The 105,797-nt window shown below is 40.0% G+C and overlaps 2 protein-coding genes across 5 annotated transcripts; both read right to left on the minus strand.

Moving 5' to 3' along the window:
* Positions 1-2,531: 2,531 nt before the first annotated feature.
* stau1 (staufen double-stranded RNA binding protein 1) lies at positions 2,532-46,860 on the minus strand. 4 transcript variants are annotated; one of them, XM_080204926.1, is made up of 15 exons: positions 46,673-46,860; positions 37,874-38,150; positions 33,390-33,514; positions 30,410-30,545; positions 29,957-30,092; positions 26,852-27,023; positions 25,710-25,808; positions 24,210-24,422; positions 14,114-14,257; positions 13,880-14,026; positions 13,716-13,794; positions 7,986-8,317; positions 6,861-6,983; positions 6,606-6,691; positions 2,532-5,991 (listed from the first exon to the last, which is right to left on the minus strand). In XM_080204926.1, the coding sequence occupies exons 2-15, from the start codon at positions 38,067-38,069 to the stop codon at positions 5,904-5,906; spliced, it is 2,076 nt and encodes a 691-aa protein (XP_080061052.1). In that variant the 5' UTR covers positions 38,070-38,150; positions 46,673-46,860; the 3' UTR covers positions 2,532-5,903. The 4 variants fall into 4 exon arrangements, with proteins under 4 accessions (XP_080061052.1, XP_080061050.1, XP_080061049.1 ...); XM_080204924.1 differs by having other exon boundaries at positions 14,114-14,251; positions 30,389-30,545; XM_080204923.1 differs by having other exon boundaries at positions 30,389-30,545.
* A 5,017-nt stretch (positions 46,861-51,877) lies between these two features.
* Positions 51,878-96,960, minus strand: cse1l (CSE1 chromosome segregation 1-like (yeast)). The gene is made up of 25 exons (XM_080204928.1): positions 96,858-96,960; positions 92,527-92,622; positions 89,674-89,816; positions 84,423-84,524; positions 84,194-84,339; positions 76,669-76,759; positions 76,388-76,495; positions 76,211-76,303; positions 74,786-74,953; positions 72,930-73,059; positions 72,403-72,468; positions 70,328-70,530; positions 70,161-70,245; positions 69,755-69,816; positions 69,349-69,485; positions 69,087-69,190; positions 66,892-66,989; positions 66,222-66,372; positions 63,497-63,705; positions 60,509-60,606; positions 60,333-60,418; positions 59,979-60,060; positions 58,375-58,521; positions 54,307-54,538; positions 51,878-52,286 (listed from the first exon to the last, which is right to left on the minus strand). The coding sequence occupies exons 2-25, from the start codon at positions 92,609-92,611 to the stop codon at positions 52,197-52,199; spliced, it is 2,916 nt and encodes a 971-aa protein (XP_080061054.1). The 5' UTR covers positions 92,612-92,622; positions 96,858-96,960; the 3' UTR covers positions 51,878-52,196.
* Between the last annotated feature and the right edge of the window lie 8,837 nt (positions 96,961-105,797).

The raw sequence follows: 105,797 nt of genomic DNA on the forward strand, positions 1-105,797 counted from the left end.
CTTCTATTTATCAACTACAGCTCAGTCTTCAACACCATTATTCCCATGAAACTCATCTCCAAACTCCATGGCCTGGGCTTCAGCACCTCCTTCTGCCACTGGATCCTGAACTTCTTAACTCACAGGCCACAATCAGCATGGATAGGCAACACCACCTCCTCCACAATCATCCTCAAGACCAGTGCCTCACAAGACTGTGTTCTCAGCCCCCTACTATACCCCTTATACACCTATGACTGTGTGGCCAAATTCCCCTCCAATTCGATTTTGCTGACAACAACATTGTAGTGGGTTGGATCTCAAACAACGAAGAGAAGAATACAGGAACGAGATAGAGAATCTGGTGAACTGGTGCAGCAACAAAAATCTCTCCCTCAATGTCAACAAAACGAAGGAGATTGTCATTGACTTCAGGGAGCGTAAAGGAGAAACGCCCCTGTCTACATCAACAGGGATGAAGTAGAAAGAATTGCAAGCTTCAAATTTTTAAGTGTCCAGATCACCAATAACACGAGAGCATAAGAAATAGGAGGAGTAGGCCATCTAGCCCTTCGAGCCTGCCCCGCCATTCGATAAGATCATGGCTGATCTGAAGTGGATCAGTTCCACTTTCCCGCTTTCTCCCCATAACCCTTAATTCCTGTCTATCAAAAACCTATCTACCCGTGACTTAAATATATTTAGCGAGGTAACCTCCACCACTTCAACGGGCAGAGAATTCCAGAGATTCACTACCCTTTGAGTGGAAAAGTTCTTCCTCAACTCCGATCTAAACTACACTCCCCCGCATCCCCCCCCCCCCCCCCCCAAATCTTGAGGCTGTGCCCTCTAGTTCTATCTTTTCTAAGCAGGAAGAATCTCTCTACCTCTACCCTATCCATTCCCTTCATCATCTTATACGTCTCCATAAGATCCCCCCTCATCCTTCTAAACGCCAACGAGTACAGTCTATTTAGTCTCTCTTCATTGTCCAACCACCTCATCTCCGGTATCAGCCAAGTGAACCTCCTCTGCACTCCCTCCAAGGCCAATACATCTTCCCTCAAGGGCGGCGACCAAAACTGCACACAGTACTCCAGCTGCGGCCTCACCAGTACCCTGTACAGTTGCAGCAAGACCTCCCTACTTTTATGTTCTATCCCCCTTGCTATAAAGGCCAACATTCCATTAGCCTTCTTGATGACCTGCTGCACCTGCAGACTGGGTTTTTGCAACTCATGCACAAGGATCCCCAGGTCCCTCTGCACCGTAGCATGCTGCAGCTTTTCGCCTTTTAAATAATAATCCCTCCTACTATTATTTCTGCCAAAGTGGATAACCTCACACTTGCCAACATTATACTCCATCTGCCAGGTCCTCGCCCACTCGCTTAGCCCATCCAGATCCCTCTGCAGACTTTCCACACCCTCCACACAATTTGCTTTTCCACTCATCTTCTCAGCAAATTTCATCACCCTACACTCAGCCCCCTCCTCCAGATCGTCTATATAAATGGTAAATAGCTGTGGCCCCAGCACTGATCCCTGTGGCACTCCACTAGTCACCAATCAGAATAGCACCCATTGATACCAACTCTCTGCTTCCTATTAGGCAGCCAATCCTCTATCCACGCTATCCTGTCCTAGTGCCCCCATGCTGACAGTATAGTTAAGAAAGCCCACCAACGCCTCTACTTTCTCAGAAGACAATGGAAATTTGGCATATCAGTTATGACTCTCACCAACTTTTACAGATACAACCAGAAAGAATGCTTTTAATGTATCACAGCTTGGTACAGCTCCTGCTCTGCCCAAGACTGTGAGGAACCACAAAAGTCATGAATGTAGCCCAATCCATCACGCACACCAGCCTCCCATCCACTGACTCAGCAAAGCAACCAGTATAATTAAGGACCACACGCACCCCAGACATTCTCTCTTCAATCTTCTGCCATCGGGAACATAAGAAATAGGAGCAGGAGTCGGCCATCCAGCCCTTCGAGCCTGCCCCGCCATTCAATAAGATCATGGCTGATCTGTCGTGTCTCAGTTCCACATTCCCGCCCTCTCCCCATAACCCTTAATCCCCTTGCTTATCAAAAACCCATCAACCCGCGTCTTAAAAATATTTAGCGAGGCAGCCTCCACCACCTCAACGGGCAGAGAATTCCAGAGATTCACCACCCTTTGAGTGAAGAAGTTCCTCCTCAACTCCGTTCTAAACCGCCCCCCCTTTATCTTGAGGCTGTGCCCGTACCAACCAACAGCTGCCCCCCTGCTGCCATTAGACTTTTGAATGGACTTACCTTGCATTAAAGTTGCTCTTTCTCTGCACCCTACTTATGACTGTAACACTACATTCTTCACTCTTTCCTTCTCTATGAATGGTACGCTTTATCTGTATAGTGTGCAAGAAACAATACTTTTCACTGTGTTAATACGTGACAAAAATCAAATCCTGGTTATAGATTAACATTTGAAACTTAAATCAGTGTGCAATTTATCTTCTCTCCAATGTAGTGTTAAAAAATCAAGATTAATTTCAAACTTGAGTCAGCTATTTTTGATCCAATTTATAGAACACATTCTAGATTCATATTTAAGTACATAATTTCACAGGGCATTTAAAAATGAGAGGAAAAGGCAGGTAAAATAACAATTGCTCTGAAAATGAGATGAGGTAACTTGTCAAAAAGGTACAGTTACTCCTATATTACCATGAACATCCACAGTTCCAATACCTAACCAGTTAATATTCCTGCAACATTTGAAAAACAAACATGCAAATAAAGGCAGGAAAGCAAGAATTTGCACAAACAATAAGTATTAGAAAGCTGCAGATACACATGGCAATTCAGCAGGCTCCTCAAAACCAGATAAGCGCACGAGGTAGTGCTTCTGGAGGTAATTTTGCAGGTTTCAAATCAGGTAACATGGTAATTCTGAAATGCTTCATAAACGTTACAAGATAGCTATATCATCTGAGCTATATCACTTGTCCCAAATCTCATACATAAATTCAAGCCAGGATTCTTTATTCTGCTGTTAACATCTACGCTTGTGTTTCTTTACAACCATCAGCATTTGATTTGCCTTTTGTTTCATGACATCTTTGGTGTTTAATCACCCCGACTCTTCCCTTTCGTTCTTCCTGACCGTCACCCTCATTTAACCTCATATAATCCATTACATTTCAGTCATATTGGACTTGAAACGTTAACTCTTTCTCCCTTCACAGATGCTGCCAGAGCTGCTGAGCATTTCCAACACTGTTTTTATCCAAGATCTTTTCTGCTTGAGGATTGGTGGGCTTTAAGCAGTCACATGGTAGAGCACCGGCTGCTTTACTGGCATCTATTGAACAGTCAATAGTGAAGATATTTAAATTTATTTTACTTAAAAAAGCAATCATCCAATAAATGCTGTCAATGGGGAACACAAAAGTGAGGCTTTTATAAAGTTGGGATAGAATTGAGTACAACACTTCAGCTGCAACAGCAGAGATGCCATCCTTGGGATGTCAGTTAATAGCTCAACCAATCTACACCAAAATACATCAACTGGTCATACATCTCATTACAGTTTGTGGGACTTTGCTGTGCATCAAATCACTACTTCGGAATTGATTTCTTTCACGTGAAGAATTGGAAATAATTCAGAAACATGATAAATGCAAGCCCATCAGAAATATCTTTGCTCCACTTGATTTAAAGCCTTGCTCATTCAGCAATGAAATTTAGATGTGTTTGATTTGATGAAATTCAGTCCTACAATTCAAAGTTCCACCGGCAGATTGAATCATTTGATAGGATGTTAATGTCAGGTCGTCAAATACACAAGTGAGTTTAAGTCAGCTTTGTACTGTTTTATGTAGATTTAGTCTCAAAATAACTGTACATTCAAAATAGCAGCAATTTTCATTTATAAGATCTACAGATGTAAATTGCTTATAGAACTAGAATAATTGTGAAAACAGAATGGACTTCACATCTCAGGAAAGTCAAATAAAAGAGAGCACAACTAGAAAGATGCGAAATAGGAAGCAAGGTGTGTAGTTCCAGAGCAAAAAAGATTCAATTCAAAGTTCAGTAGTATTACCCTACAGGTGGAAAGAAATTCCAGGCACACTAAATGCTATTTCCAGCTAGTCTCTCTCTCCTCTTCATCCTTTTCGCCTGCTAATCTTTTAAATGTAGGGCAAAAATGTATGGAGATCGTGCAGTTATTTTTAGAACTTTTAAACACAATTTCAGAACCAAAGTTGCTTAGTACATAACAGCTCATTCCATTTGGGGTCAAGCTCAAGAATGCTTTACTCCTATCAATATTTGAATCAAAACAGTTTTAAACAATTAAGTTTTAGTCAAAAGAACTTTTAATACAGTAAAGCTCCATTGTTCTCAATTGAATAATTTTTCAGAGCTTCAAATCTACGCCATTTTAAAAGTTACCAAGTGTAGATACCAAAAGTCACCGAAGTGCAACTTTGGAGTAGTGTTATTGATCAGGCCGATGCTGTTAAGTAAAAAAAAAATCCTTTATATTTAAAGGTTAGCTGTTCTACCACAGACAATGGAGAAAAGCCTGTGCAGCTTGACTTAAAGGAGTTAAATGCTTCACTTACAATCAGAAGGCTTTAAAAAGTTAATCACTGGCATGTTTACAGCATTTTCCAGCAATTTTACATTTGTAAAGGATATTGTGATACACAAAATAAGTACTGGAATAGCCTAGCTTTTTGAATACTAGATTCCAAAAAAACTGTATTGCAAGATAATCAGAACCTGCAAGATCTTTTCTTCAAAATAATCTTTTAAAAAATGTTGAAATTTATAAATTAAAGTTAAAATTGACAGTGGTTTTCAACTCCTTTAACTCAGCTTCACATTGATAAAATGTGTTATGCCAAAAAAAGCCACCAGTACTTTTGCACAAACACCAATGTTTACTTCTCCATTCCATAGGTACAATACATGGGAAGGAAAAAAAAAGTCCAAAAGTAAAGTAACAAAGTTTTGACTTAGTTGGCAAGGGTTCGTGCTTTACTTGGACAATAAGCAAAATGTTTACTGTACACACTTTGTGTACATCACATGGAACATTACATCAAAGCATTAATAAAGTACAACACAACATCTTACATTTTACCCTACACCAAGATTTACAGTAATCTGCAATTTCTGGTATAAGCTAGGTAACAGATCATATCCAACAATGTAATTCTTGTGCACTGTTGAAAATTACTCATTTATTTTTTATATAAACAAAGTTTAATATAAAAACAAAAAGCAAAGTTCTTCAGAATTACCAAATTAAAAAAAAAACCCTCTAGATTAAAAAATACAAACTTAACCTAGAACTGAGACTGAACATTTCACTTGATACCATCTTTTAAGGGTGAGAAAAAAGAGGCAGTTTTTTTTTAAATAACTTATTGAAACAGAACTCAATTTAGAGTTCCAGCTTGCTTCTTTCAGATATACAATTATGAAAATGCAGGCACACTACTTTTTAAACTAGCACCAAGTTTTGTCAAACCCAAATGGGGTTTGTTTCACTAACAGCCAATTCAGACAGGTACCAAATCATGAACTACATACATTGGATATGACCCTGATTTTGTTAAGCAATTTTTCAATCATCATGTAATGTACTATTGGAGAGTCATCAACAGAAATTCTAACTTTTTGCTGCTGGATATTGGTGTGAACAAGGTTCCAATGAAACATTAGGAACAAATTTCCTTCATCAAAAAAATGAATTAATGTTGAAATGCATTACTATTTTAAAAAGTTAAGTAACTTAATGATTTAGATACTACAGTAATAGGCAGACTGTAGTTGTCTAAAACATAAGTTACATGTCACAGAACAGGAAGCATCCGATTTTCTCTGGTGCTTGGCGCTTTGGGTCAATAAAAGGCTTTCAGTCAGTGACATCCAGTGTTTGTCCTAAAGTGTTTGAGTTAGCCGGTTTGATGAGAGAATCGCCATCAATTTCTTGTTTCACACATCTGAAAAGGAGGAATTCGTTTTTAATTTAATACTTCGGCAAACATTTTCCATAAAAAGTGCAGGTTTAAAGCTGTAGAACTTTAACAAATACGGTAGGTTATGAATTGTCCAAAGCTGCAGATGCTTGTGGGATTACAATTGGTTGACTTGATAATCATAGGGAATCCAAAACTTCAGTAAAAGGTGGTTATCATTTAGCCCAACATGCATCATACCTTGGGAATTATGGACTACACACACTTGTAAAAATGTGGAAGAATTGCATCCATAGAAGTTTAACACACAAGTAATCACAATTAGTTTTATGCAAAAAGCATTTGTCAATCATGTTTAGTACAGGTTTTTTAAAAAAGGAGACATCCCACAGATTGCACCACGAGTATGACACATCCCTTAAATTATCCATGCAATCTCGGAACAAGTTTATTACCGCACCTTCTATTTCAATATTGATTTCTTTTAATAATGTTGGGGTAGAATATCATTAAATCTTATTCTTTTCTCCATTACCACTTACATACACAGAGCAAGAATAAAAAGCTATTCTCTCTTCAGTTCAATCCTTTTGCCATATATTCTCAAATCAGGAAGACAAGAATCAGCTTATACTTACACAGCAATTGGTCCATTTCCTGTTCTTGGTATGTCTACATTTTGTTGGTCCAGCTCAGACAACAGTTTCAGGATATTAAGAGCAGCCTGAGAAGTAAACAGAAATATTTATTGCAAAAGAAAAGGAAAACTTTACATATATTGGTCTTAGAAGTTTGATCCTCTATTTAAAGAGTTTTGGCTCAATTTAAGTTTGCCAATTGAATAGGCAATAAGATATTACACAAAATATTAAAAAACATAAAATATCCTTTACCATATCATGACAGGACTCAACATCTTTTCCAATTCCGTGACTGATCAGGGGAGGTTGGGATGAACAGTTTATCAGAGAGACATACTCATTTTTATTGTTTTTTGGAAAATCTTTATATTCAACCTGAAAAGGAACGATATAACATGACTTTCAGAAAAGTGACCAACAGTCACACTCAAATGATGTTTTAGAAGCTACAAATGCTACACATCAAGATGAGCAAGAACACAATTATGGAACTGTAAACGATTGCACTGTGCAGAAATCTAATTTGAAGTAGCTTGAATAAACACAACAGAACATGAGCAAATCTCAAATGTTAAACTTCTGACAATGATACGGAAAATAAACGTAGCTTGATATGCTTAGAGTCACGGCTTCAAAAGCCTCAGCTATAATGCTGTCTCTGGTGATACGAGTCATCCTAACTGAGGCAGAGAGTTATGCGATTGGCGAGAGGATGCAAGAAGGGAAAATGAGGCTGCTGATACCTCATATAGTTTATTTTCTAGGTAAGGTTTTAGAGACCTTAACTGGCACTCCCCTTCTCAAATCATGAACTCAAAATGGGAAGTTACAGCCAAGGCCAGTTTGGCTTGGCATCCAAATTTGCACGTTAACAATGATTTCAATACTGGTCCCTGTGAAAATTGTATGTCAGCACAAGTCAACACCATTAAGGTATGGAATGAACTGAGGAAGTGAAAGAGTTGTACTCGATTTTTGTTACACATTCATTACACTTACTTCCAATGCTTAAATTTTTGCTAGCAAGCCATTATAGAATCTTAATAGTGCTAATAATGTTAGCTTTGCTTCCAACTACACTTAGAATTTACTCTCAGAAACAAAATATGGAAGGTTTTAAGCAGATAAGTCACTGCGTCCAATTGCATGGGCCATATTCAACATTAATGATTAACAGATAAATCATATTTGTACTACACAATTTGTATTATAAAAAACAAATTTATTTTATAATTTTATAGCAGAGAAGGCAGCGTTTTGTTTAATACTTTTTCCAATTCAAGTACAAAGACAATTAATTTGATAGTGCTTTACAAACAGATTGACATTTCTGCCATGATAGCTTACAGGAATAGCCCAAAGACAGATTCATTATACCTGTAATCCTTGAACACTAGCCAAAAAGTCCAACTGCTCTGAAGGTCTGGTAAGAGTGCTTTGTGGCTTGCGGGCTGCAGGATTGTTTTTCAAAATTGCTTCTGCAGTTAAGGATGTTCCGCCATATAGGAGTTCTCTTGCTATCATTGCGGTGACAGTGGCCATGGCTGGATTTGCTGCAGGCCTGTTGAAATCTTTGGTATGATGCCCTTGATTGACACCAACAGCCTGTGCTACCTCAGGAACCATAGGAAGGATTCCTGCAGGCAGTTGTTGGTGACTGGGGTAAGGCATTCGAAACTCATCTTCTAGACGCATGCTCCCATCTTTAACTGAAAAGTAGTACGTTTTAGAATTCTTTACAATGCTTGAAAATACTTGACAGCTACCACAACAGCAGTGTTACCGAATGTAGATTGGTTTTCTTTCAGTTCAATTTTTGGAATATCGGACATGTCACTGTCAGGTCAAGTTTACCAAACGCAAGTCTTTTTTTTAAGGTATATATACACACACACATCCATCTTCATTACAGGCTCTAAACCAAACTTTTTTTCCCCAGAAGCTTTATGTTCCCCAATAAAGTAAAAATTCCAGACCAGTTAAACATTACTTGATATCAATATTTCCACAACTGAACCTTAGCCAGTGGCACTCTCTTGATCACTCCTCTTTCATAAAGAGGCTTGGAATCCATCGAGTCTCTTGTAAAATTCAGTCAGTACAATTCTCTTTGTCTCATTAGCTCAAAAGACTTTTTTTTTGAAAGCAAGGTTGTAATTTCCCAATCATAATGACTGTATACAAAGTACTGATCTCCCTCATACTCTGGCAGTTTGGAAAAACCTCAAGTGCTAGATCTAAAAATGGAACAAAGAAGCAATGCCTCAGTTTAGTGATGTTCAATGTTAGATTTAGTACTTAGAAGATAGCATAAACCTCTATCCAAGCCAAAGATGCCATTCACTGCACCATGCTTGTGCCTGCTCTTAAAGGGAGCAATAATAGTCTCATTCTGCTCTTTCCCCATCTTAACAATTCACTGTGTAATTAAGTCACCCCTACTTCTTTTATTACTCCAAATCTGTCCTCGGAAGTGCTGACCATTTTTGCCACCGCAAACAGTTTTTTTTTTACTAGGCCAAAATCTTTCAGGGTTTTTAACATCCCCATTAATTTTCCCCTCAATTTATTCTACTTGAAGAAAAACAACCCGAGTTTCTTTGGTCGCCAGTATAAAAATAGTTTTTAAGCCCCGATACCATTCTACTAAACATCCTCTACTCCCTTTCAAAAAGTTATGACACCCTTCTGAAAGCAAGGTGCCCAAAATACCACCCAAACAGAAATTTGAAAGGCTTGCTTTTGTATTTCCTTTTAATTTATAAAAGGGTATGATTCCATGTGGTTCCAAGTGCCAATTAATTTTTCCCAGGGTCATTGTTGTTAGGCTGACTGGTGGGCAGTTGCTGGATTTAACCCTCTCTCTCAGGAAAATAGGAGGTGCCAGTTATTCAGATCCTTGAGCTTGGTCCAAACAACTAGATCATGGCTGACTTTTTACCTCAACAGCATTTCCCAACTATCACTGAGACCTTCAGTCAAGTCACCCTTCACCCAATTCTAGTGGAAATAAGACTAGTCTATCCAAACTTTCTTCTCAAGATAACTTGCTCATTCCAAGTTTCAATTTGGTTAACCTTCTTTGCATTTACATTCCCCCTTATTTTAGGATACTAAAACCACACAACATTCAAGATGTGATTTCATCAATATTCTGTGTAACTCAAGCATAATATCCTTACTTTTATGTTCAATTCCACAGAGATAGCATTCCATTAACCTTGTTATTTGCTTGCTGCATTTTGCAACTCATGCATTAGGACACCTAGATCCCTGTGCACCTCAGAATTCTGCTATTGTCCTCCATTTAAGTAACATTCTGTTTTTTTTAATTTTTCCTGTCAAAATGAACTTTGCATTTTTTCACTTCTAATTTCATCAGCCAGATCTTTGCCCAACCTATCTGTATCCCCTATGACATCATGAGCTCCTTTAAAAGGACACCCAATAAATTAGTGAAACAATTTTCAAAAAGCCATGCTGATTCTTCCAATTACCTTGATTTTTTCAAAGTGTCCAGCTATAAGCTCCTTAATGATGAATTCTAACACCTTCCCCATGACAGAAGCTAACTGGCTTCCCATTTTTTGGTGCTCTCACTTTTTGAATAGAGGGATTATATTCACTACTTTATAGTCTGATGGAATGTTTCCAGAAAGTAATGAATTTTGGAAACTTAACACCAACGCATCCACTACTTCATCAGCCATCTCTTCTAAGACTCAAGAATGGAGTCCATTAGGACCCACACACTTGCCAGTCCTCAGCACTATCAGTTTACTCAGTACCACTTCCCTAGTGATGGTAATTTCCCAAGTTCCTCCCTCTTATCTACCTCCTTACTTACAGCAATTGCTGGAATTTATTTACATCTCCATCTGTTTTTACATTTCCAGCTAATTTCCTCTCAGTTAGTCTTTTTAGTCATTCTCTGCCATTATTTATTTTTAGACCAATCATTTGACCTGCCACTTATCTTTGCCCAGTTGTGTTTTGTTGCCCCTCAGGTTGACGCTTTCCTTAATTTTTTTTGTTAAGCACAAAGGGTGGGTCATTCACTTAGAATTTTTCTTCACACTAGGAATAAACTTATTCTGAGTATTCTGAAATACCATCTTAAAACGTCTGTCATTGCTTCTCTTTTGATCCATCCTCTAGCCTGGTACCTCAGTTCACTTCAGCCAGTTCAGGTTTCATGACCCACATCATCCCTACTTGAGTTTAAAATACCACTCTTAGGCCCACTCTTCTCCCTTTCAAATTGGCTGTAAAATTCAATCATATTGTGATCACTGTGATGAGGAGGCCCCTTACTGAAGTCATTCATTAATTCTGTCACATTACACAACTCCAAGTCTAATTTCTCCCCAGGCTACCACTGCCAATCTGATTTTTCCAGTTTATATGGAGATTAAAATCATCCATGATTATTGCTGTCCCTTTCTTTTAAGCATCCAATATTTCTTCTTGTATACTTTGTTCTACTCTGTGGTACTGTTAGGGGCCTAGAGACCACTCCCACTAGTGACTTCTTTCCCCTATTATTCTCCCTCTCTACCCAATTCTACATCTGGATCTCCTGAATCAACGTCATCCCTAATGATTCCACCAACGATATCCTTGATTAATAGTGCTATCGCTCTACCAAGTTTCCTGTTTTTCTTGAGTGTCATTAATCCTTCAATATTCAGGACACAAATCCTGTCATCCTGCAGCCATGTCTCCATAATGGCCATCAGATCATATTGATGTGCTTGAATGTATTCAATCAATTCATTTATTTTATGAACGCTATGTGCAAACACAGAGCCTTGTTATCTTTGTAACATCTAGGTTTTGATTGTTGACGTATTCTCATGCCTTTTCTCTGTTTCTTCCTGCCATTCTTTGATGTTCATTTGCCACATAACATTTTACTCTCCTGTCATAACTCGATTCCTGGATTTGCAAATCTACCCAATTTTGATCCCTTACTTCTCATTTAATTTAAAGCCTTTATATGTCCCTAGTTATGCAGCTTGCTGGAACACAGGAATAATCTACCCCTGAGCCACACTGGTGATCAAAAGTACAGCCCTCACTTTCCCCAGTACTGGTGCTAGTGCCCCACAAACTGGAGATCTCCCATACCTCTGAGCCACACATTCATCTCTCTTACTCTATGCCAATTTGCTCAGTTATAATCCAGAGATCGACTGAATCCCTACATTCAACTCACTGAGTCTACACTGACTTTCCAAAAGAGTATTTTAACTGTGGCCAAAGTCTCTGTAATTTCATCCTTGCACTGATCAGCAGAGGGTGGATCCCATTCTTACTGGGTTATCTTTCTGCTTTGAGCGCTGTTAGCCTGAAGTAAATTCGTCTCCTCTGCTGTGACATTAGTAGCATTCTGTCCACCAGTAAAACGTGATGCAAAATATTCATTTAGCACCTCAGCCATGCCCATGCCTCTAAATGATGATTGGTCCCTAATTGACCCCAGCCTGTTAGTAATAAGTTCTACATATCACCTCATTTCCCTCTTCAGTTCTTATGTACTCTACTGAATTATAAGAATATAATAACTAACCACAAAATTCCTTTCTGGACTTCATCTTAATCTCATTGGGCCAAATTTTGAAGTCTGCTGTGAAGAGTCATTAATTACACTTGCCCAGAGACTGTGGTTTTTTGAACTGGAACTCTGTAGTTATTAGTGAGCCAAAACACGATGTCTCCTGCAGGGGAGCAAGGACCTGGGACGTGTATGACTGGGGCAAGCCAAATTGCAGAATCCTTTGAGACAGTGTATAAATCATGAAATACAAAATATTAATCAAATGCCAAACATATACAGGTGGCAGGACTGGAAATAGGAAAAGATGGATGGCATTAAGAGACAAACAAAAAAAAAGTAAAAATAGGTTTGATAAAATCTCCTAATAATGCTTAAATTGTAAGGAAGCAGAATTCACACTGGGCCAATTAATTTTCGATCCAAAGAAGTTGCTGGCCGTAATTAAGACTTAGAACACCATCAAAAACTTGCATTTGAATCGATAAGTGCAACTTCTTTTGTTATGTTTATCGGTGATACTTGCATGAAAGATAACAAGTTCACGCATTTTCTATGCATTTGATTTTTTAGAATTTTTTTTTTACTATTGTCACAAATAGGCTTACATTAATAGTGTAGTGAAGTTACTGTGAAAATCCCCTAATCACCACATTCCAGCACCTGTTCAGGTACATTGAAGGAGAATTTAGCATGACCAATGCTACAACGGACTACATCACAAGATGGCGCCGGATTGAGAGAACTTTGCAAGCCCAGCATACCTTCTAATTCTATCTTTTGCTCTTGTTCTATGCTTCTAAAACTTCATTACAACGGTAACACTACATTCTGCACTCTTTCGTTCCCTTCTCTATGAACAGTATATTTTGTCGGTATAGCTTGCAAGAAACAATATTTTTCACTATGTTAATACATGACAATAATAAATCAAATCAAAGCACCTAACCAGCACATCTTTCGAACTGGGAGAGGAAACCGGCAGCAACCGGAGGAACCCATGCAGATACAGGGAGAACATGTAGATTCCACGAAGACAGCGACCCAAGCTGGGAATTGAATCTGGGTCCCTGGCACTGAGAGGCAGTAGTACTAACAGTGGTATCGCTTGGTGAGATACTTGTGGTAAAGCTCCTGGAGGGGCAACTGTAACAAAAACTCTCTGATTTCAGCATATAAATATCCTCTGTAGATTTTGGAAGTTGCTGTTTGATTTACTCAATGATATTTGCTGCTACTTTTACTACAAGAATTCTGCCTTGGAATATCCTAGCTATCACCCTTGTGGGAATGTGTTTAATTTGTACCCACCACATCTTTCAAGATCTCCTATCATTCATTGATCTTACCTGATCAAATGGATTCCAATCTAGGTTGGCTAGTTCTCTCAGGAACTGACTGAAATCCAATCCCCTGCAGTATTTTTATATTTGGTTGCTTATTTTCTCTAACTACACAAACTAATTCTGGGATAATAGTTTCTTACAATATTTCTTCACTTGCCCCACTCTATTTTACAGAACTAGGTGCACTGTTTCTATGCAACATACCTGTTGCAGCATCTTCTACGGATGAACCAGGCTCAAAAAAGGTCACTTTCCGTCCTTTAACAGGATCTTTCACTGTTGGCTTAAAAGAAAACAAACATTTCTTCAGAACAGGCCTTGGAACTTAAAAGACAAACTAAATTAAATGGATGAAAAACAAAAATCACCTTTTCTTCAGTTTTCAAAGCTGGTTTAGGTGGCTGAGGCTGGGGAACTTTAAAACCTAGAAGTTCCAACATTTTCTCAGCTGCATTTCGCTTGGCGACTTTCTTATTTGGGCCCATTCCTTCTCCTACTTGACCACCAACTTTAACCTAGATAATGGAATAAATTTTAGATTATTTGGGATTGTACAGATCACAATCTGTAGATAATCAAATAAATTATGTAACAGTTCTCACCCGCATAACAAACTCTCTGAGGCGAGGAAGGCCTCGTTCTACCATTAATGTATATTCAGGCTCCTTTTCTTTTTTTGCTTGCTGAATTTGAGCTAGACGGCTGATTGGATTCATTCCTTGCCCATACTCTGGACTTGTCTGTAGCTTAAAAATAAAAAAAGATGCAAGCTCAGCATTTCAGCACTATTCAAATTAAAATCAATGGGTGAGAAGATGAGTAAAATTGGTTTAAATTTTGCAGCCAAATTTGAAAAGCCAGATTCTGTTTTGGTCCAGGTGCAGAAATGACCGAATGTTAAATTTAAAAAAAAATTAAAGTGCTGAATCTTGCAGATTTCGTAAACACTAAAGTGACTTTGTTTTCCCTCAAGTTCTTTATTCATTGGCCTCAAGGTTGAAAGGGCCTGTTCCCAACCCTCTACCAATAATTGTTACTATTGGTTGCCAGAAAATGGAGTAAATAGTCCAAAACTTTGTCCCTATTAGCTCACACTGATCTGAGAGTTCATCATGCACACAGATACGGTGCTATCTTCCAACTAGCCAAAGGAGTAATCAAGCTAAGAATGCTGTTTTTTTAACCAATAAACTCAACTCAATTGAATAGACTAATAACGACAATTGTACTTGTCCAAGACTAGTCATTTGTATAGCAAGAATCAATGTGCACGACAGTTTTAAAAATGCAGAAAATGACGATTCAGAATCTGTTAATTGTAGCCAAGTATTCATGAAGAGGATACAAGGATAAGGTTTGATACCAACAGCAAGTTAGCTTGTTCTTCATGCTGAAATCAAATTCAAAACAGGAAAAATATATTATTGCTGCCCACAAGAACTATTAGTGAAGGTTAAGCCACTGCAAACCAGATATAAGTGGATGAAAATCCAGTTCAAAGTGATGAATGTGTTTTTTTTCTGAAAACCATGAGGATAGTTGGTATCGAAAAGAAAACTACACACACGGGTATATTATGTTCCAGTGCCTGACACACATGCAAACACCACCAACAGTACTGAAAGTAGAGAATCCCCGTACCAAGATTCAGAGGCCATTTTACTTTTTTCTGTCCAATAAGAAAGTGTAATGCAGAAGTGTTCAGAGAAAAATAAATGCAATTCAGGAACTAGATTAAGTTCTGAAGACAGATGCACTTTTAATTTGACGCAAGACAGAAGCTATTATTTTGGTACGAGAGGTTGAGATAGTGGACAAAAACATGCTTTTTAACCTGGTGATCGACACAGAACTAGAAAACAATTACAATCACGAAGCTTCAGGTGAGCATGAAAATGAGAAATTTCTTCCTGCACAGACCCAGTGATTCCAAAAGTAATAATTATGTGCAGGTCAATTCTAAACAAAAGCATGATGATGAGCAAGTGATGGAAAGTTTAGATGAGGATAAGTAGAACACAAATATTTTTGCAGAGAAAACTGTTCAGGGACTATTCACATCAAGTAACATCTTTGTCAAACAATGGCTGGGTTAGAACGTGGTGGTGCAATCACATATTTGCTCAAGTCTTGGGGGACATTTTGGTGCAATTCTGAACATTAGATAACTGGGGTACAGCAGTCTGTGGAAGGAGCATGAAATATACCAGAGACTAAGTTTCAAATTACATTACCTTGATGACTGACCAGGCATAGAAAATAAAGGGAGTTTCTCTCAACACCGGAAACAGTTAAATCATGCTCAGCATTCATGTTTTATATCCCATAGTACCTTACCTAAGTGCCCATGATTCACACAGGGACGTTGACAGCAAGTGCCCACAGGATTCCCAACCGAACGTCAAGGATCAGCCCAATTTTTCCTTCAGATTTTATCTAGATATTCTTATTTCCAGGAGGAACCAACAAACAACAATCAGTCCCAAGGAATCTGACCAACATTCCTCTCCATTATTCAGGGAACAGTGACCTGTGGTCAGCCAGTTCAGCACCATTGCCCTACAAGGCTGTGTTCTCAGTCACAGGTGTGCTAGTAAAGGAAGGGGCTGTGTGGCCAAATTTCCCTCCAACTTGATCTTCAAGTTTGCTGATGACATCACCGTAGTGGGTTGAATCTCAAACAGTGACGAGAGAGTACAGGAATGAAAGAGAATTTGGTGAACTGGTACGGCAACAATGTCAATGTCAACAAAACTAAGGAGATTGTCGTCGACTTCAGGAAGCGTAAAAGAGAACACACCGCTGTCTACATCAAAGGGGATGAAGTAGAAATGGTTGAGAGCTTCAAGTTTCTCTGCGTCCAGATCACCTCTATGCCAACACCATAGTTAAGAAAACCCACTAACACCTCTACTTTCTCAGGAGGCTAAAGAAATTGGCACGTCCGCTATTTCTCTCACCAACTTTTACAGATGCACCATACAGCATCCTCTGTATCACAGCTTGGTATGGCTCCTGCTCTGTCCAAGACTGCAAAAAACTACAAAGGGTCGTGAACAAAGCCCAGTCCATCACGTAAACTAGCCTCCCATCCACTGACTCTGTCTACACTTCCCACTTCCTCAGAAAAACAACCAGTAAATCAACGACCCCATGCACCCCGGACATATTCTCTTCCACCTTCTTCCGTCGGGAAAAAGATACAAAAGTCACAGGCCATGTACCAACCGAGTCAAGAACAGCTTCTTCCCTGCTGCCATCAGACTTCTGAATGGACCTACCTTGCATTAACTTGATCTTTCTTTACACTCTAACTATGACTGCAACACACACTCGTTTCCTTCTCCATGAACGGTATGCTTTGTATAGCATGCAAAAAAACACTGTACTAATACATGACAATAATAAATCGATTCAGAACCAAATTTTTCACCACCTTCATGCCTCAGAAGCTTTACACTAGCCATCAGCACATCAACAGATTGTTAAATCTGGCCCAGCAACATCTAAAAGTTATACCGAAGAAAATGTGCGAAATACATGATGTTCATAAATTTCCTGTCAATCAAGTTTGGGTTCTCAGTTTTTAAAATCGGTAAAATGGTATATTACCTTATCCAATTTTTACTTTTAAAAGAGTGTCCATGCATCTAATTAAGAGATGCAATCATGATTCCAAATTCCACCACCTCAGTTTTATGACTGGATCCATTATGTTACTAGCAATCATCACTCAACTATTTTGGGGCAGGAGCAGGTGCAGATGCAGAGCAGTGGTAGAATTAATGATGATACAACGCGGTTCCAAAACAGATAATTCACTCATCAAGCTCAAATCTGGTATGTGCTGGTTTCGGAGGATGTAGTGCAGGCAAAAGTTAATTGAACTCCTATGGTATGCCCATCTAAAATTTGTCAAAATTAGAGATTGGCTAGGGACATTTATTAGATGCACTGACGAGTGATGAAATGAGGAGAAATTTGGGTATTGAACAGATAGCATTCTCCACCAAAAGGGCATGGAGGCCAAGGCACTAAATATATTTAAGATAGATAGATTCCTAGACACCAAGAGTATTTAGATAGAGGATCAGTCACAATCATATTGAATTGAGGAGCAGATTCGATGGGTTGAATGGCCTTCTCCGGATGCTACTTTTTAAATTTTTCTATTTGTTGCCAATTTTGACCAATGCGTGCACAGTATCAAATTTTCAACATAACAGCTTCCCCGTAACAAACTTTGTGCAATAATGAAAATAATTTTAATTTGTGCAAAATAGGCTGCCATTGGCCTCTTTCTACACTGCCATCTGGCAGTGTTGGGGGGAAGGGGGCTTCCTTTTAGAAGGTTTGGGGTAGGGGACGTCTCATGTCCATCAAGGGAGATCCTTTATTTTTTTTTTAAGATTGGGAGTCCCTTTAAAAGGGCTAAGAACCATAGAATCCCTACAGTGTAGAAATAGGCTGACATTGGAATTAGGACTAATTCTTCAAGATTAAAGTTGTACCTTGCCCCATCTTAAAAGCGAATGAAATGTACAGAAAGTCAGAATATCTTCACAAACAAGATAACTTCTCAAAACTAGCATTTATCTAATGGGGGTGATTTTCAAACTAGAAACTTGAGAGAACACATTAAGTTTCAGTCACATATCTATAGCAAGAACCAATTAACTCACTAAGTGTACACTTAACCCCGGAAAGTTTGCCAATGACAAAACCACAGTCCCAGACACGTGTGTTTTGCAAGTTCCCTGGGAATAGCAAAACCCATAAATCTACCTCTCCAAGCAGTCCTTACACACTGTGCCTCTCCATCATATAACTTGGCAATCTTTGGACAAAAAACTATCCATCTCCTTTCTGCATTTATAGTCATTTGCTTCCACCATCTTTGTTAATCCATGTGTGAACCCCTTCCAATTAGATTTCCACCTTTACCACAACACAAACAGCCTAATTATAATTACAAATGACATCCTGTGTGATTGTGGTAAACTACTCTTTAACATGTTTGACCACACTATCCTCCAACATGTTGCCTCAGTCATCCAGCTGACGTGGACCGTTTGGTTCAATTTTTATCCAGCCAGTCACAGCCAGAGAAATCAATTGCAATAACATGTTTCTCTTCTGTTCCAACAACATTAGAACCCTCCCAAGAATCTATACTTGGTACCCTCATTTGTCGTTGACATGCAGCCCCTTGGTATTATTCAAAAATATGTAAAGTTCTATGTGCATACTGACAACATCAAGCAGTGCTTCCAATATAGAATGTTGTGTCTAATCTTCAGTGCTGAATGAGCATCAATTTTCATAATAAAAACTAGCAGCAGGCAATTCAACCCTTTGAGTCTGATGTATTATTTAATATGACCGTGGGTGATCTAATCTCGGCATCAAATCCCACATCCTGATCGTTCACCACAGCCTTTCAAATCCATGCTCATTAAAAATCCATCCACCTCTTCCTTAAATTTATTCAAGGTCCTGACATTCACCATACTCTGCAGTGAATTTCACAGACTCAGAACCCTTTTTTCACCTGTTTTAAATCTGCTATCCCTCATCCTAAAAACATGATCTCTCAGGAAACATCCGCTCCACGTCTTTTGTCAATCCCCCAAATCATCTTGCACACCTCAATTAGATCTCCCCTCATTCTTGTAAACTCCAGGGCATATAAGCCTAAACTACCCAATCTCTCTTCATAAGACAGGTCCCTCATGTCTGGAATCAATCTAGAGAACCTCTTATGAATTGACTCCAATGCAACTATATCCCTCCTCAAATAAGGAGAGCAAAATATTGTACACAATATTCTAACAGCAGTCTCAGTAAGGCTTTGTATAGTAGCAGTAGCACTTCACTACTTATATATTCTATTGTTTTACCAATAAATGCCCAAGATTCCAATTGCCTTCATTATTACCTGCACACCAGTTTTCTGTGATTCATGCATGAGGTCACTCAGATCCCTCTGCGCTGCCATACTACAAAGATTCTCTCCACTTAGATAGCAATTTGTCTTTATATTTTTCTACCAAAATGGATAACCTCACAGAATTAAACTCCATCTGCCAAATTTTACCACATTCACAACCGATGCACATTCATTTATGAATTTATTTCATTATCATAGCTTACAATCCCACCTATTTTAGTGTCATCTGCAAGTTTGGGTTATGATACCTACTGTCTCTGAATCCAAGTCATTAATAAATTGTAAACAGTAGGGGCCTTGAGGACCAAACCTTGTGTCACCCCACTCATTACATTTTGCCAACCCGAGAGCCATTTATCCCAACACACTGCTTTCTGTTGGTTAGCCAATTCTCTATCCAAGCTAGTAAATTACCAATTCCATGCGAACTAAACCTGTGTATTAACCTTGTGTGGTACTTTATCAAATGCCTGCTGAAAGTCCAGGTATGTTACATCTAAAAATTCCTATTATCCACCTTGCTTGTTACATCCAACTCAAGCAAATTAGTCAAACACTAATTATCCTTCATAAAACTATGCTAATTCTGATGGATTACAATTTGACTTCTAAATGTCCTGTTTTACTTCATTTACAAAGGATTCTAACAATTTCTCAATGATAGATATTAAGCTAATTGGCCTATACCTCCCTACATTTTGCCTTTTTCCCTTTTTGAATAAGCGTGTTATATCAGCATTCTTGCGGTGAAAGATCCTCTTGGAGAGAGTGATCATTGTATGGTGGAGTTTCTGGTGCAGATGGAGGAGGAGAAAGTGGGTTCCCGGACACGCGTCCTTTGTTTGAATAGAGGGGAGTACGGTAGGATGAGAGAAGAATTGGCGAATGTGGACTGGGGGAGTGCGTTGGAGGGAGGGTCTGCTGAGGAGTAGTGGAGGATCTTTAAGGAGATCTTTCTTGGTGCTCAGCAGAAATTTATTCCGATGGTCAAAAAGGACTGTAGGAGAGGTAATAAGCCGTGGATAACGAAGGAGGTGAAGGAAAGTGTTAAATTAAAAGCGGAGGAATTTAGAGTAGCTAAGAGTAGTGGGCGAGAAGAGGATTGGGAGAGGTTTAAATGTCAACAAAGATTGACAAAGAAGTTGATAAAGGAGGGTAGGAGAAACTATGAAGCTGGGCTAGCGCTTAATATAAAAAAGGATAGCAAGAGTTTTTATAAATATATAAAAAGGAAGAGGCTGGCTAGGGTGAACGTTGGTCCTTTAGAGGATGAGAAAGGGGACCTAGTGGTAGGGGATGGGGATATGGCTAAGGTATTGAATAACTTTTTTGTTTCTGTCTTCATGGAGGAGGACGTGAATAATTTGCCGGGTGTTAGCGGTGGAAAGGTGGTAGGACTGGAGGGTCTTAATGACATTACTGTTACTAGAGAGGCGGTGCTCGACAGACTGGAGGAGCTGATTGTGGACAAGTCCCCAGGACCGGATGGAATGCATCCGAGAGTTCTGAAAGAAATGGCGGAGGTGATAGTGGATGCCTTGGTGGTTATTTTCCAGACGTCGCTGGATTCCGGGGAAGTGCCGGAAGATTGGAAAACGGCTAATGTTACGCCGTTGTTTAAGAAGGGTGCCAGGCAAAAGGCAGGGAATTATAGGCCGGTTAGTTTAACATCTGTGGTAGGTAAAATGTTAGAATCCGTCATTAAGGAGGAAATTGCGAGGCATCTTGAAGGGAATTGCTTGATAGAGCAGACGCAGCACGGTTTCATTAAAGGAAAGTCGTGTCTGACAAATTTACTGGAGTTCTATGAGGATGTGTCTAGGGCGGTCGATAGAGGAGAGCCGGTGGATGTGGTCTTTCTGGATTTTCAGAAGGCGTTTGACAAAGTACCTCATAAGAGGTTATTGCAGAAGGTCAGGGGACTTGGAGTTGGGGGTAGGGTGTTAGCGTGGATAGAGGATTGGTTGTCAAATAGGAGGCAGAGAGTGGGGGTCAACGGGTGCTATTCGGATTGGCGGATGGTGACTAGTGGAGTGCCCCAGGGGTCGGTGCTGGGGCCTCAGCTTTTTACCATTTATATAGATGATCTGGAGGAGGGAACCGAGTGTAGGGTGTCGAAATTTGCGGATGACACCAAGATTGGGGGAACGGCAAATTGTGCGGAGGGTGTGGAGAGTCTGCAGAAGGATCTAGATAGGCTGGGTGAATGGGCCAGGAAATGGCAAATGGAATTTAATGTTGGCAAGTGTGAGGTGGTCCACTTTGGTAGGAAGAATGGTAGGAAGGACTATTACTTACGGGGCGAAAAACTGCAGCAGGCGACGGTGCAGAGGGACCTTGGGGTCCTTGTGCATGAGTCGCAAAAACCCAGCTTGCAGGTGCAGCAGGTGGTCAGGAAGGCGAATGGGATGCTGGCCTTCATAGCGAAGGGGATTGAATATAAAAGTAGGGAGGTCTTGCTGCAGCTGTATAGGGCATTGGTGAGGCCGCAGCTGGAGTACTGTGTGCAGTTTTGGGCGCCGCACCTGTGCAAAGATATTTTGGCCTTGGAGGGAGTGCAGAGGAGGTTTACTAGGCTGATACCAGAGTTGAGGGGGTTGAACTATGAGGAGAGGCTGAATAAACTAGGCTTGTACTCATTGGAGTTTAGAAGAATGAGGGGAGATCTCATTGAGACGTATAAGATGATGAATGGGATGGATAGGATAGAGGTGGAGAGACTCTTCCCACTGAAAAAAGACAGTAGGACTAGGGGGCACAGCCTCAAGATAAGGGGGGGGGGCATTTTTAAATGGAGTTGAGGAGGAACTTCTTCACTCAAAGGGTGGTGAATCTCTGGAATTCTCTACCCATTGAAGTGGTGGAGGCTGCCTCGCTAAATATTTTCAAGAAGCGGGTTGATGGGTTTTTGATAAGAGAGGGGATTAAGGGTTATGGGGAGAGGGCCGGAAAGTGGAACTGAGCCACGACAGATCAGCCATGATCTTATTGAATGGCGGGGCAGGCTCGAAGGGCCAGATGGCCTACTCCTGCTCCTATTTCTTATGTTCTTATGTTTATCGATCCACCGAAACTATTCCCACATCCAGTGTATTTTGGAGTATCGTAACCATTGGACCCACCAAATCCAATGCCATTTCCTGTAAGGCCCTGGCTTCCAATCAAATTTCTACTCCATGACTAAGACACCTACATATCACATCACTTCCTTGTCTCAAACCATCTGCTTTAGAAACCCTCATTGATACATCGAACTCCAATGTTATCCTAGCTGGCATTATATGTTCCACCCCTCAAACAGGAACTGATCCAAAAATTTGCTGTCCAAATTTTAACTCCCATTGTTCCATTCACCCATCTGTGCTTACTGACCCATACTGATGTTGCCAGATTTGGGAATCAGAGTTTAAAATTCTCACCTTTGTGTTCAAAGATGAAAATTTTGCAAGGAAGTGGATTTGAGAAGTTCAGCTATGATTCTATTGAATGGCAGAGTGGGCTCGAGGGGCTGAACAGTCTACTTCAGTTCTTATGTTCTAACTTAGACAGTTATAACCAATTATGTTCACTTATGGAAATCACTTCACTACTCTTTTGATGAACATTGACAGGTGACAAGTTGCATGTTTTAAAATAATTATGCAACCAGGATTTCTGGGGGACAATAAAATACACCATTCAAATAGCCAATTAAACCACTTGAAAAAAGTACCTGCATTTCAGAGCAAATAGTTTTGTTGGAATGTGGATTCAATAAGAGCTGGCTAGGCTTTTTTTATTCTTTCATGGGCTGTGGGCATCGCTGACTGGGCCAGGATATATTGCCTATCTCCAATTGTCCTTGAACTGAGCAGCATGCCAGGCCATTTCAGAGGGCACTGAAGAGTCAACCACATTGCTGTAGCTCTGGAGTCACAAAGTCCAAATCAGACAAGGACGGCAGGCTTCTTCCCTAAATGACATTAGTGAACCAGTGCATTAGCTCCACTTTACCATCCTTTACCCAGTAACATTTATCCTTAAAGATAGGGTATGTCAGCAAAATTGGCAGCCATTCTGCAAAGCAACATCTCAGAAGCAGCAAATGATTGAATGACTAAAGATGATGATGGTGACGCACACCAAATTTCTTGCTGTTTCGTTAGCAAAATGGCATTTTATAATCCATTTGATGAGACTTTGGTTTATCCCTTCCAGAGACTTCACCTCGAACACAGCATTGAGTCTCAGCCCAGCATAGAACTTGAAGAACAACATAGCCCAAATATAAGAGTCATCAAATGACTCCAGCTGGAATCTTGGAACAAGGGGCTAGCATGGTGGCACACAGTTAGCACTGCTGCCTCTCAGCACCAGGGACCAAGGTTCAATTCCAGCCTTGAGTGACTGTGTGGAGTCTACATGACCTCCCCCACTGTGTCTGCATGGGTTTCCTTCAGATGCTCTGGTTTCCTCCCATAATCCAAAGATATGTGGGCTAGGTTGATTGGCCATGCTAAATTGCCCCTTCATGTCATCAGGATTACATGGTAAATATGTGGGGTTATGGGGATAGGGCCAGGGTGGAATAGTTATTGGTGAAGGCTCAATGGGCCAAAATAGCCTCCTTATAACTGTTGGGATTCTATGATTCTAAGAATTAAAACCTGCACTTCTGCTTCAGCAAGTTACTAACTGGCTTTCCATTTAACACCCAGGTCTTTCCCCATAGAAATAAATATTCCTTCTCATGAATAATACCTACACACCTTCACTATTGATTTAGTTTTCTTTTTTATGCGTGGTTTCACTTTTTCTACTATGGGAAGCTGTGGAAGTTTCTTGAGTTCCTCCAGGACAGCAATTGCGGCAGCTTTCTTGGAAATTTTCTTACTCTTCCCTTCTCCTTCAGCTGAAAATTCTCCGACCATTACTTTAGTTACAAAACTCTTCATGTGAGGAGGGCCACTTTCTTTTATTACCTGTAAAGAAAATAATACATTTAAAAGAACAGGCAAAGTCCAATTTAATAACAAAACAGTGGTAGTTGCAAATGATTGTGTAATGTCTAATTTACTTGATTCACACACAACCCAAGGATGGCTCACCGATCTTAATAAGTGCCTTGAAATTTCACTCTACCTCTCATTTAAAAAAAAACTTTTCTTCAAGGGAGAATCGTGACAATAAGTAGATTTGCTCCAGAGACATACAGCTACATAGGTCCATGTTATGTATTAACCATCTTTTTGGCAACTAGTATGCGATTGTGTAGTCTTTAAGAACTGTTGTGTGAGTATTGATAATTTGCATACCAGCAACAGAAGTGGGGAAAAGGTTCCAACACAGCATGGTCAAGTGACAGGCTGTAGATTTGTTGTGTTTATTGCCAAGGGTGTTCTCCTGATGAAAAATAAGGGAGCAATTTACTGTCCCATTCTATTGCTTTCTTGACTGAACAAAATGAGTACAAAATTTCAAATCCTCACTCCTCAACATCTAATGAGGGCAACAGAAGCCTGCGCCCACATCAATAATGTTCAAAATAGCCATTATGATTTTTTTCCACACAAACACACTGCAGAATTGCCTAAATGGGTTAACGACCAGTCACAACATCTAAACCGTTGTTTCCAATACATTTACATCCTTCCTTAAATAAGATCAATACTGCACAAAATACTCCTGATATGGTTTGATCAATGCCCTGTATAACTGAAGCATAACCTTCCTACTGTTTCATTCAATTCATTTTGCAATAAATTATAACATTTGATGAGCTTTCCTAATTAGTTTCTGCACCTGCACACTAGCCTTTTGCGAGTCTTGCACAAAGACTCCGAAGTCCCTCTGCAGCTCCAAGTTGTGTAATTTTTCATCTTTTAGCTAACATTTCTTTTTTATTCTTCCTACCAAAATAGATAATTTCACAATCCAAAGATGTGCAGGTTAGGTGGATTAGTCATAATAAATGTGTGGGGTTAAAGGGATAAGATGGAGGGGAGGGCCTGGGTGGACTGCTCTTTTGGAGAGTTAGTGCAGACTTGATAGGCTGGATGGCCTTTTTCAATATAGGAATTCTATGATTGCATCACAACTGTTGCATTGTGGATGAAATACAAATTTGTGAGCCATGAAATTGCTTGCCATAACCATGAAGTATTAGTATTGATGCCTCAGCTAATCATTCCAAATCATGTACACTATAATTTCTTCTACAATCTTGTAAAAAGCATAACACAAAGACAAAAAATTTATGAAAACCTTACTTCAAAGTTTACAGGCATATTTCTTTTCAGTGCAATCTCAAAAACTTGGCTTATTTCGGATTTATTGAGATCATCATCATCTGGCTCTTTTCCATTAACCTGCAAGAAAACATTCAGTAGTTCCAGCATGAAATTCCATAACAAAAGTTTGAAAACTTAGGCAGCACATCATTTTCATATTTTCCTACAAAACGTCAGCAGCTACTTTTTAAAAAAAAGTGTTCATTGACTAAAGTACTTTGGAATGTCTCGAACTTAAGACAAATACAAATCTTTCTTTTCTTCTGTAAAACTAAAGATTCAATTGCAAAAGATATTTATTTTACAATATTATTTTGAAAATAACTCTAGGGTGTCTAAACTATTTTAACGGATTGTGGAACACTACTCTTGAAACGAAAACAGCCCATTTACCTAACCAAATCTGTGATGCTTTTCTACAAGCCACCTAATCTAATCTCATGCTGCTGCTTGTTCTTCAGAAGAAAGGAGAACTTACAAGGGAAGAGTGGTGGGTGATGGAACAGAGGTTGCAGGGCTCAAAGAAGTTTGATATAGGACAATGAAGGACTCAAATGCAAGGCTGAGAATTTTAAACTGGAGATGAATTGGACGCAAGCAACAGATATAAATAAGTCAACTTGGCATGTGACAGTTAGAGACATTGAGTTTTGGGTGAGCCAAAAAGTTTACAGGGAGTGGAGAGTGAAAGAACAGCACTGGAAAGTCAAATCAAGAGGGCACAGAAGATAGATGAGAATTTCAGTAACAGATACAGTGAGAGGTAGACCAAGTGGAAGTAGGCAGCCTTTATAATAGAACGTGGAGCAGGAAGCTCAGCTTGAGATCAAGCAGGATGTAGAAGCTGCAGACAGTTTAATTCAGCCCAAGACAACAGTGGGAGAGGGGGAAGGATTGGTCGTGAGGGTACAGGACTTGTAGTGACGACCGAAGACAATGCTTTTCAACTTCCCGATATTTGGTTAGGGTAAGACAAACAGTCTGACATCAAACAGGCATTAGAAGGATCCAAATAGGCAGGAAAGAAATACAGCTGGGTTTCATCAACATACATACTAAAACTGACTCCCTTCAGATAATAGGACCAATTGTTGAGGGACACCTCAAATGAAAATACTCACAGTTGGTAACTTGGATGGCAGAGTTTCATTTTGCAAGGCTTTGAGTGCTTTAGCAGCTGCATCATGTTTAGCAGCCTGCCTTGATCTTCCTTTTCCCTGGAATTGCTGATTTCCAATTACAAGTTCGACTTGGTAAGTGACTGGTCCAACAGGAGGGAAAGGGTAATAGAACCTAAAGGAAGAACAAATACTAAATGATCAAAACTCAATTCCCAAGAACAATAGGGCAAAAGGTTTTAATTATATATTCATGTTAGATAAAAAGGTATGCAGATTTCACAGGTTATAAAAGTATTGATGCAGCTCAAGAGGACATCACAAAAAGTAAACAAAGCACTGGGTTTCATTCCTAGGAGGGAAAAATTGAAAAGTAATGTTGAAACTTGATTACATCACATTTGGGAGCACTAAAAAGTTCTAGTTTCCACACGAAAAGGGTAAGTGCAAAAAAATTAGAATGATATTAAAATGGAGAGGTGACATTTATCTGGAAGGATTGAAAAGGTGGGGCTTTTTTTTTTCCTCGTAAAAACTGATGGGTGACCTGATAAAGGTCAAAATCCTTCCATTTGTGGATGAGATCAGAACGTGATACCAGAAACACAAACTAGTCACAGAAATTCAACAGGGAATTCAAGACTTTTTTTTTCCAAAAGGAGTGGCAAGAATATGTAACTTGTTACCAAAAAGAGCAACTGAGGCAAATAACATCCATTCAATGGCAAGCTGAAGCACGTGGTAAAGGAATAGAAGCATATGTTGACGGGACGGGAGGGGTGGAAAGTAGCTCCTACAGAGTATAAACACCAGATAGACCAACTGTACCAAATTACCCGTTAATGTGTTGCAAACATTAAATTTGTCCAAGTTATTTGTAAAAGATTTAGTTACTTGAAACGTATGATTATGCAGAACCAACAAAAAATTAAAGGCAAGTAACACTTAATTAACTTGCATTCATTTTTTGGTTTAAGTAACAGAAAGGGACGATGCAGGTGCTGTGATTGATGTACTGTAATGTGGAGATGCCAGCATTGGACCAAGGTAAGCACAGTAAGAAGTCTCAACACCAGATTAAAGTCCAAAAGGTTTATTTGGTAGCACAAGCCACAAGCTTTCAGAGCACTGCTCCTTCATCAGCTGAGTGGGAGTTGTGTTCACAAATAGGGCACAGAAAGACACAAACTCAATTTACAAAATAATGGTTGGAATGCTATCTTTACAGGTAATCAAGTCTTAAAAGGTATAGACAATGTGAGTGGAGAAAGGATTAAGCACAGGTTAAAGAGATGTGTATTGTCTCCAGCCGGGACAGTTAGTGATATTTTGCAAGCCCAGGCAAGTCATAGGGGTTACAGATAGTGTGACATGAACCCAAGATCCCGGTGGAGGCCGTCCTCATGTGTGCAGGGCTTGGCTATGAATTTCTGCTCAGCAATTCTGCATTGTCTTCTGTTATGAAGGCTGCCTTGGATCAAAAGTCTTGATCAGTCCGTTGACCACACGTGGACTGTTCATGTCACACCACGTGTAACCTCCACGACTTGCCTGGCCTTGCAAAATCCCACCAATTGTGCTGGCTGGAGACAATATACATCTCTTTAATCTGTGCTTAACCTCTCTCCATTCACACTGCCTGTACCTCTAAATGCACTGAAAGCTTGTGGTTTGTGCTACTAAATAAACCTGTTGAACTTTAACCTGGTGTTGAGACTTTTGATGTGCTGCACATGGACTTCCAAAAGATGTGATAAAATACCATGTAACAGGCTTGTCAGCAAAGCTGCGGCCTCTGGATAAAAAGGACAGTGGCACCATGGATTATGAAGTTGGCTAAGTGACAGGAATCAGTTGTGCTGAAATACTGTTGTGGGTTCCAGGAGGTGTTCTTAAGTGCTTGTAATCTCTATTAATGGTGTAGGCTTGGGTGTGCCAGGCACAATTACAAAACATGGGAGTACTGTGAAATACGAAGAGCCTAGTCAGCCTTCAAATCAGATTCACAGGCCTGCAGAACGGAGGACTCATGGACGATGAAATGCAGAAAAGCATGAAAAGATACATTCTGGTAGGGAGGGAGAAGGGGGAGTTAATATCAAAAGTATAATTCTAAAGGGGCTGCAAGGTGCAGAGGGACCTGGACTACGTGTGCACAAATTGTTGACGTTGTGGTACAGGCTGAGGGCGCATTTAACGATTTATACACGATCCTGGGCTTCATAAATACAAGTATGAGCAAGTATGTTATTGTGCATCTTTATAAAACACTTATTCATCCTCAAGTAGATGAAGTGTTCAATTCTGGGCACCATACTTGAGGCATGAAAGTGGTTCTGGAGAAATTGTAACGAAGATTTATGAGAATAATTCCAGCTATAAGGAACTTCAGTTACAAGAATAGATTAGAAAAGCTGGGACTGTTCTCCTTATTAAAAGGAGGTTGAGAAGAAATTTAACAGAGGCATTCAAAATTGAGATCTGGGGACAGAGTAGATAGGGAGAAACGGTTCCCACTGACAGCAGGGTTGAGAATCAGTGAACATCAGTTTAAAGAGATTGGCAAAGGCACAAGGGAAACATACGTGAAAAGTTTTTATGCAGTGAATAGAGTGTCGACTCAGATTCAATGGTGGCTTTCAAAAGAAAGAGAGTTGGGTAATTATCCAAAGAGAAAGAAATTGCAGAGCTATGGGGAAAAGAAAACACGGTTTATAAGAGTTTAAGGCAGCAGCTCATTACAACCTTCGAGGGCAATAAACGCTGCCTTAGATAGCAATGCCTGCACCCCCTGAACAAATTAAAGGCAATGGAGTTGGACAAGGTGCACAGTGAGAGCCAGCATGTTCATGACAGACCAAAAGGCCTCTTGCTGAAACAATTCTATGATCTTAAACTCTCTTTTTATATTGCATACATGCCATTAGAGTTCTTGGATTTTGGATGCCCCGAAATAAATCCACAATGCCTCGTTATTTCTCCCTTCACCTACTTAAAGTGAAATGGTACTTTGCCTTGAAGCACCATACTATGGGCAGCTAATAAATAAACCATTCCAGCTGCGAGAGGCAGAGCAGGGCAAAATATATCCATTGACAAAACTTATACCTTTGAGGATAAGCATTATTTCTCAGCATATTGTAGTTCGGCCTTAACCCAGGATAAGGATCAATTGGTCTGTAGGTCGGTTTCTTTCCCATTTTCATACATAAGGCATTCAGTTCTACTGTTGGAGTAACACTGTCTAAAAAAACACAAATAAAACTGTTACTTATAAGTCATTCCCAATTTCAAAATTATGCATACACCATTCAACTTGCTGAGAAGTTAAAGGTTTACATGTACAACTGCAAAATGACACTGAAAATAATCTACCGAATGCATTATTTTATTTCTTAAAAGAAACAAACCTTTAATTTTGACCTTACATTTTAAGAGATCACTCCCTATTGATGATTTTAACCTTGAGTTTTGTCAGTTTGACAAACAGCAATCAATATTGCTTCTTTCAGGGACTGTTCTACTAAAACTAATTTTTACCAGGATTTTTTGAATCATTACGTGGGGGACGAGGTGGTGGTTTTGGGAGACTGGTTTCCACTAAGGCCTTTGCGGCTGCTGCATGCTGAGCTTTCTTAATGCTGCTTCCTTCAGCTTCCCAATGCTGGTCACCAAGCGTCAGCTGCACTGTAAAAACCTAAAATCAAAATTTACAGGATGTCAAAAAGCTTACTGCAAACCATTACAAGATTAACTTGAATTTCCATTTAGGTTGTATATTAAAATGAAAACAATTGCTACAAAATATCACTAAATGCATTGAAAACAACAAAAACTATATAATAAATAATTCTTCAAATGCCTGAAACAATTAGATAATCAAAAGAGTATGTGACATTCAGGTACAGTACATTTTACAATAAATACTACAGAGTGACCAAATATCTGGAGAAAAATCATCAGTAGGCAGCTGTATGAAGATTAGTAGGCCGAAGAGCAAATGTATGGACTGTCAGCTTGACCCTTGAGCAGAGGATCAGAATGAAGATGCAAAGTTTATGGCTGAAGGCTTGGAGAAGCCGAGTTGTTTCAAGTATCTGGGGCTCAATGGTGGCAGAAGATGGGGTATAGAAATGGTAATGAAACAAGGGATTAACTTATTGGAGTAATTGGAAGAAGCACATCAAAGAGTCAGTGAAGATTTTAGAAACATTGTATTGTAGAGAGAGGGAGGAAACGTGGTGAGAGAAGTAACGGAGATGTGACTGCCAAGGAGGAGGAAAGCTAAAACTAGATGCAAAGATACAGTGGCAAGAAACCTAATAGGATGGTGGCGAAAGGAGCAGTAGTTGCAATCTAGACACATGAAGCAGATAAATGTTGACATTGGCTAAGGGAAGTTAGTGCCAACACAATATTTGACAAATAGCATAAACCAATTCCTAGCAATTTAAATAAAATAAATTCCCACAAGATCTTTTTTCTTTTCCAGAAACAAGATATCACACTGAATAGTTCCATGTTGTATTGATAATTTTAATAAATCTAGGTAATGAACATCAGCCAGCTTTTCAACTACAGATCATGACCAATTCTTGCCCGGAGAATTGTCCACACTTGACAAAAAATAGCCCAGGGAAACTTGGATCATTTATCACCTCCAGTTAACTCCAGTAACAGACCAGAAGTTTAATAAAGGCACCTCGTGGCCTGTATAGCTTAATGTAAAAACACCACTAAGCCATGATGGAATACAAGTATTTATTTTGTAATTTGATTTATTTTGCCAACTTTATTCTTCGCTCCCTTTGTAATGAGTCCAAGAGTGTCTAACACATTAACATCTCCCAAAGTAATCTATATTATTTCTTTGATATCTGCTCAGAAAGTCATGTTCAAAGTACATCTGGCACAGTGGTTAGCACTGCTGTCTCAGTGCCAAGGACCCAAGTTTGATTCCTGGCTTGGGTCACTGTGGGAGGAGTCCGCATGTTTTCCCCCTTGCCTGGATGGTTTTCCTCTGGTTTCCTCCCACAGTCCGAAAGACGTGCTGGTTAGGTGCTTTGGCCATGTGTGCCTGAACAGGTGCCAGTGTGTAGTGACTAGGGGATTTTCATAGTAACTTTACTGCCATGTTAACACAAGCCTACTTGTGACACTAATAAATAAACTTTAAACATCTTAAAATGGATATTTCAATTTTTTCTTTTGACTTTGAATCTCAGGAGCCCATGAGATGCATGACTACCAAGCTTTTAATTTTCATATAATCTAGCCTTTGATCTTCCCAACGAAACCAATGTTTGGGAACAGCTTAGGTCCCTGTTCAACCAGGCAAATTTCTGCGTTGAGAAAGAGCAGAAAAACAAAACAAGAACAAAAAGATTTTAGCATGGGATAAAACATTTTGTAAACTGGCTACAGAATTCCCAGGACTGGGACACTGTTTAAAAAACCCATGTTGAGAAACTCGTTCTAATAAGTCTATTCTTTTCGCTACCAAGAAATTTAAACAGGAAGGAGAGCAATTAATTGCTGATGGGGATGTGGAAAACTAATCTTCATACTTAAACCGCCTTTGAAAATAAATGACCCATATCCAACTTGAGCGCTATATTGTCCATTCCATATTTGTTGTCCCACCCCTATCACAGGTAAACCTATGCAAAGGAAGTGACAAAAATGGCATAAGCAACTACCACTATGCCTTTGACCCAAGATTTAGTGGATTTGACAGTCAGCTACAATACTCCCAGAATTCTGGCAGTGGAAAAAACTCCCAAGAATTTCAGGTCTATTAAATGCTAACTTACTGAGTTCACCGTGAGATGCTTATTAAAATGCACATGTTGTTCAAAGAGCAATGCAAATTCTCAGATGGGTAAATTGCAGTTTGATAAAGCGTACACTATGTTAATTTGGAGTCTTAGGTTGTAATGGCCCATATTGCTAAGCTAACTGGAAACATAATCCAGAAAGAGACAAAAATGATTTTACAATTTCACTTTGCAGTGAAAAGGTTGTCCAGCCAGTTACTTCCTCATCACCAAATGCAATTGTGGCAAGCATTAGTGTGCGCATAGAAATTAATAACCTACCTCTACTTAAGAAAAATTTGTTCTTTCGCCAACACCAAGGTCAATGTACTGCAAATCTACATTTCATTCAACCTCACCTAGTAATAAGAATGTACAGATTCATTTAGATACTCAAGGACATGTACTAAATATTTAAAACTAAGTACATCTTCCAAGGTCTCAAGTTACATTGCAATTCGGGATTTTGTTTTTAAATGGAAAAGCGCACTCTACAACATTGGTTGTTGTATAAAAACAGATGAGCAACAGAGCCAAAAATAATTTCAGGGCATGGTCGCCATAAAGCCTTTGCATTGCTCTTACCCTAAATTTCTGAAGAAACTGCAGCACTTTCAACTTAATTACAGAACACACACACGGATTTGATCTGGCTTATTCAGAACTTGGGGAATGGATTCCTATCAAAGCATAAGAGAACAGAAATATTAATGCTTTCTACTCACCTTAGCATGAGCTGGACCAAGTTCATTTAAAAGTTTGTATTCTGGCTGAATCTTGTTGAAACGGGCTAACTCATTCACAAGACACATAGGGGTTTTCTCTTTGGGGTTTGCCATGTTTGAAGGAACTGAAAAATAAGTTCAAGTGCAACAACCAACACATTTATTCCTGCATTGCTCCCAAATATTTACCACACCCTGCCAACAGCAGCCATCATGGTCAGTATCAATTAATTTTATCAATTAAAAACTTCTTGGGTAATGGATTTTATAATGTTTCAGCATTTAAGACACATCCCAGGTTAGCAAGTTAATGCAGTCACTAAAATAGTATCTCTAAATAAGTGCACGTGTGGGGAAAACCTTCAGGATCATGGATAAGGTACTTTTACGTCCAACTGATACGAGGTTGGCAGAGGATAAAACCCAACAAAAATTCAATACTAATTGATCCCCATCTCCCCAAAATAGATTTCAGGGCAACAGGTTTTAATAAATAGATCAAGTTTCTTATGAACTGAATGAAACATGCATTTTAATTTCTGCTACATTTTGTTTCACATAGCCTACAGTTAATAGTTAACACTAGTTAAAAGAAACTGCTTGCTGGAGAATACATGGGATCTCCATAGTATTTTGTTTTGACGTCATGGACTCTGACAACAGAACATAGTTCCAAGCTAAACCACTGTTGCAATATCTGTGAAGCAAACACAGGGTATACAAAAGATAATTAGGGTACTAGAGCAAGGGAGTACGCCTGTACGTACACTATCCCAAGCTATCAGGCCTTGAAAGCACAGACTTCAGCCCTAGTTATAATTGATAATGAAATTTGTGGCTCAGTGGTTTGCTAAGGATGGATCTTAGTTCCTTGGTCGATAAACCTTGAATCAGATTGCCAAGACCTGTTGGTATCAACTAACAATAACTCAAAATTAATGAAAGCATTTTGAGAGACCAGGAGGTTCAATGATGTATCCTCGTGCAGCTAAAGACAAAAAAGATTGGGCACCCTCAGTACAAAGCAAATTTACAGACACTGGGTTCACCACAATAAAATAATCTGCATTTCTTCCAAATTTCAAACCAAACTTTAAGGTAGCAGGTTCTGCTACACATACGACAATACAGGAACAGAAAATTGACCAAATTTCCCCAAATAAACTTTTTAAGCATTCAAATTTAGATAGTGCATCTTCATACAATTTTCACAATACATGTGCATAAAACTCCACTGTAGAAACAACTAGTTGACAACAAAGAGTTAGGTCAGTCAACCACATAGATTAAGGTAATTAGGGTTATTTGCTTGCTGCCAGTGTTCAAATTCATCATCCGCAGCCAAGTACAAAGCAAAATAAAGTTTAGAGATCCAACAACACAGTGCACTGCAACCAGTTTAATAGTTACGCTGCTTGTAATTTAAAAACATTCAGAAACTTATCATACTTAAGCAAATATATGTTCAAAGAGAGGTGAACTCAATTAATTTTGAATGAATGTTCAATTTAATTTAATAACTTGTAATTCTTTTGCACCCTTACAAAACATTTTAAAACACAAGGGGAAGAGAAAATTAGTTGGGCCTGGGCAAAGACCAGGGTAATTGGCAGTGCAGCCTGTAGCATTTTTGATTAGCGGTATTTGGGAGCAAGTCTCAGGAAATACAAGCATGGATACTTTTGCTTGGCAGTAAAAGTAAGGCTGGAGAAAAGTAGCCACGTTCAGAGGTGAAAAATTATTTTTTTGGCAAGTTGAATGAAAAGGAAGCTGAACTTCGTTAAGTAGTTCACAAAAATTGCACAATTTTAGTCAAAGTTGGAAGAAACAGTTGGAAAGATTTACGGAATCAAGATGAACGGGCCTTGAATATTTGCAGAATCTGAAGGCAACAACAAGTTTTGCTTCATGGTAGAAAGACAATTGAAGACATTAACACCACCAATGGGGTCAGTGGAACATGTGGAGATGGACAGCTGAAATATGATTGCGTGTGCAAGAGATGTGTGCGTGCACGCTGATTATGCAGGGATTAAAAAAAACTACTCAAAGACAATATAAATGGCCACGAGAGAACAAGGAACAGTAGAACCACAAAAGTGTGGCACAAGGAAAGTAGACAGTGCAAGAGATGTCCAAGGAGGACAGCGTTTGAAAGTGTTGAGGTAGTGTACAGAGGTTAGAGACTAATAATCGTAAATTTACACCACTGTATTTTACTTCATACAAAGCTTACCATTGCTGCACAATTAGACAAGCCACAATGTTTTGCCCATTTAAGCAGTAAAAAAAACTATTTTAGTCACAGGAGGTACCCTAGTTGCCATGTGCTTACAAAGCAGTGTACCGCCCACAGCTAAATGGTCTACTAGTTAGTGCATTAGCCTTTCCAGAGGAGCTACACATGCAAAATTAAAATTATTGCTTGCATCATCCGAAAGATGTTTTACAAAGAGTTTTCCAAGTCTTGACCTGGAAAACCAAGGATTTATACTGCAGAAAACAAAATAGCATCCTAGCATTCAGTTGGGAGGCAAACATAAAGCAATCCAAAGAACCTCGAGCGCCATACTGCTTTTGGGGAGGCACCTGTTGTTATAAAATAGAATTGCCAAAGTTAGCAACTGGCAAATCAAAGCCATTGAATAATGCCCCACCACTGTGAAGCTGAGAACGCAAAGGTTCAATGTGGCTGTCTCAAGGGGAACTGGGGATGGACAATAAATGTTTGTCTTGCCATTTGATAATGAAAATTAACAGGTATTGGATGGGCAAACTATAAATAAAGTTGATAAGTCACTAATTTAATTCAAGTCACTAATTTAGATTCAAGAAAGCAAGGTTGGCAATTGTGAGGCAGATGTCAATCTTCATTGATGACAGCAGAGGAGTGAAGAACTGCAATTGGTACACTTCTGTTCATTAAAGGGTACAGGGATAAGTCCAGCAACTACAAGATAATCAGTGTACCATCAATGGTAGGAAATAACATTCAAGACTAAACTAACACTCATGTAAAACACAAATTAAACAAAACCAGCATGGACTTGTTTAACTTGGAATTTTTGATGAGGGACGGATGAGATTGTACATGGATTTTCATATGTGTTTGATGAAGTGCCACATAATGCAAGGCTCGTCAGCAAAACTAAAGATCATGAAATAAAATGGGCAGAGGAGTCACGGATAAAACTGTGACAAGTAACAACAGCGGTGAATGGTTGTTATACAGATTGAAGATGATATAAGCAAGCATCCCAGAGGCCAATGTTAGAGCCCATGTAATTTCCATTTCATGAAACTGACTTGGTGTACAGGGCATAATTTCAAAACTATCAAAAATCTGGAAACGTCACAAATTGTCAAGAGCATAGCAACAGACTTCGAGAAGTTAGGCTGATAGGGTGGGCACATGTGACATTTGGTTGGAAGAATAAGGACGCAATATAAAAGGCACAATTCTAAATGGGGTGCAGCAGCATAGGGACCTGGTGGTCCATGTGCACAAATTATTAAAGGTGGCAGAATAGGTTGAGACACCAGTTAATAAAGAAAATGGGATCCTGGACACACTAAATATATAGATAAGAGTACAAAAGCAAGCAAGTCCTGATAAGCCTGCATAAAACACTGGTCAAGTCTCAACTAGGGTACTGAATCCAACTTTGGGCATCACGTTTCAGGTGGGGTGTATAGGCATTAGAGAGTTCAGAAAGGGTTCATGCAAATAGTTCCAGGGATGAGAAAATTCAGTTACATAGACAAAGTGGAGGTGTTCTCCCTAAAGAAGGGAGATAAGAAGAAGAATCTGTTCCCAAAAGCAGAAGGATCAAGAAACAGAGGATACTAATTTACAGCTATTAGCAAAAGAAACAACAACAATATAAAGAAAGATTATTTTACACAGCAAATGGTTAAGATCTGGAATGTGTTGCCTGGAAGTTTGGTGGAGGAGGATTCAAATGAAGCCTTCACAGGAAAACCAAATAATTAGCTTGAGGGCAAAACATTTGCTGGGTTATGACAATAAAGGCACATAAGCAGGACCAGATCAGCTGTTCTTTCAGAAAGTCAGCACAGGCATGAGGAGCTGAATAGCCACCTTCTAATGCTGTAACCATTCTTTGGTTTTCTGAAAGCCCACATCCCATGAATGTAAAAACTTGTGTCATTGATGCAATTATTTATTGTATAGCTGAAGGTGTGGCAAATAATTGAATAAATTGAGGGGGATTACAAGGTAAAGATTAGGGTTCTACATTGTTTCTGCTTATATGAAAAGTTTCAGAATTGTCTTTCATTACTCATCCAAATACTCAATTGGGTTTTGAAGAGCTTTGAAGTTAGATATTAAATGCAAAAAATTCTCAAGAGTAAACAGAATATCACTTCCTTCCCCCACACAATTTAAAAAAAACAAGAATTATTCTCATTGGTTAGCTGCACACACAACACGGACATTTTCTCTATGGCTCCTTACTGACCTGCAGCTGCGGTGGTGGAAGTGGCAGACATGGAAGGTAAAGCTGAGCTTTGAATGGGTCTACTGGCACTTTCTGATGGCAAAGGGCCAATCCCAGTAGGAATGCTCTGGCCAACAGTGCTACCCATAAGAGGCTGCGATAGACTGGAGGGCGAATTATGAACCTGAATCTGAGACATTTCACACTTCCAACTCATAAATTTTAAGAAGATTAGGTTTACAGGAAGATTCCACAGAGATGCTGGTTAAGATCAGAAATATGCAGTAGCAGGATCTGTCTGGAAATAAAAATAGGAACATGTCATAATTTGGTACAATATCAAATCATAAAATCTCATTTCAACACTAATTACTTTCCACAAAAAAGCATTTTATATTTGTATTTCAATTTCTATAGAATGTTAAATTAGTTCCGATCAATAGTGTAATAAAATTATTGCAGAATGATTAATTAAAAATGTAACTTAAACATTTTACAAATTTCACCACAGGTAGCTCAATTTCAATTTGGTGCAGAGTTTATGCATAGTCTTACACTTCAAATAAAATAATAAATTTCAGGTTATCGTGTCTGAGCTAAAAAAGGGGAGTTCAACAAAATGTTTACAAGTATACCCAATAAGTAATCGGCTACAAAAGGTGCTATTTTCATTCCAATTTGCTGAGTTAGTAGCTTTTCATCAGGATTGTGTGGGATACCATTAATTGATCCTAATGGGTCTCACGTGTCATTATCTAGCAACACCTGTTAAAAGTACATGCACTCAAATAGAATAATAAGGAATCGCTGTCTAAGAGAGAGAGAAAAGTGAGAAAAGAGCAAAAATTAGAGCGTTGGGGATTCAGCCAATTAGTGCATCATCGTGTCACATTCATGACTTGATTCAGTAGGTTAAGGCTCTCAAATGAACGTGAAAACTCTTTTTCAAACTCCCTTTCCAATTCAAAGCAATCTCCTCATTCAAGGTTGGCTTCACAAGAGAACCTACATCTTCACCGGCATACGCACTTCCAGCGCACTGGATAGCTAACAAAGCAGACAATGGATTGACACCTTAATGCTCTGTGTTCAGTGCTATGGAGCAAAACAAATGTTGAACACAAACCTTTGCCTCAAGAACAAGCCATTACTTTTCTCCTTAGAGAGACAAAGAATGACAGGTGACCTGATAGAGGTGTATAAGATGTTGAGAGATATAGATCGGGTGGATTCTCAGAGGCTTTTTCCCAGGGCTGGAATGGTTGCTACGAGAGGACACAGGTTTTAAGGCGCTGGGGAGCAGGTACAGAGGAAATATCAGGGGTAGGTTTTTCACTCAGAGGGTAGTGGGTAAGTGAATCGGCTGTCGTCAGTGGTGGTGGAGGCAAAATCAATAGGGTCTTTTAAGAGACATCTGGATGAGTACATGGGACTTAATAGAATTGAGGGTAATAGGGAAGCCTAGTAGGTGGAGATATCAGCGCAACCTTTGGGCCAAAGGGCCTGTTTGTGCTGTAGTTTTTCTATGTTCTATATTCTACTGTGGTATCTACTTCTTCGGCAGTCCCTCCCTCAGGATTGAGGATGAGTTGTCTCCGCTCAAAGTGGGTTCTGCAGTGGCTGAATACTCCAATCCTGGAGCCATCGACTGCCACAGGCGTTTAATGAGGTGGGAGGGATGCTCTGGATTTTCATCGCTGATTATGCTTGGCTTCTGCATGCTCCACTCAGAGATGCCTGAGGTAATCGGCACAGATGATTCTTCTCCAATTTGTGCGTCCTAAGGCAAGCAATTCCCTCTTGTCAATGAAGATGTTGCATTTATTTTGATAGGCTTTCAGAGTACCCTTTTAGCATTTCCTCTGCCCTCCACAAGTGACTGATCACTTGCCATTGCAGAGCTTAGAACAGAACACTTGTTTCAGGAATCTTGTGCGGTGTATTCAGACAATGTAGCCCACTCATCACTGCTGGATGAGTGTGACCAGTGCTTCAATGCAGAGAGATTGGCCTTAGAGAGAGGCTCACATTCGTACACCTATCTTGCCAGTGGATTGGCAGGATTTTGCACAGGCAACACTGGTGATCTCTCTCCAGGGATTTGAGGCATTTGCTGATGCATTCACACACAAAGTGGGTCCAGAGGGGCAATTTTTTCCACACAGAGGGTGGTGCAGCATGCGACGGTGCAGAGGGACCTCGGGGTCCTTGTGCATGAGTCACAAAAACCCAGCATGCAGGTGTAGCAGGTGGTCAGGAAGGCAAATGGGATGCTGGCCTTCATAGCGAGGGGGATTGAATATAAAAGTAGGGAGGTCTTGCTGCAGCTGTATAGGGCACTGGTGAGGCCGCAGCTGGAGTACTGTGTGCAGTTTTGATCGCCGCACTTACGCAAGGATATTTTGGCCTTGGAGGGAGCGCAGAGGAGGTTTACTAGGCTGATACCGGAGTTGAGGGGGTTGAACTATGAGGAGAGGCTGAATAAACTAGGCTTGTACTCGTTAGAGTTTAGAAGAATGAGGGGAGATCTCATTGAGATGATGAATGGGATGGATAGGATAGAGGTGGAGAGGCTCTTCCCGCTCAGAGAGGACAGTAGGACTAGAGGGCACAGCCTCAAGAAAAAAGGTGGTGGTGGGGGGGGGGGTGGGGGCGGTTTAGAACGGAGTTGAGGAGGAACTTCTTCACTCAAAGGGTGGTGAATCTCTGGAATTCTCTGCCCGTTGAAGTGGTTGAGGCTGCCTCGCTAAATATGTTTGAGATGCGGGTTGATAGGTTTTTGATAGGCAAGAGGATTAAGGGTTACGGGGAGAGGACGGGAATGTGGAACTGAGACACGACAGATCAGCCATGATCTTATTGAATGGCGGGGCAGGCTCGAGGGGCTAGATGGCCTAGTCCTGCTCCTATTTCTTATGTTCTTATGAGTGTGTCTGGAACAAGGTGCCAGAGGTAGTAGTAGAGGCAAGTACAATTTTGTCTTTTAAGAAGCATTTTGACAGTTACATGAGTAAGATGGGTTTAGAGAGGTATGGGCCAAATGCGGGCAATTGGGACTAACCTAGTGGTTTAAAAAAAGGACAGCATGGACAAGTTGGGCCAAAGGGCCTGTTTTTATTCTGTAAACCTTTATTGTTCTAATTAAGGCATCTGACATTTCCCAGCATGAGGGGTTTGGGCGACATAGTGGCAAGTACTGCTGCATCACAGCGCCAGGGACCTGGGTTCAATTCCGGCCTCAAGTCACCGTGTGGAGTTTACACGTTTTCCCCACGTCTGTGTGGGTTTCCTCCGGGTTCTTCAGTTTCCTCCCACGCTCCAAAGACACGTTTCTTAGGTTGATTGATTACACAAAATTGCCCCTTTGTCAGATGACTAGCAGTGTGAATACTTGGGGTTAAGGGAATAAGGCCTTGTTGAGATTGTCATCGATGCAGGCTTGATGGCCTCCTTCTGCACTGCACGGATTCTACTGGCAGTGGTTAGCAACCACTGCCTCACAGCACCAGGAACCCAAGTTCTATTCAGCTTTGGGTGCAGTTTGCACTTTCTCCCCATGTATGCATGGGTTCCCTCTGGGTGCTCTAGTTTCTACCCACTGTCCAAAGATGTGTAGGTTCAGTGGATTAGTCATGATAAACATGTGGGGTTAAAAAGATAGGATGGAGGGAGGGCCTCGGTGGGATGCTTTTTCAGACAGTCAGTGCTGACTCAATGGGTTGGATGGCCTCTTTGTACAATTGCATCACAAATAATTCTGGGGACAGTTGAAATGCAAAATCTGAGAGCCAACCCAGCAAAAACAGCTTTCCATAACAATAAAGTATGATAGTGTAGCCTCAGTTAATCATTCCAAATCGTAACAATTTCTTTTACTGACTTGCAAAAAGCACAATGCAAAGACAAAAACTGATTTCAACATCAACTTGCAACTCAATGCTAGGGACCCGAGTTCAATTCTGGCTTCAGGTGACTGGGGAGTTCGCACGTTCTCCCCACATCTGTGGGGGATTCTGCTGGGCGCTCCTGTTTCCTACCAGAGTCCTAAAATATATGGATTAAGTTAATTAGTCATGTTAAATCACCCCTTAGGTGACAGGAGGATTAGCAGTGTAAATACATGGGGTTACGGGGATAGGGCCCAGATCGGATTTTTGTCAGTGCCTCCTTCTGCACTGCACTAAGTTCTATAGACTCGTCACGCGTTTCCCCACCGCATACTTCAGCAGGGATTCCATGTGTGCCAAAGGTCTTGTTGCTCAGCTGTCAGATGACTTTTTCGGCATCTGGAGTTGTGCTGAGATGGTGGCAAGTAACATGTTGTGGGATGCTGTAGAGGGCATTTGCTTTGAGGGTCACAACTTGGTTGAGGAGGTATTCAAAGTGATCTCTCTAGCAGGTGTTGAATGTGCCTCTGTCCTTAACGAGCGCCTCTCAGTGGGGCAAGTCCCTGGGTACTTGGGCCACAGTGCAAGCTTGTTTCCTCTCATTCATGTTTCGGCAGAGTTGCCAGTTTACAAAAATCTTGCGTTTGCGGTCAGGGGATCCTGGATTTCCTAATCGTTCTTGTAGTTGTTTTATGGTCAAGAGTCTGAGCATTTCCTCACAGTTGTTGACCATGGTGGAACTGGCATTGTGGCACTGGTTCGTTGGAGTTTAGGAAAATGAGACGCAATCTTATTGAGACATGTACGATACTCAGGGGGGTTTGACAAGGTAGATGCAAAGAAGTTGTTCCACCATTGTGGGAGAGTGTAGGCCCAGAGACTTCCATCTCATGGTCGCCCATTTCGGATCGATAAGGAGGATTTTTTTGTTATCAGAGGATACTGAATCTGTGGCATTTTTTTTTAAACCACAGAGGACTATAGAGGCTGGGTCATTAATTACGTTCAAAGCTGAGATAGACAGGTTTTTAAATCAGCAAGGGAATGAAGGGTCATGGGGACAAGACAGGAAAGTGAAGTTGAGGATTATCATACCAAACACAATCTCATTGAATTGCAGAGCGGACCTGATGAATCGAATGATCTATTTCTGTTCCAACATCTTATGTTCTCCTGCACTCTTCATTCAACCAGGCTGATCGCCCAGCTTGGTGATAATGGTATAGCAAGAGATATGCAGGACCATGTTGTTATAGATTGTGGTCAAGTGCAATTTTGGTACTGCAAATGCCCACAGTGCCTCATGGTCACCCGAACGCGAGTTGCTAGATCTGCCTGAAATCTATCCCATCAAGCACTGGTGGTGCCACACAAACAATAGTCCTACTGGCATTCATTTTCCACAGACTTTCCACCTTAGTTGTCTAAAAATGGATTTTCAACCATTTGAAAAGCTAATGTTACAAAGATCTTGATCATGATAGTGATGCACAAAGAATGGCAAAAATATTTAGATGGCTGCTTGTGGGGTATTGCTGAAAAGGAATAGGCATGCTGTCAAACAGACAGACAAAATGCCCAATTTCAAAAGGGAACTTGGAAGTTTGGCATTTCTGTGTATGCCCTGATGTGTACAAGACTAAAAGCTTTGACAGTATGTCTTTTCTTTCAGCAACACATCGCAAATTATTTGCTGATGCCAGTTCCTTTTGTATAGTGTCAATTATATAGAGCATAGGTGTCCAATCACTTTTCAAATAAGTCTGTTATCCTGATAGTGATCCTGTTCTTGTGTTGCTGTGGCAACAAACCACCATGTCAGTCAACAAGGGATGATTGCTTGGAAAGAAAGAAAAACAGCATTCAGACCCTCAGGACATCAAAGTTATTTTCAACAAATTAATTACTTTTTGAACAAAAGTGAAAATTTATTTATGGAAATCTCAAAATTGACTAAATGAGCAAATGGCCAAATTTGGTTTTGATAGTTTTGGTTGAGAGGAATGTTGGACACAGAGCTCCAGATTCATCTTGAATATTGTCACAGGTAACTCAATGCTTTGGGAAGATAAAAGGGTCCTTAAATCAATATCACAACTGAAAATGGTTTATACCAAAGCAAGAGCTTCGTACTCTAAAAGCAAATGACTGACTGTAATAAATGGCAACACAAGCCAAGAGGCATAGTAAATTGTTATCACAGATGGCAAAAGGACAGAATGACAACAATGGCAGTAGCAGCTTAAAAGAACAGAAGTTTGAAGTAAAATTGTGCCAAAAAAAAAGGAGATGGGGTTGAGAATCCAAGGCGAAGTAAATGAAGAAAGCTAATGGCAAGCCACTAAATGCAAATTTACATGGTGCATAGTGATCAAAGATATTCTTGGAGGTATCTGCTCTATCTCATTTGAAATATTTCATTGAGCACAGGAACAGTTTAGACAATTCAGATCGCCACGTCTGTTCCACCATGCAATAGCATAATGACTAAACTTCACCCCCCCCCCCCCGCCCCCAATTCTTGCCTGCCTTGAAACCCTTGACCCTGGAAAAAATCCATCACACTCAGATTTAAATAATTAAGCTAGCTTTTTGTTAGACAGTGTCCCACACTTCTATCACCCTTGCCTTTCTTTCTCCCTCATGCCGCTTACGGAAGTTCCCATAAAATGTGTCCAGTTATGCACTTCAACTTATCGAAACCATACTTTGCATTCCTAGTGATCCTTCAAGTGGACCTGCTCAGTATGCCTTCCTTTTAGTAACAGGCACTAAAACGTTTTCTATAAATTGATCACTCTCTTTACACTCTGACAAAACCAGAGGTACCTTTTAATGGTTTTATGTCCCTTCATTTGCAGATTATCTATTTGAATTCATTTACACCTGTCAGTGTTTCTCCATTATGTACAACTCCTGCCATTTTTGCTCCAAAAAAAAGTATAACAAATAAATTAAACTACACCCGCCAATTCTACTCAACGTCCCCTGAAATAATTCACAGTATACCTCACTCTTTGCCAAAATTAATCTTGTAATGGTAGGAAATCACAAGGTTATATTCCCCGTATGGAAACTGAAGACATCAGTGAATCCAGCCACAATTTACATCTACTCTTACCCCGTTTGTCATTTACATCTGGGACTGGGAAACAGTACAAGGACCCTGCACTGACCAAGGAACATTACAGAGATACTGTAAGTATTTAAAAATGATTCATCTCAATCTTCTGAAAACATTACCCAAGTCAAGGGTGGTACTTGCAGATATTGAGGATCACCAGCCATCTTTCAAGAACTCCAGTTCATCCAAAACTCTGTCCATTGCATAATCTTTCAACTCTCATTCATGCATCAGGCTGCCCTCAGAGGCTTTTAGTTACCCCAAATCCATAACTCAAATTTTTACCTCAGTGTTCAAATTCCTTTGAGACCTTTCCCAACCACACAATACATGTTCTTAACCACTTGTTTCTTGCTTGGTCCCTTTGCCCACCTTTGGCAATCAACCAAGTATCTTGCTTTTTCACCTTTAAGACTTATCTTAAAATTAACTTCTATCACCAGAATTTTAGTCCGTTCATCCTAGTAACTAATTATTTGTTGTGGCATATGTTTTGTCTGATAAAACAGAAGTATCTTCAGAAATTTAAATTACATCAAAATTTTTGCAAGCATTTTCATCTCCCATTTGCCTCACTTGTCTCAACCAATCCATCAATCATTTCCTGCATGAGTTTCTGCTCTGAAATAAGGGCACCACAACAATTTGGGTATCTTGTTTTCTTATTATTTCTCAATTTTTATTATATTTCCTCAATCCTTTAAGATTGTTTCAGTGAAATACACATTCATGAAATACTAAGAAACTGCAACATATTCTGACAATATTCAGTAGTGTGTAACACCTGCATAATAATTACAAACAAATCAATATTTAATTCAACACTGCAAATAGGAAACAACCACCTGGGGTACAAAGAAGCAGAAAATCTCAATCAAGGCTAAAATTCAATGGTACTGACGAGTTGCAAACAATCAAACGAACTGAGAACAGAATTCGGATTTATCCATTAATGAAGAAACATCACCATAAACAGCTCTTTACCAGAACCAGCCAGGGAATAAAGTCGAACAAAAATAAGGTGAGGGATGTTTAAGGTGCCACATCTGAGGTCAAGCGCACACGTGACGATCCTAGGAAGACAGGTTGAGTATCCAATGCCGTCTACATTTAAAACCAAAGCAACTATGTTCCAAAACCAGTCACAAACTCTTTGTTTGGATGCATAAAATTAGCCAAATGGTGGCTTTAGGAACAACAACTTGCTGCAAAGACTGGGGAATGGCGACATTTGGTACGTGTGCACCTGCATATACTGGGATCACTAATTCTCGGCTTCCCAAACAAGGAGGTATTGGGATATTTTCAGCTGGCTGCACAGCTATTGACAATGACAAGCGCTGTACCAATTTCCACAAAGTCTGGGGGGGGCGCGGTAAGGAGAGAAGGGGTGTCAACACTTGCGGAGGATTTGAAAAGTTTGAAAACGGGGGGGGGGGGGGGGGAAGAATGAGAGCGCACAGCGGTCAGTACACTGGGGGAGGACACTGCAAATTAAGCCGAGGCAACTTTGGGAGAGCCGCATGGAGAAGCTGGCCCTCAGCAAGTAGCTGCACAGGTTTATTTCAGAAGGCCTGAGCCGGACGCCCCCCCGGCCACATAGCGGGGCAGGTGCGGCCTGCTCACACAGCCCGTTTCCATTACGAAGACTCCCCTTCCCTTCACAGCCCGCAGCCTGAGTTTCTCTCCGGTGAAAAGTTGTGGGACCGAGCCGGTGCCAAGGGTTTCCCCCCCACCTCGCTCCCCCGCTCCCCGCTGCCGGTCGGTCTCCTTCCCTCCCCATCACCCCGGCCTCACACCAAAACTTACCTCTTTTCTTCAAAAATAGGGGGAGAGGGGGCACTCGAAGCCGAATTTCTGAAGAAACGAATCAATCCATTCGCTCCCGAAGCAGGATAGAGGAGCCGCTTCCCGCTGCCGACACACGGCAAACACTAAAGAGAATCGGACGAACCGGCGGCGGAACCGACCTTAACCGCTTCACCTTCCCAGAGAGCCGCGCGCCACCGGAACTGACATCGGCACGTTCCCCCGCGCGGGCCCCGCCCCCCCTCAACTCGGCCCTTTAAACCAGCTGCTAATGCGCATGTGCAGTGCCTCAGACGGCCCGTGCCCGCCCCAGCCGTTAGTGCGCATGTGCAGCGCCTGAGTCAGGTTACGCTCACCTGAAGCTGCCGTGCTCTTCAGTCATTCAAGGCAGTGACATAAGCCCTTGAACCTCATTACACTGTGCCGACTAAGTTTGCCAAAACTACACTCTCCGATCCTTTCCTAGCCATCTGTCTTTTAAATGTAATGTTCCTTACCAAAGGAAGAAGCAGCACTTGGAAAGCTTGTGATTCCAAATAAACCTGTTGGAGTTTAATCTGATGATGTAAGACTTATTACTTAGCCCACCCCCAACCAATATTGGCATCTTCACAAAATGTAACTAGAGTCAGAGATACATAGCAGGGAAAGGTTCTTTGCTTCCCTCCCCACATCCATGCCAACCAGGTTTCTTAAACTACAAAAATCCGAGATCCCTCTGAAGCTTTCTTATCCATGCACTTGTACAAATATCTTTTAAATGTTGCAATTAGGCGTCAGAGATATACAGCACAGAAATAGGCCCTTTGGCCTTGGTTTCCTAAACTGCACTAGTCCTATTTACCTATGTTTGGTCTAGATCCCTCTAAATCTTTCTCATCCATGTACCTGTTCAAATGTCATAATTATACCTGACTCTTTCAGCTCCTCAGTCCATACACCATGTGGTGAATACTGTAAATGTTAACCATATAAACTAACAATACATTGCAGAACAGATTAGGCTCTGCATCTTATATAATACCGACTTTGGTCACTTTCATGAAATGTTTTGAAAAAAAAAATTCATTCAGCGTACACCTGCACGTGACTCATTCTAATGGCATTTAATTGACACAAATCAAGCTTAATCAGATATTTTAACTCAGCATTTTCATAGCATGTTTAAAGCCTGCAGTGTTTTTGACATTATTCTCATGAAGGCAATGAACTTGGTTGCGTATGCAGGAAATGAATGAGTGATTAGGCAGTTTATTGTTAAGTTTTTTGGCCCAAGGGTATTGGCCAGGATATTATTACTTAAAACTGTGATCTTTCATCTAAACTGAGGTGTTGGTTTGACGTCTAACGTGGACAATAGTACTCCAACAATGCAATGTTTCCTCAGTATGACATTAAAGTGAGACCTGGTTTGTATGTTCAAAGGTTGTAGTGATGTTTTAAATACTTTCCTGATACAGAGACAAAAGTAACTAGTACAGGCCATTAGTCCTTATTTTTCCATTACCAGTAGGTCAGACTAAAGTTAAATGAGTAGCTCACCAGTTACAAAATAAAAGCCAAATACTACAGATGCTAGAAATCTGTATGGACTCAGTGAATGCTTCACTCTCCACAGATGCTGCCAGACCTGCTGAGTTTTTCCCCAATGTGCTGTTTTACTTGTAATATCATTACAAAGAAGCAAATGCCTATTTTTGTTGCACTATTGTTTTCTAAATTGGCTCAGGCTATTTTTATGCAAAACTACGTACTAAACAATTTTTCTAATTTGTTTGCACCTGCCGTAATTCCATCCAAGACAGTTAATGCACATTTCCTGAATTTATACAAGTAGTGTTGTATAGGTTTATGCAAAAACATTTAGGGCAGTATGGTGACAGTGGTTAGCACTGCTACATCACAGCTTCCGGAACCTGGGTTTGATTCCCAGCTTGGGTCACTGTCTGCATGGAATTTGCACATTCTCCTCGTCTGTGCCGGTTTCCTCCGGGAGCTCTGATTTCTTCCCGCAGTCCACAGATGTGTGGGTTAGGTGCATTGGCTAAATTCCCCATTAGTGTTCCAGTGTAGGTTAAAGGGATTAGCAGAATAAATGTCAAATTACAGGGATAGGGCCTAGGTGGGATTGTTGCCAGTGATGAGCCAAGTGGCCTCCTTTTTCACTGCAAGGATTCAATGATGGGAGCACAATCTGAAAAATATCTGGCATCAGCAAAATTCAATCTCTGGGGTTTCAATGTAATTTTTTTTTTCCTGGAACCTTCTTACTGAAACCTGAACTCTACTTGGTGCTGTCAGTCACATGCACCAAAATTGTTTAGAACCCACTCTCACCCAAACCACTTTGAAGACCAAACAGCTTCAAGGGCCTACTTAATAAGCATAGCCATCTTCAACATAATGAGAGGAGCTCAAGAGTAGGCACCATATAGAAGGCTGCCGTATTTGTCCTATTTACCACACTCCATTTATGCTCGTTTTGTAGCAGTTTTGAACTTCTGGACAGAAAAATTTGAGGATGAATTGCATTTGGCAAAATTGATGCACAAGCTGCCATAAATCTCAATATGATTCAAGAAATTCAAACTCAATTACTGCTGCTTACAATAGCTCATTGTCATTCAGGATCTTGTTTGGTTTAAATATATAGCTATAATTCCATAGACATATGGTTGAACAACAAAATGACCTTTTTTGATCCAGTTACTACATGATTACAACAGAGGCATACTGTGGTGATCGTTATCACTCTACACACTTACTGCATATGAAGAATGACAAGTCTACATATAGTCATGACTGCTTCAAACACCAATAAGTTATTCAGATGGAACAAAATTCACTGTCAATCTGTTTGTTTTCTCCTCCCAAACAGGTTCATCGCAAGTCCCCTGGAATGTTGGAAAATATAGTGGCTTTCTGCCTTTTCAGCACTTAAGTTAACTTCCACAAATATTTGGGGAAAGCACAGAAAAGATGCGAACAAAATGATGGTCTTTCTTGAATGACATCAAAATCCAATGCATGTTGTTAGCCTTATACTGTGCAAGGAAAAGCATATAATGGGCTTTCTTCAGCCCAAGCTTGAAATCCAATAATAAGCAAAAAGGTGAAATAGTCAGAAATAGGATTCTTGACACTCAGTACTTTGAAGAGAACTTAGTAGCACAGTGCACTTATCTCTTGACTAAAGCCTTTTACAGAGCAACCTCAATGGAACAACTGGTGTTGGTTAACTTTGACAAGTTTCATTCCACTTAAACATTGAGAACATCAAGATGGCTCAAACAATGTCACCCTATGTAGATCCTTCCACCACATTGCAAGCTAGTATTCATTATTTAGTCTTATAATGTATGGCAGATTGTGCAATACTAATTACTAATCTCTCCAAATATGTTTTGTCAGTTCCAGACAAGGAAATTATTTCCATTTCTTAACAATTCTCCATGTATGAGCTTCCCTATTCAGCATCTCTAACATTGACCTTGTTCCAAACAATATTTGAATCTGTAACTGAGACAAATTATTAATAAGAAATAAGTAAGGTCTATGAACTTCTACAGAATGTTAAGCTTGTAGGTTGAACTAACATTTTTAAATTGGACAGTTTTCAAGTCAAACTTCAATTAATCAGGAAATCATGAAATTTAACCTGGATTTGGCTATCACAGAGTTTGTGACACTCTTAAAAGAATACAAACTACACCAACATAACGTGTTCTGAAGAATATGGTTTACACTGAAATGAAAATGTCAAAGGTGATTATCTTGATAAAACATACAGTCTTTCCAATCTGTCTGCCTGGCAAATAATGATTATGATAATCTGTTTAACAGGCCAAAATGAAGTCAAGTCCTGGGTTTCCCCTCATTTGAGTGGAGATCTTTTCTGTTGGTCCATGGAAAGTGCTATTCTTAAAGTGAAATATGCAAAGTCACAACACAGATTTTACAAACAAAGACCATGATCAGTGCAGAAATGGACAAATACCAAAGTCCAAAATGCAAAGTCAATGATTAAAATGACCCGATTAAAATGACCCGATTAAAATAATAAAAGTTTCGAACACACAGCTATTTCAAGAACTCTTTAAGCCTAAACTGCATTTCTTTCCAGGGAATACTCCAGCAACTGAAAAACTAACATTTTGAAGACCATTGACAGAAAGAACACTGATGTTGACAATAACCAATGGTGTAACACAGAAGACGTACAATGAAGAGATGCAAAATTACAAATAGCACTGTTCTTGGGTCAATAGCATCTCCTCAAGTTTCTATCTTACTTTAACATGGTCATTAAGCAAAGAACTATTCCAATTCCGATCATCCTGGCTTTCTATTTATGAAGCTTCTTGAAGAAGTTTTGTCATTACAACAGAAATTTCAACACAAAGAGCAAGGTAAAAGCATGCTACAAAACTGGGAGCAATTGACTAATTATAGGAATCAATCTCAATCAGTTAGTTCTACAACAAATCCAAATACGACATGTGGAAACATAAATGTTGGGCAGCTTCAAGAACCATGAATCCAAACTTGCTTGGTTCCTCCCAAGTATACCACACATACCATATCTTAAATTATTCACTGTGGATAAAAATATTGTATTTGGAAAAAAATCTAATTGGCATTTGAATAAATCAACAATAAGGAAGCCTGTTTCATAAATTGAACACACTTAATGAACTATTATTTGTACAGATTAATTTTGAATTTACCTCAAATGCAGTGTCTTCTGGTTCTACTGTTCTGGACATGGCTAATCTATTATCACTCAATCTTCACTTTTCCAGTGAGGATGTATTCAGTCTAGACAATCGCTTCTCCTAATCCACTATCCTGAAGCAAGCAAAATTGAAGATCCTTAACCATGACTGAATAGAACTATGCTTCAAGATTTTGTATTGCAGAATGGCAGAGTGTAGATTTTTAAGATAGTGATATTGGTCAGGTTACAAAAGGGACGCAAGAATGCTTCTTAACCGTACCTGTTTAGGGAAACTTCCAGCCTTCAGCAAAAAAGTATGGGCCTGTAACAGGAAGTCATCACATGAAGCAGTGTGGACACAAGACTGCATCTAACCAGTCTGTGGCACCCTGCACTGTCTGGACATATTATCAACTTGCTCCTCACAACCGGGAAATCTATAGTTCAGTGAACCTGAAATGGGTAAAATGATGGTAGCAAATGACAAGTTTTTAATATTTTCCATTTTTATTTTACACCAGAGTAACTGTACACGGCAATGCATCTGTAGGTGCTTTATTGTTTTAGGTTTTTGCAGTCAGATTAAGAAAACATAAATAAAAGACAGAAAGGTGGATAGAAAGAGATCACAAGCATCAAGCCTACATAGGGCCAAAATGCATTTGGGCAGAAGTCATCATAATCATCGTTGGTTGGTACTACTCCCCCAGGTTTATTCCTACCCCACACACAATCAAATGATGTTTACTCTGCAAGCACACGTGGCAAAAAGCCTTTAAAGAGTGTCCTCAGTCAATTCTAACAGGTTCACACCAGCTGCACGCTTGCAGCCTGAAGGTAACTCTGCAGATATTGTAAAGCCTCTGCATTCAAACTTGTGCTGATCATTGATGGCACCTATGGGAGAAAAGTATTACAGCATTATGTTATGGTACATTGAAACAATACATGCAAAAGCAGTTTCAGTTGATGCACATCATAAACTCATAATTTATTGTACGCAAGACCCAATTCTCATCTTTAATGTAGCCTAAACATATACTTTTCTTCTCAGGAACCAATTCCATTAACTTGTGGATGTTTTAGCCAAAACACTTTTTTTTTAAACATAACATGGCAACAAAGTATGAAATTATTTTGTAAATTGAGCTTAATGAATCAGAGAATCACACAGTGTAGGAAGACGACATTTGCCCATCGAGTCTGCACCATCCATAATCCCACAAGTCCCATCTCCATAACCCCACATATTTACCCCAGCTGGTCCCCCTGACACTATAGGGCAATTTAGCATGATCAATCCATCTAACCTGCACATCACTGGACTGCGGAAGGAAACAGGAGCACCTGGAGGAAACCCACACAGACACACGGAGAATGTGCAAACTTCACACAGACAGTGATCCAGGCCAGGAATTGAACCCAGGTCCCTGGTGCTGTGAGGCAGCAGTGCTAGCCACTGTGCCGCCCAAATGATTCCGATAACTTGAAATTGTAATTACAGCACATGATCAATATCCCAGCTAAGAATTAGCTAATGCAGCAGAGATAGCGTATTCAACCAGGGAGTTTCCTGGTAAATTTACTAGGCCAGCGTATCGTGACCATTTGTACCTGGACATCATTGTCACATTTCTAGGACTCATCCAACTTTGGACTTCGCTTCCTTAAATTCTAAAAATTCCTCCTTTAAATTCAGTCACCAAAATGAGAACTAGTAGTCTCTTGTGCATAACAATGTTAAGTTTAATTTTAGGAGTCAATTCAGTTAAGTTACATTTTTCACATTTGCTGACTGCCAGCTAATATGTATTAGTCTATGGCAAACTACAGCAAAATATATTTGAGGGCAACTGTCTGACGTCTTGGGCAACAACGAGACCTGTGAATTCAGGACAGTTGTCCGCTGCGGGAATCAAACCTAGTAATTTTGCTTCCAATAATGGGACAAATCGGAACCAAGAATTGAAATGTACGATTTTTTCCTAGCTCTTTCCCAATTACAGAGACATATCTCCATTGCAAAGTAAGGTCGACCATCCTGCTCAAAGTTTAAATTCTTCAGGTAAAACGGTGAACAGAGGACAACTGTTTTACAAATATAACGTTCTTACATAAATAATTCAGCTTATCCAGTGAAATTCAATTTAAAATTTAAAGTTTATTTATCAATCACAAGTAGGCTTACATCAACACTGCAATGAAGTTACTGTGAAAATCCCTTAGTTGCCACACACCGGCGCCTGTATGGGTACACAGAGAGAATTTAGCAGTCAATGCACCTAACCAGCACATCTTTCGAACTGTGGGAGGAAACCGGAGCACCCAGAGGAAACCCACGCAGATACAGGGTGAGTGTGCAAACTCCGCAGAGTCACCCAAGCTGTGAATCGAACCCAGATCCCTGGCGCTGTGAGGCAGCAGTGCTAACCACTGTGCCACCATGCTGCCCAGGACTTTGATGAAGTTTGCCACTTCCAAACAGGTTTGTGAGGTGTTCAAATGACCTAATCAATTCTGTGTTAATCATCCAAGAATAAAAGGTTGGTTGCAATATTCCCCATGATGAAAACAAAATAATGAGATCCATGAGGCATTTAACATCCATGGGTAGGATTTTGTGATCCCCACGCTTGGTGTGTTTTCCAGCAGTGGACGTGCCTTACCCTTGGCTTCCAGTCCGGTCAATACCTCCTGTATTCTTTGTGGTTTGTCCAATCGGCTGCTGGGGAGCCCACCGCAGGGGGTTGCCTTTCACCAACAGGAAGGACCGGCAAAATTCTACTATGTCCTCAGCTCTGTTGTCACTGAATGACAACAAAAACATCTTTCACAAGCTTTCATAGCTTGGGAAACTTTTATCCAGCCTAAATTGGCTTCACCCAATTTTTGCTCAATGCGCAGCTCTAATACCTACCCTGCCTGGACATGCTGTGGAGAGCTTGTGAAGGGACTGGGCCAAATGAACTCTTGGATTGCTCACTGTTGCACCAATGGGATCGTGCTCTTTCTTTCCTGCAAATGCCAGCTGGGAGAAGGCGGTCTGATAACCTGGGGCATCTTCAATATCAATGAAATGTTCATCATCAGGAATACTATCATCTTCAGGCAATTCAAATAACCCAATAAGAGCCTGGAGTAAAGGAGTCCTATTTGAAGAAAATGGATATGAAGAATCAGCACGTTTAATTTTTGATTAAGTCATTACTCATAATTTAAGCAAGTATTAACTATATTACTTAAGTATGCAAAAAAGGAGAATTTTAAAAGAATAAAAAGATGGAAAGGAAATAGAACAACAGCATACCTATTTCTTATGTTCTTATGTTCTTATACTGCTTCACTCACACCATTGTGTCCCCCACCATTCCTTTTTATAGCAGTTACAGGTTCTCATTTTACTAGTCAACTGCACTTAGCATTGGCAAAACTGATATCTCAGTCTCCTGAGATTAGTCGACAGGCTGGACTTTACAACATTAGGCAGGAAAGATGCATGAATGCAAACTAAAATGGCTAATACTGATTTCACAACTGGAAATCCGTCTCCAGTTAAAGATTTTTTTTAATGCTGAATATTTCTAGTTGCGCACTATTTTCTCTGACACTAAACAAAAAGAATCTGCATCAAAAAAAGCTGATAGCATTTCAATGTAACTAATGGGACTTCTCATTCATAAACTAAACAATAATTTCTTGGATTATTTCTCTTTCCACCTAATCAATTCCCAGGTAACAAATGCACAAACTATTTACTTCACAAGTCAAGAGGGTGATGGAATACTCTCCCGGATGAGTCCGACTCCAACAACATTCAAGAAGCTCATTACCATCTGGGACTCCCTGAGTAGCACGCCATCCATTATTTTAAACATTCACACTCTCCACTACCAATGCACAGTGGCAGCAGTGTGTACCAAATACAAGCAGCACTGCAGCAACTCACCAAATCTCTTTTGACAACACCTTCCAAACCCATGGTTTGTACAACCTACCCTGCCCACCAAACCTCCTCCCTCACCAACACCACCCCCCCAAACAAAAGACAAGGGCAGCAGACACATGGGAACACCAGCAAGTTCCTCTCCAAGTCATACGCCATTCCAACTTGAAACTATATCACTGTTTCTTTATTGTCACTGTGTCAAAATCACGGAACTCCCTTCTGAACAGAAAGGTGGACTACCAACACCAGATGGACTTCAGTTGATCAAGCCGGTGACTCACTACCACCTTCCCAAGAGAAATTAAGGATGAGCAACAAATCCTGGCCTTGCCAGCATTGCTCACAGAATTATTATGGAAGGAGACGGAGGTCATTTGGCCTTTTGTGCCTGCATTAGCTCTCCAAATGAGCAGCATGACTTAAGTGTCATTCTCCTAATGCTCTAGTATAAATAATGATCTCATACCCTCTCTGAATGCTTCAACTGAACTTGCCTGCATCACACTTTCAGAGAGCGCATTCCAGACCTGAGCCACTCGTGTGAAAGTTTTTCTCAGATCATGTTTGCTTCTTTTGCAAATCACTTTAAATCTGTCCTCTTGCTCTTGATCCATCTACAAGCAGGAATAGTTTCTCCCTATTGTCTCTGTTCAGTCTCTTCATGTTTATGAACTTTGCTATCAAATCTCCTCTTAACCTTCTTCTCATCAAGGAGAGCTGTCTCAACCTTGCCGATCTATCCTGAGGTTTCTCATCCCTGGTACCATTCTCGTAAACTGGTACAACAACAATAGTCTTTCCCCCAGTGTCAACAAAACAAAGGAGATAGAAATTGTAGTGGAGGGCATGCCCCTGTTGACATCAATGGGAATGAAGTAGAAATGGTTGAGAACTTCCAAGTTTTTAGGTGTTCAGGTCAACAACAACCTGTCCTGGTCTCTCCATACTGAAGTAAAGAAAGCCCACCAATGCCTTTACTTTCTCAAGAGACTAAGGAAATTTGGCATATCCATGACAACTCTACCAACATCTATAGATGCACCACAGGAAGCATTGTATCACAGCTTGGTTTGGCTCCTGCTCTGTCCAAGACCGCAATAAACTACAAAACATCATGAATGAAGCCCAATCCATCATTCAAATCAGTCTCCCATCCATTGACACTGTCTACACTTCCCACTGCCTCCGAAAAACAGCCAGCATAATTAAGGACCCCACGCACCCTGAACGTATTTTCTTCCGCCTTCTTCCAGCAGGAAAAAGATATACAAAAGTCTTTTTACCAACTGACTCCAAAACAGCTTCTTCCATGCTACCATCAGACTTTTGAATGGACCTACCTTGCATTAAGTTGATCTTTCTCTGCACCCTCGCTATGACTGCAACACTATATTCTGCACTCCCTCCTTTCCTTCCCTATGTATGGTATGCTTTGTCTGTATTGAGCGCAAGAAATCACACTTTCACTGTACGCTAATACGTGACAATAATAAATCAAAATCCTTCCTACAGAGTGGCGGCCAGGCTGTTCATTATATTCCAGCTGGATCCAATTAATGTTTTATGCAAGGTCAGCATAACCTCCTTGCTGTTGTACTCCATGTCCCTGTTAATAAAGCGCAGAATATTATCTGCTTTACTAATTGCTCTCTCCACCCGAGCTGCCACCTTTAATGACTTACGCCTATACAAACCAAAATCCCTCAGCTCCCGCACCCACTTAAGAATTTTACCCATTGTTTTATGTTGTCTCTCCATATTCTTCCTACCAAAGTGCATCACCTCACACATCTCTGCTTTGAACTCCATCTGCCACCTCACCTATCTGCCCACTTCACCAACTTGTCTATGTTATTTTGAAATTCTCCCCTGCGCTCCTCACAGTTAACAATCCTTCCAAGTTTTGTGCCATCCACAAACTTTTAACTTGTACCTGCACACCAGATCTAGATAATTTTTATCAGAAAAGCAAGAGTCCCTATACTGACTTCTGGGGAATATCACAACAAAGGTTCCTTACAACTGAAGTTTCTCATCCATGGCAGTATTCTGGTAAATCTCTTTTGCGCTCTCAGCAAGCCCCCAGGCTTTGAGTGTAAAATCCTTTTTACTATTTATATGCCTATGGAAGATTTTGGGATTCCCCTTTATGCTGACTGACAGTCTGCTCTCTTCACTTCTCTAATATGCTTTTTCTGAACCTTCTGTATTCCTCTTGGTTCTCAACCGTGTTTTCTATCTGACACGTCATACAAGCACACTTTTTTCCCTTTCCTTAACTTCTATTTTTCATACAGGTGGCTCTGGATTTGTTTGCCCTACCTTTCTATTTTAAGGGAATATACCTTGACTCTGTCCAGAACATTTTTGTTTTGAAGGGAGGCCACTAATCAGCTGCAGTTTATCCCGCCAACCTTTCGTTCCAGTCTAATTGGCCCAGCTCCATTCCTACACCTGAATTATTTTTGTCCCAGTTAATTATTTTCACTCTGGACTACCTACAATCCTTTTCTATCATCACCCTAAACTTTGCAATACAAAGATCATTGTCACCACTGACACCTGATCTTCTTGACTCACCTTATTTCCAAGAACCAGATCCAACAAGATCTAAGCACAACCCCAGGAGTTTCTTGCACTACCTACCTATTTCTCTTGGACTGCCTCGTGGTCACACATGCCCTACCTGCCTCCAGGCCCTTAAGCTATACTGTGAACACCTTTCTGAATTGTTATCAATGTAGTCCTCAGACTAATAGATGCACCACACTTATTTCAGCCACTGCTCAAGCTCTGACACTCGGATTCTGCAGGTGGCAGTTCCTCCTGCACATCTCAAGAAAGAATTTTTTAAAAATTCTCACATAGGTGAAATTGGAGAATCCCAAGACAATTCCAGCTGTGCAGGAGCTGGATTGACTTCCCACCTCCCCCCCAAAAAGTAAGTGCAGCTTAATTTAGTATATTTCAGAGGCTGGCTGTCAAGTTAACAAACTCCAAACAGAGACCCTCATTCCAAAAAAAAATCCATCAACTTACCAAAGCTTAGTATAGTCAGTGTCCATCATAGAAGGGCATTCTGTTAGGATTTTTGTAATGCCCACTGCACAAATTTTTTTTTCAATCTGCCCAGACACCTTCTGCACTTCTGGAACAACAATTTTTTCCAAAACCATGCCGAACATTCTGCAACAAAACAATTGTATGTCAACATTCTGCAACAAAACAATTGTATGTCATTTCAGAAAAAAAGCACTAAATAAAAGATGACGGTTAACACGGGAGAAACAAATGAATTATACACATAGCATGATATTAATTCTCAAGATTTCCATGTAAGCATCATACTTGGCTAAATGTATAAAACTCAATCTTTTTAATTCAGTGAATGTTGCTGGCAAGGCTTGTATTTATTGCCCATCCCTTCTATTTCTGAGACAATGGTGATGAGCTTGTATTGTCTGTTTACTCAAGATACTTCTAAATAGCAAATTCCAGGATTTTAACTCAGCAATGAACAGCGCTAGATTTCCAAGTCAGGATGATCTGTGACTTTGAGGTGCTGCTATTCCTATGTGCCTGCTGCCATTCATTTAGATGGTTGTGATCACAAGTTTGGGTACATTGGATTGTGTCAAACTGGCTGCCTAGCCCTGAATGGTGTCCAATTTATTAAGTGTTGTCAGAGCTGAACACATCCAAACAAGTGAGAAGCATTCCATCACATTCCTGACTTGCTTCTTGTTGATAGTGGAAAAGCTTTGCAGAATCAGAAGGTATCATTCACTGCAGGATACCCAACCTAATTCTTAGTCACAGTATGTGTCTGGTTTTTCATCAATGATAAAGCCCAAGACATTGATGGTGGAGAATTATGTTAGAGAATTCAATGATAATGCCATCAAACCTTAAGGGGAGATGGCAAGACAGTTATTTATGATGCTTATGTAACTAGCCACTAATCTATTCAAGTCTGAATGCTGACCAGATCCTGCTGCATATGGTCAAGGACTGCTTCATTAGCTGAGGAGTTGCAAACACTGCAATGATCAGCAAACATTCCTAATTCTGGCCTTATGATGGAAGTAGCTGATGCAATGCTGAAAATGGTTTAACATAAGACACTACCCTGAGGAACTCATTGAGGACAACCTCTGTAGTAGGCATGACTCTCACCAGTCAAGGATTTCACCTGATTTCAATCCCAGTAGGGTTCCCTGATGCCACACTGGGTCAAGTGTTGCCTCCTTGTCAATGACAGTCACTTTCACCTCTGAAATGAAGCATAAAGCGGGGAAGCTCTGGTATTTAAAAGCTGATGGACTGGATTTTTTTTAGTCTCCATTTTTCCCTCCTGGACACCAATTGAGGTGAGTATGACAGAGAGGAGCAGTTGGTGCCATTTCTTGCTGATAATGATGTAGGAAATTAAAGGTTTCATACCATACCCAACTTAAATGTGAAAGAAGAGGATTTTGTAATGTGGCAGATGTGAAGCAAAGAAAAGGCCTGGGAGAGGGTGAAACAGATTTTCAACAAGTCCCAACAAGCAGAATGTAGCAGTTGTTCAGCAAACCAGCAGGAAAGCTGTAACCAAAAATAAGTTCACTTTGCTTCTCACATTTGAGCACCACTGTACTTACTTTGGCTGTATACTGTCGAATATTTCTTGCAATGCTATTGCGCCGTATTTCACAGCATAAAGGTTAACGAATACCAAGAAACCTAAGATACAAAACAAAATAAATTCACACAATCAATAAATTGAGAAGATTTCCCTCCAAATAAGTGCATCATGTAAGAGCACCAATCAAGTGTCTGTGGTGAATGACAGCTTCAATTTCTTAGGTTCCCATTTGGGAATTTCCAGGTCATGAAAGCACGAAGTTGGAGGTAATAAAAAAGGCTTGTCTCTTTGCTAAAGGAAGAAAAAAAATCAGATCACTTGAGAAATTTTCGTGAAACACTTCTTTAGAAAGGAAGGAAAAAAAACTTACTTTTAACAAACTTGGTTGTTTTTGAATTTTGAAGTCTCTGGAAGAGCAAAATGAAGATCTGCTTCCGATATTGATGCATGGCATCACTGATAGGTGAAAAATACAAGAACAATCCGTGAACACAATTTATTCAGTTTTTAACACCCAATAAGCTGAAAAAGTAGCTCTATACTTACGGAGGCATGTGTTCAATTATACTGTTAAGCAGATAGAAGCCTTGATGGTCATTTGCTTTAGATGCAATTAGCTTCTGAAAGACTCCAAGCAATCCTGGCTATGAGTATAAAGAAAAATAAAGCAAGTCAGGAAAAATCTACACCTATATTTTTCTATTCAACTTTCTGCTTACCACCAGGTACCAATACTTGTTAAGAAAATGTATCTGTCCAGATGCCATAATTAGTTTCAGCTCTTCACTCTGCTTCTGACCATTCCAGATTTATCCCTTTTCTCTGTCAGCTTGCTTTGTACCAGATACTCTTGTCTTTTTATCTTCTCGAATATGGTTACAAGTTTATTAAATGCTTGCATTTCTTCGCAGCTTTTAAAATGTAAATTCCACATTCATTTTGATTTTTATCCCAAATGTGACAATTAGTTTGTATTTAGTCTACACATATTAATTCTAGAACATGGTTTGGATATTGGTGAACATTACTAAAACAGATGGTCAGTCGTTCTTTAGGGTTTCTTTCCTTACTGACAATAAGTGAACTATCTTTAGCAGGGCGCTACGTAACTTTCAATTTGCTTGCTGAAATGCAACTCTGCTATCGCAGGAGGCCAGCTGGAAATCGTTAAAACTATTCAATGGTATGAACCTGTCCAACTAAAAATCCTACACTGAAGAAGCAGGTTTCTTATTTATCCCAAAACCCCAGTCTGCAAATGATAATTTATTTAATACTCAACAAAAATGGGACTAGCACAACAACAATTAATCAACACCCAGCTTTCTACCAAACACCCAGATGTAACAGACTTTTTTTTTATCATGATGCAAACTCTTCAGTCCACCAACTTTTCCTTGAGATGTCAAAGGTCAGGCATAGAACAACATATGCAATGACTAATTCAAACTACAAAAGTTTTAATTAAATGAATAAGTCATTATATTATGTCGCAATAGCAATCCTCAATTATTGTTGATATTTCCATTGGATTCTTTGTTACAATCCAGTGTTTTTTTTTCAAGCGCAGAATATTAGGAAAAGTAGATTTGGGAAAACTGGCAAGGTGCAAGTTAAATAACAAGATGTGACAAGAACAAAACTGTATGTACTAAATTAGCATAAATCATCTTTTGCAAGCTACATGCTGCTCTCCTTGCACCTCTTATGTTCACATAGATCAAAATACACCTAGGCACAAAATTTGTTGATGTACAAACAAATGTCCCATTTAGATTAATAATTGAACAACTAAACCCCATTTGTGCATTCCATGATTAACCAAATATACTGTTCAGTTTGGCAGACTGTATCTAGGTAGGTATTGCAAGGATCAGTTCTTGGACCTCAAAGGTTTACAATCTATATCAATAACTAGGATGAGGGCATTGAGTGTAATGCATCCAAATTTGCAGATAGTGCAAAGTTAGGTTGGACAGCAAACTTAAGAAGGATGCAAGTCGGCTGTACAAGGTTTTGACAAGTTACGTGGAAGGGCATAACCACGGCAAATGGAGCATAATATGAAAAAACATCAAGTTATCCACTTTGGTAGGAAAATTTTAAAAATTTAGATGGTGAGAGATTGGGAAATGTTGCTTTCAGAGGGATTTGGGTGCCCTCAAACACTTAATATGAAGTTCACATGCAGGTACAGCATGCAATGAGCAAAGTAAATGATGCGCTATGAAAGGATTGAAGTAAAAGAAAGAAGAAACCTTACTGCAATTATATGGTATCTTGGTGAGACCACACCGAGAGTACGCTGTTGAGTCAAGACAGGGACAAACAGAAATTTGAATAGCAAGGAAATCAAGGGATATGGGTTCAGTATGGGATGCTGGGTTGGAGGTAGAAAATCAGCATGACCATAGTGAATGCTGAGCAGATTTGAAGGGCCAAATGCCCATATTCCTCTTGATTTTTCCACAAAATGAGCACATATTTAATCCTGCAAAATGATTCTAAACTATCATGAAGCCGATAAACAGAAGTACTGCAGATTCCAAAGGGAGTGATGAAAAAAACAAAAATCTGCACATGAATGCAGAGAAACAGGGAGAGAGAAGGGAAGGTAAGCCCAAAACGAACCACGCCTGGAAAACAGCACACCATGGCCTTCATGTCAAATTCTTATGTTGAAGTCAACTAAGATGCCAGAAGTTTCTCGATCAGAAACACAAGATATATTTAGTCAAAATCTTAGCAAGATATGTTTATGTTTTCTTCAAAGTTTCTAGCAAAACTATAAAAAAAAGTGGTCATATTCAAATAGAAAAGTAATAAATTTAGCTTTGATTATAAGCCATTTTCCAGCAAAAATGGAATAAAAATCCCACTGCCTTGATTTTATTGTGGCAGCAAAGTATTGGGAAAGAGAGTCTTGAAAAAGCTGTGTCTACAACTATATTTATAAATTACCCCATAAATACCTGAACAATTTATACAGACAACAATTCAAAGATATAAAGGAATAGCAGTGTGTAATAAAGGCACAAGACAAGGAGGTTGGAATGAACTTTCTGCAAGTTCGCCAAATACCAAACATCAAATCAAATGAAAAAAGTACACGTCCAACAATATAAACATTTTCATTTAGAGGTGAGGCAGTATTTGCTGTCCTTGTAACGCAAATAAAAATTAAAAAGTAAAGCCAATTCACATTAGAGCATTTTCAAGAAGCAATAGCATTCAGACCCAGACTTGCAAATAGTATCAAAGTTTAATTCTATGTGGGTAATTTCTAACTTTGGCAGTAACAGAGTAAAATAGTGGCAATGCATTACACCCCCTTCCAATTTTCACTTTCACTGTAATTTGCCGGAGTTGAGAGTTAACCTAATATCTCACGGACTTCAACTAATTGGTAGGGATATTAAAAATTTAAATGTAGCCTGATTCGACCCAGGATTACAGTTGTTCTAAATCGGATAAAACTTGACCAAGTAACTAATTTTGAAAGATGTTCCAAAGAGTTAAAATGATTCCACATACAATTTTATCAGCTGCACTTGTAGAAATGGAATTTGCTCCTTTCTCCAAGAAAGCCTGTAGTAGTCTGACAAGTGGCGGTATATTCCCCACACGTTCCCAAAGTAGTGGCTGCAACAAGTGTGGGAAGAGAGCCATGTAGCATGGAGAGATATCAGCACTGTAGATTTCCAGAAGCAGCGACATCACTTGAAATACATAAGGTAGGAATTCTAAAAAGTAGAAATAGAGAGAATAAAAAAACAATGCTGAGGTATATAATGATCTGAGATTTGAAATCTGTTGAAAGCATCAGCAGAGACTCTGAACGACCTGTTTCTCTTATTTGAAAAACAGAAAATCTAATGGGGATCTTGCGCACCTATTTGCTGCCTGAATCAACTTCCAGATGTGTTTAAACGAGTAGCTCAGGATTACCACACAACATAGCAAAAGTACTTTGAAAATACGTAAATAAGGGTTCTGCACATTTGAGAACTCTGGATGAAACCTTTAAGGGGAAATGGATGAAGGCTGCAGGTGCTTGCCTACCTGACTTTCTCCACTTGCCGAGGGGCCTTACATATGGTACTTAACAGGACAGATGAAGGCAGTCCTTGCTGGGCCAAGAGTTGTAAGAAGGGTACATCTAGCACAAAAGGTTCAGAATGAAGCCAGCCTATTTCACCAATCCCACTGATCTTACACTGAACTTGCTTTCCACCTGCTCCCACAGGCCTTGCTCGTCAGCTGGCTTTTTTTTTGTTTAACAGATCTGTCAGAGGAATCATTGAATCCCTACAGTGCAGAAAGAGGCCATTTGGCCAATCGAACCAACAACAATCCCACCCAGGCTACTAGCCCGTAATCCCAAATATTTACCCTGCCGATCCCCCTGGCACTAAGGGGCAATTTAATATGGCCTGTCAACCTAACCCGCACATCTGTGGACAGCAGGAGGAAACTGGGGCACCTGGAAGAAACCCATGTAGACATGGGCAGAATGTGCAAACGCCACACAGTCACCCAAGACTGGAATTGAATCTTGGTCTCTAACGCTGAGAGACTGCAGTGCGAGTCATTGTGTTACCATGCCGCACATGGAATACTTTATTGGGATCTGCAGCTCATAAAACAAAAGTTAATGAGCTCCTCCCACTTGCAGTATTGGGAGGATACATCACCAGTAGCAACCATAAACGGTCTCTAAGCATCTTTCTACTAGCTCAATTAAGTTGTGCACAACTTAAGCGCGAGCTGCACGAGACCAGAGCCACCAGCGCAACAACTACAGTGCCTACACAAGTCGGTCCAATATGTGCCAGGACATTGCGTGCCCAAATCGGCCTGATCAGCCATCTTTGGACACACCACAACCAGCCTCAAAATGAGGTCCTCATCGATGATGATGGACGAACAACAACAAAACTAACTCAATATGCAGGTCTGGACTTCAGTGATGGTTCAGAGACCCCTGCAATGAGTAACCAAGGTTTACTGTTATGACCCTTTACCAGACTACTATGTTTTTGATCAGATTTGGTTCGGGACCAAAAATATTTTGTTTAAAGGAGACAAAACTTGTGATTCAAGACTCTTGCCTAGCAAATAAAGCCACAAGGTTACAGTGATTTTGAACAACAAAAATAAAATTTAACTACACAAGATCATAAAAAATATTTATGATATCCAATACCTTAACATTCAAGGTAAATATGGGATACAGGTGAATTGACAAGCAACCTGTGGTCAAACACACCACACTATGCCATAAATGGCAGATGTAACCAACACAGGGTCCACTGATTTCTCAACCCACCAAGACATCAGTAAACTGAGTCAGTCAAGCTCACTGAAACTCAGTATCTTTTTCATAAGAGATTCCAGTCTTTATCTTCAAAAATCTAACCTAGAAATTCCCTCTAAACGTTGTCCCAACTTGGATGGCATCAAAAATGGCCCACCCCACAGGGTTTCAATCTCTTCTCCCAAGATTCCAGTTCCCTAGATTCCTGAGATTTCCCGCTAGCAACAACAAGCATAATTTCAGACCATTAGCTGTGCCAAGCACAATACTACTAGCCTCAGCAGCCGACAGCACAGTCAACAACCTTATGCTGCTTGCTTGGATCTTTAAAGCTTCCTCTAAGCCCCTGAGATTTCCAGGGATTTTCCCAAGCCCTCTTCATTTAAGGTCTGCTTCCTGTAGCTCTTTTCTTGGTAGGAGCCTGTTTCTCTGTTCCTCTTTTTTTCTTACCTGAACTGTCGCTGTCCTCCCTTTTGGACTTTTTCCTTTCCTCTTGTCCTTCCGAGACCTATATTTGGTCCCCACTCCTTACCCTAAACACTAGCCTTCCACGGCACACGGCTTTCCAGTCACCTGATTGAGGTTTATATGCTATAGAAATGCTGGCTCCTTGGGCCAAAGAAAGTATAAATTGAAAAACTGCAGTGCCCAATGTGTACATGAACAAAATCTCTGGAGTCTGTTAATGGATAAAGTTCCCAACCTCTGCTCTGAACAAAGCATGTAGTTTTCATAACAACACAGGTCAGCAAGGTCCTAGATTTGATCTCCAGCTTGTACTTAGTTAACTGATCCCAGCTTGTTGGTGAATTACAATTACTCCCATAGATTCTCATAATTGCTACTTTTCTTTCTAAGTGAAGGCAGAATTTAGTCAGAAGTACAGTAATCCAAAAGTGAATTCACTACATAGTTAGCAGATTTATTTGGAACTTTACTCACCTTGCACATCATTCTGCAAGATCTCTGTGAATACTGGGAAGAGAGCCTCTTCAAAACTTCTCACCGTGGCAGGGTTTGCCTTGCATGTTATACGCACAGATAGGCAAAGAGACTCAAATAGGTAATGATTGAAATGCGGCTTGCTTGGATTCTAGGACAACATCAAGTCAATGTTAACAAATTTATACATATTAAGAAAGAATTTGCATTTATTTAAATCCAACCAATGAGCAAATGACCAGATATTCTGGATGTGTGTTGACTGAATGGAGGCCTGCGCTCCATCAAATAGTGACACAGAACCTTTCATGTCCACCTGAGCAATCAGACAAGACCTCAGTTTACTATCTCACCCAAAAGATGGAACAGCTAACAATGCAGCATTTGCTCAGTATTACAGCCAAGTATCAAGTCCATTTTAAGGCTTAAATCAAATATTGTCATCAACTGAGGAAAACAGCAACACTGATTCCAAATCTTTATCATTGAGCTGGCTCTTTAAAGAACTACATCTAAGAAGAAACAAATAGAAAAGACAACTGAATGTATTGATCTTTTCTTCAGGCCACATTATAACTTCCGAAGAGTTTAATAAATACAAGCTTGAAAACACTCAAAATTAAAATGAAGTAAATAAACTGTACATGATATTAGTAACTGGGTACTTCACCTTGCTAACTAGTAATAGCTTCTGTGTTAGCTGCGTAATCAATGTGGGAACATAAGGAACAATCGATTCCTGGAGAAGGGAGAAACTTCTCATAATGGCTGTCAATAGAAAGAGAACATATTTAGCAGATTTTTTTCCCAACAAGCTTTGCATCTGTTTCTTGCAATATGAGTGGGCAAGCATCCCAACCCAATACTTCTGTTTGCACATGTTGCTAGAGAAATTGATCCAATAGTCATTTACCCACTGTTGTGTGAGGTGGAATGCACAATATGCAACAGGAATCATCTTCAATTTCTTGCATCTCGATGCCTGGAGAACTCTGGAGCAAATCACTGCCCCTGTGCACACCCAGATACAGAATGGTGACAAAACAGATTCCTTTAATATGCTAATTAGAGCACAGAAATACTACCTTTATTTTGACACCCAATGATCTCATGAGAACTAACTGTAGTTGGTAAAATATTTTAGATTTGTAAACCCAAACAACTTTCCTTCCTCAGAATAACATCATTCTCACTATCAAACTATATTCTTCATTATCAAAGGAGCTGTATCTAAGTTGCAAATTCAGATATTTATTTCTGCAGCTTATTTGTAATGAAAGGATACGAAGTGACTATTTAGAGGGAGACTTTGTTCCAATGTCGGTAAATTGAACTATACTGCACACAAATCTGCACTGAGGAACACTGGTGACAGACAGAGCACTGGTATTGTATCAATTTCTACTACGGCTACGTGAGCCAAGATGTACATTTCAAACATAGCAGACTTATAAATATGTAACGAGTCTGAGAAAATGTGAGCAGAATAGTGTTAAGACAAGTACAGTATCTCAAATCTGACAATCCATGCAGCAATCAACGTCCATGCCAGATTGCAGAACTTGCCAGTTTTTGGGGAAAAATTCAGTGAAATGGGGACATAGGAAAACCAACTCACAATCACAAAGCAGTTTAGGCCATGTCACTGCTGATATTAATTCACTTGTCACGTACTGAATTTAATAGCCCTTTCATGCCTCCCTCCACGAGCTTAAAACCCTACATCTGTTTAAAATGAAAAAATATCAAAACTGAAATGATGTTAAAAATTCTCTGTAGAACAGAAAACAATTTTGTTTTAAACTTACTAAAGATCATGCAGCACCCTTTAATACTGTAATTCTCTTTGAATTGACAATGGGCCAGCTGCAAAAAGGCAACCATGGACCTGAAAAGCTTCTGAGAATCAAGTACCATGCTTGAAATTAAGCCTGAGGGTTTTTATTTAGGTGGTTTTAAAGGCATCAAAATCACAATACAGGTATACTGTACTGGAGCAAGAATATGCATTTCAAGTATAATATATAACTAAATATTCTAACTGACTGGGTTTTATAAGGGTTTTTTTGTCCTTCTCAAATGAATTTAACTGTCCCTGCCACACCTGCATTGGGATGGATGGGGTCAAGGTTAGCTGGAGCTCGAGAAAATCATATACACAAAACTGATCAGTACTCCCCAGGCTTTCTGAGCTGGGTCAGGAGGTGTGAAGGATAATTAGAGTGTGGGGGAAAAATGGTCTGGTTTTTGGACAGCCAGATTTGAGGTACTCTATCAGCATGTATTTTAAAATCAAAGCAAAGGCTGAAGACAGAATCTCATGCATTCACAATTTGTACTAGAATGTTACAGTTAAGCTCCTAAGTGAGGGTAAACTGCATGCCAATCTTGCTTCATACGAAGGGACCCAGTGATGGAACCCATGCATGACAATGCAAACGAAATGGGTTTACAACCTTTAATAAGGAAGCTACGGGAAGTATTGGAAAACAAAATAACAATGAGATGAAGTCAGTTTACCCATATCAAGCAATACTGTACCTTTATCCACTGGTCATTTAAACACATGTTGTAGTTTGGTGGTGTGGTTGCATACTTTCTAAAGGACATTTAGATTAGTGCTCTTTTTGCTTGGAAAGGTACTAAAGGTGGTGAATTGTAACAGGAATTTTTATTGGACTTCAAAAGATATTCAATGGACCATATTTCCCCCAATTAGGATCATTTGATTTGTATGAACTTCACTCTATATGGAGAATTAAATTTTAAACAAGCAAAACATTGCTGATAAATATAGTTTTATCGTCATTGAATGAATGAATCTAAAGCTAGCCAAACAACAACTTAGTGCTAAACCATTCTCACCTTTCATAACATATTCATTTTCCGAAGATCCAGGCAAAGCCAGGGCTTTGAAAAGGTTTGTTAACAGCTGTTCAACCATGGGAGCAAGCTCCACAGCAGATATTCTGAAAACAGAAAAACATTTTACCTTAAAAAAATGATACCTTTGCCTGATATCTTACTACTGATTTATTAAAAATAAAAACACAATCAATAGATAGCCACAAGCTGTCACCTTAAACAAGAGATGCGGACCTCAACTGCTGTCGCAAGAAATACTTACAAAGTAGTATTGTTGGGTCCTCTCATAGTAAATATCCTTTCAAGAGCATGGGCGGCATATGTATGAACAACAATGTTTTCTGCTTGTAAGTGGTTAATTAATAGTGGGAGGGACATCAAAAGCTGTTCTTTAGGAAGCTGTAATGCAAGTGTTAAATTAACAATTATACATTACCTTCACAGTGGCAAAAAAATATAATGACAATGAAAAATACTCAAGAAAATAAACACATTTAACTAAAAATTTAAGATCCATTCCTTTATGAACTAAATTTTAACTTAATACATTACCACTAATCCGATATTAATTTGTATTAAAGACAATCATATTTTACCATTACTGACTTTTCTTTGAGTTTAATGGATAATTTGAAAATACATCAAGTGCAAAATTGGAAATTTCTTGCCTGATTCCTGAATATCATAACGTATTTAATACCATCTGCTTTCAGCACAGGAAACTCATTCACTGTAAACAAAATTCAAAGCAAATAGATCAGGTACATTACTGTTGATGATAAGTACTAAAGGAAGACCTCTAACTCTGTGCAGAAAACTACTGAACCACACTCCACATGGCCAGCAGCCTTGTAAGCAATACATCTGTTAAACTAAAGCTTTCTGACAATATTCTGTCACTTTTGTGCACGTATTTTGTACTTGCACCATCCATAAATATATCGTTCAGTGATAACTTGCTTTCCATTTGTGATGGTGTTTAACAATAAAATCATTACATTGCATATACACAGTTTTTAAACTGTGCAGTTTCTAACACTGTTTCAATATTATTGATGGAATATTGCAACTTACCATTTGGTGATTTCAAATCAGATAGTATGTGATTAACAAAGAAGTCTGACAAATTTACTAGTTCGTTTGCTTGAGTTATTCCATGCTGAAAATAAAAAACATTGTTTAACATTCAAAGCAAGACACAAGAAAAAACAAATGGTTTCCGCAGGACAGAGAAACAGTACCTTTTGAGTTTGAGCTTTGGAGGCAAGTGAGGTCACAAGATAAATTGCAGCATCTTTGTGTTTCCAATTAATGGAAGGATTTTTGGCGTATTGTTGCAGCATTGAATTGACGTAGCCAGAGAAGATTGCTGTTACAGGCCCTTCGAAGTATTTACAAAGCCCCCGCACCAAATCACAAGCTGCTCTTCGCCTTGTGTCAATGTCTGCAAAAACAAAAGTTGTACATTAATAAACCCAAGAGAATGCAACAGCTCTTTGGGATTGATGGGTACAAAGATAGAAGATAAATTAAGAACATTTACTTTGCTTATAAAGATCAGTATTCATATATTTATTAAAGTTATAAAAAAAAAGTCCAGGTAATGACACAGTGGTTAGCACTGCTGCCTCACAGCACCAGGAGCTCAGGTTCAATTCCGGCCTCGGGTCCATATCTATGGAAGTTTGCACATTCTCCCCGTGTCTACATGGGTTTCCTCTGGTTGCTCCGGTTTCCTCCAATTGGCCATGCTAAATTAACCCGAGTGTTAGTGGGGATTCGCAGCGTAAATATGAGGGGTTGTGGGAATAAGGGTGGGATTGTATGTGATGCAGAATAGATGGGCTGAATGCCACCAAATTTGCTGCCTGTAAACTATTTCAGAGCTTCAGAAATTCAGCATTTAACCTAACATAGCTCCTTCAAGAAATATGTTTCGTTTTACATTGTAAGCTACTTCCTTCACCTGACATAGCAGGTCTCAAGTCAGCAAGTCATTTCTGTACTCCACCAAGTAAATTCTGGCAGTGAATCTAATTGTAGGTAACATCAGAAGAAATATGAAATCAAAAGCATTACTGCCAGCATGCTTACTTCCAGGAAGCATCAATTCATTCACCTGACACAATTTCACAAAGTCACGCAGGAGTTTAAAGAAGAAATGACTCTTGGATGATGTCATTGAGGCTATATTAATTGCCTGTCCTGGGTTCCCAACAAATGGTGGCCTTCTTGGTCACTTGCAACCCCGATGCTAGAACACTGGAATCTATCCAAGTCAGCCGAGTGCCATGATGGATTGTGTGTGTGTGTGTGTGTGTGTGTGTGTGTCTTAGATAGTGTCAAACTTTGAGTGTTATTACATCTGCATCTATCCAAATGTGTGGTGACTATGTCATCACACTTCAGACTTTAGCCTTGTGATGATGGGGCCTGGAAGTGAACCACTCAAAGTGTCCAGCTCCAATTTTGCTCTTACAATTATCATGTTGCTGGTCCAGTTAAGTTTTTGTTTAATGATTACGGACAAGTTATGAACCTGGTGCCAGTGAAGGTCTGGATGAGGTGTTGTAGAAGATAGCTACTTCATAGTACAAAAACTACTGGGCATGTGATTCCAAGCCTTTACTTTAACTGGATCACATAGTAGGAATGTGCTCCTTCATTTTGGAGGAACTAAATTAAGCTGAAATTGAGAGCAAATAGCTTCAACCCTGAGTTTATGAAGGAGGGTAGGTCGTTGATAAAGTTGAAGATGGTTGAGCCAAGAGCATCTGGAGCACTCCTGCAACAACTGTGACACTGATCCACAGCTATTTTGTGTTTTAAGTTCCTGGAAGATCTTCCCATTAACCTTAGATTTGTTACGATCCCCTTTTTGTCATGCTTGTTCAAATACTCACTTGTTGCAAAGGGCATTCAGCTTGAGGCCATGCCTGGGACAAAGCTGTGATGAGTTCTGAACATTTTTGGTGGAACCCAAACTGCTCCTTAATAGCATAGTCTATGACCCATAATCTGGCAGATGATTGAAAGCTGCTCAGATGATAATTATTTGGGCAAGATTTTTCCTACATTTCTGTGGATCAGACATACCCAAACAACTTATTGCTTTTTTGGGCAGAAAAGGAGCAGAAACAGATAAGGGAGAAAGCAAACATTGAGATTTTGGCTGGAAGTCACAGCCACAATTTCTGAAATAAGGAACGTCAAAATATATTGGATTGTTTTAACATTTATCAATGTTATGTGATTAGTAATTGCGATCCTGATTAAATAAATATCCATTTATTATGGTCAAGAACCACAAAATTACCTGATCCCTCCAAATCTCGCCTGATGTACTCTTCAGAGTTATCTTCAAATGCTTCTTCATCAGCAGCTAAAAAAAAATTTTGCTGCTAGTAAGTAAAGTTTTTTTTAAACGTATCTATCACTTCAGTAAATAATTCATTTGAAGAGTAACCATACAAAGCAATCACATTTCAAAATACTCGACTCAATGCAATTGCAAATATTATTTTTAGTTAGAATTCTGGCCCTTTTATGAGTAACTACAAAATCCTGAAAATAATATAGTACATTGTGGTCCATAGACATGCATGCTTTCTTTTCATTTTCTTTCTTGCACTCCTGAAAGCCCCAGTTCATGTTTAAGTATTATTCCACATCTGTTAACATTCCTTAGGAATCTCATTCAGCTGCCAGTCTGCATCTGGGTCTAGCTGACACTCACTAAGCCAGTTAAGAAATAATGCCATCAAAAGTTCAACCCACATTTTCAACACTTCGTCAGTGAACCATCACAATGAGTTATGCTCTGCATTTGGCAATATAAATTACCTCGGAATTCCATGTTCGGAACAATAACTTTTTCGCAGATACTGGTTAATGTATTCTGATCTTCAAATAGATGTTTGTAGTGAGGTCTTTCACAAACAGAGGCCAGAAATTGAATAGCATTGCTTACCAACTAAAAAGAAAAAAAATTGCTTAGTGTTTTACTTGATGGAATTAGCAAATTTTGGGATAAGAGCAGGAATCAAGTATCCCCATGTGATTTAAAAAAAAGTTAACAAATGCCGAAGCAAACATATCTCATTTCAGGCCTGCACTCAAAGCCAGTAACACTTCAACGTCGTGGTTTACAGAGGCATTTTGGAACAGTTCTTGTCCCTAAAACAGAAGGTTGAGCAACTGATAGGTGATGCTCCAGGGGTGCTATTAGAATATAGTATGATTACTTTCAGCATTAAGATATGCTAGATTGAAATTTAACAAATGATTTGCTTCTATGTAATTCTAAAGACGATGTTGAAACAGATGTCTCTCACAGTTAGAATTATAATCTAAAAGGTCTTTACACTAAGTCATCATCTGCACAAGTGAACATTGTGTTCAGGTGAAAACAAAGTTTAAACAAGAAGGAAATATAGGCTTCTGTTAATTTACAGGCAATCTTAACCAGGCTATGGAAACAATTGTGGACAGGGAATAGCAACATGCAATCTGAAGTTATGTGCCCTATTCAATCAGATAAGGTTTCTAGCTTTGCTCTGCCAATTGTAATTTAGATGCCTATGCATTCAACTTTGTTTGTACTTTCAAAATAAACAATTATGGTAACCAACACTGTAAATTTTAACATAAACAAATGGTATGCTAACTTTTATTACAAAAAGATTTGAGTGCAAGAGGAAAGTCATATTACAATAATGTAGAGCTTTAGCAAGGCTACACCTGGAAATACTGTGTACAGTTTTGTTCTCCTTAGCTAAGTATATTCAAAACAGAGATCAAAAGATTTTTTGATATTAAGGAAAACAATGGATACGAGAATAGCGTAGGAAGAAGATGAGCTACAGTCTTTTTGACTTATGGATAAGGCACAAAGACTTGTGGCCTACCGTTGATCGTATTTATTGTGTTCTAACTTACTGAACAAGTAAAAGAGGCTGAAAAATTAAAGTTTCTTACAATGCACAGACAATAACAATTCTTAAAAAAAGAGTATGATGGGAGAAGTTGATATGTTGCTCAGGAACCAGAATATACTATTGACCCTCTCAAGCTGATATCATGGCTGGTTTGCAAACTAACTCCACATATCCATCTTTGCTCTATATCCATGAATGATCTGGGTTAACACAAGTTTCTTAGGATTGGATTCAAAACTAAATCGATTCAGCATCAAATGCCAGTTTCAGAAGAGAGTTTCAACTTCCACCTTCCTTGGTATGAAGTGTTTGCTAATTTCACTTCTGAAAGATCTGGTTCTAAATTTTAGCCTATGTTTCCAGTCTTTGACTTCCCCAACCAATAGAAATAGTTGACTTGTTGCCCTTAAATTCTGGAACAAATCACCCTTTAACCATCTGAATTCCAATTTGTGCAATCTCCTCATTTGTATCATTCTGGTAAATCCATGGTCCACACCCTCCACGGTCAAAATATATAAATTTATTTATTCTTAGAATGTGGGCTTAAGAACATAAGAACATAAGAAATAGGAGCAGGAGTAGGCCATCTGGCCCTTCGAGCCTGCCCTGCCATTCAATAAGATCATGGCTGATCTGTCGTGGTTCAGTTCCATTTGCAGGCAAAGACAGTATTTGTTACCCATTCATAATAGTAATAAATTTCTAAGAGTTTGTTCATTTTTCATTTCATTTATATCATTTCTCAGTTACAAAACCTACCAAATCATATTTAACTTCCTGTTTGGTCGTAACTAGTAAATTCCAAATAGCAGTGACAAACTGAGGTAGATAACGCTGGAACTCTTCATCATATTTTTGAGCATAGAGAGCTGCATTGTCACATATTTGAGACTTCAGCAGCTCCAGTAAACCAGCTTCCTCTTCATCCTGCAATGTAAAAGATAACAGAATTACAACACTAAGTTAACAATCAATGAACCTTACTTTTGTTCAGGCCAATTTCTCAAAGTTTTGTAATAGTGAAATTCAAGCCAGAACATTTGCAGCTAAACATTCCTCTATTTGATTGCCAACCAAAGACAGCTATGATCAGTATTACAGGAGAAAGACAAGTTAGCACTTCAAAATTAGCCTTGAATATTGAGGGGGTACCATGATTTAGGCATCAGCTTTTTGTTATATAAAATCAGGTCTTGTTCACTAATATGGTACAGTGGGAGAATAGAAGTGCTGATATAAATAGATATATACTTTTTATGTTTAATGGGAATGTTTAAAATTCAGCTTTATTTTACAGGCAGTCAGCTATGTCTGGAGGATTGCAGCTCAGATGCTGGGAGAGCAGGATAATCACTCGTATTAGCCATGTAGTGTTTACTTAGGATAGAGCTAATGGATATTTACTTATAGATGTGATTTCCCCTGGGGTTTGTTATTCAATTGATTGACAGTCACGAGTTATCAATCAGATGCTGATGTGGCAATGGGAGGAGCTAGGTACGTAGGAGGGGACGAGGCAGTTGCTGCTGAAGGTCTGTAAAAGTCAGAGACATATGCAGGCTCTTCCTGATAACTCACTCACTCACTCTCCACAAAATTCTTCTGAAAGCTTCAAGACTATTAACACTATTTTGTTGTCAGACTTCTTACTGTGTTTACCCCAGTCCAACGCCGGCATCTCCACATCATGAACACAATTTATAGCAATTATGCCTGGAATGTTAAAGATGGTGTTGATCTATGCAGGAATGGGGCTTATTTGGAACTAGAACAATCATAAGGTAGGAAGTAAACTTCCTTCCTTTCATTTTTAAATATTGTTAAGCTGCTTCATTTGTTAGTTATACTTAAACTGTGTTCTTAACCAAAGCTTGTTTTACTATAAAAGATCCATACTTTGTCAGTGCAGTCCCTGCAGGACAGAAATATCCAATCCTCACATTTATGCCAAAAAGAAAAATTGTTGGGATCAAGTCTAACTTCCTAATGTAACTTGGGCCAGCACCCTAACACAAGACAAATCCAAAGTAAGCATATCCCTTGCTGGGGAACACACGGGTCATCAGTGCAGCCTGTCCCCCAGCTAAACTATTTTCAAATACAACTTCTTAGTGGCAGGAATTAAATGTTTGCATGAACAATGCAAATGACATAAAATGTTTTGTTTTAAAGAGAAGCACTTACATTGGTTTGTAGTAACTTATTGTCCAAAGTGAGCAAACTATGGAAGTTCATCATCCATGTTTCCATGTTATCTTCAAAAAACTCTGGCAAATCCTGCAGAAAACAAAATAAAATATTAGCTACAAATCTATTTCATAATGCCATATCAGAACATGTACTCCAACACTTAATACTTACTTGGAAATTTAAGCTATAGAACAGCTTGGCAATCAAAACAAGAGAAGAGAAGAGAACCTTCAACACATTGACATCCTTGGCATGTGTATGGCACAGCTCAATAGTAGTCTGAAAAAAAAATTACATTTAAATTATGATAAGAGAACTAATACACTGCTATAATACTCAATCCACAATTCAAAATCAACATTAACTCAAGACTGAAATGATCAGTGAGGCATTAATAATATTCAAAAATTTCAAATTCTAGTCATTCTTATTAAATTAGCAATAACACATACCTTAAAAAGTGCAGTGAGGGGCTCTGCAAATGTGTCCAACACCAGTTTAATCTCAGTCCACAGTTCATTTGACTTGAATTCATGTCGATACCTAATGGGATGAAAAATATTATGAAAGAGGAAAGAAATATAACTTTTGTTTGAAACAAGTAAGACTTGCATTTATATTGAACTTGCACAATTTTGGGATGTCACAAAGCATGTTACAGCAGGTGAAGTACTTTTGAAATGTTGTTATTGTTGTAATGTAGGACAGCAATTTGTTATGACCAAATAATGCTGATTCAGAGATTAATATTGCCCAGGACACCCCGTTTTACTTCAAAATACTACCGTAAGATATTTTACATCCACCTTAAGAGAGCAGACGAAGAACATCTCATTCTGAAAGATGGCACCACTGGTACTGCTGTACTACTCTGGTACTGAACTGGCATCAATCTAGAATTTTGTAGAAAGTGCCACAAACTTCTGGTTCAGCAGCAAGAGGGCTACCAAATGAACCATGACTAACACTTAAAAGAATAAATGAACAGATTTGCATCTTTCACAACCAACTAATTGCATTTAAGTCTAGCTACTGTTGCTATATGAAAAACACAGCAAAATGCCAGCAAATAGCAATGATCAATTAATCTGTTTAAGCATTGTTGCCAAAGAACATCTCAGCAACTCCCATGTTCGTCTTCAAATGGTCAAAGTTTTATAGCACAGAAAGAGGCCTTTCCAGCCCATCATGTCTGCACTGGCCACCAATTCTGATCCTATTTTCCAGTATTTGGTCTGTCGCCTTGTATACTATGGCATTTCAAGTACTCACCTAAATGCTTCTTAAATGTTGTGAGGGTTCCTGCCTCAACACCATTTCGAGCAGTGAGTTCCAGATTTCTACCACCCTGTGGGTGACTAAGTTGCTCCTCAAATCCCCTCTACATCTCCTGCCCCTTACCTCAAATTGATGCTCCCAGTTAATGACACCTCCACTAAGGGGAAAAGTCTCTTCCAAACTACCCTATGTCCCTCATGATTTCATAGTGAATCTCCTTTGCACCTAACGTGTAATCACATTATTCTTATTGTGTGGCAACCAGAATTGCACACGCTACTCTAGCTGTGACCCAACAAGCATTTGTACAACTCCACCATAATTTCCCTGCTCTTACATTCTTTGCCCTGGCTAATAAAGGCACGTGTCCCCTGTGCCTCCTTTATTACATTATCTACCTGTCCTGCTGCCTTGAGGGATTTTTGGACATGCAACATCAAGGTTCTCTGTACTTCCTAGCATTCTTATATTCACTGTGTATGCCCTTGCATTGTCAGTCCTCCCAAAATGAATCTCATACATCCACTTGAAAACTTCAATGTCTCATCTGAATGACAGCTTCTGAACAAATCACCATTGTTGAGTACTGCACCCAACTTCTGACAGAAACACAGTTGACAGAGAGAACAATGAAGCGAATATCCATGTTTTTCAAATGCCAAACTACAATATTCTTCCTCAAGCACCACTGCCTCACCCAAATGACAATTCCTTGGAATGTAAATTAATTTGAAAAACAAAAAATGCTGAAAATAAACAGCAGGAAAATCAGTGCCTGTATAAAAAAACTCATTGATGCAGACTAACCACATATATTGCCAGTATTTTTAGTTTTCAATCTGGATCTCACCCTTTTGGGGCCTTCCTCTGAGGTAATTTAAACTTTAGAGGATTGTATGGATTTTACGGCCTTGCTTGGGTGAGTCCAAAACTTCCCACCCAAGGTCACCGGTGATTTCTGTTGTCAGACCAACGCCTGCGCCGATTCCGTGGTGGGCAAGGTGGTAGAGTTCCGACCCAGGAGTCTGACACTATCCTCGTAAGTAACACACACAGTATTCCAGTAGGAATCACCACTGAACGACAAATCAGGACAAGATTTTTCCACTCACTAGTCTGGTGAGATGTGCTGGGGTTAACTGAAGCAGCCGCTATTCACCAAACTCAAATCACAAAGAATACCACAATGAGAACTGCCTGTTCTTTGTGGCTCATTTAATGCTATATCCCTTCATTTAGCTCATGCCTGAGCCCAGAATGCAGACAGCTGACCTGCATATGGGTAGAAACATAAAAAATAGTCAGTCAGTCAGCCGTTCAAGCCTGTTCCACATTCAATATCAGGGCTGATCCTCTGTCTCAAGGCCATAGTCCTGTTCTTTCCCCATATCCTCAATATCTTTAAAATCAAGAAATCTATTTCTTCTTAAATATACTCAATGACTTGGTCTCCGCAGCTTTCTGTGAGAGTGTTCCGCAGGTTCACCACCTTCTGAGAAAAGAAGCTTCCCTTCATTTCAGTCCTAAATGGCCTACTCCATATCCTCAGACTGGGACTCCAGGTTCTAGACCCTCACCCAGCCACAGAAAACATCATCCTGCATCCAGCCTGTCCAGCCCTCAGAATTTTGTACGCGTCAATGAGATCCCCTCTCATTTTCTAAACTCCAGTGAATAAAGGCCCTGTTGATCAATCACTCCTCATATGACAATCCTGTCGTCCCAGAAATCGATCTGGTGAATCTTTGTTGCGTACCCTCTATGACAAGTACTTTTTCTAAGACAACCTAAACTGCACACACTACTCTAGATATGGTCTCACCAAAGTCCTGTACAGCTGCAGTAAGACATCCTTGTTCCTGTATTCATGTCATAGAATCCCTACAGTACAGAAGGACACCATTCAGTCCATTGAGCCTGCACTAACAACAATGCCATCCAGGCTCTTTTCCCGTACCCAATGGACTTAGACTGCTGATCCACCTGACATTAAGGGTCAATTTTAGCATGAGCAATCAACCCAACCCACATCTTTGGAGTGTGGGATGAGACTAAAGTTCCCAGAGGAACTCCACGCAGACACACGGAAAGCCTGCAAACTTCACACAGACAGTGACCCCAGGCTGGAATTAAACCAGGTCCCTGACGCTGTGATGAGCAATACTAATCAATGTGCCATAGTGCCAGCCCTTCAATGAAAGCCAGCATATCATTTGCCTCCCAAACTGCTTGATGCAACCATATATTTGCTTTCAATGACTGATGTACAAGAACAGCCAGGTCCCTCTGTACATCAACATTTCCCAATCAATCACTACATAAATAATACTCTGCCAACTGTTTTTCCTACTGAATTGGATAACTTCACACTTATCTGCATTATACTGCATCTGCCATGCATTTGTCCATTCACCCAACTTGTCTAAATCACATTGAAGCCTCTTAACATTTTCCTCGCCACTCACATTACCACCAAGTTGCGTATTGTCAGTAAACTTGGAAAATTATATTTGATTCCCTCATCCAAATCACTGATGTGCATTGTGAATAGCTTGGGCCCTAACACTGATCTCTGTGGTATCCCGCAGGTCAATGCTTGCTACTCTGAAAAAAAAATTCCTACTCTCTGAATCCAGTCTTTTAACCAATTCTCAGTCCACATATACTACGCCAATTCCAATTACTTCACACTAATCTTATATGCAAGACTTTACCAAATGCTTTCTGAAAATGCAAATATATATCCACTGGTTCTCCCTTTGTTATTCTGCTAGTTATGTCCTCAAAAATATTTAGGTTTGTGAAATATGTTTTGCCTTTCATAAATCCATATTTACTTTGTCTGGTCCCATTGATATTTTTTAAGCGTCCAAGATTCCAGCATTTTTCCTACTCCTGATGTTAGGACAATCAGCCTGTAATTCCTGGTTTTCTCCCTCCCTCCTTTGTTACATTATGGGCTGAAATCTGCCACCCTCCAATCTGCCAGGATTGTTCCAGAATCTTAGAAAATGACAATGCATCAACTTTGGTCATGGCCATCTCCTTTAGTACGCTGAGATGCAAATTATCAGGCATTGAGGATTTCTCTGCTCAGTCACATTGACTGCTCCAGCACTGTTACTTTAGTAATATTAATTACATTCAAGTCCCCGTTCTCACGAGGCCCTCTGTTCTCTGGTATTTCCAGAAAATTATTCGTCTTCCTCAGTGAAGACAGAACTGAGCCAGCTGTTATACTGAATATTTCATTGTTCTCAATTATAAATTCTTCCAAATCTAAATTCGGACTGCAAAGGATCTTCATTTTTTTCCACTTTTTTTCTTTAAATATAGAGGCTTTTAGACTGCTTTTATGTTCCTTGCAAGTTTACTCTTGTACTCTATTTTCCCCTCTTAATCAATTTCATAGTCCTCCTTTCCTGAATTCTAAACTGCTCCCAATCCTTAGGTTTATTACTTCTTCTCACAACTTTATACAACCCCTCTTCGAATCAAATGCTAGTTTTAAGTTGTTAGTCATGGTCGGGTAGCCACATTGCTACTGCTCTGAGACAATAGTTGATATAACGATGACAGTGAATCACTAAACACTAGATAGCAACCAGCTGAGTAAGTCACCCATCTCCAAACACAACAGTCAGTGCTGCAACACCCAAAGGATCTTACCAAAATGTCTTCAATCAAAGCAATGGCTCTGATTTTGTAACCATAATGATGCAAAACTGTCAGCGTTCACCAGCGTTACTTTCCTAAAACCAAAAGTAACCTTTGCAGTGCGCACATTTTTCAGTTCAAAAGGTTTTGGTAGTTTTATGCTTCCTAGAAGATTCTCTATTGAAGTTTCCTCAAACTGAATATAACTGAGTTGACAAAAACTTCCAGTTTTACACTTAGCCTTTCTGTAAAAGCCCTTCAAAAATTAACAACTCGTTGAATGAGCTGTAACTGAACTTTTAATGGTGTCATATGTTTATAATTACTAAACAACCTCACTCACCACGAGAGACTAATTTTATACTTTGTTACGTAAGCAAGGATTTCTAAGGCCTTAACCATGTACAATCTATATCAATAACCTAGATGGAAGGACTAAATGTAAAATGACTAAATTTGCCACAACTCCAACATGGTAGCAAAGTAAATCAAGAGGTTGTAAGAGATTCGTACATAGGTTAAGAAAATGGGCAGATAATGTGGGAAATGTGAACTTGTTCACTTTCGCAGGACGAACAGAAAAGCAGTATGGTATTTAAATGATTATAGAACCCTGGTAAAGAGGAATCTCGGAGTTCCAGCATGTGGATCCCAAAATGTTACCAAGTAGGACATCGAATATTTAGGAAAGCAAATAGAATGTTAGCATTTGTTGCAAGCGAAATGGAATATAAAACCAGGGAGTTTTTCTGCAGCTGTACAGTGCCTTGGTGAGACCACATTGTAGTAGTGGGTACAGTTTGGTCTCCTTGCGTGTAAAAGGATAGAATTGCATTAGAAGCAGTTCAAAGGCGGCCCATTCGCCTCATTCCTGGGATGAAGGTTGAAAAGGTTGGTCTATATGGATAGAAGTTTTGAAGAATGAAAGGCTGTCTACTTGAAACATAAAAGGCATGTAAGATCCTGAGGGGATTTGATAGGGTGGATACTAGGAGGGCGCTTCCTCCTGTGAGGGAAACCAGAACTAACAAGTACACTTAGAAAATAAGAGGTCCCCTTTGAAGACAGAGATCAGTAGATTTTGTTTTACATAAGAAATAGGAGCAGGAGTAGGCCATCCAGCCCTTCGAGTTGGCTTAAGAGGACTGCTAATCTGTGAAATTCTCTTTCCTACAAAGCAATGGAGGATATGTTATTAAATTTATTCAGGGCTGAATTAGATAGATTTTTGATAGACAAGGAAGTCACATATTATGGGAGGGGCAGACAAGAAAATGGCGATGAGACCACTATCACTGATGAGCCAGAGCCATGCGCTGTTGAAATTATGCGTCAGCTTGACTGAAGAGCATAAGACCATAAAACATAAGAGCAGAATTAGGCCACTCGGCCCATTGAGTCTGTTCTGCCATTCAATCATGGTTGACATTTTTCTCACCCCCATTCTCCTGCCTTTTCCCCATAATCCCTGATCCCCTTATTAATCAAGAATCTAACTATTTATGTCTTAAAGATACTCAATGACCTGGCCCCACAGCCTTCTGTGGCAAAGAGTTCCACAGAACAGAGAGATAGGGAGCAAGAGCCATTGCACGCAGCAGGGAAAAGCTGTTCTTGGCAAACTATCAGGTAAGATGCCAGTGAAAGTATGTCCTCAGTGACAAGGCAAGGACAAGTCACTGGAGAGGATCTTGCTGCTGGAACTCTAGACTGAAGATTCTCAAAGGACCAATGGAAACATTTTTTGACAGATTCTGGACAAGGTGAATTGGCGAGGTAAAGAGAAATAAACTCACTGGATGCTAGGAGTGACTTTGAACTGTTCCCTAAAAATAATGTTGTTCTATGGAGAACATGCTGTATATATGCAGCTTGAGGTTAAGACATTAGTAAGGGTATGTTTTCTGCAGTCTGGAGTGTTAGTTACAAACTAAGTAATGTCTAGTCGATGTTGATTTTAGTTTGCTACAATAAAAGTTTGATCATTTGAAATGTTGGTCACAGGAAAGTCAAACCTTTTTAAAAGTTATCAGTCTTTGCAGAGATCATAATTTGTTAAATCTTTTGCCATTTTAAGAAACCACTTTTTAAAAAAAGTAAGCAAAATACTGCAGATGCTGAAATCTGAAACAAAAACAGAACACTGAAAAAACTCAGGTGGTCTGGAAGCATCTGTAGGGAGCAGAAATAGCTAACATTTTGAATTAATTTTTTTTAATGGTATTCTAGTTCCTACCTTAATCTAGGTCCCAATAATTTATTTCACTGTCAGTAAAACATCAGTTTTAAATTGAAGCCTTTTATTTTCTGGTTTTCTGACTGTGAGAATACTGATGTTGGGAAAGGCACACGAGATTTCACTGAGTCTTTGTAGACAGCTTTGTTCTGAGATCACTGCCAAACATTGCCTTATTGCTGACTGTGAAATCTAGGACGACCACACAAAACAAACGTCCAAACTTATACTTCTAGTTAGAAAAATCCCCATTAGACAAAATCTCAAATTTCTATTCCCTTGTCAGTTCATCATACAATGCCTTCTTGATTTTCCATAAAATGGACTGATTTCTCAGTGAAACCTCAGCATTGCTGAAATTTCAGCCAATGGAAATAGCAAACATAATTATCCACTAAATAGTGGTTAGCACTGCTGCCTCACAGCATCAGGGACACGGATTCGATTGCCAGCTTGGGTCACTATTTGTGCAAGTCTGCATGAGTTTCCTCCGGGTGCTCCAGTTTCCTCCAACAGTCCGAAAGATGTGCCAGAAAGGTGCACTGGCCATACTAAATTCTCCCTCAGTGTACCCGAACAGGCGTCAGAGTGTGGCAACTAAGGAGGGGATTTTCACAGTAACTTCACTGCAGTGTTCGTACAAGCCTATTTATGACACTAATAAATAAACTTTAAACCATAACTTTGGTTACAGCTCAACAAGTAATTAAAATCAGGGATAAAAAGATCACCAAGTATTAAAAATGATCAATCACAGCAGGCTACATAGCTGGTAATCTCACCACAGCCTCAGAAAAAGCAAATACCTTTTAAATAAAGAGTGTGCTGTTCGAAGTACTCCATTAATGACATGAAAATCTCCACTCTGAAAGCGGTTAATCATTTCTGTTAGAAGATGCGGCCATTTCTGAGGAAAATCTTCACGCCCAATTATGCTGATAGCATCACTCAACTATAAGAGAACATGGTCATGTTAAGAAACCAGAATAGATCAATGCTCATTAACCTTTTTTACAAGCAGGAGTAATCAGGTACCTGTTTCTGAATCTGCTCAGGACTACTCAGCATCAAATTAACGATATTGGCTTTAATAGCTACTCTGTCCGCTTCGCAGATTTTGTTTGGCTCATCTTCAACCTGATAAGACATAAACAAATGAGTAAAAACAACCTGAGATAGATGCCAGTAAATTTTAATTTTTGGATATAAATATTATTTTATAGGGCCAGAAATTTCAATACTGGAAATGACTCCTTTGTAAATACTCCTGGCTTTCATCTATCCATCGTAAATTACATCTTCACTGCTCTGGGAAATGTTGGCAACAGGACTTTTACTTCCACTTATGGATTCCCCAAGGTTATTTGTCAGCTGGCATGGATACATTATGTGGAGATGCCGGCATTGGACTGGGGTAAGCACAGTAAGAAGTCTCACAACACCAGGTTAAAGTCCAACAGTTTATTTGGTAGCAAACGCCATTAGCTTTTGGGGCTTTGCCCCTTCATCAGGTGACTGGGGAGTTCTGATCACAAACAGGGCATATAAAGGCACACACTCAGTTTACAGAATACTGATTAGAATGCGAGTCATCATAGCTAATCAAGTCTTAAAGGTGCAGACAATGTGAGCGGAGACAGCATTAAGCATAGGTTAAAGAGATGCGTGATATGTATTGTCTCCAGACAGGATAGTAAGTGAGATTTTGCAAACCCAAGCAAGTCATGGGGGTTACAAATAGGGTGACGTGAACCCAAAATGACAACACAGTGTTCGACAATCACCAGGCAAGACTATTCTCTTCCTTTTGGCCAACACTTCAGCGATGACGGGCATTCGGCCTCTGATCTTCAGATAAGTGTTCTCCAAGGCGGCCTTCACAACACACGACAGTGCAGACTCGCTGAGCAGAGACTGACAGCCAAGTTCCGCACACGAGGATGGCCTCAACCGGGATTTTGGGTTCACGTCACACTATTTGTAACCCCCATGGTTTGCTGAGTAAACTGAGTGTGTGCCTTTATATGCCCCGTTTGTGAACAGAATTCCCCACTCACCTGACGAAGGGGCGTTTGCTACCAAATGAACTGTTGGACTTTAACTTGGTGTTGTGAGACTTCTTACTATGGATACATTAGGCAGAACAGTTTCCTCCATGCTGTGAATTTCTGAATTTATTTCTATAATTCTACGCCGACAATTATCTCGCTTCTTGAATTGTCATAGTCGTTGCAATGATTTAACTTTCCAAATGGTGAATGTTAGGGAATTCCACAGCTAGTACTCAGCAACGAGAATAACAGTGACATATATCCAAGTTCGGACAGTATGTAACTGGGATCTAATGACTTTTCCATGGTGATCTTGTTCTTGTTCTTCTTGACAGTAAAGGTCAAAGGTCTGGGAGGAATCTTAGTGAACTGCTGTGGAATATGCTGTAGATTGTACACCACGCAACTACACTGTGCCAGCTGTGGAAAGAGTTAATATTGAATACAGTGACAAATATCTGATGGAGCACATGGTCTGAAATAGTGTCAAACATTGAATGTATCTGCAATTGTAACTGGCTAAGATGTGTGTTCCATTTCAATGCTGAATAAAGACAAAGATAGTAAAGAGGGCTTCAGAGCAAAAATACAAGCCACTAACTGCAAAAATTCCAGTCTCTACCCCAAAAACCACAGTAGTAAAATGACTTTTCAATCAATCATCAGATCAGTGATGGCCTTAATATGATGTAATGGGGTATTTGTTAAGGGTGATACAAAATGTTTGATTCTGATTATTGGTAATGGTCACTATCTAGCACTGAAGGGCAGGTGGTAGCAGTGGTATTGTCACTGGACTAATAATCCAGAGACCATGGGTAATGCTCTGAGGACCTGGATTCGAATCCTACCACGGCAGATGGTGAAATATGAATTCAGTAAAAATCTGGAATTAAAAGTCCAATAATGACCATGAAACCATTGCCATTAAAATCCATCTGGTTCACCAATGTCCTTTAGGGAAAGAAACCTGCTGTCCTTACCTTGTCTGGCAGACCCACCGCAATGTGGTTGACTCTCAAAAGACCACAAAAATGGAGGACAATTAAGGATGGGCAATAAATGCTGGGCCAAGCCAGCGATGCCCATTTCCCATAAAATGAAATTAAAAAAAACTTGGTAGTAGGCCTAAAGTGTAAATGGTACTCATCCAGTCTGTGCAAGATAAATGTCATCCAGAGCCTGCTATGGACAATAAGTGGCTTATTGCTGAACGGTCTTGAATGAATGGAGCTGAACATTTGAATAATCAAAATTGAATAATCCAACAGAAAGTTTCGATAAAGCAGTTGAAGCTTCGATTTCCTCCCACAGTCCAAAGATACGTAGGTTAGGTGGATTAGAGTTGGTGCAGACTTGATGAGCTCAATGGCCTCCTTCTGCACTGTAGGGATTCTGATTCCATAATACAAGGCTATCTTGTCCAACCTTTCTTCATAAGACAACCTGTCAATTCTTGGTATTAGCTATGTAAACCTTCTCCGAACTGCTTCTAATGCATTTACATCTTTTCTTAAGTAAGGACACCAATACTGTAACAGTACTCCCAGAGGTGGTCTCACCAGTGCCCTGTATAACTAAAACAAAACCTCCCTACTTTTAAATTCAATTCCTTGTGTTAAAAAAAGGATAACATTTCATCAACTTTTCTAATTATTTGCTGTACCTGCATACTAGCCTTCTGTGATTCAAGCTTTTGGACACCCAGATCTGCAATCCCTCACCATTTAGATAGTATGCTTCTTTTTTATCCATCCTCCCAAAAAGGACAATATTACATTTTCCTACATTGTATTCAATTTGCCAGATCTTTGCCTACTCATTCAATCTGGAATTACAAGTCTAACCATGAAACCATTGTCGATTTTTGTAAAAACCATTCTGGTTCACTAATGTCCTTTAGGGAAGGAAATCTGCCGGCCTCACTTGATCGTACGTGATTCCAGACCCACAACAAATGTAGTTGACTCGTAAATGCCCTCTGAACAAGGGCAATTAGGGATGGGCAATAATTGCAGGCCTTATCAGCAAAGCCCACATCCCACGAACCAATAATTTTTAAAAACCTAATCAATCTACATTTTTTTGTAGCCTTATGTCCTTTTCACAACTTACTTCCCTACCTTTGTGCCATCAGCAAATTTAACAACCATATATTCAGTCCCCTCATCCACGTCATTTATATGAATTATAAAAAGTTGGGGTGCCAACTCTGATCAATGTGACACACCACTCACTACATCTGACCAACCAGAAAATGACCCATTTGTGCTAACTCTCCTTGTTAGTTAGTCAATCATCTACCCATGCCAAATGTTATCCCCTACACCATAAACTTTTATTTCCCACAATAACCTCTGATGTGGTACCTAATCAAATGCCTTCTGGAAAGCTATGAACAGTACATCAATTGGTCCTCCTTTATCCAGAGCACGTGATTCCTTTGAATAACTCCAATAAATGGTTTCAGCATGATTTCCCTTCTCACAAAACAATGTTGACTCTGCCCAACTGCCTTGAAGTGGCCTGCTATAACATCTTCAATAACAGCTTCTAACATTTTTACCGATTACAGATGTTAAGCTAACTGCCTGTAGTTTCCTGTTTTCTGTCTCCCTCCATTTCTGATAACAGGAGTTAATTTGCTATTTTCCAGTCTAATGGAACCTTCCCCAAATTCAGTAAGTTGGAGCAAATTAAAACCCATACATCAACTATCGCACTAGCTATTTTGTTCAAGATATTAAGATGAAGTCCATCAGGATCCAGGGATTTGTTGGCTCATAGCTCTAACGGTTTGCTCATCACCACTTCCCCCGTGATTGTAAATTTTCTTTAGTTCCTTTCTTCCATTTCCTGATTTTAAATTATTTCTGGGATGTTACTTGTATCCTCTACAGTGAGGATCGATGCAAAATACCTGTTCAAGATCACCTGCCATCTCTTTATTTTCCATTATTAATTCCCACTCACTTTCTATAGGACCAACAGTAATTTTGCTAACTTTCTTTTTGAACTATCTATTGAAACCCTTACTAGTCTTCTTTATATTTCTTTTGCACTCCAATTTTCCCTCCTTTTTAATCTTTGTTATTCTTTGCTTTTTTTTATTCCATCTATCTTCTGCACTATTGCATAGAATCGGAGAATCCTCGAGTGCAAAAAGGAGGCCATTCGGCCCATCCTTTATAGTTAGTCACGGATGGTGGGTTCTCCCCTTGAAAGTTTTTCTTCTCATGGGAATATCTCTATTATGTGTATTCTGAAATATCCCTTAAAAATCTGTTGCTGCATCACTTTGACCTATATCCTCCAAGCCAGAGGAAATATTTGAGAAAGGCTTCCTAAAAGAGGGCGGTTATAAGCAGCAGTTTAAAGGAGAAAAGGGAGATAAGAGATAGAGTTGTGTGCGGAAGCAACTAGAGAACCTGGACAGCTGAAAGCAGCTACCAATGGTGGAGTTGTTAAAATTGGAGGTGCTCAAGAGGTCAGAATTACAATTCGTGAGATGGTTCATGAAGGGTTGTCACGCTGAAGGAGATAACTGAGGTAGGATGGGGCAAGGTCATATTGGGTTTTGAAAACAAAAATGAGAATATTAAAATTGAGGTTTTGCTTTCTGGAAGTAATGTAGGTCAGTCAGCATAGGGGGTGGGTGAACATGATTGTGTGCATTAAGACAGCAGCTGCAGAATCCTGGACGATCATATGTATATGGTGGGTAGAAGATGGATGCTGGACAAAGGTGCATTTGAATAGCAAAGCTTAGAGAATAACAACTGCGTAAGTCAATGAATGGGAGGGATTGACAGGTGATTACTGGCCTGGTTTAATTTTACCATTACTTGGCTACGATATAGCTATGATGGAAACCAGTGAGTAGCAAGACACTGGCTATTTTTGGGCATTTTCTACTTGAATTAAAAGTGCACATCTCACATTCAGCTGGTCAACGACAGGACCTGAAGAAAGTGTGTACATAAACTCACCAACAAGACTTCCTAACGTCATCAGATTACGTAGAGGACATTTAGTAACGTGGTTATGTGCATCAAATGCCTGAATCTCTGTTGTTAGATATAAAATTTTAAGTTCAGAACATTTCAAATCCTTTAGACTGCACAAGAAAGTGCATTTTACTTCACAAAAATCCCATTTCTACTACATAGCATAAGAGAAATATTTTTAACTTCTATAAAAGGATCTGTACAATTAAGACACCACAGGTTACTTACAATTCGCCAGTTTCTTTTGATGTAATTCTTGAAAGTCACACTTGAGCACACTTTCATGACATTGTCTTGAGACTTTTCAATGAGAGTTAGCAGTAGCAAAGGGTAATTTTGGTTTCTCTCCACTGACTCGAGAAACTTTTCAGCTAAAAAGCAAGAACCGTGATTTAAATGTGTCTAGAAAGCAAGTTCTCTCAGATTTATTTATAGAATGCACATTAATTCATCAGCATGCATAAGAAGTTGCCCTTTTCCTCCCACCATCTTCTTTAGGACAAGGTGTGCAATCATTATTTGGCAAAATATACTCAAAAGGGAGCATGGCCTGAGGCAACAAGAGATGTGGAAGTTCAAAAAGCTATTATTCTTAGTATGTCAGTGATTTCCATTCATGGGACAGATGCTGGCTAATCAACGTGAAAAGATTATGATTGCCTTCTGTCGTTAGGTTTCCAAAACACTGTAAATCGCATAATGCTTGCTAAAATCCACTTGAAGCCAAAGCATAGACATATTACCAACATTCAGGACTTTCCATTTTATGCACGAAGGAAACTAAATTAACTCATTTCTTTACTACAACTGAAGTAGAAAAACCTCACCCTGAAATGGGCCAACTATTTCACTAGCAAACACAAGGATGGTGATTATGGTAGCAAGTTGAATCAGGAAATCATAAGTCCAAACTCCAGTATGGTAAATAGAATTCAATAACTTCAGTATAAAATGTGAGACCAGATAACTTGAATCTGATTGTCGTAAGTCCAACAGGCTCACTATTATCCCCAAGTAAAGATATCTGCCATCCCATCCAGTCTGCCTTAGATTTCTGCACAGGTTGGGTGGCTTTTAATGCCCTAAAGACCAAGAAAGGTGGGAAACATACTTGGATCCCAATAATAAATTCAAAATGTCCTGATTTTACATATATCAATGAGTCCATATTGCTTATAATGGACACATTTGCACAAATTAACTGATTGCAATGGAAATGATAGCTGGTATAAAGTGGTAGCTGTAATGTAACGGTGATATTACATGAAGCTAGGGCAATTCCATTAATGAAACAAAACCTTGCAATGAGTAAGAAGGGAAACAGTGTGAATGTGACTCTGACCGTAGTTGAAAAGAATGTATGATGAAATGTGCCACATTTCTTCTTCTTCAGTTCACTACAACTCAACTGAAATGTGTGATCTTTCAGATGCTGTCCATATATATCAATGGTCTTCCCTGTTCAAGTGCAATCCATTTTCTAAGTGCATTGAAGCACATCAGACGGTCAATAAATCTGATTCCCGAGTAATTTCCACAAGTGGGCCAAATAATATTAAAGGCGGCAACAGTTTGCACCCAGTTTGCGTGTCTCCGGAAAGGAAACTGTCAGAAATTTACTGAAATTAACAAATGTCTTTTCACTATCTCTGCCTCAATTTTGCCTTCAGATAAAATGTTAGAGATTCTTCATAAAACTGCTCCTGCTCAGAATAAATAGAGCACTTTAGGCACTATTGTCCACAATTGATGTCAATGGACATTCCTTTCTGGACAATACAATCAATTCCTCCATTAAACATGTATGCTCTTGACATTAACTGTTTCTTGCCAACCACTAAATCAATATAAGAAAACAAATTAGAAATGTGAAAATGGACTCCCACAGTATCACAACCTGGGAAACACATGCAGAACAAAAATGAATCAAATCAAGAGTATTCTACGAATCTCAAAATCACCAAAGTCAGTTTACTTGTCGAGTTCTAGAAAGAAATGTAAATTCAAACACTGGAACAAATAATGATTTAATATAGAACTCATGTTGTGGAGTAAAGCTTTGAAATTTATACTCCAACAACTTCCAATATCAGAACAGGACTATGTCAGAGACAAACACCTACTTGAAACGTGGCTACATCATTACTCAGTCAGCAGTTTGTTCAAAGTCAGCACCTCTCACCTGAGAAGAAACTGTCCCCCACAAGTCTTAAGAAAGCAAGTCATGAGGAAATAAAAAACATGGGTGTGTTTTTTGGAAATACTCCAATCTGTTGTTTTTAATAAAAGGTCTGTGACAGTAATAACTCTTTTTTAACTTTAACTGCTATGTCAGAACTTGTATCAAAATTGAATTTCTGAAGATTTCAAGATCATGAAGGAGATTGAAAATCGTTCAGCAAATTATTTACAATAATAAAGGATTAAAATGATAGGGGACAACTAAGTTGGAGGGGGGGGGGGTGTGTGTGTGTGTGTGTGCGTGTGTGTGTGTGTGTGTGAGAGAGTGTGTGGGGGAGGGTGGCGGGGGGAGAGAGAGAGAGAGAAAGAGAGAGAGAGTGTGTGGCAGTGACGGAGAGATAGAAGAATTACAAGTTGATCTTGATTTACCAGAGGAGGCAACTGAAATATGATATAAATTGGTTCAATGATGGTTTGAGGGAAATTATTAAGATGGAGAGAGGTAGGATATCAGATTAACAACAGACTTTTTTGAGCCAATTAACACCTTATTGTGCCACCCTCAAAATAAGGCCTCAGTTTAAATACACATTCAAAAGATAGCTCCAACAGTGCAGCACATCATCAGTACTATAGTAAGGTGGCAGGCTAGATTATGTGTTCAAGTCAAGTGAGGAATTTTCTGCCTTGTGCAGAGTGTTACTACCACTGAGCCACAACTCATTCATTTTGGTTACTTGTTCAAAATGCAGCCATGAGACAGAAGCAAACAGGGGGAACATTTGCACGCAGTCAGATACCACAAATAAATGAATGCCAGATAATTTCCTTTTGCACAGATGGTGGTTTTGAAGGAATGACTGTCAGCAAACAAAAACATAGGGAAGTAAAACCAGTTACCTGGTCTCCTAATTGTAGGATCAGGGTCAAGAGTCTTCTTCAGGAATTCAGACAGGGATTGTAAATTGGCATCACTGAGGTCCATGATTACAAATCCTAAATGAAGAATGACCAAGGCATGAGATTAATATTTAATGCAGATCAGTTCTATCTGATCATTTATTTTCTTGCACACTAAATTATCTCAAGCTCTGCAGGACCAGAGCACACATTAGCAAATGCAGTTGTCTATTTCTGATGGTAACTGTGTTGATTTGAACTCCATCAAAGAGATCTGTTAGCTGTTCCTTTTCCTGGGGAGAGAGAGAGAAACCTCTCATCCAGTTACAGAAGTTCACGTACACAAATATTTCCAAGTTAGCTGTTCACTTAAGCAATTCAAAATCAGTCCCTGCTCTCTCAGTGCAGTTTTGAATCCCTCCACTACTTCAAGTACTTATCCATGTTTAACTTAAAGGAGGCTCTGCATTAACCAGCGTGTGACAAGGCAGCAACCTGTTGTCAAGGAATTTCTAACCTCTTATCACAATCTGTGAGGATCTTAAATTGATGACCTCTCTTCCGCATCACCAGCTCCACACACAAATGAAATAGCTGTTCCTACCTAATCAAAAGTTTTCATATTTGAATAATCTTCTGAAAATCATTTTAGCCCTCTTTGCTCTGGCGTAAGTAACCCTAACATCTCAAATTTCTCTTTATAATGACAGTTTGCGACCCCAGGTATCAGTTCAACAAATCTACGTTGTACACTGTTTATGGCTTCCATGATGTTTTGATTACTGGGTGCCCAAATTGTATATAAAGACTATTTTTTTGTCCTTGTGCTCAAAGCTTCTAATTCTACTAGTCTTAGATGTATTTAAAACAACTTCCTCAGCAAACAAAAACCAATTGTCCTCCTTGATCCATGCATTTCCAAATGCTTCTTTGACCTGGAACTGTGGTCGTAAAATTTGGCCCAGAACTAATTTCAGAATAACTGGTCCATTGTCACTGGTTTATCTTCTTGAACAACTACCCTTGATGACCCTTCAATTCCACTGCACAATTTGCACACTTAAGGAAGTTTGAAAAATCATGGCCATAGCCTCCTCTTTGTCATCTAATTTCTATTAACAAACTAGGGAATAGTCCATCAAAGTCCTATGACTTTGCGTCAAACTATGGTAATGTTTTACAAAACCAAATCATTTTCGACAATGAACTCAATAAGGTCAAGTTCTCAACTTCATTATTTGCAAAAATTGAAGTCAAACGTCTCCACCCTTCACAATTGGACCACTTCTTCACCCTTGGGCAGCTGTAAACTCTCCATAGCTGTTGGTTCACTTGATTGCTTGTAGAAACATTTTTTTTTCTTTTATGCTATGTGTTATTCTGTTCTCTTTTACCCTTCCAACTCTTCTAAACTCCCCTTCTTCTATATTTCCTATAATCCTTACTGTTTGCTCAATTTTTTCATATGTTTCCTTTTGAAGATTCTGTTCAGTGCTAATGTCTCCATTCATCCACCAAATGTTATAATTTGGAGAAACATAAAAAAAACAATAATTCTACACAGCAGTAAATAATTTAAGTTTAAAAACAATTATTTCTAAAGTAATCACAATGTTAAGAGATTGCACTACAATCTTTAAAAATATTCCTATCTACATATAAATGCTTGATTTGATTTATTGTCACATGTATTAGCATACATTGAAAAGTATTGTTTCTTGCACACTATAAAGAGCATACTATTCGTAGAGAAGAAAACGAGAGGGTGCAGAATGTAGTGTTACAGTCATAGCTAAGGTGGAGAGAAAGATCAACTTAATGCAAGGTAGGTCCATTGAAAAGTCTGAAGACAGCGGGAAGAAGCTTTTCCTGAGTTGGTTGGTACATGACCTCAGACTTTTGTATCTTTTTCCCGATGGAAGAAGGTGGAAGAGAAAATGTCTGGGGTAGCCTCAGGTTCTTAATTATGCTGGCTGCTTTGCTGAGCAGCAGGAAGTGTAGACAGAGTCAGTGGATGGAAGACTGGTTTGCATGGATTGAGCTACATTCACGACCTTTTGTAGTTGCTTGCAGTCTTGGGCAGAGCAGCAGACATACCAAGCTGTGACACAACCAGAAAGAATGCTTTCTATGGTGCATCTGTAAAAATTGGAGAGAGTTGTAGCTGATATGCCAAATTTCCTTAGTCTTCTGAGAAAGTAGAGGAGTTGGTGGGTTTTCTTAACTATAGTGTCAGCGGTGGGGGGGGGGGGGGGGGGGGGGGGGGTATGTGCGTGCGTGTGGGTGTGGGGTAACCAGGACAAATCGTTGGTGATCTGGACACCTAACAACTTGAAGCTCTCGACCCTTTCTATTTGCAAAGAAAACTTACAACTGGTTTTGAAAGGTCTTGTCAGATGCTGGAGGTGGACGGTTTATGGAAAAGCAGAACTATAAAAAGTCACAATGCTAAATGAAATTTGTGGCAAAGTTAGTACTTTGGGTGTTGTTCCTTATGATACAGTTTTATTGTATAGCAGCTAACAGGTTTCCTGCGTGTTTATCTGTTGTATATTCATGTTATTTCCAGTGATTCCTCATTAACAGCTTTGCAGTGCCACTGTACAGTTGCAAATATTTCTATATCATTACAGTGTTCAAGAACAGCACCAACTTCAGCCTGACTGCCAATAACTGGGTCAAATTACACAACATAGACATCAAATGACTGACACACAACTATACTTAAGACACAAATACTGCTCCCACATTAGCCTGCAAAAATGTCTATACATAAAGGTAGAACACCTCTCAGAAACACCTCCAGAGAGCAGTGATTTGACAATCATTTTTTTTGAACTGCAGCAACTATTAAATAAACATGACCATCATTTTGTCTAGCACAATCCCAAAAAATTCTGTGAATATCATGGAATCAATGGCCTACCAACACTGTATACTTGAACACATTAACCATAAAGTAGTCAAAAGTTGAGAAGGACTCTTACCTCTTGTGACATAACACAAACCTTGTGTGAAACATAAATAGAACCCAGAGAATTATTCATCAACATTTTTACTTCATACATTGTTGATGTCATACATTATTTCAATAATAAGTTATGTTCACCAAAGTCCCTTCTGCTTGCCTGGATGAATGTGAAAAATCCCAGGGCTTATTTCCCTCTCCCTAGCCCCACATTGTCCTTACAAATATTTATCCCTCTATCAATATCACAAATAACAATTATCTGGTCAGTATCAAAGTGCTGTTTGTGGGAGTTTACTGTATGTAAATTTGCTGTCTACATTGACTGCAAAGCAGTTTTGATATATCCTGTAGCCGTGAAAAGTGTGAAATAAATACAAATCTTTATTTCATTTCTAATAGCACTCCTATGCAAGTTTTTCAGCTGTAATTAAACCTCCCATTAGCGGTGAGGCTGAGGTGACTCCACTTGGAGTGCAGTGTGAGCACAGTATAGCAAGTTTGCAAAGAACCCATGAACTACAAGTTGTTTATGACTACGATCGAAATGGACCAGGAATAAAAACTGGCAAGGGGGAAAAGAGGAGCTAAGAGATTTTGCAATATAATTAAAAACGGCGTCTACATAAAAGTGTCAAATCTACTGGTTAGCTTTAATTTTTGAAGTTTATTCTTAAATCGCCAATTGACTGATGTTTCGATGGACGCTTTTTGGAATTACAAGCCAGAAGACTGGAATTTGTTCACTTGGCTTCCCCAGATATCTTTTTAACTGACCACATATTCTACAGTAAGGAATTTACAACGGCAGCATGTAGGCCTGGTAGGCTAAAGGAGGCAGCAGGCTGAGGATAAGAGGTGCATTCTTCTGTGTAAGGAGCGTGGCGGCTGCAACAACCAGAGGAAGGCCTAAAATTCGTAACCCAACGTGCTGGTTAGAGCTGTGTGATTGACATGCGGCCCCACCAATCACACAGCAGCACAGCTGATGTCAGCTGACTAACTACCAACCAACAGCGGAGCCAAAACGGAGAGCAGGGTTGGTTGAAATGCAGCCGTTCACGCTGGGCCGACCCTGAGAACACAAGCTCCAGGGCTGGGCTGGCCTGATCTGCGCTTCGATCAGAGCCGCCCGCTCCCCTCTGCGCGCTTTCGGGTGAACACAGAGCAACCGCCGTGTGGAAGTCGATGTTACGGCGACACCCCGGGGGGTGAGGGGAGGAGATCAGGAGACCCTCCCTCTCCCCCCGACTCAAACAGATGGACGTTAAGAGCCCGTGGCTCCTCGTGATCGATCAGTGGAGATTCTAAAAACAAGCCAAAAGCTCCAGCCCCGGATCCGGGCACCGCCACTCTCTCCTACCTTCTCTCTGATTACAGACCCCACAAGCGCTCCTTCACTGCTCAGGCTCGTTCAAACAGAAGGAAAATGGCGCGCTGACTAACGCACGCACGCGCACTGGAGCGGGACGGACTGTCCGCGGAACGCATGCGCATTGCAGAGAGACCGATTCCCTGCCGAATGCACTGCAGTGGGACAGACCGGGCACTGAACTCATGCGCACTCCGACGGGACCGGCTCCCCTCTGCACACAATACAGCCGGACGGATTCCCCGTCACACGCGCAGTAGTGTGGCAGCGTTGTCTGCACGCAGGTGCACTGACCAACTGTCCCATGTGATATTTCCAAGCTTGGATAAAAGGTCATGTGGAAAGGAAGCATCTTTTCTTTCCCCACGGATCCTGCTAGACATGCTGAGATTTTCCGGCATTTTCTCTTTCCAGCGACCACTGTAATTTACTTTTGATATTTCCAATCCAGACAGCACGTGTGCTCAGTCTTAGAGCATTGCTGCGTTGACTGATGTTTCACTGTAACCATCCTCTGGAAATTATTCTCTTAAGTGAAAGGCATTTGAGCCACATTATTGTGGCTGGAAGTGGCAGGTAGCACAATGGTTTGCATTGCTACTTCACAGCTCGTGGGACCTGGATTCAATTCCCACTTGGGTCACTGTGTGTGGAGTTTGCACATTCTCCCCATGTCTGCATAGGTTTCCTCCCACAGTCCAAAGATGTGCAGGTTAAGTTGATTGGCTATGCTAAAATTACCCTTTAATGTCCTGAGATGTGTAGGTTAGACGGATTAGTACATAAAATAGGTAGGGTTAGAGGGGTAGGGCTTGGGTGGAATTGTGGTCAGTGGAGACTCGATGGGCCAAATGGCCTATTTCTGTACTGTCAGATTTCTATGATTACTGCTATGTTTAATCTACCGCATTCACTGATATCAAAACGCATGCTGCCAGCCCAGCAATCATCTTAGTAGTTATGCTAATTCACACCCAGTGAATTCACACACATTGGCTTCTGGTGCAAAGCCACCTAAATTTAAAAATTTTCAATCGGACCATCAAATCACTCAGGGCTTCACTTATTCACTTTCCTTATTTGTAACATTCTTGAGCCCTTCAATCGTACAAAAATCTACGTAGTGCTCCAATTCTGATATACTAAGCTTTCTTGGGCGTAAGCTCTAGGACGCCCAGGCAACACGCTTAGTGCATTTGGTGAAGTGGGGTGAGAAATTGACAGGGATGCCTATCCTGAATATTTTTTGATTTGAATAAATACAGCTACTGTTTTCTACTCTGTTGACAATAAATTGCAGTGTACCAGCCCAGTGTTTATAAATAGATGGCTTAGTGGTTCGCACTGAAGTCTTACAGCACCAGGGGTGCTGTAGAGAAGGGGCATGGGTGGGAGTGTTGTCGGTGGAGGCCTGATAGACCAAATCGCCCTCTGGTGGGCTGTAGGGATGCTATGATTCAATGAAAACCATTTGCGCAAAAGTTTTCAGCAAATGTTTACATTAAAAAAAATTTATGTCCATAACCTTCTAATGCTTCCTATGTTAATATGAGTGTTGTAAAGTATATTACTAAATATGAAGCAGCTAGTGGTATTGAAAAGCACTATATAAATTCCAAATTTTTCAGCATTGCCCGCCCACCAGGTTTGCTGTTTTAGGCAACACAGCTTGAGCTCTGCAAATCAAATTTTGTCTCTTTTGCAAAAATAACATTGTGTCATACAATCACATGCAGATGCTCAAATTGTCAGATTTACCAAACTATTATCATCTCTGAGATATGAAGTCATAGTTACTGAAGTAAGCAGGCTGTCCATGTAATTGAGCCACTTCACTCCATGGAGCAGGAAAATTGAAATAGCTGTTCATAACCCTAGTTAAGTATCTAACCTAATATATTTTTCATCCTTGTTAATGTGATATTTTGTACACAACAGGTTTCAGATCGAAGCAAGCATAAGACTATCCATGCAACCTATTTTAATGGTAAAGCAGAATGAGGAGTGTCAGGGAAAAACAAGGGTTGTATCATAACCCACAGATGTTTCTTACATTGCTGTGTACACACCTGTCGTCTTGCAATCTGCATAACCTGCCAGCAGTCATGTTAACATTACCTGAAGTAAATGGAAAGAAAACCACTACTTGAGAAAAAAATTTAATGAAATTCATGAGACAACAATTAGCCATTGTTGCTGCATATAATAAGTATTCTATTTTTATACAACGGTTTTATAAGGAAGTTTTAATTTCTCATCAGGTTAGTGAATTTATATTGTGACCCTGTACGCAAGAATAAGTTTCAGACATCACAGTAATGAGATTTAGGTCAGATAATCTACCAAGACAATAAAGCCTTATTTTTGTACTGTGTTTCTTGGATATTGCATTCACGTAATTGTCACTGACACTTCCTATAAATGGGGAGAAGAAACATTTCACCAACTTGTCTTACCTAATGGATCACTAGCAAACACTGCTTTCTGGTAAGAGTATTACATTAGTAGAAATTATCATGCTGAACAATGGGCTTATGATTGGTCTGTTTGCAGTATTTATGTTTACGATACTTCTGGGGTTTTATATTTAATAAAAGCCCAATTGGAGAGGATTTCTACATTCCTAAAAGATCTGGTCTTAACTTTTAGGAAAAGCAGCAAGATGAACTCTAGAAAACAAGCTCAACTAACTTAAAGCCAGACTCACTTTCCAAAGAGAACTGAGGGACTGCTGTGTGCTTTGTATCACTGAGATGTGGATCACTCCTTCTTCACTGGACTGTGCCCTAAAGCAGAGAGCTTTTCAATCCATTGAATGGACCGTACAGCAGCCTCAAAAACAAGCCAAGGGAAGGTGGAGTCTGCTTCCTAATCAACACCCAGTGGTGTCTAGACAAGGCAACACTGGCGAGTTTCTGCTCCCCAGACCTAGAAAACCTGACGCTAAAATGCCACCCCTACTACCTTCCATGGGAGTTCACCTCCATTATGCTGATGGCAGTTTACATCCCACCCCATGCAGACTTGAAGATTGCACTGGACAAAATATACACCACTAAAAATAGCCTCAAGACAAAAGATCCCGAGGCCTTGTTCATTGTGGTCAAGCTCAAGAGCGTACTCCAAGTTACCACCATGTCTCTTGTTCCACCAAAGGCCTAAACATCCCAGACCACTGCTACACAAATATCAAACATGCCTATCGCCCGTCCACACTTTGACAAATCAGACAAAGCTGTGCTCCTGCTCCCAGCATAACTCGACGAGCTTCTCGATAAGTACAGGACCAGCAGCTTTGTAGATCTCTGCAGGTATGGATGGCATCTGCCCCTGGGGCTTCGCCACTGGCTAGCTGGCTGACAGCTTTCGTGACTTCAGCTACTACTGGTGGGTCATCCGTGGAACTGTTGATATCAACCTGGGGAATCCTGTCTATTGCCTCATCGTTAATAGATGATGGTCAGTTGAGGACGGCTGCAAAGTGGTCAGCCCATCTCTGAAGGATCTGAGCTGTCTCTGTAATGAGTTACAACTCCCAGCTTATAAGCGAAAACTGAAGCAGGAGAATCTGTCAAAGAAAGTGGTGCAAAGTTGGTTTACTACAGCAACTGACTTCTAAGTGTGTAGAAGGCTGTGTGCCAAAGGAGCAAATCTGCGTGTTTCCCAACCAGAAACCATGGGTGTACAGGAAATAGAAATTGTCAAGAGCTTCAAGTTTTGAGGTGTCCAGATCACCAACAACAGTCCTGGTCCCCCTCCATGCCAACACGCCTCTACTTTCTCAGAAGATTAAGGAAATTTGGCATGTCAGCTGTGACTCCCACCAACTTTTACAGATGCACCATAGAAAGCATTCTTTCTGGTTGTATCACAGCTTGGTATGGCTCCTGCTCTGCCCAAGACTACAAGAAACTACAAAAGGTCGTGAAAGTAGCCCAATCTTTCACACAAACCATCCATTTACTCTGTCCACGCTTCCCGCTGCCTCGGCAAAGTAGCCAGCATAATCAAGGACCCCATGCACCCCGGACGTTCTCTATTCCACCTTCTTCTTTCGGGAAAAAGATACAAAGGTCTGAAGTCACGTACCAACCGACTCAACAGCTTCTTCCCTACTGCCATCAGAATTTTAAATGGACCTACCTTGCATTAAGTTGATCCCTCTCTACATTCTAGCTATGATTGCAACACTACATTCTGCACTCTCTCCTTCTCTATGAACGGTATGCTTCGTCTGTATAGCATGCAAGAAACAATATTTTTCACTGAACATTAATACATGACAATAATAAATCAAAAAGGATATGCTGCCTAGTCCTAGACTTCCTAACCAACAGAAAGTTAAATTCTATCCACCCTCAGTTCCACTTGGAATTTAAAATCACACCATAATGTTCTAAATTCGAAGCAATACAAGCCTAGTTTGTGCAACCTGTCCTCCTTATGCCTTTCTGTTGCTTCCAAATACTGCTTGAAACACCACATTCCTTTCCTTCATTGACAAAGATGTGAATTGTGGCTCTCTATTTGCGTCATCTGATAGTCAATTGTTGAATTCCCAATAAAGATCCCCTAGTTGTGCAACCTCGAGGGGAGAGGCACTGATCACATCAGGCCAAAGTAGAGTTCCTGCCCATTATTCCTTTCTCTTTCTGGTGCTCAAGTATTTTCCTAACTAGTTCAATAATTTACCTTCAAGTCCACAAGCTGCAACTTCAGCTAACAGTCCTTTGAGAGAATGCATAAATAACAGCCATACACGCGGCGTAGCTCTGCTGATTAAGGATAGCATCAGGGTGGTAGCAAGGGATGATATTGGAGCCAAGGAGCAGAAAGTGGAATCGTTGTGGGTAGAGATTAGGAACAGCAAAGGGAGGAAGATGCTGGTGGGTGTCGTCTATAGGCCCCCGAAATATGATCTGGAGGTGGGGCGGGCTGTTAACGCGCAAATAAGTGCGGCGTGCAGGAATGGGACGGCCGTAGTTATGGGGGATTTCAATCTACATATAGATTGGTCGACCCATGTTGGACGTGGTGGGCTCGAGGAGTTGTTCTTGGAATGCTGCTGGGATAGTTTCCTGGAACAGTGTGTGTTGGAGCCGACGAGGGAGCGAGCTATCTTGGATCTGGTGCTATGTAATGAGGCGGGTAGTATTAGGGACCTTGCGGTGAAGGATCCTCTTAGGGAGAGTGATCATTGTATGGTGGAGTTTCTGGTGCAGATGGAGGAGGAGAAAGTGGGTTCCCGGACGCGCGTCCTTTGTTTGAACAGAGGGGAGTACGGTAGGATGAGAGAAGAATTGGCGAATGTGGACTGGGGGAGCACGTTGGAAGGTAGGTCTGCTGAGGAGCAGTGGAAAATCTTTAAGGAGATCTTTCTTGGTGCTCAGCGGAAATTTATTCCGATGGTCAAAAAGGACAGTAGGAGGAGAGGTAATAAGCCGTGGATAACGAAGGAGGTGAAGGAAAGTGTTAAATTAAAAGCGGAGGCGTTTAGAGTAGCTAAGAGTAGTGGGCTAGAAGAGGATTGGGAGAGGTTTAAATGTCAACAAAGATTGACAAAGAAGTTGATAAAGAAGGGTAGGAGAAACTATGAAACTGGGCTAGCGCTTAATATAAAAAAGGATAGCAAGAGTTTTTATAAATATATAAAAAGGAAGAGGCTGGCTAGGGTGAACGTTGGTCCCTTAGAGGATGAGAAGGGGGACTTAGTGGTAGGGGATGGGGATATGGCTGAGGTCCTGAATAACTTTTTTGTTTCTGTCTTCACGGAGGAGGACGTGAATAATTTGCCGGGTGTTAGAGATGGAAAGGTGGTAGGACTGGAGGGTCTTAATGACATTACTGTTACGAGAGAGGCGGTGCTCGACAGACTGGAGGGGCTGATTGTGGACAAGTCGCCAGGACCGGATGGAATGCATCCGAGGGTTCTGAAAGAAATGGCGGAGGCGATAGTGGATGCCTTGGTGGTTATTTTCCAGACGTTGCTGGATTCCGGGGAAGTGCCGGAAGATTGGAAAGCGGCTAATGTTATGCCGTTGTTTAAGAAGGGTGCCAGGCAAAAGGCGGGGAATTATAGGCCGGTTAGTTTAACGTCTGTTGTAGGTAAAATGTTAGAATCCGTCATCAAGGAGGAAATAGTGAGGCATCTTGAGACGAATTGCTTGATAGAGCAGACGCAGCACGGTTTCATTAAAGGGAAGTCGTGTCTGGCAAATTTACTGGAGTTCTATGAGGATGTGTCTAGGGCGGTGGATAGAGGAGAGCCGGTGGATGTGGTCTTTCTTGATTTTCAGAAGGCGTTTGACAAGGTACCTCAAGAGGTTATTGCAGAAGGTCAGGGGACATGGAGTTGGGGGTAGGGTGTTAGCGTGGATAGAGGATTGGTTGTCAAATAGGAGGCAGAGAGTGGGGGTCAATGGGTGCTATTCGGATTGGCGGATGGTGACTAGTAGAGTGCCCCAGGGGTCGGTGCTGGGGCCTCAGCTATTTACCATTTATATAGATGATCTGGAGGAGGGAACCGAGTGTAGGGTGTCGAAATTTGCTGATGACACCAAGATTGGTGGAACGGCAAATTGTGCGGAGGGTGTGGAGAGTCTACAGAAGGATCTAGATAGGCTGGGCGAATGGGCCAGGAAATGGCAAATGGAATTTAATGTTGGCAAGTGCGAGGTGGTCCACTTTGGTAGGAATAATGGTAGGAAGGATTATTACTTACGTGGCGAAAAACTGCAGCAGGCGACGGTGCAGAGGGACCTTGGGGTCCTTGTGCATGAGTCGCAAAAACCCAGCTTGCAGGTGCAGCAGGTGGTCAGGAAGGCGAATGGGATGCTGGCCTTCATCGCGAGGGGGATTGAATATAAAAGTAGGGAGGTCTTGCTGCGGGCATTGGTGAGGCTGCAGCTGGAGTACTGTGTGCAGTTTTGGGCGCCGTACTTACGCAAGGATATTTTGGCCTTAGAGGGAGTGCAGAGGAGGTTTACTAGGCTGATACTGGAGTTGAGGGGGCTGAGCTATGAGGAGAGGCTGAATAAACTAGGCGTGTACTCGTTAGAGTTTAGAAGAATGAGGGGAGATCTCATTGAGACGTGTAAGATGAATGGGATGGATAGGATAGAGGTGGAGAGACTCTTCCCGCTCAGAAAGGATAGTAGGACCAGGGGGCACAGCCTCAAGATAAAGGGGGGGCGGGGGGGGGGGCGGTTTAGAACGGAGTTGAGGAGGAACTTCTTCACTCAAAGGGTGGTGAATCTCTGGAATTCTCTGCCCGTTGAAGTGGTGGAGGCTACCTCGCTAAATATTTTTAAGATGCGGGTTGATGGGTTTTTGATAAGAGAGGGGATTAAGGGTTATGGGGAGAGGGCGGGAATGTGGAACTGAGCCACGACAGATCAGCCGTGATCTTATTGAATGGCGGGGCAGGCTCGAAGGGCTAGATGGCCTACTCCTGCTCCTATTTCTTATGTTCTTACGCTATCCACTGCTTTGTCACCACTTCAGACAGGTTCATCAGACATGCCCTCCCCTTTACAAATCCTTCCTGGAACACTCCAGATATCTGAAAATTGTCAAGGTACAAGTCAGCCCATCCTTAAGAACAAGTGATGTTTGATTTACTAGACTGCAAATAACTGGTTCTGCAATCTCACCTCTTTAATAACATAATGGAATGACATGCACAATTTTCAATTTAAAAGGAAAATGCTATGGATCCCTCTTATCTGGTACCTGTTATCCTATCTTACATACAACTGATCAGAATAGTTATTGTGGATTATTTTTTGTTCATGGGATGAGCAATGCTGGCAAGACCAGCATTCATTGTTTATGGCTAGTTGCCCAAGAAGTTGATGGTGAACTGCCTACATTAACTGCAGCAGTTCAAGAAATGTTGCAATATCACCGTGCTATTAAGAAGGGAACTCCAGGCTACTGACCCAGTGAAGGAGCAGCAATATAGTTCTCAATCAGGCAGCTGTGTGGAATGGAACTTAAGTGGGAATGTGCCTGTGCATCTGATGCCCTCGTCCTTTTAGGTGGCAAAGGTCACAGGTTTAGAAAGGAAGCATGGCAAGTTGCTGCAGTGTATCTAGTAAATGGTGCACACTGCTGCTACTGTATGCTGGTGATGGAGGGAATGTATGTTTAAGGTGTTGGATGGGGGTGCCAATCAAATGGACTCCCATGTTCTGGGTCATGTCACACGATCTGTTGGAGCTATATTTATCCAAGCAAGTAGGAAGTATTCCATCACACACCTAACCTATTCCTTGAAGGTGGACATGCTTTGGGGAGGTGAGTAATTTGGCACAGAATTCTCAGTCTTTTGACACAATATTTAAATGGCTGGTCCAGTTAAGTTTCTGGTCAATGATAATTGCCAAGATTTTGCTGGGAGATGGATTCAGTGACAGCCCTGCTATTGATGAAAAGGAGATGGTAAGATTCTCTCTCTTGCAGGATATTTCCTGGCACTTGTTTGGTGCAAATATTACTCATCACTTATCAGCCCAACCAGCATGTTGTCAAGGTCTTTCTGCTTGACCTTTTCCTAGGGTCATGAACACTTCCCAGTTCACTTTCAGAAATTGGCAGACTACTTGAGTAACTGAGGAGCTGTGAATGCATAATGTTTAGTACCAATAATCAAACATCCCCATGTCTGACAGAAAATGCTGGAAAATCTCAGCAGGTCTGACAACATTTGTGGAGAGAGAATAGAGCCAATGTTTGAGGTCTGATGAAGGACCATCCACGCTCAAAACATTGGTTAAATTCTCTCTCCACAGATGCTGTCAGATCTGCTGAGATTTTCCAACATTTTCCGTTCGTTTCAGATTCCAGCATCTACAGTACATTTTATCCCCACTTTTGATTTCATTTTGTATGCAAATAGTTGTATCTAGGGCACTACCCTGAGGAATACCT

Source organism: Carcharhinus amblyrhynchos, chromosome 16 (genome assembly GCF_965287045.1).
Source record: "Carcharhinus amblyrhynchos chromosome 16, sCarAmb.v2.hapA, whole genome shotgun sequence".
NCBI lineage: Eukaryota > Metazoa > Chordata > Chondrichthyes > Carcharhiniformes > Carcharhinidae > Carcharhinus > Carcharhinus amblyrhynchos.

Excerpts from the sequence above, each read along its gene's own strand:
- stau1 (XM_080204923.1), bottom strand. The coding sequence starts at position 38,069 with ATGAGTTGGAAGTGTGAAATGTCTCAGATTCAGGTTCATAATTCGCCC. Across the intron at positions 27,024-29,956 it reads AATAATGCTTATCCTCAAAG|GTTCTATTACCCTTTCCCTC; the intron begins GTATAAGTTTTG and ends TTCTTCCTTTAG. Across the intron at positions 6,984-7,985 it reads CTAGTGTTCAAGGATTACAG|GTTGAATATAAAGATTTTCC; the intron begins GTATAATGAATC and ends GTTCCTTTTCAG.
- cse1l (XM_080204928.1), bottom strand. The coding sequence starts at position 92,611 with ATGGACCTCAGTGATGCCAATTTACAATCCCTGTCTGAATTCCTGAAG. Across the intron at positions 69,191-69,348 it reads GGACCCAACAATACTACTTT|AATATCTGCTGTGGAGCTTG; the intron begins GTAAGTATTTCT and ends TTCTGTTTTCAG. Across the intron at positions 54,539-58,374 it reads ACTGACTATACTAAGCTTTG|GACTCCTTTACTCCAGGCTC; the intron begins GTAAGTTGATGG and ends TTCTTCAAATAG.